At 48.1% G+C, this 144,179-nt stretch overlaps 2 long non-coding RNA genes across 2 annotated transcripts; one reads left to right on the top strand and one right to left on the bottom strand.

Annotated features, from left to right (window-relative positions):
* Positions 1 to 17,339: 17,339 nt before the first annotated feature.
* LOC141173218 (uncharacterized) lies at positions 17,340 to 48,313 on the bottom strand. Its single transcript, XR_012252617.1, has 3 exons — positions 48,109 to 48,313; positions 45,014 to 45,176; positions 17,340 to 19,886 (listed from the first exon to the last, which is right to left on the bottom strand). It is a non-coding gene; the product is annotated as an uncharacterized lncRNA (long non-coding RNA).
* Positions 42,295 to 98,869, top strand: LOC141173213 (uncharacterized). Its single transcript, XR_012252613.1, has 3 exons — positions 42,295 to 42,425; positions 73,836 to 73,939; positions 98,691 to 98,869. It is a non-coding gene; the product is annotated as an uncharacterized lncRNA (long non-coding RNA).
* The last annotated feature ends 45,310 nt before the right edge of the window (positions 98,870 to 144,179 follow it).

Genomic DNA, 144,179 nt, shown 5'->3' on the forward strand with positions numbered 1-144,179 from the left:
GAATGCCCCATCTAACACTCCTCATGGGAGGTTGTTTGTGCCTGGGACCTTTAGGAGAGATTTGTTTGTTGAGTGTCACGAATCTCGGTTGGCAGGTCATCCCGGAATCTCTGAGACCAAGAGACTGGTGGGTCGCAGTTTTTGGTGGCCTGGATGGCAGAAGGAAGTCATTAAGTGGGTGCGCCAATGTACTATATGTGCTAGATCTAAGTCCTCACATACTCCTGCTGCGGGGTTGCTTTGTCCTTTGGAGGTCCCCAGTGCTCCTTGGACACATTTGGCTATGGACTTTATAACTGACCTTCCCCCCTCTGAGGGTTTTACTGTCATCTGGGTGGTCGTGGACCGTTTTAGCAAGATGTGTCACTTGGTTCCCTTCGTCAAACTGCCCTGCGCTAAAACTCTCGCTAAGGCCTTTGTCAAGGAAATTGTCAGACTTCATGGCGTTCCTACTGACATTGTTTCTGATAGGGGTCCTCAGTTCGTGGCTCGTTTTTGGCGTGCCTTTTGTGACAGGTTGGGAATTCATTTGTCGTTTTCGTCCGGATATCATCCTGAATCTAATGGCCAGACAGAAAGGAAAAACCAGGATGTTGAGCAGTTCTTGCGTTGTTTTGTGGCAGACAATCAAGAGGGGTGGTCTGAGTTTCTGCCACTTGCCGAATTTGCTCTGAACAATCATACATCTTCTTCTGCTGGTTGTTCGCCTTTTTTTTGTTGTTCTGGGAGACATCCGTCGTTTGGGTCGTTCTCCAAGTTGGGATCTGCCGTGCCTGAGGAGGAGAATTTTTCCGGTGATTTGGAAAGAGTTTGGACGGATGTGCGTGGTAATCTTCAGGAGGCCAACAGAAAATCTAAAGACTACTTTGATAGGAAACGACAGGAGGTTTTGTTCGCTGTTGGTGACATGGTTTGGTTGTCCTCTAGGAATCTGCGGTTGAGGATTCCTTCTAAGAAATTGGGTCCCAAGTTTGTAGGGCCCTTTAAGGTGCTTCAGGTTGTCAACCAATCTGCTGTTAGGTTGGAGGTTCCTACCTCCTGGAGAATTAATCCGGTCTTTCATGTCTCTCTGTTAAAAAAAGCTGTTGTGTCGGATGGTGACGCCTCTGCCTCTGTTCCTCCGGTGGTGGAGGACGGGGAATATGAAATTTCTCGCATACTTGACTCTAGACGGTATAGAGGTAGTTTGCAGTATCTTGTGGCCTGGAAAGGTTTCGGACCCGAGGATAACTCTTGGGTGAGGTCAGATGATGTTTCCGCGTCCAGACTTATCAGAGCGTTTCACAGGAGATTTCCTGATAAGCCTGGTCCTAGGGGATCCGGAGGATCCTCTTAGAAGGGGGGGTACTGTTAGAACCTTGCTGTTAGTTTTTTTTTCCTTTGCTGGTCACATGACCTTGTTGGCCTATTTAATCCTGCTCCGCCCTTCTGACTTTGCTGGACTTCATTGTATATCTACTTTCTAGCTAGCCTGTGCTCTGTATCTAGCTCTGTTAGTTTGCTTGGTCTACGGACCTCTATGTTCTATCTATTTTGTTTGTTCGTCTGTCTGCTAACTATTTCTGTTAGGAGGTGTCCCATATTCCTCCCAGTCCTTAGTACTTGTAGGGATTCCCTCCCCACATCTATAGGTCTCCGTACAGACTAGATTAGGACTTTAGCAGGTCTGATCGCAGGATCAGGTTCCCTGTTACATCGTAGGGATTCAGCTGAGTCCTATAGTAGGGACAGATCTCCTCTCTTTCCTTAGCTCTGGTAGCAGAACATAACAGCGGGACTCGGCTAACACCCAGGCAGTTCCGGAGCGTGGTCCTGAGCTTCCCTCTCACTCTCTTTCTCCTGGCCGTCCCCACCAGGGATCCACCTTTGTCCGGCTCCCTCGGGCCTCTTAGTGGTTGAACCTTCTCTGGCTTCCCTGGCCCTACTCGTGGTGTGCCTTCCTGGTGGATATGGTGAGGGCCGTGGCAAAACTTGACCACGACCTCCGGTTCCTGGTTAAGGGTTACTTCTGCCTCTGCCAGCTTGGGATCCGGTGCCCTTTTCTGCCAACCCTTCACCCTTTTGTCTTAATTCTGGGATCTTAGAGTTCCCTATGTCTCTGCTTCTCTGGGCCTTTCTTCCTCCTCTCTCTTCACTGCAGGCTTGGCCCTGGAGCTGGGCCCAGCCGGAGCCACAGCTCCCTGTCAGCCCTCCTGGCTGAGCTCCTCTGCTCTGCTCCTCCTCAGGCTGAACTCGACCAAAGACCCTATTCTAAGATGGTGCCCACCATATATACTCCCTCTATGTGTGAGCCCAGGTGACTAGCACCCAATGAGCTCCTAGCTCTACCCAGAGTACTCCCCCTATCTGCCCCTACACTACTGGGATGTTCCACCCCCCTCCCACTCCAGCCAGGGACAGACGCTGTCGTACCTGCACATTTACTTGGTGGGAGTACCGTAGTTCTGTCCCCCGGAAATGGGATGTATGTAGTGCATGCAGCCTACTGAGCTCAGTCCCACACTCCATCCTTACCCGGGAGTGGAATACCACACCTCTGGGTCGAGGTGCAATACCCCTGTAGCAGCCGAGTCCTCAGGGTGCTACATTCCCCCCTGGTAAATCACAGCACGTCCTCGGGCTGTAAAAGAATAAAATATCCAAAAACATACAATTTTTTTTTCAAAACATACAAGAACATATCAAACATTAAACATTATCAGATTTAAACAAGATAAACTTTTTCTTTCATATAAAACTCTTTCATAATAATGTTCTTTGAGTTACTGGCCACTGTGCGCTTGTGACCAGGTAGAAGTGCAACAGTCAGTTCAAGAACAACAGTTTCCTATAAAACCAGTAGGGGGCGCCTTAGAAAGCGCAACTATATACAAGGGGAGGTGGCCGCTCTCAGTCCTCGGCCAGTGGGGAAAAGGAATGGCTGTTCACAGTCCTCAGCCTGTTAAGGGATAGGGGACACACGGGTTTAAGTTCACACTTGTCCCAACGGGGAACATATTTAAATTAGCAGCAGTTCTTATACCCTTACGGGTAACTATGTACAGTTCTTTTTTACCGTACTCTAATAACGGCGTCCTCCTGATGCTTCCTCCCTGTATTCTTTAGACCCGTCCGGGTCCTCTTGCTCCTCCTGACACCTCAGCTCTTCCTCCGTCAACCGGTATACATGAAGGGCATAGGGTCCTTTGGCACATTGGTGCCGGGTAAAGGTGACCTCATCACCCAGGTATAGGTCACGACCTCTGTGTCCCTCCGGCAGGTGGGACTCGACATCCCTGCGGGTCACGAAGACGTCGCCGGGGGTGCGGTGATCCCGGATGAAGCCCCAACCATGCTGCAGTTGGAATTTAATTACAGTCCCGGTGGCACGGGGACCGTGGGCTGCACGGGGGTTCCGTCGGGTCCAGCTCTTCTGTTCTGCACTTTGCACTTGCAGCCGCTCCTCGCGGACCCGCCTCTCTCGTCGTTCCCGGTCGAAAACCTCTAATTGCTGCCGGCAGCACTCTGCTCGCTGGGCTGCGGCCGCCCGGGTCTCTTGAGTGAACCCGATGAGGTCTCCTCCAGTGGGGTCCCACGCAAACTGCGCTTCCTCCAACGAGAGTGGGGTGATCTTGGCGGGCGCCGGAGCCGGGATCAGGGGCTCATCCAGGGGTCTTTCTTTCCGGAGTCGGGGATGGTAGTACTCCGGTGACCACTCAAAGGGCTGCCCATCCGAGCAAATATGCTGGGCTAACAAGTCTTCACCCAGGTGCGGCACTGTGGAGGTTGAGGGCGCGGTGGTGGTAGCGGCGCCCGGGTTCACCAGGCCTTGCGACCAGGCCTGGGGCACCCTGAAGGTGAAGGGCACCGTGAAGACGGCGGCGCCCGGGTGTACTTGACTTTGCGACCAGGCCGGTGGCTCGGCAGAGGGCGCTGTTGGTACTGCGGCGCCCGGGGATACTCGGCCCTGCGACCAGGCCGGTGGCGTCTCCTGCTTGGCCGCGCTCAGGGTTGAGGTGCGTGACGTCACAAGAGGCGTGGCCGCGGCTCCTGCTTGAGGCCTAGTCTGGAGCGGTAGCGGTGCGGCAACGGGCACGATCGGTGGGATTTCGGGCTCTGCGACGGGGAGCGGGGGTAGGCTTACGGTGGCCGTCCTTGGGGTAGTGACGTCCCCTTTACTTGCCTCCGTCTCTTCAGCTCCCTCTGCGGCGTCGTCTCCGGCCTCCGTCCCTTCTGCATCCTCTTCAGGGGCAGGCGTGCTCCTCGTTGCGGGTGGTGTGCTTCGCTGGCGGGTTCCAGCCTGCTGGGCCATCTCCCTGCTCCACTCCGTCAGCGTTTCTCGCTGCACCTGGGCCATCCTCCGTGCGAGGCCCTCCAGCGCGGTCTGTGCACGCTCCCGGTCTCGGGGGAGCTGTGCCAGGATCTCCACCAGGTCTTGTGGAGTGGTAGCTTGCAACAGGCTCCTGACCACAGGGTCGGTGCTGCCTGACTCTCCCTCCATCTCCGGGTACGGCTTCTCCAGACTCCTCCAGGCTGCACCCATCTTCTCTCTTTTTTTCTTGATCCGCCCACACTGAGGGTGGTCCCAGGGCCACTTGGTGATTGTCAGTTCCAGGGGCAGTCCCCCCACGCTGATGGACATCTCTATCATTGCAGTCTCTGCTGGTGGGGGCGGTCTTTGCTTTTGGCGCTCTTTTGGGACCAGGCCCACGATGGGAGGTAGTCTCTTGCCACCCTCTGGCACGCCCATAATGGCGTCCGTTCTGCCAGGGCGGGAAATCTTCTCAGATGGCGGGAATCGTCTCCCAGTGGCGGGAAACTCCGTGGATGGCGGAAAAAAGCTGCAGATGGCGGGCAACCGGCGGGAAACGACCCGCGATGGCGTCCGATGGTGGGGACCCTCCGGAATTGGCGGGAGACTTCTTCTTACGGTACATATAAACTTTTCTTCAGGCACGCAGTACCCGGTAGTTGCGGGCACGTTATCCTGCCGACTACGCCAAAGTTGACGCGCCCCCTGGGCCATGTTCAAGGGATACCCGGAGCCGGATCTGGATAGGGGTAGTAGTCCTTGTGGCGGTGACCCGGTCCGTGCCCAGGGTGTCAAACTAAGTGGCAATCTATGGCAGTAGATGTTAACTTGGATGTCGACTACGCCACCCGTTGAGTGCGGCTTTGAAGCCGCCGCTGCAGAACAGTCCACTGAGGCCAGGTGTATAAGGATGTGCAGCGTGGTGGTATAACCCCCAACGGGAGGGGCATGGCCCCAGGGCAGCAGGTGTAGATGATGGGGGTTGTGATGATGCAGGAAGGAGAGGCAGGGACATGAGATGCAGTTTCAGGGTTTTTACTCACTGATGTTGCTTTAGTCACTCTGGCCTTGAGTGACCACCCGAGCCGTGCTGCGTCCACCAGGTGCGGGACTCGGCTAACCCCCAGGCAGTTCCGGAGCGTGGTCCTGAGCTTCCCTCTCACTCTCTTTCTCCTGGCCGTCCCCACCAGGGATCCACCTTTGTCCGGCTCCCTCGGGCCTCTTAGTGGTTGAACCTTCTCTGGCTTCCCTGGCCCTACTCGTGGTGTGCCTTCCTGGTGGATATGGTGAGGGTCGTGGCAAAACTTGACCACGACCTCCGGTTCCTGGTTAAGGGTTACTTCTGCCTCTGCCAGCTTGGGATCCGGTGCCCTTTTCTGCCAACCCTTCACCCTTTTGGCTTAATTCTGGGATCTTAGGGTTCCCTCTGTCTCTGCTTCTCTGGGCCTTTCTTCCTCCTCTCTCTTCACTGCAGTCTTGGCCCTGGAGCTGGGCCCAGCCGGAGCCACAGCTCCCTGTCAGCCCTCCTGGCTGAGCTCCTCTGCTCTGCTCCTCCTCAGGCTGAACTCGACCAAAGACCCTATTCTAAGATGGTGCCCACCATATATACTCCCTCTATGTGTGAGCCCAGGTGACTAGCACCCAATGAGCTCCTAGCTCTACCCAGAGTACTCCCCCTATCTGCCCCTACACTACTGGGATGTTCCACCCCCCTCCCACTCCAGCCAGGGACAGACGCTGTCGTACCTGCACATTTACTTGGTGGGAGTACCGTAGTTCTGTCCCCCGGAAATGGGATGTATGTAGTGCATGCAGCCTACTGAGCTCAGTCCCACACTCCATCCTTACCCGGGAGTGGAATACCACACCTCTGGGTCGAGGTGCAATACCCCTGTAGCAGCCGAGTCCTCAGGGTGCTACACATGCCCAAAAACACACAAAGGAAAAGAAAAAAAAACAAGTGTCAGTTTTTTAAATTTTCCTTTTCAAAATGTGCTCAGCCGGCGATAATGTCACGCAAGGTGTGGGAAAGATTTAGTGTAACACACTTTTTTTTTCTATACTTGCACAAGCTACCTCAAGAGTTTTACTACAATGACTGCCCTTGGGCGTTTACTGTTTCTACAATCATGGCCAAAAGTGTTGGCACTAGTGATGAGCGAGCATGCTCGTTTAACTCTTTCACCAAGCATGCTCGGGTGCTTACCGATTATCTTCGGCATGCTCGCATATTATGTTCAAGTCCCTGCGTCTGCATGATTTACGGCTGTAAGACAGCCTCAACACATGTGAGGATTCCCTAACAAACAAGCAATCCCTGCATGTGTTGAGGTTGTCTTTCAGCTGTAAATCATGAAGACGCAGGGACGCAAACATAATATACTAGCTCGCCGAAGCTACACGGTAAGCACCCGAGCATGCTCGGTGAAAGAGTTAAACGAGCATGCTCGCTCATCACTAGTTGGCACTCTTGAAATTTTTGCAGAAAATGAAGTGTAATTGCAATAATTTTCTGGGAGAAATAAATGTTTTGTTATACACCTATTTATTTTCTTTGTGTGTATTGAAACACAAAAAAACAGGAGAAAAACAAAACAAAAACAAATTGAACATAATTTCACACACACACACACACACACAAAAAGGGCCAGACAAAAGTTTTGGCACCTTTCCAAAATTGTGGGTAAACAACTTGGTTTCAAGCATGTGATACTTGCCATAGGTGAGTTTGAATGAGCAACAAAGATTGAGTCAACTTCTCCCCTTTTTTGTGTGTCTGTGTGTGCCACACTATGCATGGAGAGCAGAAATAGCAGAAGAGAACTGTCTGAGGACTTGAGAACCAAAATTGTTGAAAAATATCAACAATCTCAAGGTTACAAGTCCATCTCCAGAGATCTTGATTATGTTGCGCACTGTGGACCAAAGGAACATCAAGAAGTTTAGCTAAAGTTCCATGGGTTGTAATCTCTCTGGACGTGGACAGCAGATAAAAATTAATGAAAGGTTGTAAAGCAGGATAGTCCGGACGGTTGATAAGCAGCCCCAATCAAGTTCCAAAAAAATTCAAGCTGTCCTCCAGGCTCAGAATTAGCATAAACTATCCATCGACATTTGAATAAAATAAAATGCTATGGCAGGAGAAATAGGAGGATCCCACTGCTGACAGAAAAAAAAAGCTAGACTGCAGTTGGCCAAAATGTGCGCGAGTAAGCCAAAATCCTTCTTGTGAACAGTTGAGTCCAAGATAGAGCTGTTTGGTAGCGCAAATTATTCTACTGTTTACCGAAAACTGAATGAGGCCTACAAAAGAAAAGAACACCATACCTACAGTCAAATATGGTGGGGGCTCAAAGATGTTTTGAGGTTGTTTTGCTGCCTCTGGCACTGGGTTTCTTGACAGTGTGCAAAGCATTATGAAATCTGAAGATTGGCAAAAGGATTTTGGGTAGCATTGTAATGCCCAGTGTAAGAAAGCTGGGTTTGTGTCCTAGGTCATGGGTCAGCTGGACAATGACCCCAAACATACTTCAAGAAGCCCCCATAAATGGATGGAAACAAAGTGCTTGAGAGTTCTGAAGTGGCTGCAATGAGTCCGGATCTAAATCCCATTGAACACTTGTGGAGAGATCTTAAAATTGCTGTTGTGAGAAGATGTCTTCAAATATGAGAGACCCGAAGCAGGTTGTAAGAAGAGTCCAAAATTCCAGTTGAGAGGTGTAAGAAACTTGTTGATGGTTACAGGAAGTGATTAATTGCAGTTATTTATTCCAAAGGATGGGCAACCAAATATTAACTTGAGGGTGCCAATAATTTTTACCGACCCCTTTTTGGAGTTGTGTGAAATTATGTCCAATTTGCCTTTCTTTCCTCTGTTTTTTAGTATTGTTCCAATACACAAAAAGGAAATAAACATGTGTATAACAAAACGTGTAATTGCAACAATTTTCTGGGAGAAATACTTCATTTTCTAGAACAATTTCAAGGATGCCACTTTTGGCCAGGACTATATTCTAATTCTTTATAGGGTAAAGAAATATAAAAACTTGTACTATCAAAACAGTGCAAGTCCTTGCATAACTTGTTTTGCAGTAAATTTGTTGTTTACAGGGATTACGGTTTTCACTTTAGTGCCGGACGGCTGGGCCAGCTCCAGGTTTTCGTGGGCCCTGGGCGAAAGAGTCTCAGTGGGCCCCTATAACACATTCCACCATTCAGGATACACAGATACGGCGGAGAAATATAGGTATAGTACACAGGGCCCTGCCTGCCCCCTCATCCTTCACATATGCAAACATGGGCGCACACAGTACGCAGACATGCGCACACACACAGTACGCAGATATGCGCACACACACAGTACGCAGACATGCGCGCACACACATAGTACGCCGACATGCGCGCAAACACAGTATGCAGACATGCGCACACACTACACGCAGACATGCGCACACACTACACGCAGACATACGAATTCACACAGTACGCAGACATGCGCGTTCACACAGTAAGAAGACATGCGCGCGCACACAGTACGCAGACATGCACGTTCACACACAGTATGCAGACATGCGCGCACACCGTGCACAGACATGCGCGTTCCACAGTACGCAGACATGCCCATTCACACAGTACGCAGACATGCATGCACACACGCACACAGCATGCAGACAAGCACGCACACATACACAGTACGCAGACGTGCATGCACACACGCACACAGTATGCAGACATGCACACAGTACACACACATAGAGTACGGAGACATGCACACACACAGTATACAGACATGTGCACACATGCACATGGTACACAGATACGCACACATACAATATGTAGACACGCATATACACAAACACGTACACATACAGACATACATGCTTATTTGAACACAAATTCTTAAAAACACATATAAAATGGACATAAATATAAATACACGGTCATATTCACTGATATACACAGATATTCACATCATACACACACACACACACATTAGAAATGTCTTTAATATGAGGATTGGGGAAACTGGCGACAAACCTCGCTCACCTACCCCCGGCCTGTGTCCAGTCTAGCAGCTCCTCAGGTATGTGGCATTGCAGGGCCGCTGGCATGTCAGACATGGCCTTGGACCATCACAGGGGCGCTGCTTGATTGCCGGCACTTCACCAGACATGACCGTGCGCTGTGCTCAATTAAAGGTGCAGTGTCGCCCCGGCCGCGTCATTACTACCAGACACAGCCGCACAGCGCTCTGCGCACTGCCATGTCTGGTGGAGTGCCAGCAATCAAGCAGCACCGGCGGACCTGCACAGATACTGGGGAAGTGGCATGGGCCCTGACAGCGAGTGGGCCCCCCTGATGATCTAGGGCCCCGGGACTTGCCTGGGTGTGCCGAGTGCTGACGCCAGTCCTGCCGGACGGCACAGCTGGGCTAGTACGTGTTGCCACTTCTAGCTTTTACTGCCCATGTCCCATGCCTGGGGACAGGCATGTAAAGGTAGAGGGAGCATGTAATACCCCAGAGTTAGGTATTACTATAAAGTTTTATGATGTTATGTATGATATGGAAGTTTCACACTATTTTCTTTAGGAATCTGTATTATGGTTTTGTGGGTCACTGTGAGGCAGCACTTAATGCTGTGTCGTCACACCTGAGATGATGCAATTTATCTTAATTATCCAGATGTAAATTCAGTAGGACCAGAGACATAGGCGATTATCTTTATGTTGACTATTGAATTTATGTGTTTTTCTTTGGCTGGTCAAGACACATTGACTATTGTCATGAATGAGTTTGAATCTTTACTCTTCTGATAGGTTGAATTGATATTTGTAAATTGATGAATGGCTGCTATTTACATCTCATATCAGCTCCTACAGTTTATTGTACTGCTATTTTTGCAAGACAGGGGCACAGGGTCATTGAACAATCAATATTTGTTAATATGTTGATTGACCATTCTGTGGGTCCGTGTAGCTTGTTGACCTGCAAATCAAAGGAGGATAAACTAGGCAGATTGATCAAATACTCAAACAATGTGAGTTAATTTCATCACACCTTCCCCTTGACCTTTGGATGATGGCTTGAAAGACAGTCGTGAATTATATAAGGGGGATATGCCTCTGTATCAAGAGTGACTTGACAGAACACCATGACTCCATAAAGGAACACTCTACCAGGACAACATGGCTCCATCAAAAGGGACACAGATTTGACATTCTACAGGATGTCAGTTTAGGAGACATATTTATATTTATACATACAGTATATATTGCATACATATATATTATACATTTATATTTATCATGAGTATTTATTTATTTTTTGATACATATATCGTGCTATCGAGTCTGTTAGATCATTGCTCATTGACAATCCCCTGTTTATAATCTTTTTGGGGAATTCAAGTTTCTTGCAACTAGCTTTATACATTTATTCAAGCTAGTATGCTGTGTCCTCAACGGGGTCATTTTTTTTTATCCCTTTTTTAATGTGCTGTGTGTGTTTTTTGATATCAATGGAAATTTTTTTTTACTGTTTATTAATATTGTATGTATTCATTTTGAATTTTTGGTGCCGCATATACACCCATACACCCCATTTTCTCCTTGTGTTACTGATCTCAGCTTTCTGGGTGTATGGCACAATATCCTAGTTTATTATTATTGTGGTGCCAGTTGTTTTCTGTTTCTCTAGCTTAGGACACCACGGCCCCAGCTGGAAGAACACAGATCTCCTCCATTGACTATCACTGAACCCATGGATACGTTTGGAGAAGCTAGGTTAGGACCATCCGGTCATCTGGCTCCATGGAGATGTTTGGAGAATCCAGGTTGTGACCCTCCGGTCACCTGGAACCAATGGATATGTTTGGGGAAGCCAAGATTGTGATCCTCCAGTCACCTGGCCCCATGGAGACATTCGGAGAAGCTAGGTTGAGACCATCCGGTCACGTACCTCAATGGACTGTCAGCTTCCTAAGCTTGTCATTACCTCCTCTCTGGGTGTGCCCACCAAAAGCAGGGTGCACAGGTGGGGGTTGTCAGCCCTGGAAGCCCCGAAGTCGCAGCTGCTCTAATCCCGGCGAGCCAGTGGAAGGGTGAGACTGTGGTTTTGCACAATCTTGGGTATTTTGCTGGGACTGATCTATATGTTGTCTATTGGTGGTTCAATAAATTATTACCACTCTTTTACCCTCACCATGTGTTGTCTGAGTAGTATTATGCTCACGGGAAAAAGAGAGCGGGTGTTCAGTGGGATGAGCCCTGGTTCATCTGGTCTCGGGACAGGGGACAATAGCACCCACTCATGCCCCCGTGTCTCCACATCAGGTAATAGATAGTCAAAACCTCACGGAGCTAAAGTTTTACTTTCAGTCTAGTCTGAGAGTCTAGTCTGCATTCGATTAGAGAACAGCTAAAGAACACACCAGGAAGCATGGAAGGGAATTCACCGTTCCAGTGGGCCATATGGTAAGTGACTGACCGGAAGAAACCTGTAGGATAGCCTGAGGACGAAGAACCTTGGGGCAGATGGAATTCCCTGGTCTGCACAGTACCCTTAGCCTAAGGCCGGCATCACACCAGTGTATGGCATCCGATACGAGAGCATCGAATGCAATATGGTAATGACACTCAATATGGTAATGACACTCAATATGGTAATGACACTCAATATGGTAATGACACTCAATATGGTAATGACACTTGGCTCCTGCTCTGCTGCGAGTGGGAGCCGAGTGTCATACTACTGTGCTGCTCTTCTCTCGAATGAGAGGATTGCACAGCTGCAGAGGAGGCGGAGAAAGTGATTTCTCCATCTCCTCCATGGCGTGACTCTGCGTATATCGGACTGCACTGGGATGCCATCCGAGTGCAGTCCGATGTTTCACTCGTGCCCATAGACTTGTAAGGGTGTGAGTGAATTGAATCTCGCTGCAAATCTCAGCATGCTGCGGATTGTTCTCTCATGCCGAATTGGCATGAGATAATCGCTGATCTGAGCAGTCCCATAGAGTAACACTGGGCCGAGAGCTATGCGACGTTTTATCGCATAGCACTCGGCCGTGTTATACGGAAATGTGACCCCGGCCTAAAAGAAACAAATGCGCTGTGGACACAGAAGGAATAAGGGCCTGGAGGGTGGTCCCCCATAAAGAAGATGGGAATACAGGAATCCTACAACATCATGAAAGGTAGAGGGACCAGGGATGTTGGGGTCTGCTGGGGAACGCCATTCCAGTGGCAGCTTGGACAGCGGGATAGGATCTGACTGCACTCGCTGTTCCAAGTAAAAGTTCATCTGCTTTACTGTTGAACCATCTCTCTCCATACCAACACCACAGGTAACGTCACCAACCACCACAACTAGAGAGGGAACAGTAACAAAATGTCTCATAGAAGGTCCACTGCGGAGTAGGCATACGTGTACCTTCTGAAGCCGAAACTTCTTCAGCCAGTGATGACTCTTCCACGGAATCCCACAGCTTCAATGGTAGTGTAGTCAGAAGTCAGTGCTGAAACATCAGAAGTACGGCCAAGCTCCCCTCCCTCCTCCATTGTAGTATCCGCCAATTCATTTTCCCTGTACATACCCCGGTAAATTTTAGCAACTCCGGGAATAAAGCTTGATGTCACTAATTTTATTCCCTTTGAGTTTTTCCAAAGTTTTGTCGCCCATTAAGTTCTTACAATTAATTGCCCAACAAAGAAATCACTATGTCAGGCAATGTATTTACCCTTCCCCCTCCCCCACCCTCCAAAAAAAAATGACCTGGGGATTCATGAACGGGAATGTAAAGACAAGTGTCCTTGAAATAAGACGTTTTCAGGGGTATGCAAAAGTAGCTGATTCTCTACTCAGAAGTTTCAAGGATTCTATCAGTGCCGGGGAAACCAACAGAAGTGCAAGGCATGTGATAAACCTCATCCCATTTTCTTTGGAGACTTTTGGTAATTATATAGCTTCATGTATACAGGCATTTCTAAAATAGTAATAATAGCAGAATTCATAGCTGCATAATAAGTTCAGACACTCCCTGCACCCAGTGCAGTCACACCTCAGCAGTTTTGTTTCAGTAAGTTATTTTGAGAATTCCACACCCCATGAGGCTTTGGCACGCCTTAGGTCACCTACTCCTTCCTTACTCTAAACTTTCCCCCCTCTTTCTTCATGTGTTAGGAATGGTAGCTCCGTACCTGAGTGGGCCCCTTATACTTCTGGGCGGGCTCCGGCTCTCCAGCGGATCACCCGTCGCCCTTCACTGGCCATGAAGGGGCAGAGTGTCACCTCCGGGGGCGTAGAGCTTGTGGGGGTACTCGCTCAGTCCGGATATCGTATTCTAGGAGATACACTTCTAGCATCGCTGGGAGGCGGGACACCGCTGTTCCCAGCAATTATGCTGTGCGTGGACCCCAAGATGCTGGGTCCCCTGGTGTTAGTTGCTGCCAGGGGGTGTAGAAAGCCGTACCTGCTGGGGCAGTCAGATGGTCGGAGGTTCCCTCCAGTCTTCTCTCTCCTCCAGTGTCTCTGTGGTCTGGGGTGGACATTGGGCGTTGCCCAATTTTTTGCCTCCTTTTTTGTTGCTGATTATTTCAGTTCTGGTGGGTGGTTAAGGTCGGAGTTTCGGTGGTTCATGCTTTGGTACCTGTGCTTGGTTTATTATTGTTCACCTTAGTTAATACAGTTGCGCTGTATTTTTTGGTTCTGGTGTGGTTACCCTGTCTGCTGTTGGAGTGTTTGGTCACCGGTGTGGTTGCCCTGTCTGCTGTTGGAGTGTTTGGTCACCGGTGTGGTTGCCCTGTCTGCTGTTGGAGTGTTTGGTCAACCGTGGCTGTGCTGCTTTCCGCCTTGGAAGGGCACTGCTAAAGTTCCCCCTTGCCAGGACCAAAAGGCCACCCCTATCCCTTCCCATGTGTTAACTTGGGTCTGAGGGGTAACTTTTTTTCCTTTTGGAGAGTGACAAGCCAAACCTGGCATCTCAGTGAGGAGTCTTTATAAGCCATGCAATGCTCCTATGGGAAATTAAATATGCAAATTGTCTAGGTGCTCTGCTTCCAATAGGTGGTGCTAGAGTTCCTGTACTAACTTCAAATGCCATAAAATATACAGTGAGAGATATTTTGAGGATCGGTTCAACCGCATCAACGGCAACGGTTGACCAAACACACCAACAGCAGACAGGGCAACCACACCGGTGACCAAACACTCCAACAGCAGACAGGGCAACCACACCGGTGACCAAATACTCCAACAGCAGACAGGGCAACCACACCGGTGACCAAACACTCCAACAGCAGACAGGGCAACCATACCGGTGACCAAACACTCCAACAGCAGACAGGGTAAAGTGTGGCTCAGATGCTGCCGCAGGGTTGATCAGCTGGTCATGATGGGCGAGAAGGACAGGAGGGTTTTTGTTCTTTTCTAGAATAGAAAAATTCATTAGTACAAATTCTGGAAGCATCCAGTTAATCTGTGTACCCACTTTGTTTTTTTTAAAAAAAGACTGCTATAGGATTAATTATATATGTAGTAGTAATCACTTTTATTACCAAATGTAATATCCCTGAAAACCCACCACCACCTAGACCCTTAAACCAGTAACCAGTGGGATTTATCCAGGATAATCAACTAGGCCATTCAGGAGTCCAATCTTCTTGTGATTTTGTTGTCCTGAACAATTCGCTCACTTTCTTCGCTTGCTCTATGTATAGTGTTTTACCTGCATAACCCCAGACAGCTCAATATAGGGAAAAAAAAACAATAAAGATTGTGAGAAACAGGAGCAAGTTTTTATAAAAGTAAAACACTTTATTAGTAACAGTCAGTAAAAACACATAAGCTAAAAAATAGGGAAAGAGGAGAGTAGAAGCGACACCAAGGTGCCACCTTCACGCAGGTAGTATGCCAATCTAGGCAAAGATAATCAATGGCTGCAAGGTGGGAGAAGTGTGGTCCCAAAAAACAATAGAACTTATGACTGCATGTCAATATAATAGAAATAAAATGGCATCACACACCAATTATTTAGATAAAATACTTGTGCAAAATGAATATAATACACCCAAAGAACTGACAATACGTAAACCACCTCAATGCTAGTGCAAATATAAACGTATATATAAGTGGTGCTGTCAAAAAGGTGCAACAGTTGTATATAGAATATTTAACAACGGTGAGTATGCCCAAAGTCAAGCCGTAAATTACATACACATGATTAGGTGGTAACAAAGGAAGGACTTCAAAATATCCCAACCAAAGACAAAAATGCAAAAAAAAAAAATATATATATATATATATATATATATATATATATATATATATATACATATATAAAACGCCTGATATACAACCTTAGTGGAGTGTGGATGAGCCCCAACGCGCGTTTCGAATTTTGCTTCCTCGGGCTGCTCAATATAGTGACAGCAGGATGGATCTATTTGACACATTCCTCCTTGCAAAGCAGATAGATAATCTAACACAATTGTGAGCCGTTTAGTCACTAGTATCACCTGTCATGTAAGTGTAGAACATACATTTAAAGCAAACACAATCAGTACTATTGTCAAAAAGTTCATCCAATTGCACAATATGCGTTTTTTTTTTTTTGTTTTTTTTTTAAACCTACCATTAGAGAAGAAATTTGGGATATGTTTCGCACATACAGTACAGACCAAAAGTTTGGACACACCTTCTCATTTAAAGATTTTTCTGTATTTTCATGACTATGAAAATTGTACATTCACACTGAAGGCATCAACACTATGAATTACCACATGTGGAATTATATATGACGCTCCCCGTGGGCCGTGGGGTACCCGGTGCCGGGCCGGTGGATGCTGGGGGTTGTAGTCACAGTGGCGGTGACCCGGTCCGTGACCCAGGGCGGTCAATCCAAGGGGAATTTATATGTATAGGTTTTTATGATGTCCGACTACGCCACCTGTGGAGTGCGGCTAAAGGGGGCCGCCGCTGCGGAACAGTCCTCTGAAGCTGGTGGTTTTGCAGCAAGGGTGGTATAACTCCCCACAGGAAGAGTTAGCTTCAGGGCAGTGTGTGTGTGGATGGTGGTGATTGTTGTGCAGGGAGTCAGTTATAAACACAGAGTCAGTGGGATGCAGTCTCAGGTCCTTTACTCACAGTTGTTTCATTCCAAATCATCGCTGCAGATCACGACTTCCCACGTTGTCCCATGTTTACTCAGTGAGGGGCTCAGCCCACCCCCAGGTAGCTCCGGAGTACTTAGCAGGACCCCCTTCTGTGTGTCCTTTCTCTGGCCTTCTCCCTGCACCTCACACCTAGTGACTCCAATCCGGTTCCAACCACCGTGTCTTTGTGCGACGCAGAAAAGGTGAACGGATGGACTCTACATACCTGGTTCCCACCGTGAAGCATGGAGGAGGAGGTGTGATGGTGTGTGGGGGGGGGGCTTTGCTGGTGACACTGTTGGGGATTTATTCAAATTTGAAGGCATACTGAACCAGCATGGCTACCACAGCATCTTGCAGCGGCATGCTATTCCATCCGGTTTGCGCTTAGTTGGACCATCATTTATTTTTCAACAAGACAATGACCCCAAACACACCTCCAGGATGTGTAAGGGCTATTTGACCAAGCAGGAGAGTGATGGGGTGCTACGCCAGGTGACCTGGCCTCCACAGTCACCAGACCTGAACCCAATCGAGATGGTTTGGGGTGAGCTGGACCGCAGAGTGAAGGCAAAAGGGCCAACAAGTGCTAAGCATCTCTGGGAACTCCTTCAAGATTGTTGGAAGACCGTTTCCGGTGACTACCTCTTGAAGCTCATCAAGAGAATGCCAAGAGTGTGCAAAGCAGTCATCAAAGCAAAAGGTGGCTACTCTGAAGAACCTAGAATATAAGACATATTTTCAGTTGTTTCACACTTTTTTGTTAAGTATATAATTCCACATGTGGTAATTCATAGTTTTGATGCCTTCAGTGTGAATGTACAATTTTCATAGTCATGAAAATACAGGAAAAATCTTTAAATGAGAAGGTGTGTCCAAACTTTTGGACTGTACTGTATCTCAAATTTCTTCTCCCATGGTACATGGATTACGGTCCTGGCTTTGGTTCCCATTCTCATTGTCTTTTTTCGCTAACATATGTGCTGGCATGATATTGTACAGTAGGTCTTTTTTTCCCCAAACCCATGTGGCTGGCTGAAGCCGAACCAAAGTGAATGTTCCTCCTGCTCCCTTAGGTAACCACCAATAAGCATTAGGTCCTCAAACAGCATACACTCCAGAGGATAGTTGATATTGGATTCCATTAACATGTCAACCAGATTCATAAGGGTAGAGCAGTAAAAAACAAACAAACCGCACACCATGCGGACCATCGGTATGGCGTCTGATTTTTACGAATACATTACAATTCTGTAATATAGGAAACTGTAAATGATTAGTAGCTGCTGAGTAAAGAAAAAACGGATTGCATATATGCTGCACATGGATGACGAGTAAAAATCATCCAACTCTCCTGGAAGAGAATAGAACAGTTTTTTTTTTTAATACGTTAGTGTGAACGTACCCTATAAGGTTAAATTGCCAACTGGGATTTTTAACCCACCCAGCTACTGGGAGTCCTACTATTTGTGTCCCTGAAATTATCCTCTAAATACAACGCATTTATATTCCAACTATTCAGGATAATCAACTCCTCTTCTGTTAATGGGATGGCTAGGTAGGGCATTGATGTGGCTGGGTGCAAAGCCAATAGTCTGTATTATTAGTGAACTCCACTATAACTTGGAGGTGTTTTTATGAACACATTATCCCACTCATCCTGGAGGTAATGCATACGTTTCTGATAAGTACTTGTGTTATTCCTGATTATAAATTGAAGCTATACAGAATTATGTGGGTTGACTTCTCGTATTGGCTGATAATGACTTTTCCAGTGAGAAGCATGAATCCACTGGTTCTTTCCTTCCAGTTTAACTAAGGTTGGAGTAATTAATTGGGTTTGGTATGGCCCCTCAAATCTGGGTCCCAAACTTCTTCTAATTATTCACGAAAACCCAGTGTTCATGCTTTAGTGAATTACACCCTTTGTAAGATGGCTGTCGGACACCTAGTGGTTGGAAGATAAACTTTGAGTAATGCTTTAGTACATATAGGACTAAAAGGGGTTAAATCGGCCATGACAGATCGATTGTGAGCAGCTGAAGAGTGGGGAGAGACGGCTGCTCAACATATCTCCACCCCTGGGTGGGGTTCACTGTGGAAATTAAGAGCAGTTTGTCTCACACATGGCTGTGCATGTGGAGGTGTGTAGATCTCCTGGATTGAGTTCCTTTGCTACAGGACTAAAAAAATGGACTTTTAACCAGGTGAGCTAACCAGCATTATTGTATGAACATGTTGTTTTATGTTACATTTTATGGCGGACAAAGGCTGTATTTGAGTTTCCTGTAATGTGGTTTATGAGGACTGAAATAAACCATCCGGACTTTCAATACAGATAGTTCCTGTGATACCTCAGGTTGCTCCCAAGTGAGTAGCATTGCTGCACCCTCTATTCCTTCTGTGTCTGGTACGGAAAAGAAAATGTCTGATGTAAAGCACTGACATCCAGTTAGGTCCTTGTGTAGGTGCTGCAACTGTTGAGGAAAATAGCCAATCTTAGCAAAGCTCCCAAAAAGGAATCTCATAGGGAGAGAGCCCTGTTTTTCCTGTTATGTGCACACGGTAAGTTTTTTATGCATTTTTGATGCTGTTAATCCTCTCGGAATTGGCCCCAAAAAACGCATTGTAAATATATAGGGCTACTCAACAAAATATCTGCTACTCCAGATGGGTTTATAGTTGTGTGCCACACCAAATGCATATCTCAAATCTATATAAAACGTTCGCAGTTCGGTCTTCTGCCATTGTACATGCTGCAGCAAGTAGTGCCTGCAGCTCCATCAATATGTATACAAAGCCATGTGGATTGACTTAGATGATATAGCAATAGTCTAATATCTGTAGTACGAGAGAGGATAATTGGTTATGTCTGGAGCCTTTCACACTATGCTCATTAATTCTGAATTGCTCCATGGCTTATACCACGTGGTAGTATAGTATTGGTGGAGGTGATAGCCTGCACCTGATACTAAAAAGAGTTAAAAGTACGCTCCCAAAGTTAGAACCCTCTGGGGCTGCAGTTTGGCCTAGGTAGGTTTAACTGTAGCAGCCAGCCCAGTAGAGGGAGGGGGAACTAAGTGCTTGTGTCAAGTGCAGGAAGTGAGCACAGTCAGTAGTTGTGCAGTACAGCATAAACCAGCAGGCTCTGTAGGGGCTGCTAGGGTAAACGTAGGCCTAGTATCCTGGACAGTGGATCGCCAGAGAATCCCTCTGCCACAGTTCCCTTAGCCAGCCTGGAAACCTTGAGATAGTCGTCGGGGTCCTGGGGGCACATCCTGTTTGAGAGGCTGCAGAAGAAGTCAGGACTCAAGTTCTCAGAAGCGGAGAGAAATGGGATCCAGATATACTGTCATTGGTGAGGAAGAAACTCTAGGGCTAGAGAAGAAAGCAACAGAGATGCTTCACCTAGATCAGAAACCAGGTCTGAAGTTGCATCCGGTACCTGTGGGAGAGATGACAACCTGTTAGCCTTATCCTTTATACCAGCCTGTATATACTGTAAATACTTCCAGTTACCAAGTAAAGTTCTGGTGGTTTTATGAACTCTTTGTCCTCCAAAATGATTTCTGCCCTGGTTTCAGAAGAGGAATTCCTGGAGTCAGAAGAGGCCGGCTGGCCAGAAGTAAGTGGGAAACACCACATATGTAAGGGATAGGCCCTTACCGGACATTGAATATACTGTGACTTTAAAGCATCATGCTCCCCTCTGAGCCTTGGTGTTGGACTAGTCTCTTCCCCCTGCTGTTGTTAGTATGTGCTGGGAGAGAAAGGAGAACCAGGAAGAAGAGACCTCGTGTGGATGTGTGTGTGTCTGAGGTAACAGGGAGACACTGTCAGCTTCCCTGATCAGCAGAGACTATAAAGAAGGCACTGTTAATCTATGGAAAGAGAAGATTAAGGACTATAGCAAGATTTGTTGTTTGGGACTGTGTCAAGAAGTAGATAAATTTATCCTTTTTTTGAAGAACGTTTTCCCTGGAAACTGAGGACCTGAGATAACACACAACACTGCGTGTCAGCCATTCTTTCCCACCAAGAACAAGCGGCGGCCGCCGTCTGCACCTGATCTGCCCACGCGTGAGTGACCCATCGATGTGTAGCTAGGACGCTGTAGCAGTTTGGCCCGAATAGTGGAAAGTCATATAGGGGATTAGCTCAGAGTAGTTTGTGAAACTGGTTGTGCACTGTTGATTCTGAGCTTTCATTGCCATAGCTGGCGCATAGGAAAATATAGCTGGAGCAAGTCACAAACTATGTTCATGTTGGTAATATCATTATTGTAAATATTGTTATTTTCATCTCCCGACATATAAATCCTTTAGCCGGAGTTTTGTTTCAGTCTTCTCGTCCGCTGTGCCATACTTGAATCCTGCCTTGCAGTGTTCTTTGGACACCGATACAAGTGGCGCTGCGAGCAGGGTACTGTTACAGAGATGGAGATGGCCGACAGCAATGTGGCTAATGTGAGTACCGCAGCTAATGGTGTAGCCCCTGCAAGGGCCCTCCCTATGAGCACGTTGTTTAGTGTTCTGCCCAAATTTGATGGCCAGAATATACCCCTGACAGACTGGATCACCAGATTGCAGAGCGCTGCCAAGATTTATAATGTCAGCCCAGAACTACAAGTTGAAATCGCTCTGGCCACCCTGCAAGGTGAGGGGCGCAGAAATGTTTTGTTGCAACCGGAAACCACATGTAGCACCTTAGAAGAGATGGTGAAGCTTCTGGAAGAGATATACGGTGAAACCGCTAGTGCGAGGCATCACCGGGCAAAATTCTTCTATTGATTGCTGCGCGAAGGGGAGAGAGTCTCCCAATACGCCGAAGCGTTGCAGGAAGTACTTGCAGAGGTACAAAAGAGAGAGCCAGACGGAGTAGGCGGCGTGGGATCTGTAGAATGGATACTACTAGAACAATTTATTCTTGGACTCTACAGTACTTCTCTGAGACAGATTCTGCATGAGCAAGTGAGGGTGGATTGGGCCTTAAGTATTTGACAAATATTAGCAGAAGCGGTGGCCCGAAGTAAGGAAGACAGCTGTGCCTCCGGAGTGGTGTGTACTCAGGCCTCCACGACTGTCGGGGGCGGAGGGAATGAAGAGACTCTGTTCAGGATAGTTCAGGATCTGCAGAGTTTCCTGAATGTTATTCAAGAAAAACTGACACAGATGGAAAAGAGGATGGGAGCCATTTCCGCCGCTGAGTTAACATAACCGGCTTTAGCAGATCCTTATTGGATCTTCCCTCAGGCCCTTGAACCTAGACCTCCCTACATTGGTCTGTTGAACCCTTACGGTCCCCTGCCTACAACGTCTGTGGGTTGGCTGTGTTACCAAGGTCCTCAATATCATCCACCAGCGGAACCCCGGCCTGAGACAATCTACCTGGGGCCCCAGTGTTCTTCACTGCGGCCAGCCGGTTGGATGTCAAGGGCCCCTCCCACACGCGGACGAAGAGAGGGACATCAGGTTGCACAGTGCTGATGATATGGAAGTGAAAGACACTTTGCTAGAGAATGTCGGAGTGATTTGCAGGAATGTCCAGGGCCGCCGTTAAACTTCCAGCCCCTGCAGTAGTGGGGCGTACTGTAGGGGAAGTAGAAGGGCAAACCATCCAGCACAATTCTGAACATCTGGTTGCAGGCTGTCCCATCCTGTGAGCTGAATTCGAAGAAATCTTAGTGGACTGTTTGGTGAATACCGGAGCACAGGTAACGACTATGCCCTAGTCATGCTTCAATCGCTACTTCCAGGCGATGGCTAAGCCAGAGTGGGAAACTTTAATTCGAGTGACGGCGGCTAATCAGAAACCGATCCTAGTCACGGGGGTCGTGTGGATGAACGTGCGGATATGTGGACAAGATTTGGGAAGGAAAGTGTAACATCCCTGGCGGCGTGCTTGCATAGTGCACCACCTCCCACTATGCAAGACCTCAATCTTACCTGTCAGTCAGGCCAGTTCATGCTGTGTGCATGTGTCTTTACTGACTGCTTAGGGCGGCGGCCCGGTTACTTCCTGATTCTTATAGCTGCTGTGGGTGCACCCCTAATACGTCTCCAGCCTATTGCTGTACGTTGTCTCTGTACTTCTGTTTGTGAGTTTTGTGTCCACTCGCTACTTCATAGTAAGTACCTTGTGTGTACGTATCTGGTTCTGCTTGTCCCTTTTCCCTTCCTCCGTATCTTCCTCCTGTGTTCTAGCCATCTTCCTGTATTTTCCAGTCTGTTCCATGTGAACAGAGCCCTGTCCTCTCTGCCTGCACCTTCAGCCCTGCTCTGCTCTGCCTTGTCCACCGCACCTGCGGTTTCACTCCGCTCTGCTTGCTCACCGCGTCAGTGGTTTCCCTTTGCTCTGTCTTGCCCACCGCTCCGGCAGTTCCTCTCTGCTCTGCTTTGTCCACCGCACCAGCGGTTTCGCTCCGCTCTGTCTTGCCCACCGCTTCGGCGTTTTTTCTCTGCTCAGACTTGCCCATCACTCCGGCGGCTTCCCTCTGCTCTGCCTTACCCACCGCTCCGGCGGTTTCTCTCTGCTCTGACTTGCCCACCGCTCCGGTGGCTTCTCTCTGCTCTGACTTGCCCACTGCTCCGGCGGCTTCTCTCTGCTCTGCCATACCCACCGCTCCGGCGGCTTCTCTCTGCTCTGCCTTACCCACCGCTCCGGCGGTTTCTCTCTGCTCTGACTTGCCCACCGCTCCGGCGGCTTCTCTCTGCTCTGCCTTGCTCACCGCACCAGCGGTTTCTCTCTGCTCTGACTTGCCCACCGCTCCGGCGGTTTCTCTCTGGTCTGCCTTGCCCACCGCTCCAGCGGCTTCTCTCTGCTCTGCCTTGCCCACCTCTCCGGCGGTTCTGCTCTGCCTTGTCCACCGCACCTGTGGTTTCTCTCTGCTCTGCCTTGTCCACCGCTCCGGCGGTTCCGCTCTGCTCTGCCTTGCCCACCGCACCTGCGGTTTTCGCTCCACTCTGCTTGCTCACCGCACCAGCAGTTCCTCTCTGCTCTGTCTTGTCCTCCGCTCCGGCGGTTTCGCTTTACTCTGCTTGTCTACCGCATCTGCAGCTCTGTACCTGTCTCCCAGTCTGTACTGGACCCTATCCAGCCTGCGCTCCAACCTGCTAGTTCCTCCCTGTCTGCACTCCAGCCGTGCTTGCCAGTACCCACCTGTCTGCATACCAGCCGTACTTGCCAATACCCACCTGCTTGTATGCCAGTCTAACCTGCCTGTTCCTGCATTCCCCGGTGTGGGTCAACAACTGTGACCGGGGTCTGACCTGGAGTCGCACCTGGTCCCTCTGCTCCGTTCCTCCTTGGTCCACGGAGTCGACTAAGCCGCCGTGCAACCTTGGTCAGATTGGGTTGATACTTAGTTACGCCCCTCCAGGCACTCCTCGGTTCATGGTACAATGGGATCACTAATCACGCTCACGCCAGTCAGTCCGGGCGCGAGCGTAACAGTTTGCTCAGGCCATGGTTCCCGTTGAGCCCCACGGCCTTTCGCTCTCAGAGACATTTTGAATCCTTGTCTGGCGAATACGTGCACCAAGAAAATTTTTTTTCTCAAGCTATGGCCCAGGCGATTTACTCACCAGCCCAAATGGATCTATCAGCACTCGTTCCTGCGGATCCACCACGGTACTATGGGGATCCAAAACGAAGCCGTGCATTTGTGGAGCAATGCATGCTGTTAGAACCTTGCTGTTAGGTTTTTTTTCCTTTGCTGGTCACATGACCTTGTTGGCCTATTTAATCCTGCTCCGCCCTTCTGGCTTTGCTGGACTTCATTGTATATCTACTTTCTAGCTAGCCTGTGCTCTGTATCTAACTCTGTTAGTTTGCTTGGTCTACGGACCTCTAGGTTCTATCTATTTTGTTTGTTCGTCTTTCTGCTGCTATTTCTGTTAGGAGGTGTCCCTTATTCCTCCCAGTCCTTAGTACTTGTAGGGATTCCCTCCCCAAATCTATAGGTCTCCGTACAGACTAGATTAGGACTTTAGCAGGTCTGATCGCAGGATCAGGTTCCCTGTTACATCGTAGGGATTCAGCTGAGTCTTATAGTAGGGACAGATCTCCTCTCTTTCCTTAGCTTTGGTAGCAGAACATAACAGTAAGTCCAGCCTGTAAATTCTCTAAGGAAAGATTTTTTTTTGTTCCATCATGGTGTCGGTTCAGGATTTGGCTAAACACCTGCAGGGACTCTCTCTGGAAGTGGCCGAGCTCCGTCAGCACGTGAGTAACTGTCCTGGAGCATATTTCTTGGAGCCTAAGGTATGTTTGCCGGATTTATTTTTTGGTGAACATCGAGAATTTTTTTCATTTAAAAATGCTTGCTTATTGTATTTTCGTTTGAGACCCAAGTCCTCTGGGGATGAATCCCAGCGCGTAGGGTTCATAATGTCACTTTTGCGCAAAGAGCCTCAGGAGTGGGCCTTTTCTTTGCAACCTAGTGATACATGCTTCAGATCAGTGGATAGTTTTTTTTCTGCTTTAGGACTATTATATGATGATCCTGACCGTGTGGCATCAGCTGAGACTGAGTTGAGACGTTTAAAACAAGGATCAGGTAATATGGAAAAATATTGTACACATTTTCGTCGTTGGTCCACTCAAACAGGGTGGAACGATTCTGCTCTGAAAAGTCTATTTCTTGCTGGGCTCAGTGAAAAGGTTAAAGACCTGCTAATTGCTTATCCTACACCTGAGGATTTGCAACAGGCTATGCAATTAGCTATACGGGTGGACAGAAGACTGCGTGCTAGGGTTAATGAGAGCAAATCCTCTGCTATGTCAGTTTCTGGTTATGATAATGTGTGTACTAACAGTGGTGAACCGATGGAGATTGGATCGGTGGCACCTCGCTCTCAAGAAAAACACCGTCGTTTTTCAGAAGGCTTGTGTTTCTATTGTGGAAAATCTGGTCATTTGATTAAAGGCTGTGAGCTTCGTATGAAGAAAGAAAAAAAAATGGTCAGTCACGCCCGTATTGCCTGTTTAAATTCCAAGGGTATATTTTTAGCTGCTTCCACGATTGCTCAGGAAAAATTAATGGAATTTCGGGTGTTTGTTGATTGCGGGTCTACACTGAATGTTATTGATGGGGGATTCGTGGAAAAACTCAATTTAAAACCTGAACCTTTATCATCCCCCATTGCTGTGGTTTCTGTGGATGGTTCCCCTTTGAAGAATATTACTCTCAAGGTCAGTGAATTTCCTCTCACTATTAATGGTGTTCACCATGAGAAATTGGATTTGGTAGTGTTGAATAACTTGCCTTCTCCAGTAATATTGGGTTTGCCCTGGTTAAAATTTCACAATCCTGTACTGGATTGGTCTACCAGTGAAATTAAATCCTGGAGCCATAAATGTTATGACAAGTGTTGTAACGGGCGTATTGCAGCTTTGGATAGGGGAGAATTGCCTGTTCCTATTCAGGATTTTTGGAGAGTTTTTTCTGAGAAAGAATCGCAGGTTTTGCCTCCCCATAGAGACTATGATTGTTCTATTGAATTTGTCCCTGGAGCGACTCTTCCTAAAAGTCGTTTATTTAACCTTACTATTCCTGAGAGGAAGGCTTTGGAGGAATACATACAGACAAGTTTGGCCGCCGGTCACATTAGGCCCTCTAAGTCTCCTGTGGCGGTTGGATTTTTTTTTGTAAAAAAAAAGGACGGCGGTTTACGTCCTTGTCTGGATTTTCGTGAGATTAACAAAATTACGGTACGCAATCCTTACCCACTGCCATTGATTCCTGATCTGTTTAACCAGTTATTGGGGGCCAAGTGGTTCTCTAAAATTGACCTTAAGGGGGCATACAATCTGTTGCGCATGAAGGAGGGTGATGAATGGAAGACTGCTTTTAACACTCCTGTGGGTCATTTTGAGAATCTGGTTATGCCTTTTGGTCTTACTAATGCTCCTGCATTTTTTCAGAATCTGATTAATGACATCCTTAGACCTTTGATCGGTAAAAATGTGGTTGTGTATTTGGATGACATTTTGATTTATTCGCCAGATCTGGAGTCTCATTGGCGGAGCGTGCGTGAGGTATTACAGTTATTAATGGACAATTCGCTTTTTGCTAAGCTGGAGAAATGTGAGTTCGCTGTACAGAGAATTAGTTTTTTGGGCTACATTATCTCCAGCAAAGGTTTTGAGATGGATCCGGTTAAGGTTCAGGCTGTGCAGGAATGGCCTAGGCCTATTGGTTTGAAATCAATACAGAGGTTTTTGGGTTTCGCCAATTACTATAGAAAATTCATAAAAAATTTTTCTAGTATTGTCAAACCTCTGACTGATCTCACCAGGAAAGGTGCTGATGCGGTTCAGTGGTCTTCTGAGGCCATTGAAGCTTTTGTGTATCTCAAGGAGAGGTTCACCTCTGCTCCCATCCTTATGCAGCCTGATGTTACTAGGCCGTTTTTGGTTGAGGTTGATGCTTCCTCTGTGGGGGTTGGCGCAGTATTGTCTCAGGATAACGGGGATGGATTACATCCCTGTGCATTTTTTTTCAAAAAAATTTTCGGAGACTGAATTGAATTACGATATTGGTAATCGGGAATTATTGGCTATTAAACTCGCATTTGAACACTGGCGCCACTTCTTGGAAGGTGCGGAATTTCCCGTTCAGGTTCTTACGGATCATAAAAATCTGATATATCTTGACGCTGCCAAGCGCCTGAATGCCCGTCAGGCTAGGTGGGCACTGTTTTTCTCGCGGTTTAATTTCTCCGTTACTTACATCCCTGGTACTAAGAATGTTAAGGCGGATGCCTTGTCTCGCAGTTTTTCTCCCATAGTCGGTGCTGAGAAAGAGGAAAACATTTTACAAGAAGGTGTTGTGATAGCTGCTTTAGACTCCGTTTTGGAAGATGAGATTCTTAAAGCTCAGGAGAATGCCCCATCTAACACTCCTCATGGGAGGTTGTTTGTGCCTGGGACCTTTAGGAGAGATTTGTTTGTTGAGTGTCACGAATCTCGGTTGGCAGGTCATCCCGGAATCTCTGAGACCAAGAGACTGGTGGGTCGCAGTTTTTGGTGGCCTGGATGGCAGAAGGAAGTCATTAAGTGGGTGCGCCAATGTACTATATGTGCTAGATCTAAGTCCTCACATACTCCTGCTGCGGGGTTGCTTTGTCCTTTGGAGGTCCCCAGTGCTCCTTGGACACATTTGGCTATGGACTTTATAACTGACCTTCCCCCCTCTGAGGGTTTTACTGTCATCTGGGTGGTCGTGGACCGTTTTAGCAAGATGTGTCACTTGGTTCCCTTCGTCAAACTGCCCTGCGCTAAAACTCTCGCTAAGGCCTTTGTCAAGGAAATTGTCAGACTTCATGGCGTTCCTACTGACATTGTTTCTGATAGGGGTCCTCAGTTCGTGGCTCGTTTTTGGCGTGCCTTTTGTGACAGGTTGGGAATTCATTTGTCGTTTTCGTCCGGATATCATCCTGAATCTAATGGCCAGACAGAAAGGAAAAACCAGGATGTTGAGCAGTTCTTGCGTTGTTTTGTGGCAGACAATCAAGAGGGGTGGTCTGAGTTTCTGCCACTTGCCGAATTTGCTCTGAACAATCATACATCTTCTTCTGCTGGTTGTTCGCCTTTTTTTTGTTGTTCTGGGAGACATCCGTCGTTTGGGTCGTTCTCCAAGTTGGGATCTGCCGTGCCTGAGGAGGAGAATTTTTCCGGTGATTTGGAAAGAGTTTGGACGGATGTGCGTGGTAATCTTCAGGAGGCCAACAGAAAATCTAAAGACTACTTTGATAGGAAACGACAGGAGGTTTTGTTCGCTGTTGGTGACATGGTTTGGTTGTCCTCTAGGAATCTGCGGTTGAGGATTCCTTCTAAGAAATTGGGTCCCAAGTTTGTAGGGCCCTTTAAGGTGCTTCAGGTTGTCAACCAATCTGCTGTTAGGTTGGAGGTTCCTACCTCCTGGAGAATTAATCCGGTCTTTCATGTCTCTCTGTTAAAAAAAGCTGTTGTGTCGGATGGTGACGCCTCTGCCTCTGTTCCTCCGGTGGTGGAGGACGGGGAATATGAAATTTCTCGCATCCTTGACTCTAGACGGTATAGAGGTAGTTTGCAGTATCTTGTGGCCTGGAAAGGTTTCGGACCCGAGGATAACTCTTGGGTGAGGTCAGATGATGTTTCCGCGTCCAGACTTATCAGAGCGTTTCACAGGAGATTTCCTGATAAGCCTGGTCCTAGGGGATCCGGAGGATCCTCTTAGAAGGGGGGGTACTGTTAGAACCTTGCTGTTAGGTTTTTTTTCCTTTGCTGGTCACATGACCTTGTTGGCCTATTTAATCCTGCTCCGCCCTTCTGGCTTTGCTGGACTTCATTGTATATCTACTTTCTAGCTAGCCTGTGCTCTGTATCTAACTCTGTTAGTTTGCTTGGTCTACGGACCTCTAGGTTCTATCTATTTTGTTTGTTCGTCTTTCTGCTGCTATTTCTGTTAGGAGGTGTCCCTTATTCCTCCCAGTCCTTAGTACTTGTAGGGATTCCCTCCCCAAATCTATAGGTCTCCGTACAGACTAGATTAGGACTTTAGCAGGTCTGATCGCAGGATCAGGTTCCCTGTTACATCGTAGGGATTCAGCTGAGTCTTATAGTAGGGACAGATCTCCTCTCTTTCCTTAGCTTTGGTAGCAGAACATAACACATGCTGCATTTCAAGTTCTATGCTCACTATTTTCAAATCGATCGGGTTAAAGTGGCATTTATGATGTCCTACCTAGCGGGTGACGCCTTGAAATGGATCACCCCCCTATGGGAAGCATGGAATCCTATCATCTTTGACCTGCAGGCCTTCCTGGTGGCCTTTCTAATGGTCTTCGATGACCCTAATCCTGAAGCCTCTGCTAAAGCTTCCCTTCCCAATATCCCGGAGCAGCCCCGTTGGGTAATGTGTGTAGGTAGCCTACCAATTCTCCAGCCCGAAGAGACTGCTGCACACCCAGAATCCACACAGGATGACTATGCTCCACAGAATGCTTCTCTTCCCAACCTCAAGAAGCAGTCCAGACGTGCAAGGCGTAGAGGTAAACCGTCACGCCAGGTTCTGTCCTCCCAAAGACCTCCTGTTCCCCAGCCTGTAGAGGCAGCTTTCCGCAGAGAATTCATGAAGGATGACTATGTTCGTCAGGCAAAGCAGAAGCCAGAACTCAGTCACAAAATCGGATTGCGGTCCCGCTGCGGTGGTTTGGGACCACCTGACGGTCTTTGTCCAGCGAAGGTTGGAGAAACCCAAGACATGAGGCCTGTAGGAGAGGCTGCCCTTGGCGTTAGTGTTTCCTCTCCACAGATGACCATGACTGTCTCCGTGGCAAGTGAAGGCCTCGGATTAACCGGAGGTTTCGGGCTTAAAGCCTTGAAGAGTCGGTGTCTGATTCCCGTCCGACAACTCCAGAAGCCGGTTTGGGCATTGTCAGCAGAAGGACGAGCCCTACTCAGAAACAGTCAAAATATGTCTGTACAAATTAAGCTCTAGATTGGAGCATTACACATGAAGAAGTTCACATTCCAGGTGCTGACTGGCTTACCCACAGGTCATCCTGAGCCGAGAGATCTAGTGCCCACTCAGGTCTGGAGGTCTGGAGATCCTGCATGGTGTATCCTGGGGGACTGCTAAGGTACAAGGGGTGTCCAGTCCCCATATCTTCAGGACAGTCAGCAGTTTCTTCTTCTTCTTCACCAGATCTGCTAGTCGCTGACTCGCTGTGCGCTGAAGTCTCCGAAGGAAGAGAAGCTGAGGCGTTGTCCCCACACAGTCTCGACAATTGTACCAATGATCTGGTTTCAGGTACCGTTCCGCCTTACAGACATGTCATCTCTGAAACCAGTCTGAAGATGGTCCTAAAGCAAGGACCCTCCGTCTCTAATAAATCTAGTCTTACGTCCATCAAGGCAGTGTTTACCCCCGAGTCTCTGCACCCCTCCAACTAGGCGGAGGAACTCCAGTTGTCTCCTGAATCCTCCGGGGTGCTACCTGATAACAAAGGGAGAGAGACTTTCCTACACCCTGTACCTGGTACTTCGCCCACTTCATCCTGTAAGCCTGGCAAAGTGTACTTCGAAGCAGTGATTACCCAAGAGTCTCTGCACCCCTCCAACCAGGCGGAGGACCTCCTGTTTTCTCCTGAATCCTCCGGGGTGCTACCTGAAAACAAATGGTGAGAGACTTTCCTACACCCTTTACGCCCACTTCATCCAGTAAGCTTGGCAAAGTGTACGTCAAGTCGGTGGTTACCCCCGAGTCTCTGCACCCCTCCAACCAGGCGGAGGACCTCCAGTTGTCTCCTGAATCCACCAGGGTGCTACCTGATAACAAACGGAGAGAGACTTTCCTGTGTGCTGTTCCTGGTACTTCACCCACTTCATCTGTTGCTGAGGATGGCTTGATAGGAGGAAGCATCCTAGTCACCAAGATGATGAGACCAGTTTTGTTTTCTCTAATGTACAGAAGAGGTAATCCTCTTGAAGAGAAGGATTGGCCTCCAAATTCTCTACAGAAGACCCTTGCAGGCTTGAAGAAGAGGGGGCGTAAAGGGAGGGGGTACTGTAACATCCCTGGCGGCGTGCTTGCATAGTGCACCACCTCCCACTATGCAAGACCGCAATCTTACCTGTCAGTCCAGCCTGCAAACCGTGTTCCAGTTCATGCTGTGTGCATGTCTCTTGACTGACTGCTTAGGGCGGCGGCCCGGTTACTTCCTGATTCTTATAGCTGCTGTGGGCGCACCCCTAATGCGTCTCCAGCCTATTGCTGTGAGTCACTGGATATTTAAACCACCTCCACCCAGAAGGAGGTGCCTGAGCAACACCTTCACTCAGTCTTTGCTACTGAATTGCCAGGTCCTGTCCTGTTTCTAGTCTGTTTCCACAACTCTGGGGGCCGCATACCCAGACATGTTATCTCTAACTTCTAGTCTGTTTCCTCCACTCTGGGGGCTGCATACCCAGACCTGTTATCTCTGACTTCTAGTCTGTTTCCGCCACTCTGGGGGCTGTATACCCAGGCCTGTTACCTGTGACTTCTAGTCTGTTTCCGCCACTTTGGGGGCTGTATACCCAGGCTCGTTCTTGTTTCTCATTGCAGTAGCAGTTCCTGTCTGAACTGTACCCTAGCCTGTTACCTGTTTGTCTCTATGTCCGTACCTTCCCTTTTCCTGCAGTATCTGAACCTGCATCTAACTCCAACTCGTTGTCTCTGTACTTTTGTTTGTGAGTTTTGTGTCCACTCGCTACTTCATAGTAGCTGGTGCGGGAAAAATGCCCCAAAGGGAAGCTGAGCGGACGTTGGGAGGTACAACCAGACAAAGTGATCAAGAGTGTGTATCCCAACGGTTCAGTGTACGAAGTGCAAGCTGAAAATGAGGAGTCTAGTCGGAGAACCCTACATAGGAATATGTTACGACCATGCTGCTCTAAGGATCCTATACATGTCCCAAGAGTTACTCCTGCTCCTTCACCAAGACCGGTTTTCCCTGACAGTGACTTTGTTGAAGACCCGTGGAACATTCCTGAGTCCGCGGAAGGTCCCCAGTCAGTGGGAGTTGACATTCCCAACACGGATGCATTGCCAGCTCGCGGAGAGGAGGAAACCACGGCTCCAGCCAAATCCTCAGTTGAAGAAGACAGTCACACGGCCGTTATGTCTATGGAGGACAGTCAAGATCTCCGGAAATCTAGTAGGCCTAATTCAGGCATTCCACCAGAAAGGTACAATGCTGATCAGTTTATTTTGTCCACTCCTATGTATTGTGATGAAAGTGGTCCTGTGATGAATACCACTGCATGAAGCCTTTATTTCTTTCAGCGCTATACAGCAAGGCTGAGGACGGCCGTCTTTAAGTGGGGAGGCATATAGGGGACTGGCCCTTACCGAACATTGAATACACTGTGACTTTAAAGCATCATGCTCCCATCTGAGCCTTGCTGTTGGACTAGTCTCCTGCCCCTGCTGTTGTTGATATGTGCTGGGAGAGAAAGGAGAACCAGGAAGTAGAGACCTCGTGTGGATGTGTGTGTCTGAAGTAACAGGGAGACACTGTCAGCTTCCCTGATCAGCAGAGGCTATAAAGAAGACACTGTTAATCTATGGAAAGAGAAGATTACGGACTATAGCAAGATTTGTTGTTTGGGACTGTGTCAAGAAGTAGATAAATTTATCCTTTTTTTGAAGAACATTTTCCCTGGAAACTGAGGACCTGAGATAACACACAACACAGAGCGTCAGCCATTCTGTGAGAGTGAAGCAAGGTTTGCCTGCCGGCTGGAAGACGAGAAACCCGTATGCAAGGAAAAGACTCAAATGGATTCATCAAGCTCTTTACCACCAAGAACAAGCGGCGGCCGCCATCTGCGCCAGATCTGCGCACGCATGAGTGACTCATCGATGTGAACTGTGTTCGTTTTTAGCGTAGTTTTTTGTAGCTAGGATGCTGTAACAGCGTGGTCCGAATAGCGGAAAGCCAGATAGAGGATTAGCTCAGAGTAGTTTGTGAAACTGATTGTGCACTGTTAGTTCTGAGCTTTCATTGCCATAGCTGGAGCACAGTTTGTGACTTGCTCCAGCTATATCTTCCTATGTTCATGTTAATAATATCGTTATTGTAAATATTGTTTTAGTCTCCCAGCATATAATTCCTTCGTATATAATAAAGCCGGAGTTTTGTTTCAGTCTTCTCGTTTGCTGTGCCGTACTTGAATCCTGCCTTGCGGTGTTCTTTGGACACCACTACACATACACCGCAGCACACCAGAGCGAGGACACACAGTCTGTAGGGTGCTGAAGCGAGCATGGGCTACAGCTCACCCACGACTACCTTGTTTGGGAACCTTACAGTAGTGTCAACTTGTGTATCCCCTCCTGACTGCAGAGGTGCTCTGTCTCATCATTGGGCAAGTGGGCAGGCTATTAACAGATGGAGGAGTCATTCAGTCCTTTCAGTCTCCATTGTAATCTACTCCCTGTTTTTTTATTTTTACATGTCTGAGTGTTCACTGCCTTGGCCATGAGCTTGGCTGTGCTTACCCAAATATTCTGTCTAGTGCCAAGTCTTTGGGTACCCCCTCCATTTTAGTGACATAGATTGGATAAACTGGAGATGGGACTAAGGACAAGGGTGGGGCATTAGGCTCTTGAGTTGAGGCATGTATTATACCCCCCTCTCTTTTCTACTTGTATGTGCAGCGCCGGCGTCCCTGCCCTCTGCTAGGCAGGGACGCTGTTCCCTTCACCTCTCTGCTCTGTGCCCGGCGTCCTCCTCCCGCTCTGCTGGCAGCGCGCGCTCCTTCCCGGCCACTGTGCTTAGGGCGCGCGCGCTCTCCCTCCCTCTTAAAGGGGCCGCGCGCGCCGTCCTAAGGAGTCCCCGGCCAATGGCCGGAGGACTTCACCATATATAAGGCACCTCCTCCAAAATGGAGGTGCCCGAGCAATGTTGTTGCACTGTTCACTACTCTGCTTCAGCCCTCAGGTCCCGTTGCCAGTTACCTGCCAGATACCTGCCAGATTCCTGCCAGCTTGCTGTCTTATTCCTGCCTGATTCTCTGCTACCTGCCTGCTAGTCTGAGGTCCGACGGTCTGCCTTACTACTCCTGTCAGTCTGTCTAAGGACCAGCCTGTCCGCTCACCTGGGAGCGCACTTCAGCCACCTGCCTGCTTGCCTGAGGTCCGACGGTCTGCCTTCCAACTCCTGTCAGTCTGTCTATGGACCAGCTTGCCTGCTCACCTGGGAGCACACATCTGCTACCTGCCTGCTAGCCTACCTGGAGGCTCCGCCGTCACGTGCTGTGACCACCTGCCTGTCCAGTGACTCCTGCCCGCTCACCTGGGAGCGCTCATCTGCTGCCTGTCTGCTAGCCTACCTGGAGGCTCTGCCGTCACGTGCTGTGACCACCCGCCTGTCCAGAGACTTCTGCCCGCTCACCTGGGAGCGCTCATCTGCCGCCTGTCTGTTGGTCTTCCTGGAGGCTCCGCCGTCACATGCTGTGACCACCCGTTCATCCAGAGACTCTCGCCTGCTCACCTGGGAGCTCACGTCTATCATCAGCCGCCACAGGTCGTACCAACCCTTTACCCAGAGACTGCCCTGGTCACTTGCCGTGACCATCTGCCCGTTCATCCAGAGACTGCCCCGGTCACTTGCCGTGACCATCTGCCCGTTCATTCAGAGACTGCCCCGGTCACTTGCCGTGACCATCTGCCCGTTCATCCAGAGACTGCCCCGGTCACTTGCCGTGACCTCCAGCCCGTTCACTCAGAGACTGTCCCGGTCACCTGCTGTGACTTCCTGCCCGTCTTCCCTGGTCGCCACCCGCTCCCTTACAAGGACCGCCCCCTTGTATAGTAGCTCAGAGGTTCCGCCTCCCAGACCCGTTACAGTTTGCTCGGGCCATGGAACCCGGTGGCACCCAAGCTCTTTCGCTCTCGGACCTGTGTCATGAACTGTCTCGTCAAAGGGCCCAACAGGAGTCCATCCTGGGTCACCTGCGGAATGTCAATACTCGCCTGGACACTCTGACTGCTCCACCAGCAACCTCCGCCAGTGCCATGTCTCGCAATCCGGCAGCTCCGCTGCCCACTAATACCATGGTATCCTACCCCGGACCCCGGCTTTCTGCACCTCCTCGCTTCGGAGGCGACTCCGCCCAGGCTCGGGGCTTCATAAATCAGTGCACCCTGCACTTTGAACTATTGTCCCACCAGTTTAACTCCGACCGAGCCAAAATTGCATTCATCATGTCCCATCTCACCGGGGAGGCCCTGGCCTGGCTAAATCCTCTATGGGAGAGAGGAGACCCCCTGGTGTCCAACTTGCCTGCTTTTCTCACGGCTTTCCGGAAAGTCTTCGACGAACCCGGACGGAAGACCTCATCCGCATTATCACTGCTACGCCTCCGTCAGGGAAGTCTCACCGTGGGCCAATATGCCATACGGTTCCGTACCCTTGCCTCGGAGCTGGCCTGGGATAACGACGCTCTGGTATCCGTCTTCTGGGAGGGTCTGTCCGGCCGTATTAAAGATGAACTTGCCGGTCGGGACATCCCTACCACTCTCGATGACCTAATAACTCTTGCCACCCGGATTGACCTACGGTTCCAGGAGCGTGCCAAAGAGGTCACCCGTGAGAGGAGGTTACCACGTCTAGCTCCTACTTTTCAGAAACCCGTCACTCCCTCCGTCTCTACCCAGGTACACTCTCCTGAGCCTATGCAGGTCGACCAGACCAAGATGGTCAAAACCCGTCAGGACTTACGCCGTGCCGAGGGGAGCTGCTTCTACTGTGGCAGTAAGGAGCACCGGATCCGTACCTGCCCGGAGAGGTCGGGAAACGCCTGTGTCTAGGTTCGCTCAGAGAGGTCGACCTAGACAAGAATAAATCCTCTCCATCTCTGCTGTTGTCAGTCTCAATCGTCTGCGGGGAGAACCGTTATTTCGAACTAGCCCAACTTGACTCTGGAGCAGCCGGGAATCTTATTTCACAGTCCCTGGTAGAGAAATACCGCATCCCCACCAAACCTCTGGCTGTACCCTTGTCTGTTGCTGCCGTGGATGGGGGTCTCTTACCACGCCCCATCCAACTCATCACCGAATCCATTACTCTGCAGGTGGGAATGCTGCATTCTGAGAGTATCTCCTTTCATGTTCTGCCTGGACTCTCCCACGCCCTCTTGCTAGGCCTACCTTGGCTCCAGAGACATGCACCCGTGCTTGACTGGCAGACCGGAGAAGTCCTTCGCTGGGGACAGGACTGCCATAAGACCTGTCTGGTTCCCGTCCATCCCGTCCGTCCTTCTCCTACCCCAGCTAATCTACCTGGACTTCCGATTCCTTATTGGTCTTATGCTGATGTCTTTAATAAAAAGGAAGCAGAGACACTACCCCCTCATAGACCATACGACTGCCCTATCGACCTGTTACCTGGTACTACTCCTCCCCGTGGGCGTATTTATCCATTATCCGCTGCTGAGACCCGGTCGATGTCCGAATATATTGAGGAGAATCTGGCCAGGGGATTCATCCGGAAATCTACCTCCCCGGCGGGAGCAGGCTTCTTTTTCGTCAAAAAGAAGGACGGCTCTTTCTGTCCCTGTATAGACTATAGAGGCCTTAACCAGATCACGGTGAAGAATAAGTACCCCCTTCCGCTCATTCCGGAGTTATTTGATCATCTGAGGGGGGCTAGAATCTTCACCAAACTGGACCTCCGTGGGGCGTACAACCTGGTTCGTATCCGTCAGGGGGATGAATGGAAGACGGCATTCAACACCCGGGACGGCCACTATGAATATCTGGTAATGCCCTTTGGTCTCTGTAACGCTCCTGCCGTCTTTCAAGAGTTGGTCAATGACATCTTCCGGGACCTTCTCTACTCCTGCGTAGTGGTGTACCTGGACGACATCTTGGTCTTCTCTCCGGATCTCCAGACTCACCGGAGGGACGTTCGTCAGGTCCTGCTCAGGCTCAGGCAGAATCACCTCTTCGCTAAATACGAGAAGTGCCTCTTTGAGCAGACCTCGCTTCCGTTTTTGGGCTATATTATTTCTCAGACCGGCCTACGAATGGATCCAGAGAAGCAGTCTGCCATCGATAAATGGCCTCGACCGGAGGGGTTGAAGGCCATTCAGCGATTCCTGGGCTTCGCTAACTACTACCGCCTCTTCATACCACACTTCTCTTCCCGGACTGCCCCAATTTCCGCGCTCACCCGTAAGGGTACTAATCCCAAAGAGTGGCCGCCCGAAGCAGAGGAGGCCTTTCTTTCCCTAAAACAGGCCTTCTCTTCCGCCCCGGTGCTGCATCGCCCGGACGGCAACAAGCAGTTCTTCCTGGAAGTTGACGCCTCCTCCTCTGGAGCCGGAGCGGTACTTACTCAAAAATCATCTTCCGGGAGAATGGTAACTTGTGGCTTCTTCTCCAAACTCTTCTCCTCTTCTGAGCGCAACTATTCCATAGGAGACCGAGAGTTATTGGCCATCAAGCTGGCGTTGGAGGAGTGGCGTTACCTACTCGAGGGGGCTCTTCACCCGGTAATAATTTACACTGACCACAAGAACTTGGCTTACCTCCAGCATGCCCAGAGACTTAACCCGCGCCAAGCCCGGTGGTCCTTGTTTTTTGCTCGCTTTGATTTTGTTCTTCATTTTCGCCCGGCTGACAAAAACGTCAAAGCAGACGCCTTGTCCTGATCCTTTCTGGTGTCCAATCTCGAGGAAGAACCTAAACATATCATCGATCCCGCCAGAGTAATGCAGGTGGCTCCCGTGAGTCTAAATCGTCTCCCTCCCGGTAAGACGTTTGTTTCAGTACCTGATCGGAAGAAGATCCTACACTGGGGCCATTCGTCTAAACTAGCTGGCCACGCCGGTCAGAAAAAGACCCTCCAGCTTATTGCCCGGCACTACTGGTGGCCTACCCTGCACAAGGACGTAATAGACTTTGTTTCTGCCTGTGTGTCCTGCGCCCGCAACAAAGTCCCGAGACACCTGCCAGCCGGTCGCCTCCTTCCGCTTCCTGTGCCTGCTGCCCCCTGGCAGCATATTGCTATGGACTTCATAACTGATCTCCCCGTCTCCGCCGGTTGTACGGTCATTTGGGTGGTCGCTGATCGCTTTTCCAAGATGGCTCACTTTATTCCCCTGCTAGCCCTCCTGTCTGAACGCAAGCTGGCTAAAGACTTTATCCGCCACATCTTCCGTCTTCATGGCCTGCCCCTCCACATCGTGTCGGATCGTGGGGTACAGTTCACCTCACGTTTCTGGAGAGCCACTTGTAAACTGCTAGACGTCACCCTGGACTTCTCTTCCGCTTACCACCCACAGTCCAATGGTCAAGTGGAGCGGATCAATCAGAACCTGACCAGTTACCTCCGGCACTTCGTTAATGCCCATCATTCAGACTGGGTGGATCTCCTACCATGGGCCGAGTTCTCTTATAACAATCACGAGAGCGAATCCTCCTCCAAATCCCCGTTTTTTGTAGTCTTCGGTCAGCATCCTCGGATTCCTTTTCCTGTCTCCACCTCTGTGGACAACCCGGCTGCGGAATCTCTCGTTAGCAAATTTTCCTCCATTTGGGAGAGTACCGGATCCGCACTCCTTCAGTCGTCCGAACGGATGAAAAGACACGCTGACAAAAAACGCCTGGATCCTCCACAATTTCGTCCTGGAGATAAAGTCTGGCTCTCATCTAAATATGTCCGACTCAAGATACCTTCTTACAAGTTAGGGCCTCGGTTCATCGGTCCTCTGGAGGTCATCAGTCAGATCAACCCGGTGGCCTATAAATTGAAACTCCCGGCCAACTTACGGATCCCTAACTCCTTCCATGTATCTCTCCTCAAACCTGTGGTACTTAACTCTTTTTACAAGTCTACAGGTACGCCTCCTGCTCCGGTTTCTGCTGAGGACGAGTTTGAGGTAGAGAACATTCTTGCCACCAAAAGGGTAAGAGGAAAGACCTTTTTTCTAGTAGATTGGAAGGGGTTTGGTCCTGAGGAGAGAACGTGGGAGCCCCGGGAGAACATCCATGCCCCTCTTATCCTAGCTAAATTTCTGTCTGGCCTAAAAAAGGGGGGGGCCTAAAGGGGAGGGTACTGTAGTGCCGGCGTCCCTGCCCTCTGCTAGGCAGGGACGCTGTTCCCCTCACCTCTCTGCTCCGTGCCCGGCGTCCTCCTCCCGCTCTGCTGGCAGCGCGCGCTCCTTCCCGGCCACTGTGCTTAGGGCGCGCGCTCTCCCTCCCTCTTAAAGGGGCCGTGCGCGCCGTCCTAAGGAGTCCCCGGCCAATGGCCGGAGGACTTTACCATATATAAGGCACCTCCTCCAAAATGGAGGTGCCCGAGCAATGTTGTTGCACTGTTCACTACTCTGCTTCAGCCCTCAGGTCCCGTTGCCAGTTACCTGCCAGATACCTGCCAGATTCCTGCCAGCTTGCTGTCTTATTCCTGCCTGATTCTCTGCTACCTGCCTGCTAGTCTGAGGTCCGACGGTCTGCCTTACTACTCCTGTCAGTCTGTCTAAGGACCAGCCTGTCCGCTCACCTGGGAGCGCACTTCAGCCACCTGTCTGCTTGCCTGAGGTCCGACGGTCTGCCTTCCAACTCCTGTCAGTCTGTCTATGGACCAGCTTGCCTGCTCACCTGGGAGCACACATCTGCTACCTGCCTGCTAGCCTACCTGGAGGCTCCGCCGTCACGTGCTGTGACCACCTGCCTGTCCAGTGACTCCTGCCCGCTCACCTGGGAGCGCTCATCTGCTGCCTGTCTGCTAGCCTACCTGGAGGCTCTGCCGTCACGTGCTGTGACCACCAGCCTGTCCAGAGACTTCTGCCCGCTCACCTGGGAGCGCTCATCTGCCGCCTGTCTGTTGGTCTTCCTGGAGGCTCCGCCGTCACATGCTGTGACCACCCGTTCATCCAGAGACTCTCGCCTGCTCACCTGGGAGCTCACGTCTATCATCAGCTGCCACAGGTCGTACCAATCCTTTACCTAGAGACTACCCCGGTCACTTGCCGTGACCATCTGCCCGTTCATCCAGAGACTGCCCCGGTCACTTGCCGTGACCATCTGCCCGTTCATTCAGAGACTGCCCCGGTCACTTGCCGTGACCATCTGCCCGTTCATCCAGAGACTGCCCCGGTCACTTGCCGTGACCATCTGCCCGTTCATCCAGAGACTGCCCCGGTCACTTGCCGTGACCATCTGCCCGTTCATTCAGAGACTGCCCCGGTCACTTGCCGTGACCATCTGCCCGTTCATCCAGAGACTGCCCCGGTCACTTGCCGTGACCATCAGCCCGTTCATCCAGAGACTGCCCCGGTCACTTGCCGTGACCATCTGCCCGTTCATTCAGAGACTGTCCCGGTCACCTGCTGTGACCATCTGCCCGTTCATCCAGAGACTGTCCCGGTCACCTGCTGTGACTTCCTGCCCGTCTTCCCTGGTCGCCACCCGCTCCCTTACAAGGACCGCCCCCTTGTATAGTAGCTCAGAGGTTCCGCCTCCCAGACCCGTTACAGTATGGTTTTATTTCTCTATTTCCTGTACCTCTGGCTTCTATGCTTCTGCTACTGACTCAATTTTTTCCCCTTTATCCAACCCCTTTGTTCTTTCTCAGAATCCATCCATCTCTTTAAATCCAAGGAGCCGGTAGGAGGCATCTCGGCCTTTAAGAATTTTTTGTTTTTTTATATTCAAGGCAGTACTGCCCATTCTACCACTCACTACATCTACAGCTATCTGACACATCTTTGCCATTTGAGGTCCCCATGGGTTCCCTGAGGCTAGTTCCAGGTACCTCAGAACAATTTCAAGTCTCACAAAAAGGATCAAAATTCTAAAACTAGTGATTGTTTCAAAATACCTGAAATTTGTCTCTTCTGAAACCAAATTTTAAAAATCTCGAAATAATCTCTAGTCCCATAAACTAACCTCAAATCTCGTGGGGAGTGTACATTGTACAATCTTTCTGTGTTAAGTCTTTGCTTCTAATTAAGAGCCAGAAAAGGAATGCAGACCATAAAATCAGGTTTTCTATATGCAATACTAGGGTTTACAATGTTTTCATACAGCAGCAAATAAATCACCTCTTAATACATTAGTATGATACACAAAGCACTTAACGCTCCCCTGTCCGAGGACACCTCACATAGGTCATCTTTCAGAACTGCAGTGATCCCATCTTGACAGTCCACAGCTATATATGCTGCCATTTCTCACTGCAGATTCAGGCAGCTGTCAGCAATCAGAAGAAGAAAATTTTGTTTTTTTGTCTCTCCTCCGAAAACACTTTTTTTTTAAGTTTTTTAATATGTTGGAATATACTTTGGTATCTCAATAGGGCCTCCCTAATTCTCTGAGCAGCTTTTTCTACTCAGAAGTTTTGACGATTCTATCAGAGTTGGGGAAACCAACAGAGGTGCACAGGAATGCGATTTCCAAAAGTCTCCAAAGAAAAAGGTGATGGTCATTTATTATATAACAGGCACTATCGCCAACGGGTGTCAGCTGATTCTGACATCTGACACCCGGCCCTCAGTACCAGGAGCAATGCCTGCACCACTCCCGGCACTTTAACCCTGTAAATGCTGCAATCGCAGAATTTAGCAAGCGAGCAGAGGGACAAAAGCCCCTCTGTTCTTGGATCGGAGACTCCGCAACGTCATCACGAGGTCCTGATTGTTGCCATGGTGTCCTAATGTCGTCATGATGACATCCGCGTAAGCAGGCACTAGCAGGCTGGTTGGATCACACGCAGTGTATGATCAAACATGCTTGCTTGCAGTGCAGTGCTGACAGCCTGCACCGCATAGGGATACTGCTGCATCTCTATGCGTCAAGAGACGAGATCTCAAGCAAATGCTAAATCTACCTGAGGGACGATGGATCCCAAGGACTGAAGTGGACATCCGGGTAAGCAGGCACTAGCAGGCTGGTTGGATCACACGCAGTGTATGATCAAACATGCTTGCTTGCAGTGCAGTGCTGACAGCCTGCACCGCATAGGGATACTGCTGCATCTCTATGCGTCAAGAGACGAGATCTCAAGCAAATGCTAAATCTACCTGAGGGACGATGGATCCCAAGGACTGAAGTGGACATCCGGGTAAGCAGGCACTAGCAGGCTGGTTGAATCACACGCAGTGTATGATCAAACATGCTTGCTTGCAGTGCAGTGCTGACAGCCTGCACCGCATAGGGATACTGCTGCATCTCTATGCGTCAAGAGACGAGATCTCAAGCAAATGCTAAATCTACCAGAGAGACGATGGATCCCAAGGACTGAAGTGGACATCCGGGTAAGCAGGCACTAGCAGGCTGGTTGGATCACACGCAGTGTATGATCAAACATGCTTGCTTGCAGTGCAGTGCTGACAGCCTGCACCGCATAGGGATACTGCTGCATCTCTATGCGTCAAGAGACGAGATCTCAAGCAAATGCTAAATCTACCTGAGGGACGATGGATCCCAAGGACTGAAGTGGACATCCGGGTAAGCAGGCACTAGCAGGCTGGTTGGATCACACGCAGTGTATGATCAAACATGCTTGCTTGCAGTGCAGTGCTGACAGCCTGCACCGCATAGGGATACTGCTGCATCTCTATGTGTCAAGAGACGAGATCTCAAGCAAATGCTAAATCTACCGGAGAGACGCAAGATCCCAAGGACTGAAGTTTCAGTAAGACAGACACACATGTGTATGTCTCAGCAGAATCTCTGTTTTATTCATAGATACCCCTTACAAAACACTATAAAACGCAGTGCAAGATTACGTAAAACATATGGTACTTGGCAGACATTTGGATCAAAATAATTGCGTGTCAAACCATTGTCAGGTGACTGATTAATAGTGTGGGAGATATCCTTTCACATAATTTAGCCAAGGTCGACAGTGTCACAGTTTAACCACTTATTTTTGGTACATTCCAATCTCGGGACATTTGGGGAGTTTTTCCTGGAATTGGTGGTTTAGTGAATAGGGGTGATGTGTTTTGTCACAGATGTTAATTATAGGCCAATTCTGTTAGTGTGTATGCAGGTCAGTCTTTTGCAATCAATTATATAAATAAGAAGCCTTGAAGGGCTAGAAACGAGAAATTAACCATTTCTTTAACAACTCCCTTCTTTTTATCATCTTGTACAGTATAGACCAAAAGTTTGGACACACCTTCTCATTTAAAGATTTTTCTGTATTTTCATGACTATGAAAATTGTACATTCACACTGAAGACATCAAAACTATGAATTAACACATGTGGAATTATATACTTAACAAAAAAGTGTGAAACAACTGAAAATATGTCTTATATTCTAGGTTCTTCACAGTAGCCACCTTTTGCTTTGATGACTGCTTTGCACACTCTTGGCATTCTCTTGATGAGCTTCAAGAGGTAGTCACCGAAAATGGTCTTCCAACAATCTTGAAGGAGTTCCCAGAGATGCTTAGCACTTGTTGGCCCTTTTGCCTTCACTCTGCGGTCCAGCTCACCCCAAACCATCTCGATTGGGTTCAGGTCTGGTGACTGTGGAGGCCAGGTCATCTGGCGTAGCACCCCATCACTCTCCTTCTTGGTCAAATAGCCCTTACACAGCCTGGAGGTGTGTTTGGGGTCATTGTCCTGTTAAAAAATAAATGATGGTCCAACTAAGCGCAAACCGGATGGAATAGCATGCCGCTGCAAGATGCTGTGGTAGCCATGTTGGTTCAGTATGCCTTCAATTTTGAATAAATCCCCAACAGTGTCACCAGCAAAGCACCCCCAGACCATCACACCTCCTCCTCCATGCTTCACGGTGGGAACCAGGCATGTAGAGTCCATCCGTTCACCTTTTCTGCGTCGCACAAAGACACGGTGGTTGGAACCAAAGATCTCAAATTTGGACTCATCAGACCAAAGCACAGATTTCCACTGGTCTAATGTCCATTCCTTGTGTTCTTTAGCCCAAATAAGTCTCTTCTGCTTGTTGCCTGTCCTTAGCAGTGGTTTCCTAGCAGCTATTTTACCATGAAGGCCTGCTGCACAAAGTCTCCTCTTAACAGTTGTTGTAGAGATGTGTCTGCTGCTAGAACTCTGTGTGGAATTGACCTGGTCTCTAATCTGAGCTGCTGTTAACCTGCGATTTCTGAGGCTGGTGACTCGGATAAACTTATCCTCAGAAGCAGAGGTGACTCTTGGTCTTCCTTTCCTGGGGCGGTCCTCATGTGAGCCAGTTTCTTTGTAGCGGTTGATGGTTTTTGCAACTGCACTTGGGGACACTTTCAAAGTTTGCCCAATTTTTCGGACTGACTGACCTTCATTTCTTAAAGTAATGATGGCCACTTGTTTTTCTTTACTTAGCTGCTTTTTTCTTGCCATAATACAAATTCTAACAGTCTATTCAGTAGGACTATCAGCTGTGTATCCACCAGACTTCTGCACAACACAACTGATGGTCCCAACCCCATTTATAAGGCAAGAAATCCCACTTATTAAACCTGACAGGGCACACCTGTGAAGTGAAAACCATTTCCGGTGACTACCTCTTGAAGCTCATCAAGAGAATGCCAAGAGTGTGCAAAGCAGTCATCAAAGCAAAAGGTGGCTACTTTGAAGAACCTAGAATATAAGACATATTTTCAGTTGTTTCACACTTTTTTGTTAAGTATATAATTCCACATGTGTTAATTGATAGTTTTGATGCCTTCAGTGTGAATGTACAATTTTCATAGTCATGAAAATACAGAAAAATCTTTAAATGAGAAGGTGTGTCCAAACTTTTGGTCTGTACTGTATATCTGTCCCTCATTCCTCTCCCTGCCTGTCACCTAGGTCTGCAAGATAACCCTACTTCACAAAATACAAGGCTAACCCGCTGTATATCATGGGATACCAGTCCCGTTGCATGTCCATTCAGATTAAGCTAGTTGAACAGACCTTCTATCCATCCTGTCCCTATGTCTTCCTATATGTTGCTATTAAAAAGGGGTTATATGTATATATGTGTGAATATGAAAAATACTTATTAATATCTATACATTCCATTTTATTATGTTAAATCGGATAAAAAAAATCTTTAGTATTGTTTAGTAACATACGTACATTTAATACGAATCATCTTGCTTCAGAATTCATTAAACCTCAGTAGATGCAGTCATCTAGGTCGGCTGAAGTGGCTTTATTGCAGAAGAGCCATTCACGCTGGACTGTAGTGATTATTGTAGCCATCACTTGAGTTTTTTTAGTTTTATGGCCTTGTTTTTACCTGGAAGACATTTACAATTAGAAGCAAGAATTTTCTCATCATCATCACAAAAGGTTTTACCATTTCACATCTTATGCTTAGTGATAGTTAATTAATCCAGGGATTTAATCTGACTGCCAGATTGGTGTCGGGAAGTGAATTTTTCCTCAATGATGTAAATTGGCCTATACCGCATGGTTTTTTTTTTGCCTTCCCCTGGATCAACGCTGCGGAATAGCTGCAGTGCACAAGAAATAGGCTGAACTGGATGGACGCTTGCCTTTTTTCGGCCTTATAAACTATCTATCTATCTATCTATCTATCTATCATCTATCTATCTATCTATATATTATCTATCATCTATCTATCATCTATCTATCTATCTATCATCTATCTATCTATCTATCTATCGATCGATCTCTCAAAAAAACTGCTTGAATCAAGAAATGAATTACTCCAGTTATCCAACCACCTATCCCTTTAAACAAATTCAAGGGGTTTAACCATGAAAGCCATTCTGGGAATGGCAAATCTGCATTTGCCTTTCTCCCCATGCATTCATCTGTATCTCCTAATGCAAAGAGATATTCCTCAGATCAATTAGAATTATGGAACTGTCTCTCTAAACAGATCTGTTTACATAATTGTCCTCCCTTACTAGCACTGTAAGGGGTAGGGTATTTAGCTACAACACTACAGTGGGGGAAATAAGTATTTGACTCCTTGTTGTTTTTTTTAAGCTTGTCCACTGACAAAGACATGAACAGTCTATAATTTTAAGGGTAGGTTAATTTTAACATTGAGAGATAGAATATCCCCAAAAAAATCAAGAAAATCACATTGTATAAATTAGATATTTCTCACTGCAAAATGCAAAAAAAAGTATTTGATCCCCTACAAACCATTATGAGTTCTGGCTCCCACAGACCAGTTAGACACTCCTAATCAACTCATTACCTGCATTAAAGACAGCTGTCTTACATAGTCACCTGTGTAAAAGACTCCTGTCCACAGACTCAATTAATCAGTCAGACTCTACAACATGGGCAAGACCAAAGAGCTTTCTAAGGATGTCGGGGACAAGATCATAGACCTGCACAAAGCTGGAATGGGCTACAAAACCATAAGTAAGACGCTGGGTGAGAAGGAGACAACTGTTGGTGCAATAGTAAGGAAATGGAAGAAATACAAAATGACTGTCAATCGACATCGATCTGGGACACCATGCAAAATATCACCTCGTGGGGTTTCCTTGGTCATGAGGAAGGTGAGAGATCAGCCTAAAACTACACAGGGGGGAACTTATTAATGATCTCCAGGCAGCTGGGACCACAGTCACCAAGAAAACCATTGGTAACACATTACGCCTTAAAGGTTTAAAATCCTGCAGTGCCCACAAGGTCCTCCTGCTCAAGAAGGCCCGTCTGAAGGTTGCCAATGAACACCTGGATGTTTCTGAGCTATTGGGAGAAGGTGCTGTGGTCAGATGAGACAAAAATTGAGCTCTTTGGCATTAACTCAACTCGCCATGTTTGGAAGAAGAGAAATGCTGCCTATGACCCAAAGAACACCATCCCCACTGTCAAGCATGGAGGTGGAAACATTATGTTTTGTGGGTGTTTCTCTGCTAAGGGCACAGGACTACTTCACCGCATCAATGGGAGAATGGATGGAGCCATGTACCGTAAAATCCTGAGTAACAACCTACTTCCCTCCGCCAGGACATCAAAAATGGGTCGTGGCTGTGTCTTCCAGCAAGACAATGACCCAAAACATACAGCCAAGGCAACAAAGGAGTGGCTCAAAAAGAAGCACAGTAAGGCCATGGAGTGGCCTAGCCAGTCTCCAGACCTTATTCCCATAGAAAACTTAAGGAGTGAGTTGAAGCTCCGAGTTGCCAAGCGACAGCCTCAAAATCTTAATGATTTAGAGATGATCTGCAAAGAGGAGTGGACCAAAATTCCTCCTGACATGTGCGCAACCCTCATCATCAATTACAAAAAATCAGTCTGACTGCTGTGCTGCCAACAAGGGTTTTGTTTTGCTACCAAGTATTAAGTGTTGTTTGCCAGAAGGATGAAATACTTATTTCTCACTGCAAAATGCAAATAAATGTATCTAATTTATACAATGTGATTTTCTTGATTTTTTTTTTTTATATAATTTTATTGGTAGGTTCATTTTAACATTAAGAGAATAGACTGTTCATGTCTTTGTAAGTGGGAAAACTTACAAAAACAGCAAGGGATCAAATAATTATTTCCTTCACTGTACAGTTACTGAGCACAAACACTTTTCACACGGCATATGAAAAACCTATCAAAAAACTGGTGGATCCTCAACCACTATTTCATCATTCCCCTCAATGTCTATCACTTCAACCACTATTACTCCTTCATTCTCTACTGTGAAGCATTCATTCTATCCCAGTTCTCTATGTATCCCCAGCCTGTGGAATCAGCAATGACCACGAACTACCAAAGTAAATGAGATCTGAATCTTTACGGACCAAAATGCTTTCTAAACACTCTGCCAAAAATGATAAATAACTTAATGACTTGTGCAGTCATCAATAGCTTATATAAACACAGTAGTATTATAGCTGAGTATAGTTTAGAATTAGTTTAATTCAAAATTAGAAACAGATGTTGAGAACTTAGAATAGAATTGGTTGGATATAGCTAGAAAGGAAATTAAATGACAAACGAAGAAGAAAGAAAATTACTATACTAAAAAAAAACAAAAAAAAAAAACACTTTTCAAACGTACAAATTCTATATACGTATCTATATGTATATTTTTATCAAAACAAAAAAAAAAAACAATTTAAAATAGAAAATTAAAAACAATAACTTTTTCTACCTGAGGGTTTCCAGTTTGAGATCCCCATAGACTGACCTAGAAGGCCCCCTCTCCCGGAGAGAAAGTCTGTGTATCAAAGCTACTCACTTACCCGGGATTTAGTTTCTGTTCGGCATGAAGGCAATCAGTTGTTCAGTCTCAGATGAAATAAAAAGGGAAATATATCTCGCTGGGGCCTCCAAGTTGTCAGAGATGGGATCTTACGTCTCTCAGGTAGATTTAGGATTTGCTTGATATCTCAAGGAATGAAGTTTCAGGAAGACAGACACACATGTATGTCTCAGCGGAATCTCTGTTTATTCATAGACACATTGTGCTTTATAGTGCTTAGTAAAGGGTAAGATTACGTAAAACATATGGTACTTGGCTGACATTTGGGTCAAAATAATTACTTGTCAAACTATTGTCAGGTCACTGTGATTAAACTATGCGAAAGGATATCTCCCACACTATTAAACTGTGTGACACTGTCAGCCTTGGCTAACCACTTATGTTTGGTACATTCCAATCTCGGGACATTTGGGGAGTTGTTCCTGTAATTGGTGGTTTAGAGAATAGGGGTGATGTGTTTTGTCACTTGGACAGATTTGGACACAGATGTTTATTATAGGCCAATTCTTTTAGTGTGTATCCAGGTCAGTCTTTTGCAAATCAATTATGTAAACAATAAGTCTGTATATTGGATTTCTTAAAGACAAGGGCTAGAAACTAGAAATGAACCATTTCTTTAATATATGCAATACAAGCAATCAGCCAGCAAAAAATTAAAGTCTCATAATGGAACAAAGTAAAAAAAAGTGACAGTGAAAAAAAATTGTAAAAATAAAATAATAAAAAATAGATATATTGCACCCATAAATAATTATGAAAAAAAGTACACATATTTGGCATCGCCACGTCCGGAACAACCTGACCTATAAAACAGTCCCACTAGTTAACTCCTTTAGTGAACATAGTAAAAAAAAAAAGCAAAAAATGGTGCTTTATCATAATACTGCCAAATAAAAAGTGGAATAAAACGCGATAAAAAATAAATAAAAATGGCACCGCTGAGTCATCTTGTCCCACAAAAAAACATACAGCTCCATCAGCCGAAAATTAAAAAAAAGTTATAACTCTCAGAATAAAGCGATGCAAAAAATTTCTCTCTATATAATAGTTTTTATTGTGTAAAAGCGCCAAAACTTAAAAAAAATATATATAAATGTGGTATCGCTGTAATTGTACTGACCCGAAGAATAAAGCTGCCTTAATCAATTTTACCACACGCAGAATGGCAAAAAAAGTTCCTGAATTGCTGGTTTTTGGTCATTCTGCCTCTGAAAAATCAAAATTGAAAGCGATCAAAATATGTCACGTGCCCGAAAATGGTACCAATAAAAATGTCAACTTGTCTCGCAAAAAATAAGCTCTTACATGACTGTCAGCCGAAATATGAAAAAATGATAGCTCTCAAAATAGGGCGATGCAAAAACTAGTCTTTGCGACAATGGAAAAAAAAAGCGTTGTGTGTGACGCTGTCAAACATAAAAACCTGATATAAATCTGTATCTCTGTAATTGCACTGACCTGAAGAATAAAATCGTCTAATTATACCGCACGAGGAACGGTGTAAAAAATAAATAAAACCAATTGTTCACCTGCTGCTGATTTGTTCATTCTGCCTCCCAAAGATCGCAGTAAGGCTCGGCTCACATTTATCCTGCGCTGAACGCTTACACCGGGGTTTCCATGTAAATCTCTGAAATACATGATTTAGACGGAACCCCCGGTGGAAGATTCCCTGTAATGAGGCAGATGGAGGCACCGTGGACGCCGCCTGGCCTGTGATTTGGCAGTGTCCATCTTTATTAGGAGTGCATAAAGTGTCGTCAGCCACAGTTTTGCAAACCTCTGAAAAATAGAATTAGACTTACCGGTAATTCGGTTTCTAATAACCCACCACGACAGCACACCGGAGGATGTAACCCCACCCTAATAGAGACAGGAAATACAAAGAGGTTAAAAAGCCCCTCCCAAATCCTCCCTCCCGTGTTGTTACAAAGGATCACAAGGGTATAGATCAGGGGTCTCAAACTCAGCTGGGCATATGGGCCGCACACAGAAAAACATTTAATTTGGGGGGCCGCATTATTTGCATGACAAAGTGACATTTTTAGTGATACCATTTTATTTTCTATACACCTTTTGAACTGGTCCTTCATCTTGCAGACAAGGTCTCCCCTCCAGGTCCCCCATATTGCAGACATGGTCCCCCATCCAGGTCCCCCATATTGCAGACATGGTCTCCCATCCAGGTCCCCCATATTGCAGACATGGTCTCCAATCCAGGTCCCCCATATTGCAGACATGTTCTCCCATCCAGGTCCCCCATATTGCAGACATGGTCTCCCATCCAGGTCCCCCATATTGCAGACATGGTCCCCCATCCAGGTCCCCCATATTGCAGACATGGTCCCCCATCCAGCAGACATGGTCTCCCATCCAGGTCCCCCATATTGCAGACATGGTCCCCGAAATTGCAGACATGGTCCCCCATATTGCAGACACGATCCCCCTTCCAGGTCCCCCATATTGCAGACATGGTCTTCATATTGCAGACATGGTCCCCCATCCTGGTCCTTATGTTGCAAACATGTCCCCCATCCAGGTCCCCCCCCATACTGCGCACAGGGCCACCCCCCCATACTGCGCACAGGGCCACCCCCCCATACTGCACTCAGGGTCCCCCCCCCATACTGCGCTCAGGGTCCCCGCCCCCCATACTGCGCTCAGGGTCCCCATCCCCCCATACTGCGCTCAGGGTACCAGTTCCCCCCCATACTGCGCTCAGGGTCCCCCCCCCCATACTGCGCTCAGGGTTCCCATCCCCCCATACAGCGCTCAGGGTCCCCATCCCCCCATACAGCGCTCAGGGTCCTTGTCCCCCCATACAGCACTCAGGGTCCCCGTCCCCCCCTATACAGCGCTCAGGGTCCCTGTCCCCCCCATACAGCGCTCAGGGTCCCCGTCCCCCCATACTGCGCACAGTGCCCTCCCCCATACTGAGCACAGGTCCCCTGTGCTGTATTTAACATGACAGAGAAAAAAAAAAAAAGATTCTCACCTGTCCTACATTCCCTCAGAGTCCTTTATGCACCTGTGGCCGCAGGCACAGACCCCGTAACGATCGCGGCTCTCTCCAGCAGCCACTGACATCAGCGCTGTAATGCAGTGTATTGCCGCGCAGAGACCGGCTCTCTGCACAGCAATACCAGTGTCAGCCGTCGGCCTATCAGAGGCCAGCAGCTGACATCTGCGCATGGCAGTGACGTCATACGCCGCTACGCTGGGACGCAGATGTCAGCTGCTGGCCTCTGATAGGCCGACGGCTGACACTGGTATTGCTGTGCAGAGAGCCGGTCTCTGCGCGGCAATACACTGCATTACAGCGCTGATGTCGGTGACTGCTGGAGAGAGCCGCGATAGTTACAGGGGTCTGTGCCTGCGGGCCGCAAGAAGCAGCCCGCGGGCCGCGTGTTTGAGACCCCTGGTATAGATGCTTCAAGTTAATTTTTATTTCTACTGATTAAATGATGTAGAAACAATAAGCAAAGGGGGAGGGAGTTACCCGTGCTGTCGTGGTGGGTTATTAGAAACCGAATTACCCGTAAGTCTAATTCTATTTTCTCTAATAACCCCCCACGACAGCACACAGGAGGTATACCAAAGAGATACTAGGGGGGGACAACAGCCTGAAGGACCTTCCTTCCAAAGGCTTAATCTCTAACGGACATTAGATCCATTCTGTAGTGTCTGGAGACGGTATAGATTGAGAACCAAGTAGCAGCTCTGCAAATCTGTTCGATGGCTCTCAGCCCAGGAGACAGATATCACCCTTGTAGAATAGGCCTTGAGCTTTTCCGGAGGAGGTAGATTTTGGATTTGGTAAGCTTCCATAATTGCTATTTTAATCCAGTTGGCCATCGTGGATTTTGCTGATTTCTTCCCTTTGTTTGGGCCCTGAGTATGGACAAAATTCTTGTCCTTCCTTCTTTCTTCCGTTCCCTGAAGGTAGAGCAGTATTATTCTTCGAACATCTCATTTTTTTGGGTTGTCACAAAAGGATGGAAGAATTATCTCCTGAGACCTGTGGAAATTCAAGACCACCTTGGGTAGAAATGATGGATCAAGTCGGAAAATTAGACGATCTCCCGGGATCCTTAGGTAGGGTTCGTTAATCGAAAGGGCCTGCAGTTCACCTACTCTCCTGGCTGTAGTTATTGCTACCAGGAAGGCTGTTTTCCAGACCACTCTGTCTGATCTTATGGTTGATAAGGGTTCAAAGGGTGGAAGGGTTAACCCCTTCATAACAATGTTAAGGTCCCAGGGGGAACTAAGTCTGTTAACTTCGGGTGGATGCGGGTGGCTGCTGTCATAAATCTCCTCAGCCACTGATGTTCAGCTAGGTTTTGATCGAAGTATGAGCTTAGAGCCACTATCTGGACTTTAAGGGTACCAAGACTAAGACCCTTGTCCAGACCTTCCTGTAAGAAATCCAATATCTGCGCTATATTGGCTCTATAAGGGTCTCGATGACTAGGTGCACACCACATTAAAAAGGTCTTCCAGATTTTATGGTATATGGTGTTCGTTACTGGTCTCCTGCTTTTCTGGAGATTCTCGATGACCGTCTGAGAGGCCTCTTGTCTTTAATATCAGGAACTCAGTAACCAGGCAGCCAGGTGTAGTCTCTCGGGGTCCGGATGCTGAATTGGTCCCTGGAGAAGCAGATCTCTGATGGGAGGAAGGACTAGAGGGCCCTCTACACTCAAACTGGTTAATGTACTGAACCAACTCCTGTTTGGTTAAAGAGGAGCTACTAGGATTACTCTGGAGGAAGGCATACGCCAGTTTGAATTTCCATTGATGAGCGAACGCGTTTACGCCCAAGCAAGGATCATTTGAATCCAGGGAGAAATATTGAGGTACCTTCGCGTTCTAGTGTCTACCTCCGGAAAGTCCCATCTTTCGGTTAACAGCTGAAAGACATCTGGGCTTAGACTCCACTCTCCTGGATGAATTTTTGTTCGGCCTGGATGTTGACTGAGCCTTTGATATGAAGAGCTCACAGGGGGGAGAAGATGTTCCTCGGCCCAGGAAAATATTCTTGCAGAGATCGATTTTAAGTTCTCGTGTCTTGTGCTTCCCTGATGGGCTACTGTGGTGATATTGTCAGAAAAGATCTGTATGTGGGAATCCTGGACCAGAGACTCTGCTGCTCTGAGGGCTTCCTCTATGGCTTTTAATTCTCTGAAGTTTGATGAACGTTGACTCACTTCTTTGAACCATATACCTTGGAATAGCTTTTGGGAGACTATGGCTCCCCATCCTCTTCCGCTGGCATCCACTTTTATGGTTATCAGTGGGTTCTGGATCCAAAGAACTACTCTGTTTCGATTTTTTGTGCTCAGCCACCAGGATAGAGAGATTTTTACCCGTGGTGGTATAGAAATCCTCTTGTTCAGAGACCATGGAGATTCGTCCCAATTCATAAGGATGTGAGTCTGTAATGTTTGGATATGAGCCTGAGCCCGGGCCACCATCTGAATACAGGATGTTAGAGAACCGACATGGCACTTGTTAACGACACCAATCTCTTGGTTCGTAGAATATTGATCTTTGCTTTCAACATGACTTGCTTTTGTTTGGGTATAAAAGACATCTTGTTGTGGGAGTCCAATAGCACTCCTAAAAAGTCTTTGTCATGGATGGAACCATATCTGATTTTTTGTGGTTCACTAACCAAACAAGTGATGACAGGATCTGAGTGGTCAACTGTATATGATCTTGTAGTAAGGGTACTGAGGGAGCGATTAATAGTAGGTCATCGAGGTATGGTACTATCAAAATATTCTGACCTCTGATATAAGCCATGACTTTTGTAAATATCCGTGGGGCTGATGACATTCCGAATGGGAGAACGTTGAACTGGCAGTGGACTATCTGTTCTCCTTGGGCCACCGCAAATCTTAAAAATTTTCGGTAAAGTGGATGTATGGGGATGTGGTAGTATGCATCCTGGAGATCGATTGTGGCCATGACATGGTCCTGTCCTATTAGAGGGACCATTGATCTGGTCGATTCCATCTTGAATCTCCGGTAGCGGATATATTGATTCAGTGGCTTTAGATTGATTATAGTTCAGTGAGAGCCGTTTGGTTTTCTTATCAGGAAGAGATTGGAATAATGTCCTCTGCCCATTTCCCCTGTTGGTACTAGGGATATCACCCCCGAGGATAGTAGGTCTGTTAGACTGGATCTCAAGGCAGCTTGCAGTCCTTAAGAGGAGATTCGCGTTATCTTTATTCTCTGCGAGGGGTAGGAAGAGAATTCTATCTTTACTCCAAACTCAACTGCCCTTAGGATCCATGGGTCTGAGCATATCTCTCTCCACTGAGGAAGAAAGTTTGAGATGCGGCCCCCAACTGTCTTGGCGTCAAGGTTTATTCTGGCGCTGATTTTGGGAGAGAAAAAGATTCTTGCCGCCTCTTCCTTTTGGGTAGCTCCACCGACCTGTTTTCTCTTTTCCCTTATATTGAGGGGTCTGATCTTGGGAAGGTTGAAAGGGTCTCTTCCTTGCACTTCTAGGTTCCGGGAGGGATCTCTTTTTGTCTGAGGCTTTCTCGAGAATATCATCTAGAGCTGGTCCAAACATGTATCTTCCTTTAAAGGGAATAGAACATAATTTCATCTTTGATGCAACGTCACCGCTCCAGGACTTGAACCACAGGGCCCGTCTCACGGAATTAGACAAACGAGCTGCTCTTGCAGCCACTATTTAATTCTGCGGAAGCATCTGCTAGAAATCCTGTGGCTTTCTGGAGAAGTGGTAACATAGTAACATAGTTTTTAACCCCTTTACAGCCTGTGCCGAATTAGTACGCGCAGGCTGTAAACGCACTGAACCGCCGGAACCCTCACTGAACTGGGCACATGTCAGCTGATTATTACAGCTGACATGTGCCCGCAACAGCGGCGGGTGGAATCACGATCCACTCACAGCTGTTAACATGTTAAATGCCGCTGTCAATATCTGACAGCGGCATTTAACAGCGCCGCGCCGGAAGCGTGTCACTTACCCCGCCCATCGGTGAAGTCGTCACGTGATCGCAGGTCACCGATGGGTGGGCATGACAACCCTTGGTCTGCAGCAGACTCCAGTGGTTGTCATGAGCTGGTCGCTATGAGCGCCACCTGGTGGTCGGCGCTCATAGCACAGGACCATTTCTGCTACATACTGGTGATCTGCTGATCATCTGTATGCAGCAGAGGCAATCAGACAAGTGCTGCTTCTATTCTCCTACGGAGACTATAGAAGCAAGCAAAAAGTGAAAAAAAATGTTTTTAAAAATATTACAAAAATTCAAACAATATAAGTTTAAATCACCCCCCTTTCGCCCCATTCAAAATAAAATAATAATTAAAAAAAACACATACACATATTTGATATCACCGCGTTCAGGATCGCCTGATCTATCAATATAAAAAAAGAATTAATCTGATCGGTTAACGGTATAACGATAAAAAAATTCTAAACGCCAGAATTACGTTTTTTGGTCGCCAAAACATTGCAATAAAATGTAATAATGGACGATCAAAACATCGGATCTACCCCAAAATTGTATCAGTAAAAACTTCAGCTCGGTGCGCAAAAAATAAGCCCTCAACCAGCCCCAGATCCCGAAAAATGGAGACGCTACAGGTCTTGGAAAATGGTGCCATATAAATATATATATTTTTTTTACTAAACTTTGGATTTTTTTTTCACCACTTAAATAAAATAGAACCTATACATGTTTGGTGTCTACGAACTCATAATGACCTGAAGAATAATAATGGTAGGTCAGTTTTAGCATTCAGTGAACGTGGTAAAAAAGACAAACATCTGTGGTCTTGCACTTTTTTTGCAATTTCACCGCACTTAGAATTTTTTTCCCGTTTTCCCGTACAGGATATGGTAAAACTAGTAATGGCGTTGAAAAGTACAACTCGTGCCGCAAAAATAAGCCCTCACACGGCCATATTGACCAAAAAATAAAAACGCTATGGCTCTGGGAACAAGGGGAGCAAAAACCAAAAATGCAAAAACGGAAAATCCCAGGGTTGCGAAGGGGTTAAGGTTGAAGGAAGACTAAGTCCATCTAGTTCAACCCATAGCCTAACATGTTGATCCAGAGGAAGGCAAAAAAAAAAACATGTGGCAAACGCTAAGCTCCACATTGGGGAAAAAAATTCCTTCCTGACTCCATGCGACAATCAGACTAGTTCCCTGGATCAACGCCCTATCAAGGAATCTAGTATTTATAACCTGTAATATTATACTTTTCAAGAAAGGCATCCATGCCCTTCTTAAATTTTAGTAGTGAATCCCTCATTACAACATCATGCGGCAGAGAGCTCCATAGTCTCACTGCTCTTACAGTAAAGAATCCGCGTCTGTGATTATGATTAAACCTTCTTTCCTCCAGACGTAGAAGATTCCTCCTTGTCCCCGTCTCAGGCCTCAGAGTAAAAAGATCAGTAGAAAGGTCTTTGTACTGTTGTGGCACCCCAGGGGTCTGGTTACCACAGTAATAGAAATATTACGTCTGAGAGCAAGTGGGAGGTTTCTCTGGTCAGGAGCCCTAAGCATGCAACACGGCCCACCCAGACCTGGGAGGGGAGGAATCTGCCCTTATAAACTGGGTCTGGGGCGGGATTAGGAAGTCAGAGCCTGGAGAGGGAAAGTTACAGCAGGAGCTCTGTAGGAGCAGGAGTGAGTGCCAGGGGCTGGAAGCTAGAGAGCTCGCCCTGGTTGAAGACACTAAGACCGGACACAGAGTCCGAGGCTGTGGGGACATCCAGGTCCAGCAGCAGAATCCAACCGGCAGGGGATTCGAGTTCCTCTGGCCATAGAAGCCCGGAGGCACGATCACAAGCAAGGGACCAGCACCGCCATCGTGGAGCGCAGGCTAACAGAAGGCCCCAAGTCACCGGCCATACGGGTGAGCACTACACGGTACACTCAGGGACGTGGGCTACTTCTACCCGCATACAGCAAGGTAGCCAGGAAGAGTGCAGATAGACGGGGAGGCCTACAACTCCACCTGGCCAGGGGAGATCCTGCTTGCTCACAGACTGACCAGGCCTCTACTGCTAATCAGTACTCCCGGGAGGGTCTGCTTTATAACACCAGTAAAGACCCTGAACTGCACTGCACAGACTCTGAGTTGTTCCTGCTGCGCTCGTGCACCATCACTCCCATCATCCACACCAACTGCCCTGAGGCTATACTTCTCCCGTGGGGAGTCATCCCATTCTTAGCTGCACACACAACACCAGCCTCAGCGGTCTGCCTTCATAGAATCATAGAATCATAGAATGGTAGAGTTGGAAGGGACCTCCTGGGTCATCTGGTCCAACCCCCTGCTCAAAGCAGGATTCACTAGATCATCTCAGACAAATGTCTGTCCAGCCTCTGTTTGAAGACGTCCATTGAAGGGGAACTCACCACCTCTCGTGGCAGCCTGTTCCACTCATTAATCACCCTAACTGTCAAAAAGTTTTTTCTAATATCTAATCTGTGTCTCCTCCCATTTAGTTTCATCCCATTGCTTCTAGTCTTTCCTTGTGCAAATGAGAATAAAGATGATCCTTCTACAATGTGACAGCCCTTGACATATTTGTAGACAGCTATTAAGTCTCCTCTCAGTCTTCTTTTTTGCAAGCTAAACATTCCCAAATCCTGCAACCGTTCCTCATAGGACATGGTTTGCAGACCAGTCACCATTCTGGTCGCTCTTCTCTGAACTTGCTCCAGTTTGTCTATGTCTTTTTTAAAATGTGGTGCCCAAAACTGTACACAGTATTCCAGATGAGGTCTGACCAAAGAGGAGTAAAGACCGATAATGACTTCATGTGATCTAGACTGTATGCTTCTGTTAATACATCCCAGAATTGTATTTGCCTTTTTTGCTGCTGCATCACACTGTTGACTCATGTTCAGTCTATGATCTATTAGTATACCTAAGTCTTTTTCACATGTACTGTTGCTTAGCTCTATTCCTCCCATTCTGTATATGCTTTTTTCATTTTTATTGCCCAGATGTAGTACTTTGCATTTTTCCCTGTTAAAAACCATTCTGTTGGTTGCTGCCCACTGCTCCAGTTTATTTAGGTCTTTTTGAATCCTCTCTCTCTCTTCTCTAGTATTAGCTATCCCTCCTAGCTTTGTGTCATCAGCAAATTTAATCAGTTTACCCTCAATTCCTTCATCTAAATCATTGATAAAGATGTTGAACAATACAGGTCCCAGGACGGAGCCCTGTGGTACCCCACTTGAGACATTCATCCAGCTGGATGTGAAGCCATTTACAACCACCCTTTGAGTCCGATCACTAAGCCAGTTATGAATCCACCTAACAGTTGCCTGGTCCATTGCATACTTGGTCATTTTTTCAATAAGGATGGTGTGAGATACTTTGTCAAATGCTTTGCTGAAGTCAAGATATACTATATCTACAGCATTTCCCTGATCCACCCAGTCAGTGATTCTGTCATAGAAGGAAATTAAGTTAGTCTGACATGACTTGTTAGTTACAAACCCATGCTGACTCTGGTTAATCACTTCATTCTTATCCATGTACTTACATACATGTTGTTTAATAATTTGTTCAAAGATCTTTCCTGGTATAGAAGTCAGACTCACCGGCCTATAGTTCCCTGGGTCCACCTTCTTCCCCTTTTTGAAGATAGGAACAACATTTGCTCTTCTCCAGTCTTCTGGGACTTCTCCTGTTCTCCAAGAATTTTCAAAGATTATGGAGAGTGGTTCTAAAATTTCTTCTACGATCTCCTTCAGTACTCTGGGGTGTAATTCATCTGGACCTGGAGACTTGAACTCATTTATGTTAGCTAAATATTCCCTCACAATCTTTCTGTTTACAGATAACTTGGATTCCTCTATTCCTTTAAAAGGACAGTGAAGATCAGTTGATGTTACATTTTCTTTCTGAGAGAAAACAGATGCAAAATAGGAATTAAAAAGTTCGGCCTTCTCAACATCCTTTCTTACCATTTCTCCATTTTCATCCTGTAAAAATCCTATAGCATCTTTGACTTTTCTTTTACTTTTGACATACCCCCAAAATCCTTTTCTATTGCTTTTGACATCTCTTGCAAGCCTTAATTCATTGTCAGCTTTAGCTAACCTGATACGTGCCCTGCAGGATCTGCAGACTGCATTATAATCTTTTTTAGATATGCCTCCCTCTTTCCATTTAATAAACATCTCTTTCTTTCTTTTTAGCATGTTTTTAAGTTCTGTGTTCATCCATCCTGGTTTCCTTAAATGCTTCCCATTCTTTCTACTTTTCGGGATTGTTAACGATTGTGCTTTGAGAATCTCATTTTTAAAAATTTCCCATCCTTCCTGGACATTTTTGTCCTTAAGGACATCCAGCCATTGGATCCCTCCTATTCTCTTTCTGAGTCTCTTAAAATCTGCCTTTCTAAAATCTAACCTTGAAGTTTGAGTCTTCACATGTCTTCCTCCTCTAGTTATCCAAAATTCTATAATAGCATGATCGCTGCCTCCTAGGGTCCCAGCCACCTTTACCTCCTCGACCATTTCCTTCCTGTTTATAAGGATTAGATCCAAAGTAGCAGATCCCCTTGTTTTCTCCCCTACCTTTTGGAAGATAAAGTTGTCAGCAAGAGAGGATAAGAATTTGCTTGACCTGTTAGTTTTACTTGAGAGAGATTCCCAACAAATGTCTGGATAGTTGAAATCTCCCATGACCACTACGTCATATTTTTTGGAGAACTTGGTCATTTGATACATAAAGAGTTCATCCATATCTTCAGCTTGCCCAGGTGGCCTGTAGTAAATGCCTACAATGGTGTCCTTTCCGTTGTTCTCTCCTTGTATTCTTACCCAAACAGTTTCCACAGAACTCCCAGTCTCTGAAGCTTCAATCTCTGTGCAGATATACGCTTTTCTAACATACAATGCAACACCTCCTCCTCGTTTATCAAGTCTGTTTCTTGCAAATAAGTTGTATCCTTTTAGCCTTTTATTCCAATCATGTGTATCGTCCCACCAAGTTTCAGTGATTCCAATGACATCATATTCCTTTTCCTGCATTAGTAGTTCCAATTCTCCTTGTTTGTTGCCCATGCTTTGTGCATTTGTATAAAAACATTTTAGTTTGTGATTGGTTTCTCTTCCTCCCATATTTTTATTATTTAAATTGTTTTGTCTTTGTTCTTCTTTTCCACTTCCAGTAGCAGAGATCTCAATAGTATTTGTCAGCTGTATGGCTTTTTCTGGCCTTTTGTTTCCCTTCCCACATTGTTCTAGTTTAAAGCTCTTCTTGTGAGTGTAGCAAGGCGACTTCCAAATACATGTTTTCCAGTCTTCGTAAGGTGCACCCCATCTCTAGCAAGTAGTCCATCGCATAGGTAATTCATTCCGTGATCCAGAAATCCAAATCCTTGTTGACGGCACCATCGACGTAGCCAGTTGTTCACCTGTAGAATCTTATTCCACCTCATTGTTCCATGGCCATCCACTGGGAGGATGGATGAGAAGACCACCTGCGCTCCCAATTCTTTCACTTTCTTGCCTAAGTCTTCAAAGTCACTGCAGATGGTTTCCAGGTCCTTTCTTGCGGTGTCATTTGTCCCCACATGTATTAGCAGGAATGGGTAGTGATCTGTAGGTCTGAAGAGTCTTGATATCCTGTCAGACACATCTTTAATTTTTGCTCCTGGAAGACAGCACATTTCTCTTGAGGTTATGTCTGGTCTGCAGATAGCGGCCTCTGTTCCTCTTAACAGGGAATCCCCCATGACCACCACTCTCCGTTTTTTCTTCACAACATTCTTCTTTCTCCATCCAGGAGGATTCTGAGGGCTTACAAGGTTATTCATTGCTGGCAAAGTCTTATTTTGCTGTATTTCTTCATGGTTCTCCTGCGTGAGAGCCTGGTACTGGTTCCTGAGCAGTATGGGTGCTGACTGCCTCTCGATCCTCCTGCTTCTGTGGGTCACAGGCTTCCATTCCTCTGTTTCCTCAGGTGCAGCTCGAATTTCTTCTCTTTCTGAATCATGAAGAGATAATTCTGCTCTGTCTAAGAACTCTTCACCTTCCTTAATGATTTTCAAGGTAGTTAACCTCTCTTCTAGATTTCGCAACTTTTCCTCCAACAGGGACACAAGCTTGCATTTCTGGCATGTGAAGTTTGGCTTTTCCACTGGCAAGTCTGTGAACATGTAGCAGGATATGCAGCTCACCAAATGGCTCCTGGACTCTTCCATGTTCTTATTGTTAATGTTCTGAAAACAGTGAAAAATGCTTCAAAAAAAGCTTCAAAACGGTTTACCGATGTCCTCTTTTCAGCTCCAACAGCCAAAATCCAGTGTTCTTTGAGCTCGCGGAGACTCTTCACTTACCCCAAAATGCAGTGGGAATATGCAAATTATCTCCTCAGGACTCCTCCCCTGGTTTGCGGCGTCCCCTTGCAGCGGCGGTCCCCACTGACCGCAATCCATGGGTGGCGTAGTCGGACCATTATCATACTAATAAGACTGCCACTGATTTGACCACCCTGGGCACGGACCGGGTCATCGCCACGGAGACTACAACCCCCAGCGATCCGGCTCCGGGTATTCCCCGCAAACACGTGCACGCACAACACAGGCCCATGGGGCGAGTTAACTTTGGCGTAGTCGGCAGGATTCAAACCAGCCCGCTACCACCGGGTACTGCGCGCCTTCAGAGACTGAGATACTTGCTGTGGTGAAGTTTCCCGCCATCGGACGCCATCTTGGGTCGTTTCCCGCCATCTTCTGCCGTCTTCCCGCCATCCGCAGCCGCTTCCCGCCATCGGACGCCATCTTCGGGACGCCGCGCGGGAACAAGAAGGGCGTGGACGTCGAAAGCGCGCGAGATCCGAAGCTCCGCCCCATGCACTGACGCTGCGTAAGGTCCTGGAAGGGAGAGGGAGCAACGCTGACGTCACAGGAGCGCGACGCGAGGTCCTCAACCCCGACGATCGACTGCGGAGCCGCGGCCTACGGAGGAAGATCATCGCAAGGTAGGCCACGGTCCACTAGGGGGGAAGGAGGATGTCGGATACAGAGGGAAGCTCCACCGCTGCAGCCACCGCCAGCGCAACCGCTGCTGCGGTCATGCCGTTCACCATGCCCTATATCCCGGGGGCAACCTGGCTACCCCAGTACTCAGGGGAGTCACATACCCTAAGTGACTTTAGGGAAAGACTGGACAGCCTCTTCCAGGTATACCCCCTCACGGAAGAGCAAAAAGTAAGCATCTTGGTGGCCCAGTTAATTGGGGCAGCCCAAAGGGAGGTAAAGTCCTGGCCATCTGGGAAGAAGAGGACTGTCAGAGAAATACTAGCCCGGCTGAAAGACACATTTGACACCCGCACCTCAGCTGAAATAAAACTCAGGTGCAAACAGCGGGCACACGAAAGTATGAGAGACTATGCTCTAAACGTACAAGAGGCCCTGAGAGCCATTAAGCAGGCAGACCCTGACAGCGTGGGGAATGAAGACAAGCTGTTGACCGAACAATTTATTGAGGGTCTACTGTGCAATGCCCACCGAACCCAGTTGCGGGCAATGGCCTTACAGGACCCTGACCTGGACTTTGCACAGTTCAAGGACAGAGCCATCCGGGTGCTCCGAGAACCGGCACCAGGTGGCGCTGTGACCCACAGGCGCCCTGCTATCACGTATGACCAGGACGCAGCGCCCTTGTCTGCAGGGCCTGTGGGAGCTGATGTGCAGGCTTTGAACAATAACAAGGCTACAGACCTGCACCATCAGGTCCAAGAGCTGACTAAGAGAGTTGCCGCGCTAACCAGAACTGTGCAGTCTTTACAGGTCTCTTCTCTAGGAAAGATCCAGCTGGCATCCGGACCGGAGGACGTCCCGTGGCGCCGACAGAGGAAGACCCCACCGGCCAGAGGAAGACCCAGCGACAGATACAACGAGGACGGACGACCCATCTGCCGCCGCTGCAATCAACTCGGACACATGGCAAGGTACTGTCATTTAAACGGGCACAACCTGGGGTAGAGGGCCAACCCCCAGGCCTAAGATCATCAGGCCCATCGAACTGGCGTGACAAATACGTAGGGGGACGTCCGGTCTTGCTTGTGGTACTGGATGGCATTCCTATGAGTGCCCTACTAGACACTGGGTCACAGGTGACTACCATCCCGTACGTGCTCTTCAAGCGGTACTGGAATGACTCGGACATAACCCGCTACCCAGATGACGACCTGAGCATTATCGCCAGCAATGGTCAGCCCGTGCCACAGATAGGATTTAAAGAGGTGACCATCAAGGTCGGTAAGGTTGAACTGCCGGCACAAGGACTGATCATTGTGGACATTGACAGTCGCGAGAGTCACCCAAAAATAACCCTAGGTACTAACGTAATTGAAAACTGTCTTGCAGAGGTGATTCTTATTTTGCAACAGGTTGCCAAGAACGCCAGTTCCAGCCAGCAGCGTGTGCTCCAAAAAGAGATCCGGGCACTGATGAAGCAACAACAAGTGGAATTATCTGGTGGTGAGATAGGTAGCATGAGAATGTGTGACCCGTTCCCGTTCCCTATGTGCTGACGGAGTGGCTCCCGACCCTGGCAAGATCACCGTGATCAAGGACTGGCCAAGACCATCCAGCATAAAGGAAGTGCGGCAGTTCCTCGGGTTGGTAGGCTACTACCGAAGATTCATTCCCGGTTTTACCAAGAAGGCAGCTCCTATGCAGGACCTCCTGATAGGCCAGTCCAGGAAGGCCAAAAACCAGAAGCCACCCTTCAGATGGGAAAAGCTGGAAGAGGAGTCATTCCGCCAGCTGAAGATGGCCCTCACGGGGGATGAAATCCTGGCGTAACCTGATTACAGCCAGCCCTTTATCCTCCACACGGACGCAAGCAACATCGGGCTAGGAGCCATACTGTCCCAGATCCAGCAGGGGAGAGAACGGGTAATTGCTTACGCCAGCCAAAAACTGCGACCCACGGAAAGAAACCCTGAGAATTACAGCTCGTTCAAGCTAGAGTTCCTGGCAGTGGTGTGGGCGGTAACCGAACGTTTTAAGCATTACCTTGCCTCTTCCAGGTTCACCGTGTACACGGACAACAACCCGTTGACACACCTGGACACTGCAAGATTGGGTGCCCTGAAGCAGAGATGGATGGCCCGCCTGTACAATTATGATTTCACGATCAAATACCGGGCAGGACGCTCCAATACCAACGCGGACGCCCTGTCCAGGATGCCAAACCTACCGGACGGAGGGGAAGATCCAGAAGAACTGGAAGAGGTCGAACTCCCTGCGTTCCACCGTCATGGGATTACCCAGTATTCCCACCGTGTGAGGGGCCAGCGATCCACTACGTTCAACCCCTTACCCCACTACAACTGGGCGGAGACGCAAGACAGTGACCCCGCAGTCCGTCTGGTGAAGGAGATGCTGACCCAGGCTGACGCCCGCCTGGACCCAGACGCTCCAGGAGAGACCAAGCAACTGTGGACGGAAAAAAGCAGACTGTTTCTCTACAAGGAGAAGTTGTGCCGCAGAATGGTCAATTCCCGGACACATGAACTGATCTGGCAGGTTGTGGTACCGAGACGGGACGCAGCTATGGTGCTGGAGGCCTACCACAATGGGGCAGGGCACTTCGGATGGAAGAAGCTGGAGTTCCTGCTGCGTGAACGGTTCTACTGGATAGGCATGAGAGGAGCCATTGAGAGATGGTGTAGAGATTGTGGCCTGTGCAATCTAAGAAGAAGGGACCGTGCCAGTCAGAGGACTCCCCTGCAGCCCATCATCACCAGGCAGCCGCTGGAACTGGTCGCTCTGGACCATGTTAAACTGGCTCCAAGCAGAAGTGGGTATGTCTACGCCCTAACCATCGTGGATCACTACTCCCGGTTCCTAGTGGTGGTCCCCGTCAAAGACTTAACAGCTCAAACAGCAACTAGGGCCTTCCAGCAGCATTTCTGCCGCCCACACGGGTATCCGGAACAGGTGTTGACAGACCAAGGACCAGCCTTCGAAGCGGAGGTCTTCCAGGAGTTCTGCAACCTGTACGGCTGCCGGAAGATAAGAACAACGCCCTATCACCCCCAAACCAATGGACTCTGCGAGAAGATGAACCAGGTGGTGATAGATCTGCTAAAAACATTGCCCCTGGAAGAACGCAGCCTGTGGCCTGAGAAACTGCCTAATCTGGTGGACCTGTATAACCACATCCCGGTAGGTTCCACCAACTGTACCCCGGCTTACCTAATGCGAGCAAGACCTGGTAAGCTGCCTGTTGACCTGGATATGGGAGTCCTGACACCCGAGGACACCTCGCCAGAGGCAGACTGGGATACAGAATGGCAGCAGCGGTACCGGAAAGTACAGGAGAGAGTCGAGCGAAGTCTCTGTCAATCAAGAGAAAGGCAGGAGAGGACTTATAACCAACATGCTCCCGCTGTTCCCCTGGTACCTGGAGAGCAGGTCTTGAAAAGAAAAAGGCGGCTCCATAAGTTGGACGACAAGTGGGAAAAGGACCCGTACACCGTACTGCCCTCAAGCCACAATAATCCAAAGGTGTACGTCATCAGCAGGGATGGAGGAGAGACCACAGCTACTGTCTCCATAGACCACCTGAAAAAGTGCCCCGAGAAGTTGCAATGCACGGATGAAGATCAGGAAAACCCTCAACCCGTAGAGGAAAAGGAGGAAATGATCAGCACCGTACTCGGAGACTTTCCCCGGTCCTGGACACAAGTAAACAACGCTATCGTGGTGCCCGTCCTCACCTTTCTCCAGCCAGCCCCTCAAGTGCCTACAGAAGACCAGGTAGAGCTGGAAGAGCAGCCGGCCCAGGAGGCAGAAGAGTCCACACCAGCAGCGCAGGAGGATCAACCCTCTGCTAGTAGTGAGCCTGCCGTGCCCCTAGTGAGCCAAAGAGTACGCAGACAGCTGCCCAGCTTACCCATAACACCTCCTACACCCTGTAGTGCAGGACCAGTTAGTGAGCTCCGTAGGTCCACTAGAGTCACTAGAGGTCAGATGCCCGCTCGTTGGAGAATATAAAGTAATGCACTGTAAATTTACCTGTTTCTTGAAAATGTTTATGGTTTTTGTTGTTGCCTGTTATTAATTATGTTTCTCAGTTACCCTGCAGATTTCTATGGACTAACAGGACGCTGGATAACCGGAACAATTCTTGTAGATAGTTGCACATTGTGCCTCTTGCGAAGACGGCCGCGGAAGAGAACACCTGTCTGGCGTGGCCTCCTTGTGGCCCAAAGTAGCTAGTCTCAGCCTTGCAGCCACGCCCAGGGCCAACGCTTGGGGTTTGCTTTGGACAGGTCCCCTACTCTGTGCCAAGACTTCACCTTGTTGGGTGATATGGACACCCGGTTACGGACACGCCGTGACCTCTAAAGACTAAAGCTTCTTGTATATATGTTGTATTATTGTTTAACCCCTGTATTTGTGTTTTCTTAAAAATATGTTTAGTCCCGGAGTACTAAATTTTACTAGGGGGGAATGTGGCACCCCAGGGGTCTGGTTACCACAGTAATAGAAATATTACGTCTGAGAGCAAGTGGGAGGTTTCTCTGGTCAGGAGCCCTAAGCATGCAACACCGCCCGCCCAGACCTGGGAGGGGAGGAATCTGCCCTTATAAACTGGGTCTGGGGCGGGATTAGGGAGTCAGAGCCTGGAGAAGGAAAGTTACAGCAGGAGCTCTGTAGGAGCAGGAGCGAGTGCCAGGGGCTGGAAGCCAGATAGCTCGTCCTGACTGAAGACACTAAGACCGGACACGGAGTCCGAGGCTGTGGGGACATCCAGGTCCAGCAGCAGAGTCCAACCGGCAGGGGATTCCAGGTCCTCTGGCCATAGAAGCCCGGAGGCACGGTCACAAGCAAGGGACCAGCACCGCCATCGTGGAGCGGAGGCTAACAGAAGGCCCCAAGTCACCGGCCATATGGGTGAGCACCACACGGTACACTCAGGGACGTGGGCTACTTCTACCCGCATACAGCAAGGTAGCCAGGAAGAGTGCAGATAGACGGGGAGGCCTACAACTCCACCTGGCCTGGGGAGATCCTGCTTGCTCACAGACTGACCAGGCCTCTACTGCTAATCAGTACTCCCGGGAGGGTCTGCTTTATAACACCAGTAAAGACCCTGAACTGCACTGCACAGACTCTGAGTTGTTCCTGCTGCGCTCGTGCACCATCACTCCCATCATCCACGCCAACTGCCCTGAGGCTATACTTCTCCCGTGGGGAGTCATCCCATTCTTAGTTGCACACACAACACCGGCCTCAGCGGTCTGCCTTGCAGCGGCGGTCCCCACTGACCGCAATCCACGGGTGGCGTAGTCGGACCATTATCATACTAATAAGACTGCCACTGATTTGACCACCTTGGGCACGGACCGGGTCATGGCCACGGAGACTACAACTCCCAGCGATCCGGCTCCGGGTATTCCCCGCACACACGTGCACGCACAACACAGGCCCAGGGGGCGAGTCACTGTCCCCTCATATACAGTCACGGCCAAAAGTTTTGAGAATGACACCAAAATGATATTTTCACATGATCTGCTGGCCTCTTGTTTTTATTAGTGTTTGTCTGATGTTTATATCACATACAGAAATATAATTGCAATCATATTATGAGTACCAATAGGTTATATTGACAGTTAAAATGAGTCAATATTTGCAGTGTTGCCCCTTCTTCTTCAAGACCTCTGTAATTCTCCCTGGCTGCTCTCAATCAACTTTTGGACCAAATCCTGACTGATAGCAGTCCATTCTTGCATAATCAATGCTTGCATTTTGCCAGAATTTGTGGGTTTTTGTTTGTCCACCCGTCTCTTGATGATTGACCACAAGTTCTCAATGGGATTAAGATCTGGGGAGTTTCCAGGCCATGGACCCAAAATCTCTATGTTTTGTTCCATGAGCCATTTAGTTATCACCTTTGCTGTATGGCAAGGTGCTCCATCATGCTGGAAAAGGCATTGTTGGGCGCCAAACTGCTCTTGGACGGTTGGGAGAAGTTGCTCTTGGAGGACATTCTGGTACCATTCTTTATTCATGGCTGTGTTTTTAGGCAAGACTGTGAGTGAGCCGATTCCCTTGGCTGAGAAGCAACCCCACACATGAATGGTTTCAGGATGCTTTACAGTTGGCATGAGACAAGACTGGTGGTAGCGCTCACCTCTTCTTCTCCGAATAAGCTGTTTTCCAGATGTCCCAAACAATCGAAAAGGGGATTCATCAGAGAAAATGACTTTGCCCCAGTCCTCAGCAGTCCACTCCCTGTACCTTTTGCAGAATATCAGTCGGTCCCTGATGTTTTTTCTGGAGAGAAGTGGCTTCTTTGCTGCCCTCCTTGAAACCAGCCCTTGCTCAAAGAGTCTCCGCCTCACACCAGCCTGCTGCCATTCCTGAGCAAGCTCGGCACTGCTGGTAGTCCCATCCAGCAGCTGAAACAGTTTTAAGATACGGTCCTGGCGCTTGCTGGTCTTTCTTGGGCGCCCTGGAGCCTTTCTGACAACAATGGAAGCTCTCTCCTTGAAGTTCTTGATGATGCGATAGATTGTTGACTGAGGTGCAATCTTTGTAGCTGCGATACTCTTCCCTGTTAGGCCATTTTTGTGCAGTGCAATGATGGCTGCACGTGTTTCTTTAGAGATAACCATGGTTAACTGAAGAGAAACAATGATACCAAGAACCAGCCTCCTTTTAAAGTGTCCAGTGATGTCATTCTTACTTAATCATGACTGATTGATCGCCAGCCCTGTCCTCATCAACACCCACACCTGTGTTAATGGATCAATCACTAAAACGATGTTAGCTGCTCCTTTTAAGGCAGGACTGCAATGATGTTGAAATGTGTTTTGGGGGTTAAAGTTCATTTTCTGGGCAAATATTGACTTTGCAAGTACAGTAATTGCTGTTAAGCTGATCACTCTTTGACATTCAGGAGTATATGCAAATTGCCATTACAAAAAATGAAGCAGTAAACTTTGGAAAAATTACTATTTGTCTCATTCTCAATACTTTTGGCCATGACTGTACTTGTACATAGTAATAAGATCACCCCTAAGCCTTCGTTTTTCGAAAGTAAATAACCCCAAGTGTAATAACCTGTCTTGGTATTGCAGACCCCCCAGTCCTCTAATAACCTTGGTCGCTCTTCTCTGCACCCGCTCTAGTTCAGCTATGTCTTTCTTATACACCGGAGACCAGAACTGTACACAGTATTCTAAGTGTGGTCGCACTAATGACTTGTATAGTGGTAAAATTATCTTGTCCTCATGAGCATCTATGCCTCTTTTAATGCATCCCATTATTTTATTTGCCTTTGCAGCAGCTGCCTGACACTGGCCACTAAACGTAAGCTTGTCATCCACCAATACACCCAGGTCTTTTTCAGTGACAGTTTTGCCCAGTGTTTTACAATTAAGCATATAATTATACATTTTATTTCCTCTGGCCAAGTGCATTACCTTACATTTATCCCCATTAAAGCTCATTTGCCATTTATCAGCCCAAGCTTCTAGTTTACATAGATCCTCCTGTAATATAAAATTGTCCTCCTCTGTATTGATTACCCTGCAGAGTTTAGTGTCATCTGCAAATATTGAAATAATACTCTGTATGCCCCCTACAAGGTCATTAATAAATATGTTAAAAAGAAGCGGGCCCAATACTGACCCCTGTGGTACCCCACTGTTAACTGAGACCCAGTCTGAGTGTTTTCCATTAATAACCACCCTTTGTTTCCTATCACTGAGCCAATTCTTAACCCACATACATATATTTTCCCCTATCCCCATTGTTCTCATTTTATGTATTAACCTTTTGTGTGGAACCGTATCAAAAGATTTTGAAAAGTCCATATACACAACATCCACTGCATTTCCTTGGTCCAGTCCAGAACTTGCCTCCTCATAAAAGCTGATCAGATTAGTTTTGCAGGAACGGTCCCTCGTAAACCCATGTTGATATTGGGTCATGAGGTTAGTCTTCTTCAGATACTCTATTATAGAATCTCTTAGGAAACCCTCCAGGATTTTACCCACAGTAGAGGTTAAGCTTACCGGCCTATAATTTCCAAGTTCAGTTTTTGCCCCCTTCTTGAATATTGACACCACATTTGCTATACGCCAGTCCTGTGGTACAGACCCTGTTATTATGGAATCTTTAAAGATTAAAAATAATGGTCTATCTATGACGTTACTTAATTCCTGCAGTACTTGCAGGTGTATCCCATCCGGGCCCGTGGATTTGTCAACTTTAGTGGTAAGGATGCCAGGATAACTTCTCTGGGGGTGCCAGAAACCAGGTGTTCCTCTAGTTGATCTAGCCAACGAGCTATTGACTGAGCAACACCCGTAGAGACTGCATTGGTGCTTAACAGTGCTGCCGAGGTCTCCCAGGACTTCCTCAATCTTACGTTCCAAGGGGTCCGTTAGTTGAGAGGAATCTACAAAGGGCAATGTGGTCTTCTTTGCCACCGTGCAATCTGGATATCCAATTTTGGGACCTCAGACCAGCATTCTGCTGTCTCATTGTCTACTGGAAATCTATCCTTCAACTCTGCCGGGGTATTCAACCTCTTTTCCGGAGATTCCCATTCTTCCCATTCTTCGAATATTCTGGTGTATAGGAAATGCCAATTTCTTCCTGGAACGCAAGCCTCCAAACATTTTATCCTGTACTGTCTGGAGACCCTTCTCTTCTTCAACCTCCATAGTCCTGCTTACCACCAAAAGGAGTTCTTCCAAGCCCTCTGATGGGAAGTAATATCCTTCTCGTTGAGAGTTATCAGAGGCTGGACTCAGTTCACCATCCTCTGGTAGCTCTTCCGGGATATATATCTCATCCTGGGAATCCTCATCCCCTTCTTCTGGCGGGCTGATCTTCCTCTTTTTGGCTGCCGGAGAAGTAGACATAGTATCCTGACTAGGAGAGCGCATAGGGTGAGAGAATGGGGCCAGGGATGATTTGATTTCTTGACGTACAATCTCCTTTATTTCCTCCAGTAAAGAAGGCTGTTCCTGCATGAGAATCTTCTCCGTACAGTCCTTGCATAGGGGTTTTCTATGGGAGGACGATAGCTTTTTTGTACAGACAGGGCATCTGCGCGACGGTTTAGATTTGTCTCCAGGTGCAAGTTCCTTGTCCCCCTAAAAGAGAGGGGAGAAGGGAAAGGAACTGTAATATTATTACCTGCATCTGGGAGTTGGACTACCAGTGCCATACTTACTGGGACTGGACCGGTGCTGGGCTCTACAGCTGCAGAGCGAGAAGACGCTTCAGAAACAGATATGGTTTTGTCCTACCTGCAGATGTCTTCCTGTCCAGGGCTCTTTTATGGGCGACTGGAGATAGCGCCTACCTCTCATTTAGAGGGCTCCTCCTCCGGTGTCCAGGTGAAGACAGCTGTGATCACCGGCGGTTTCCGCCGCCATTTCCCCCATTGTGCTGCTGCGTTCCACCGTGGAACGCACAACCACCGGAAGTGATGTCATCATTCACCGCCCGGCGTCCGACGTCACTTCTGGCGCAGCGGTCATGTGGGCTCCATATCCAGGAGATCAGCGTCGAACACGCTTCCAGCGGAGGGAAGATGATGGGAGGAGGAGATGAGCCGGAGAGCTCAGAGAGGCCTCCGGTCCGAAAATCCTGCAGACCTTGCCCAAAGGTGCAGACTGTAGGAGAGGGTCCCAAATCTAGAGGAGTAGAGGTAACCCGTTTGATCCCCCGCTGCCCGGCTTGTAGCTTTTTCCCCCAGTGCCTGCCATCGGCCCAGCACACCGAGGATGACCTCTTCATCCCTGATAGGGACAGGAAAGAACACTGGAGGGAGGATGTGGGGGGGGCTATTTAACCTCTTTGTATTTCCTGTCCGTATTAAGATGGGGTTACATCCTCCGGTGTGCTGTCGTGGGGGGTTATTAGAGAAAAAAGGACACCGCTAAACAGAGGCCAGACGGAATCCAGAGTAAACTCTGCTGCCTCATTATGGTGAATGGATCCCTCGAGGGTTTCATCTGAATTATGTCACTTAAAATGGAAACCCCGATATCCGTGCTCAGTGTAGAGCACAGGATAAATGGGAACATTTTACATAACATTTTGGATCACAATAAAAGCTTTGATTCAATCCACAAAAAAAGCCCCCACTCAGGTCTGTCATCTGTTAACAGAAATATAGGGGGGTTCCACGTTACTAGTAGTACAAAGGCTCTGGAAAGGTGAAATGGCCCTTGCCCCTCAAAAGAAATTCAGAAAATTCTGTACTCCCAAATACAAATGCCCCCATCCCTTTTGAGCCCCACAGTGTGCCTAAACCGCAGTTAGAGTCCACATATTTTGCATTTCTGTAGCGATGAAAGCCTGCCTAATTTACAGGTGAGTGTCTTTAGAAGCACAAGCTGGGCACAACGTACTGGTTACTACAATGGCAGTTTGCAATTTTCCCTCAGCAACATCCAATCCTGCTTGTTTCTGGAAAAAACCCATGTAGTTAAAATTCTCACCACACCTATGGATAAATTCCCAAAGGGGTATAATTTCCAAAATTGGGTTACTTGAGGGGGGATTCTGCTCTTCTAGCACTTAGGGTCTCTGTATATGGAGTCTGCATACTATTCTAGGAAAACCTGCGCTCCAGAAGGCAAATAGCGCTCCGTCCCTCCGTGTGGCTAAGCAGTACTGCACAGCCACATATGGGGTATTTTTACATTCAGCAAAAATTGTGTGAAATTTTGGTGCCATTTTTACCCATTTCCCAGTGTGAATACGTAAAATCTGGGGCTAAAACAAAACTTTGGTGGTAAAAATATTCTTTCACCGCCTAATGGTGTAAAATTCTGTGAAGCACATGGTGTCAACATGCTCACTGCACCCCTAGATGAAGTCATTGAGAGGTGTGGTTTGTAAAATGGGGTCCCTTACAGGAGGGGGGGGGGGTCCTGCTGTTATGCCACGGCACAGTCAAACCAGCCCAGTAAAATGTGAACTCCTATATGGCACTTCTTCTCTTCTGAGCTTTGCACTTTGCCTCAAAAGTAGTTTTCGACCATATATAGGGTATCTGCGTACTTAGGAGAAATTGCACAACAAATTTTGGGGCCATTTTTTTCCTGCTATCCTTGTCGCTGGTCAACTTTTAACTCTTAACTTCCTAACGAACCAAAAAAATTTTGGTTCCAAAATTGTGCTGATGTAACGTAGACATGTGGGATGTGTTATTTATTAACTATTTTGTGTGACATCTCTTTGATTTAAGGGCGTGACAAAGTTTGAAAATTGCAAAATTTTCTCCAAATTTCCGATTTTTTTCTACAAATAAACGCAAGACATAGCAAATAAATTTTACCACTAACATGAAGTACAATAGGTCATGAAAAAAGGTTTCAGAATCAGTAGGATCCGTCCAGAGTAATTACCTCATAAAGGGACACTGGTCAGAATTGTAAAAATTGGCCCGGTCATTAACGTGCAAACAGCCTTTGGCGGAGGGGGGGGTAAAGGGGTAAATTATGGGTCCTACACCCTCAGCTATGGACTGCTCTGTATCAAAGTCCACTTAATTTTTTTTTTAATGGGTGGTTTCTATTGTTAACTTAAGTACAATTAGAAACATTTCAGTTTTTCAAGTTTTGGCAAATACATCAAGTTTATGAAAATTCTCCTTAATATTTTCAATTTTGACCCTTATTGTTCCAGTCTTATGAAAAACTTTTGGCCATGGCTGTATACTACAAAGGAATCATTGGCGGCCAAATAAAAGAAAATATATATACTGTATCTCATCTCTTCATAAACACTTGGTAAGACATCCTTACAAATTTGGTTTTTCATTTGAAAAATAAAGTTTATATTGTAATATTTGCCCAGATCTATAAAAATAAAATTCTGTATATTGCCTGAATGGTAAATATTTGTATTGTCTATATATCTCTCCCTTTACATGGTCTATGTACCAAGCTTTCATAGTGGGCATACCCCTTACCCCTCCTGAGCTACTTTATTTTTTTTATTCTTGTAGGTCTCGTTTTTTTGCATTTTAACATTGTCCTCGTTTTCTGTTTAACTTTTATGACTTAAGTATATTTACAGTAGTGATTGTGTTCTCTTTAATATCAAGTTTTTGGTTGTCTTATCCTGGGTATATTGGCTTCCACATTATGGTTCGTGGCCCAGGTTACTGTACATTTGGAAGCTTTTATGGTAATAGAACTGAGGATGCAAAAATATTGGAAGTTATATTGAGCTTGTCTCATTAAGGAAAATTACTGTATCCTGTCCGATGCTTCCCTTCTCCATCATTTAGATCAGGGGTCTCAAACTAAAATGGGATCCAGGGCAATGTAGAAAAAAACCTGTTAGGACATGAGTCACATTGTTAAATCTTGGCTTGACTGAAGTCATATGGCCAAAGTTCGCCATCGGTGGCTACTACATCACAGGGTCATACAAGTAAATGATGTCACAACGCAATGTTTAATGTATATATATGGAGGGACTATGGGATCACAGTACAATGTCATGGCCCCTAAGCCCCCTACATAGAGCAAGATGTCCCAACAGGTACAGGCTACAGCTGGTACTGGGACAGCACCGACATTTAATCTAAATTAAATCTAAATATCCCGACATTTAGAGACAGAAAAATTACTTTGGGGCGGGGGTAGAAAAATCACATATGGTCCGGTTTCGTAAGTCCAGTTGCCGCTTTCTCAAGCGGTGGCTATCTGTCACGGGTGTGTCGCCACGAAGATCGTCACGAGTACACAGCCTGACTTCTCGCAGCTGACTTGTTTGTGCTTTGTGTTTTTCGGCAGTGAGGGAGTTAATTCTCTCTCTCTCTGTGCTAGACGAGGTCCAGCCTCGCCCAGCTGCAATCAATACTTCTGTAGTGAGACTCCTTCAAATGCCTGCTGGTCTGTTTGGGAAGTGTCGGTGAAAGCTTTTCATTCAGACTTACAGAGCGGATCGTGGTGTTTGGAGTTCCAGGTATCGAGGGTCATCGATTCACGCTTTAATCGCCGGTCCCTTCAGTACCTGGTTCATTGGAAAGGGTATGGTCCTGAGGAGAGGATGTGGGTTCCTGCGTCGGATATTAACGCAGACCGATTAGTTCGAGCCTTCCACACGACTCACCCGGATAAACCTGGCCCTGAGGGTCCGGAGGCCCCTCGTAGAAGGGGGGGTACTGTCACGGGTGTGTCGCCACGAAGATCGTCACGAGTACACAGCCTGACTTCTCGCAGCTGACTTGTTTGTGCTTTGTGTTTTTCGGCAGTGAGGGAGTTAATTCTCTCTCTCTCTGTGCTAGACTAGGTCCAGCCTCGCCCAGCTGCAATCAATACTTCTGTAGTGAGACTCCTTCAAATGCCTGCTGGTCTGTTTGGGAAGTGTCGGTGAAAGCTTTTCATTCAGACTGACAGAGCGGATCGTGGTGTTTGGAGTTTCTGAGATAAGTGTACTTGGAGTGTATTTTCCCTTCCTCGCTTTATCATTTATCTCCTTTCCCGTTGGTGTTCCCTCTGTTGTAGTTGTGTAGTTGTTGTATGCAAGGTGGTTTTGGTTTTTCCCTTGTACTGTCTCGTTCGTCTAAGTACTGTGTGTGGGCATATTATTTCTTGTCCCCTTTTGTTGTGATCGGGGTCCTTCTCAGGACTAGATTACTTAGGTGCAGGGATCCTCAGGAGGTAGGGGTTACGCTGGCGGCCTGGACCTCTGTACCTTTAACAGTACCTCCAGGTTGATGGATTAGTCAGGTCCCCAGCTTAGGGTCAGCTTAGGCCCCCTACCTCCAGTATACTGAGACAGCGTGACATTATCACTCCTTGAGAAAGCAGCAACGGGACCCGCAAAACGCGCATCAGGGCTTCCTCCTAGCCACCTCTGCCAGTTAAGACCTGAGAGGGGGGTTTGTCTTACGAATGGAGGGTAGTGGGTGTTGTTTTTTGGGCTATTTCTGGCCACAGCACAGTACCTTCCATACAGATAATGATCTACTGATGTTGATTGTGGTATTGAACCTATCTGCATTGCTCTATTGACATATACACATTTTTTTGTGAGGGATAGAGGTGTGCTCTGTCTTCTGTCCGTGTTACGGTCATGTAAATTCTTTATGTACGCTTTTGAGACTTTATAGATAGATGCTGCCTTTGTCTGTACATAGTGATTCAAGTATATAGTGCCCAGTACTGCTCATATTAGAGGGAGGCGGCCCACCGGAGGGTTCTCTGGAGCGCATGCCAGTCCATGTGCTGCAGGGTGGAGAGGCAAGCAGTCCGCATGCATTATGGAGCAGAGCACTCAGAAATATTGTAGTGTCTTTACTGTTCGGCACCTGCGCAACACGGACCGCAGAGAGACGCGAGTACAGATGCACGTGCCATGTGGCCGGAAGGGACGCGGGTAATTGACTGCGCCGCTTCTCTGCAGCCTGTAGTGGACGGACGAGTCCGGTGCATGTACAGTACGGTAACAGACTGGAGATGGGCGTTTACTATATCAAACCCTAAACAATCGGAAATCAGCCTCCTCCAGCTACTTCCTTATCAAATATCTGGGCCTCCTGATGGAGCGCTTATGGGGAAACGCGTTGAGGCATTTCCTACGGGATAAGTAACCCCTTGTTATCCTGATTTCTGTAGGCAAAGCACTGACTTTAGTGCTGATTTATCCCCTCTGGATAAAGTGATTTCCACAGGCATTAGTACTCTATTAGCTTCTTGTCTGTATACAAAGCACTGACACTATTGCTAAATGGGGAAAAATTTCACTACCATCTGTCTGTCAGAAAATTGTGCATTGGTGCAAGAGAAATCATATGAGCGCATATGAATATAGCCTTGCTGGATGTTAAGCATTGACATATGCTAGTGCCTGCATATTTTTTTGATGAGTGGAGTAAGAGGAATATACCTTTCGGACACCCCATTTTTTTGTATTGTGGTATACAGTATCTATTTTTAATGATTTTGTCCAGTATCCCTTGATCTATATTCCCTAGAGATCCCTAGTTAGAGTCCTATAGGAATACACAGGGTTAGCTGTCGAGGAGCGGGGTCACCATTTGTTGCATCATTTAGGGTGCCAACCTCCGCGGTTGGGTAAACACAGTCTAACAGGTCAATCTAGGGTGTATTATAGCTGTCTGGTCATCAAAAAAAGATACTTGTATTGTCTTTTTTCTTTTAAAACATATCTAATAAAATTGAGATTAAGGTTAATGGGATGTAACATTTGCCCAAATCTGTAATTTCTGTATGTTGCCTCAATGGTAAATATTTATGAAAAAAAAAATAATGATATGACGCCATCATATCCTGAAGAACTTGTGCGGACTAAATCAGACATTGCAAAGAACACGAGTCAGGGCCCTGCTTACTAGATTTTATAATCTATGGATGAATTGTTGCTTTGTAGCCCCGAATTCCAGGGTTTGAACACGATCAATGACACCAACTTCATGGAGTCTAAGTTCTTCTTGTTTTAACGAATTTCCTTTCACATGCCAAAAACATGCTCCAAGGTAAAAATTGGCTTCCTGGTTTTCCATGACTTGTTTTTTTCTCTTTTTTAAATCCTTAATTTTGATAATAACTGCTGTCCAAATGAGTTGGAAAAATAATTTCATCATGAGTTTGTGGCGCCCCTGAGGGTTCGACCGCCACAGGAATGCTGCACTTCTTTAATGGAGTGTGGTGTTCCTCCTCTGAGGTAAGGACAGTGTGATAGTCGTGACCCAGCCTTTTGCATCCAACACCACACTTCTCCACCAGAGGGAGCTAGTATGCACTAGGTGCTGCTCCCCTGGTCACAGGGAGACTGGGGAACACAAAGTGGTAGGAACCAGTTAGTGGGTGAGGGTGGAGGACTTACAAGTTAGTTGCACTTTAGAATTCATATTTAATAGTATGCCATCTTTGATCTTGGTTCTTCTCTGGTCCTTATGCTAATTCTCCCTAGTTAATTAGTTGGTCTTACTGTGCTGTCAGAATACTGTGTGTAATGTGACCTCCCTCCGGGAGCGCAGATCCTGTGTGGGCCTGCGCCGGTAAGGGACACAGCCCTCGTACCCTGGCCTTGGGACGAGAGGTAGGTTGCAAACAAGGAATGTCTCAACCCGGCCGAGGACCAGGATCAAGAAGGCCCAGGGAGCTTTAGAGTGTGGCTCCCCAGCAAATGGGTCCCGGGGAGGATGCAGACGGAGCGGAGCACGCCACCTGTCCTCGCCTACCCGATCTATTCAGAGGGATTCCGGCTGCAAGAGGAGTACCGGCCCCCGACACCCGAACTGGTACTCTATGTCCTGGACGGGAAAGCCCGGTTAGGCCCTGAGGATCCCACCGGGCATCAGATGGAGAGCAATTGCCACCCGTGCCCTAGTCCTGAGAGGAGCTCAGAGGGAGACCCGGCCTGTCTACACACGCACAGACGGGAAAGGGTGAAGTCTGTAGTGCAGGAACACTCTGGTGTAGGGTTGCTACCGAACACTGGACTTTCTCGGAGGTAGTCGGACCCCCGTCCCTGTGGGCCGCAGGACTCCGCGGGGAGCAGGGAGTCGCCTTCCCGCTGTCATCTCTAAGTGAGTAAAGGCTTGGAAGTTCACCCCTATGGCCTCCAGACTGTTCATTATGCACCATACCATGCGACGCGGTGCCCGTACTCCCCGCACTACTACTCTCCCTCCATCCTGTCTGCCTGCCCCGAGGCCTTGCTCTGCCTGTGGGGAGCAGTGAGAACTTTGGCTGCCACGACACCAGGCCTCGGCGGACTGTAGCGGCGCTGGTGACCCTTCACCAGGCACCACAGGTGGCGTAGTCGTTAAAATAAGCCACTCAACCCGGACGAGCCCACAACATCTGCCTTTTCATGTGACGGCCCTGAGCACGGGTCGGGTCCGGGCCACGGATACATCCCATCTCTTCGTCACAGGGCCCGACACCGAGTCCCCCCAACACCCAGGGTAAACTCAAGACTAAAAAGGGCTCTTTCGAGAATTGAGGCGTCAAAACCTGGCGTAGTCGGCAGGATCGCGTGCCCGCAGCAAAGGAAGAAGTGCCCATTGCTACCGGGTACTCTGTGCCTTACACCTTGAACTGTTGTTTTACACTTAAAATGGCGCCCGCCCAAGAAGAACAGACGCCTTAATGCTGTGAAAAGACTGTCTTTGAACGCCTCCCATCGTGGGCTGGGCTCCAGCTTGGCGCCAAAAATGTGGACTGCCCCTTCCATCAGAGACTGTCCGCGGGGTAATGCCCATCAAACTGGATGGGCTGAACGAAGGCGGGCCTGTCAGCATTCCGCCCAGGAACCGCCCCGAAAGAGGAGGAAGAAGAAAAGCAACAAGGTGCGGCCATTGCAGTCGGAGCTTGGCAGTCAACAGAGGCAGACATGGATGCCTCTGGGGAGCAAGACCACGCGTCTACTGAACCCGGTTCAGGCCCTTCACCCGGCAGAGAGCAAGGCGGCAGCGTGTTAACACCGGGAGATTTTGAATTTCTCCAGCAGGAAGCTCCGGGACTCTTAAGAAGGCAGAGAGAGGCCCAGGAGGCGGCGACGGCTGCGTGGCGGGAGGAGATGCTGCTGCGTATCCGGGACCGCCGCCAAGGAGTAGAGGTCCCAGGACAAGTCGACTCGGTGACAGAGGTCGAGGGCGGCCCAGCGGCGGGTGAGTGTGCAACCCCTGCCCCGGCTGCAGAGCCTACCGTGACTATCCTGGACCTCATGACGGAGTACCTAATTCCCCATGCGGTCACCTGGGAGCAGGCGTTGGCTCCAGAGCTGCAACTGGCAGCTGTGGGTGGGGACATGCGATGCCGCCCAAACCCTGATACGGAGGTGCCTGAAGCTGCGGAGGAAACTACCGGCTCCAACCCGGACTGGTCGCGTCTACAGAGGACTCGCAGCAACCCATTCTAACCCCGCTACCCGCACCAGCAGTAACCTGGCCCGAGGCTGAGGAGTGGGCCTGGGAAAACCAGGGGGGCGACATAATGGGCTTCCCACGGGAGACCCGGGCTGAAGCGCGGAGGAGGAGCCAGTGGTGGAGCGACCAGATATTCCGGCTCGCATGGGAGCAGTGTCGGCGGGAGCAGCGCTGCGAGCGCCTCAAGGTCAGGACCAAAGCTGCAAAAACTCGGGCACGTCAAGAGGAGGCCACCTGTCCCAGTCCCCGGTACGAAGGCCAAGTCGTCCGTTTTCATCATGAGGCGGGGTGGGGGTTCACCCGGTGTCCCCAGTTCCAGGACGATGTGTTCGTCAGCCGGCGAGACGTTGAGCCGCGCCTCAAGAAGGGACACCCCGGTCGGAACCTCTTCCCGGGCGATACAGTGACTTCCTCTCGCCACCAGGGGGAGCGTGGGTGGTACGCCCTGGATGTACACAAAGTGTCCGGGAGCGATGCCACCCCGCGCTCAGGCTCAGGGGACCAGCTAGCCTCCATTGGGAGGAATGAGCCCTTTCCAAGAAGACAGCCCGAGGTTTAAAGCAGCCCCCCGGCTGTAGTTACAGTTTTGTTCACAAGTTTGAAATGTTTACTTTTTTATATTATGCCTAATTTCCTACCCGGTTTCTAGAAACATGTGTCCCTGTGGACTAGCAGACAGACTCTTTCCCTTTGTATATAGTTTGCATCTTTTTAGGTGCTCCATATTGGTTTTATACAAAAACCGCGGACATTTCTATCTCAACTGACTCTGCGTCTTTGCACCTTAACCTGTCTGTTTGCACTAATGTCTCTGGAAAAATGCTAGCACTTTTATAATTTTATACTTTTGTATTTTTTATACCTGTTATGCAACGTTTAAGAAATGTGCCTCCCATAAAGGGAAGATAGTTGTGTTATTATAAAAAGAAAATTTCCTGGGTGTTACTTCTTTTGTAGCCCGCGGACGTGCTGTGTTTTACCAGGGGGGGATGTGGCGCCCCTGAGGGTTCAACCGCCACAGGGATGCTGCACGTCTTTAATGGAGTGTAGTGTTCCTCCTCTGAGGTAAGGCCAGTGTGATAGTCGTGACCTAACCTTTGGCATCCAACACTACACTTCTCCACCAGAGGGAGCTAGTATGCACTAGGTGCTGCTCCACTGGTTACAGGGAGACTGGGGAACACAAAGTGGTAGGAACCAGTTAGTGGGTGAGGGTGGAGGACTTACAAGTTAGTTGCACTTTAGAATTCATATTTAATAAAAATCCATCTTGGTTCTTGGTCCTTCTGCTAATTCTCCCTAGTTAATTAGTTGGTCTTACTGTGCTGTCAGAATATTGTGTGTAATGTGACCTCCCTCGGGGAGCGCAGATCCTGTGTGGGCCTGCGCCGGTAAGGGACACAGCCCTCATACCCTGGCCTTGGGACGAGAGGTAGGTTGCAGACAAGGAATGTCTCAACCCGACCAGGATCAAGAAGGCCCGGGAGCTTTAGAGTGTGGCTCCCCAGCAAATGGGTCCCGGGGAGGATGCAGACGGAGCGGAATACGCCACCTGTCCTCGCCTACCCGATCTATTCAGAGGGATTCCGGCTGCAAGAGGGGTACCGGCCCCCGACACCTGACCTGGTACTCTATGTCCTGGACTGGAAAGCCCGGTTAGGCCCTGAGAATCCCACCGGGCATCGGATGGAGAGGAATTGCCACCCGTGCCCTAGTCCTGAGAGGAGCTCAGAGGGAGACGCGGCCTATCTACACACACACAGACGGGAAAGGGTGAAGTCTGTAGTGCAGGAACACTCTGGTGTAGGGTCGCTACCGAACACTGGATTTTCTCGGAGGTAGTCGGACCCCCGTCCCTGGTGGCCGCAGGACTCCGCGGGGAGCAGGGAGTCGCCTTCCCGCTGTCATCTCTAAGTGAGTAAAGCCTTGGAAGTTCACCCCTATGGCCTCCAGACTGTTCATTATGCGCCATACCATGCGACACGGTGCTCATACTCCCCGCACTACTACTCCCCCTCCATCCTGCCTGCCTGCCCCGAGGCCTTGCTCCGCCTGTGGGGAGCAGTGAGAACTTTGGCCGCCACGACACCAGGCCTCGGCGGACTGTAGCGGTGCTGGTGACCCTTCACCAGGCACCACAGGTGGCGTAGTCGTTAAAATAAGCCACTCAACCCGGACGAGCCCACAACATCTGCCTTTTCATGTGACGGCCCTGAGCACGGGTGGGGTCCGGGCCCGGCTACATCCCATCTCTTCGTCACAGGGCCCGACACCGAGTCCCCCAACACCCAGGGTAAACTCAAGACTAAAAAGGGCTCTTTCGAGAATTGAGGCGTCACAAGTTTTTCGTTTTAATATGGGTAATGGACCATAACCTGGAATGTACATTTGGAAGCTTTTATGACAAGTTTATACAAATACTAATTATAAAAGAAATAACTCCAAATTGAGGGTGCTAAATTACGGAAGTCAAGTTCAGTTGGTTTTATTATTTAGGGAAATTACTGTATATAGTGTCAGATGTTGCCTTTTACAATAAGTTAAAGCAGGGATCTTAAACTAAAATGCAGTCCAGGGCAACGTAGAATATTCAGTTAGGCCACGTTCCACATTTTGGCTAGGGCTACATGGCACGACAGCGGTCACCTGGCCAAAGTTCACCAGCTGGAGCTTCTACATCATGGTGTGATACAAGTAAATGGTATCGTATTGAGATGTCTAGTGTACTGCGATCCCATAGTCCCCCCATATATTCATATCCCCATAGCCTCCAATATACTGTATCATGGCCCCGCATATAGTTGTGAAAGCCCCCTATACACCGTATAATGAACTCACGAATTCCCCAACAAACAAGATGGCCCTAAAGCCACTTAAATACTGTACATGTATAGAGGAGCAGTGGGACCATCATAATGTAACATACAACTTTCCCTACATATAGTATGATGGCCCAACAGCCCACAGCATACAGTATGACGGCCCAACAGCCCACAGCATACAGTATGATGACCCAACAGCCCACAGCATACAGTATGACGGCCCAACAGCCCACAGCATACAGTATGATGGCCCAACAGCCCACAGCATACAGTATGATGGCCCAACAGCCCACAGCATACAGTATGATAGCCCAACAGCACACAGCATACAGTATGATGGCCCAACAACCCACAGAATACAGTATGATGACCCAAAAGCCCACAGCATACAGTATGACTGCCCAATAGCCCACAGCATACAGTATGATGGCCCAACAGCCCACAGCATACAGTATGATGGCCCAACAGCCCACAGCATACAGTATGATGGCCCAACAGCCCACAGCATACAGTATGATAGCCCAACAGCACACAGCATACAGTATGATGGCCCAACAACCCACAGCATACAGTATGATGGCCCAACAGCCCACAGCACACAGTATGATGGCCCAACAGCCCACAGCACACAGTATGATGGCCCAACAGTCCACAGCATACAGTATGATAGCCCAACAGCCCACAGCACACAGTATGATGGCCCAACAGCCCACAGCACACAGTATGATGGCCCAACAGCCCACAGCACACAGTATAATGGCCCAACAGCCCACAGCACACAGTATGATGGCCCAACAGCCCACAGCATACAGTATGATGGCCCAACAGGCCACAGCATACAGTATGATGGCCCAACAGGCCACAGCATACAGTATGAAGGCCCTTCAGATAAAGGCATCGGCAGGCATACTGCATGACATCTATTTTGTGACTTGGCCAAGACAGGACAATTAGAGACACAAAAAACTTGCTTTTGGAGCGTATATTTGAGACCCCCCTACCCCCAATTTAAATTATACCGTGGGTCCTCTCTCCCCGACCTCCCCCACATCCATGATCTCTAGAGAAGTGAGCATAGAAACGTTGACTATTTAACCATTTGATTTACAGTATATCAAATCAAATAACTAAAGAGAAATTACCATAGACTATTGCAACAAGCTTTAACAATATTGGTGATGGCATCGGACTATGGACATTCAGATTATGGTGACAATTCTAAACTCTAGAAGAATTAATGTTAAGGAAAAAATCAGTGGTGATTTTCACCATTCTTCTGACTCCTCCATGTCCGTAGTATAAATGGTTGAACTAAGTAATACAAGCTTGAACTGGGAACAATCCTTTGAGCCACTAATAAATGGTGGGCGGTGATTAGGAAAAATCATTCATAAACATTTTCTGAAGCTAGAAGGAGGTCTTTAAAACTCTTTAATTTTTTTTCCCCCTTTATGTTTTGGTACAGTTTTAGCCAGTTGAAGATTATTTTGTTTCTCCCAACTGAGATCAATCTTGTAGTTATGATACTTTTTAATGGCTAACAAAAATAAAAATTCATAAGCCAGGCAACCCAGGGAGGCCTGTCATCTCTGGGGTGGGAACACTTAAGGAACATTCTCTACCCAGCCTGAGAGGTTTTTTCAATCACTGGTAAGAAAAACAGCTATTTACAGGACATCATGAACCTTTCAAGCAGCCATCTACAATAGGTTTCTTCCCCAAGGGTGCCATCTTAGAATATAGGGATTCCACATCCATGTTGGGTAACATTTCATGAAGATGGACTAACCGCCTGCAAAATCCCTTTTGAGTCTGTTAAAACTTAGATTTATCCTCAAGCATAATTGATTCGGTGAGGAGCTATACCTACAATGCACCGGAACTGCTATGGGCAGCAAAATAACCCAGAATAACAACATTGTCATGGCTTAACTGTAGAATGACCATCAAACCCTTCGCCCATTTCCGTTACATCGATGAAATCTTAATCTGGACTGAGTCTGAACAAGAATTTATAAAGCATTCCATGAAAGATCCTTTCATACCCACCGTAAACTTGACATTGGACTTCTCAAATACAGAAATCAACTTTCTAAAAACAACCATAAAAATTCAAAATGGTTCAATCCGGACATCAGTGTATCGGAAACCAATTAACCAGACATTCGCATGTTCCTCTTCCAATGTAGTGTACTTTATTTTGTGCTTTATTTGTTCTAATGGGGCTCTCCAAGGATGAGATCTCATCGCTTCATGATTACAGACAAAAAAAACCTCATGAATCTATGGCTAAACATTTGTGGCCAGGACATAAATATGAAATCTGTTATATTAAAAGGCAACTTCAAAGCACAAACCCCAAAAGGGTCTGAGAACAAATTTATCACAGTCTTTACTTATACAGGGTCCAATATAAACTCATCGCTCTCACCCACAAAGCTCTCCACAGTCTTGCACCACCTTATATCTCCTCTCTCATCTCTGTCTATCGCCCTACACGTGCCGTCCGTTCTACAAATGACCTAAAACTAACATCCCCCATAATCCAAACCTCACACCTCCGTCTCCAAGACTTCTCTCGTGCTGCGCCAGTTCTCTGGAATGCTCTACCCCAGGCGATCCGACTGATGCCTAGCCACCACGTCTTCAAGCGCGCTTTACCTATCACCTCAACTCAGTAACCTAACCTTCCCCTGTTCCCTCCTTCTAAATATTATTCAGAATCTGCTCCCTACTATTCATCTGTCTCCACACCCTCCATGCACAAGATAACTGCACTCAATACTTGATTATTGCACCTAAGCATAATGGCTGATGACCGGATCATGCAGTCTTATATGAAAAGCCCTATTATAATTGCCAGACCTGAAATAACAAGCACTTTTCACCTATTGTGTCCCCCCATTTCCTTGTAGATTGTAAGTTTGCGAGCAGGGACCTCACTCCTAATGCAACTGTTTAAACTGCCTTACCTTGTATTGAATTCATTGTCTGTACATGTCCCCGCTTAACTGTAAAGTACTGCGGAATATGTTAGAATCATTGAATCATAGAATGGTAGAGTTGGAGGGGACCTACTGGGTCATCTGGTCCAACCCCCTGCTCAAAGCAGGATTCACTAAATCATCTCATACAGATGTCTGTCCAGCCTCTGTTTGAAGACGTCCATTGAAGGGGAACTCACCACCTCTCGTGGCAGCCTGTTCCACTCATTAATCACCCTAACTGTCAAAAAGTTTTTTCTAATATCTAATCTGTGTCTCCTCCCATTTAGTTTCATCCCATTGCTTCTAGTCTTTCCTTGTGCAAATGAGAATAAAGATGATCCTTCTACAATGTGGCAGCCCTTAACATATTTGTAGACAGCTATTAAGTCTCCTCTCAGTCTTCTTTTTTGCAAGCTAAACATTCCCAAATCCTGTAACCATTCCTCATAGGACATGGTTTGCAGACCGGTCACCATTCTGGTCGCTCTTCTCTGAACTTGCTCCAGTTTGTCTATGTCTTTTTTAAAATGTGGTGCCCAAAACTGTACACAGTATTCCAGATGAGGTCTGACCAAAGAGGAGTAAAGACCGATAATGACTTCACGTGATCTAGACTGTATGCTTCTGTTAATACATCCCAGAATTGTATTTGCCTTTTTTGCTGCTGCATCACACTGTTGACTCATGTTCAGTCTATGATCTATTAGTATACCTAAGTCTTTTTCACATGTACTGTTGCTTAGCTCTATTCCTCCCATTCTGTATATGCTTTTTTCATTTTTATTGCCCAGATGTAGTACTTTGCATTTTTCCCTGTTAAAAACCATTCTGTTGGTTGCTGCCCACTGCTCCAGTTTATTTAGGTCTTTTTGAATCCTCTCTCTCTCTTCTCTAGTATTAGCTATCCCTCCTAGCTTTGTGTCATCAGCAAATTTCATCAGTTTACCCTCAATTCCTTCATCTAAATCATTGATAAAGATGTTGAACAATACAGGTCCCAGGACGGAGCCCTGTGGTACCCCACTTGAGACATTCATCCAACTGGATGGGAAGCCATTTACGACCACTCTTTGAGTCCGATCACTAAGCCAGTTATGAATCCACCTAACAGTTGCCTTGTCCATTCCATACTTGGTCATTTTTTCAATAAGGATGATGTGAGATAATTTGTCAAATGCTTTGCTGAAGTCAAGATATACTATATCTACTGCATTTCCCTGATCCACCCAGTCAGTGATTCTGTCATAGAAGGAAATTAAGTTAGTCTGACATGACTTGTTAGTTACAAACCCATGCTGACTCTGGTTAATCACTTCATTCTTATCCATGTACTTACATACATGTTGTTTAATAATTTGTTCAAAGATATTTCCTGGTATAGAAGTCAGACTCACCGGCCTATAGTTCCCTGGGTCCACCTTCTTCCCCTTTTTGAAGATAGGAACAACATTTGCTCTTCTCCAGACTTCTGGGACTTCTCCTGTTCTCCAAGAATTTTCAAAGATTATGGAGAGTGGTTCTAAAATTTCTTCTACGATCTCCTTCACTACTCTGGGGTGTAATTCATCTGGACCTGGAGACTTGAACTCATTTATGTTAGCTAAATATTCCCTCACAGTCTTTGGCTGGGTGCCCACGTAGCGTTTTTCAAGCATTTATGCTGCGGAATTTCCGCAGCGTAAACGCTTGTGAAACGCTAGGTAATCCTCACCCCATGGTCCCCAAGGGGATTCCGCATGTTCTATGCACATGCTGCGGATTTTTCCGCAGCGTTTATGCTGCGTACAAAAATCCGCAGCATGTCATTTAATTTTGCGGAAGCGCAGCGGAACTCCCGCCATTGACTTGCATTGAGACGCATAGAATGCGCGTCTGTACATTTGACAAGCAGATTCTATATGCGTTTCAATGTGCGGATGGTACCCAAGTCTGGAGGAGAGAAGACTCTCATCCAGACCTGGGTACCATTGTACCTGTAAAAAAAAGAATAAAATAATAAATAAAGTTTATACTCACCTTTCCGAAGGCTTCTCTGCATGCCGGCATCGCTGAAGGACCTTCGGTGACGTCACAGTCATGTGACCGCAGGCCCTTCACCGCTCTGTCTCACGATATGCCGGCAGCCAGGAACCAGACAGGAACGAGCGCTGCAGCCACGCCGGGGCATCGGGGGTGAGTATAGCTTTATTTTATTTTATCTTTACGGTTCACACTGTATAAATCCATGCCATTTGCATGGATTTATACAGTGTGACCTAGTTGTCAAGCACTTTCCAAGTGATGCTATCGCCTGGAAAGCGCTTGTCAATCTGCATGCGGAAACGCATGTGAATCCACATGTATTCTGCAGGAAAAACGCATGCACAATCTGCATGCGTTTTTTCTGCCAGGGAGATGCAGAAATGCTGCAGAAATTTTCTGCTTCATTTCTGCATCGTGGGCACATAGCCTCACTGTTTACAGATAACCTGGATTCTTCAATTCCTTTAAAAGGACAGTGAAGATCAGATGATGTTACATTTTCTTTCTGAGAGAAAACTGATGCAAACTAGGAATTAAAAAGTTCGGCCTTCTCAACATCCTTTCTTACCATTTCACCATTTTCATCCTGTAAAAATCCTATAGCATCTTTGACTTTTCTTTTACTTTTGACATACCCCCAAAATCCTTTTTTATTTCTTTTGACATCTCTTGCAAGCCTTAATTCATTGTCAGCTTTAGCTAACCTGATACGTGCCCTACAGGTTCTGTAGACTGCATTATAATCTTCTTTAGATATGCCTCCCTCTTTCCATTTGATAAACATTTCTTTCTTTCATTTTAGCATGTGTTTAAGTTCTGTGTTCATCCATCCTGGTTTCCTTAAATGCTTCCCATTCTTCCTACTTTTCAGGATTGTTAACGATTGTGCTTTGAGAATCTCATTTTTAAAAATTTCCCATCCTTCCTGGACATTTTTGTCCTTAAGGACATCCAGCCATTGGATCCCTCCTATTCTCTTTCTGAGTCGCTTAAAATCTGCCTTTCTGACCTTGAAGTCTGAGTCTTCACATGTCTTCCTCCTCTAGTTATCCAAAATTCTATAATTGCATGATCGCTGCCTCCTAGGGTTCCAGCCACTTTTACCTCCTCAACCATTTCATCCCTGTTTATAAGGATTAGATCCAAAGTAGCAGATCCCCTTGTTTTCTCCCCTACCTTTTGGAAGATAAAGTTGTCAGCAAGAGAGGATAAGAATTTGCTTGACCTGTTAGCTTTACTTGAGAGAGATTCCCAACAAATGTCTGGATAGTTGAAATCTCCCATGACCACTACGTCATATTTTTTGGAGAACTTGGTCATTTGATACATAAAGAGTTCATCCATATCTTCAGCTTGCCCAGGTGGCCTGTAGTAAATGCCTACAATGGTGTCCTTTCCGTTGTTCTCTCCTTGTATTCTTACCCAAACAGTTTCCACAGAACTCCCAGTCTCTGAAGCTTCAATCTCTGTGCAGATATTCGCTTTTCTAACATACAAAGCGACACCTCCTCCTCGTTTATCAAGTCTGTTTCTTGCAAATAAGTTGTATCCTTTTAGCCTTTTATTCCAATCATGTGTATCGTCCCACCAAGTTTCAGTGATTCCAATGACATCATATTCCTTTTCCTGCATTAGTAGTTCCAATTCTCCTTGTTTGTTGCCCATGCTTTGTGCATTTGTATAAAAACATTTTAGTTTGTGATTGGTTTCTCTTCCTCCCATATTTTTATTATTTAAATTGTTTTGTCTTTGTTCTTCCTTTCCACTTCCAGTAGCAGAGATCTCAATAGTATTTGTCAGTTGTATGGCTTTTTCTGGCCTTTTGCTTCCCTTCCCACATTGTTCTAGTTTAAAGCTCTTCTGATGAGTGTAGCAAGGCGACTTCCAAATACACGTTTTCCAGTCTTCGTAAGGTGCACCCCATCTCTAGCAAGTAGTCCATCGTATAGGTAATTCATTCCGTGATCCAGAAATCCAAATCTTTGTTGACGGCACCATCGACGTAGCCAGTTGTTCACCTGTAGAATCTTATTCCACCTCATTGTTCCATGGCCATCCACTGGGAGGATGGATGAGAAGACCACCTGCGCTCCCAATTCTTTCACTTTCTTGCCTAAGTCTTCAAAGTCACTGCAGATGGTTTCCAGGTCCTTTCTTGCGGTGTCATTTGTCCCCACATGTATTAGCAGGAATGGGTAGTGATCTGTAGGTCTGAAGAGTCTTGATATCCTGTCAGACACATCTTTAATTTTTGCTCCTGGAAGACAGCACATTTCTCTTGAGGTTATGTCTGGTCTGCAGATAGCGGCCTCTGTTCCTCTTAACAGGGAATCCCCCATGACCACCACTCTCCGTTTTTTCTTCACAACATTCTTCTTTCTCCATCCAGGAGGATTCTGAGGGCTTACAAGGTTATTCATTGCTGGCAAAGTCTTATCTTGCTGAATTTCTTCCTGGTTCTCCTGCGTGAGAGCCTGGTACTGGTTCCTGAGCAGTATGGGTGCTGACTGCCTCTCGATCCTCCTGCTTCTGTGGGTCACATGCTTCCATTCCTCTGTTTCGTCAGGTGCAGTTCGAATTTCTTCTCTTTCTGAATCATGAAGAGATAATTCTGCTCTGTCTAAGAACTCTTCACCTTCCTTAATGATTTTCAAGGTAGTTAACCTCTCTTCTAGATTTCGCAACTTTTCCTCCAACAGGGACACAAGCTGCATTTCTGGCATGTGAAGTTTGGCTTTTCCACTGGCAAGACTGTGAACATGTAGCAGGATATGCAGCTCACCAAATGGCTCCTGGACGCTTCCATATTATTATTGTTAATATGTTATGAAAACAGTGAAAAACGCTCCAAAATTCGCGGAGACTCTTCACTTATCCCAAAATGCAGTGGGAATATGCAAATTATCTCCTCAGGACTCCTCCCCTGGTTTACCGATGTCCTCCTTTCAGCTCCAATGTTGGCGCTATATAAAATAAAAAAGTTATATTACATTACAATACTATACTATACTATATTATAATATAATAATTATATATTATATTATAATATTATACTAAACTATGGAAGACCAAGTCAGCTTGTTTTTTTATGACTGTCCCCACAGCCCGTTGATAAAAAAAAATAAATAATAATTTTATACTCCTTATCCTGATTCTCAGCACCGCAGCCTCCATCTTCTCTTCTGATCTGCAGAGCGATGCAATGACATCACCACACCGCCTGCACGAGTATGCTGATGTCTCGTAAGCTGCGGTCGAGTTTACGAGACAGTGATAGGGCAGGGAGCTCATGACTCGATGCCCTATCTTGGGACTGATCAGTGTCAGTCGGACGTGTTGGTGCTGACAGTTCAATGCGGTGATCGAAGGAGATCCGGAGCCCTGGATCTTTGACGCTAGCGACGCCCCTGCACTACCTCGAGGTATCATATTGCGATGTCTAGGGCACTGCAATCCCACAGTCCTCCAAATATTCATATCCCCATAGTCTTCAATATACAGCATCATGGCCCCACATCCCCATATTGGCCACAAAGTCCCCTATACACAGTATAATGTCTTCACAAATTCCCCTACATACAGGATAACCTTTAAGCCCACTATACAGTATGATGGCCCTATACATACTGTGTAAAGAGGAGCTATGAGGCCATAATACAGCTTCCACTACATACTGTTTGTAGGGGGACATCATACTCTAAGATGGCCCCACAGCCCCCTCCATACATTATGATGGCCCAGCGGTTAAAGGCATCGGCGTGACATCTATTCTGTGACTTGGCCAAGATGGCACATTTAGAGACACACCAGTGATCTCTAGAGAAGTGAGCAAAGAAACGTTAAGATATTTTACCATTTAATTTTATCAAATTGAAAAACTAAAGCTATTACCATAGACTATTGTAACAATTTTCAACGATACTGGTGATGGTATCAGTATGTACAGCCAGATTATGGCGACACGTCTAAACTCTAGCTGCATTTATGTTAAGGAAACCCTCTGGGGTGGTTTTCACCATTCTTCTGACTCCTCCATATAGTAGTGTAAATGGGTGAACTAAGCTTAAACTGGGTACAACCCTCCGCGCCCCTATCAAATGCTGGGAAGCGATTAGGAAAAAAAACATTCGAATAAACATTCAAGTAAGAGGGCGGCTTTTAACCTAATTTTTGGTCATACTAAAACCAACGGCTCCAGAGGTACAGATATGAAATATTCTAACACTCATCCACTATTCATGTGTCAATTGAAGGATGGGTGATACAAAAACCTCTAAATCCCTGAAAAAAAGACCCCACTCCCTTATTCTTACATGAGTCGACAAAATTAGTAAATAAAGGGGAAAAAAATGGGTATTCTCAATAAGAATGAATATTCTTATATCTTAAATAGAACCCCAAGCATCCCTTTTTTTCTACCATATACCAAAGATTCACAAGAACACCTAATCCTCCAGGGAGACCAATAATCTCAGGCATTAATTGCCTGACCGCGAATCTAAGTTGACCATCACCTACAGTCGTGTGTGCCTAAACTACCAGCATACCAAAAGGACATTCGACATAGTCAGAAGCTTGAACAGGTCACATGGCAACCTCATTTTATTCTTGGCACCCTAAACATTACATCACTCTATACAGTGACAGAACGCAACAATGGCTGTAAATCAGCGGCATTTTTCCTGGAAAATATGGCAGATATGGAAAAAAAATCAAATCAGTTATATCCGGGACTATCTCATTCATCTTGACCCACAATTACTTTCTTTATGATGAAAATTTTTTTTCTCCAAACATGGGGTACAGCAATGAGGACTAAATTTGCCCCCAGTTATGATAACCTTTATGTGGGCAGTTGGGAGGAAACAGTCATATACAACCAAGGAAACTTACATCAAGGTTTTGGTTTTATGGAACAGATTTATTGATGATATCTGTATTTGGGAAGATTCCCAAGATAACCTTAATACATTCATAAATAAACTAAATATTAATGATTTTGGACTCATTTACTCCAACCACTAGCCCCACAAGTATTAATTTTTTGGATCTTGCAATTTCATTGGACTAGAGTAACAATAGTATTATTACTACGACCTTCGGAAAAGATGTGGACTCTAACAGCTTCATACCACTTGAAAGCGGCCATCTTCCAGCATGTGTGACATGCAGAAGTTGTGCTTTTGCAGAGTGTGACATGCAGAAGTACTGCTGGTGCTTTAAAAGCATCCAGCAACTAGAGAGGTTAACACAGTCACAGGAGAAGGGGAGTGTTTTAGCAGAGCCCCAGGGGGATTGTGGGGAAGTTGTTTACTGTCTGGCTGGAGCCAAGGAGAAAGGTGGTGTGTGTGTTCTGTATCTCACAGAAGCGCACCTGCCAGTGAAAAGGATTCAAGTCAGGAGTGAAGCTAAGCACAGGTCAGGTAGAGTTCCTGAACTAACAGTGCAGAGTGTTGTCAGGCATAAAGATAAGGACTGGAAGAAATGGTGTCACAGGCATCATCTCCCTCAGCAAATCCTCCCCCTATCCTCCATCTCACTGTGCTATAAAAAATGCTGTGTTCATTAATGTGCCTTTGCACTAGAACTGTGCTGTCCTGTACTACTGGGAAGACTGTGAACTGATGTGCTGCTAAGGAAACTACTGTTTGTCACTGGAGCCTGTTGCTCAGAAGACTTAACTAGCACTGGCTGTGTGGCTTCTTATTAAATGCTACTGTTCTACTGTTTATGAGGAGTCTTGTCAAGTGTGTCTGGTCAGCAAGTGAAACAACCTACGTGTCTGTGCCTGAGCTGTGTGCCTGAGAGAAGCTGCAGCACATGGTCTATGGTCGCCCTGAGTAACGGTTCCCCCAGGATTCCAAAGAATTCATGTAACCTGTCTCGCCCCTAGCTGATTAGTAAAAAAAAAAAAATATCAATTCTTGAGTAAGGGCTACCAAGTTGAAGCCCTGGAAGCCTCCATAAAGGAAATTCAGGATCTAACAAGATCAAAATTAATGCATGACAATTAGTACTCGCCCGAGCATCTCACTACTCGGGATGATCGTCGAGCACCGAGCATTTTCAGGTTACTCGGGCGGGAGCCCGGGTCTCCGCCCTGCATGTTTGGCGCTCTTTACAGAGTGCCTGGAGGGGCGTGACTAAGTATCAACTCGGTCCGACCAAGCTCGCACGGCGGCTCAGTTGACTCCGTGAACCAGGGAGGAACCGAGCAGAGGGACCAGGTGCTACTCCAGGTCAGACCCCGGTCACAGCTGTTGACCCACACCGGGGAATGCAGGAACAGGCAATTTAGGCTGGCATACAGACAGGTGGGTACTGGCAGGCACGGCTGGTGTGCAGACAGGGGGGTACTGACAGGTAGGAACGCAGGCAGAAAAGGGACCAGTACAGACTGGGATACAGGAACAGAGCCACAGGTGTGGTAGACAAGCAGAGCAGAGCAAAACCTGCGGTGCGGTAGACAAGCAGAGCAGAGCAAAACCAGCAGGTGCGGTAGACAAGCAGAGCAGAGCAAAACCCGCAGGTGCGGTAAACAAGCAGAGCAGAGCAAAACCCGTAGGTGCGGTAGACAAGCAGAGCAGAGCAAAACCCGAGGGTGCGGTAGACAAGCAGAGCAGAGCAAAACCCGCAGGTGCGGTAGACAAGCAGAGCAGAGCAAAACCCGCAGGTGCGGTAGACAAGCAGAGCAGAGCAAAACCCGCAGGTGCGGTAAACAAGCAGAGCAGAGCAAAACCCGCAGGTGCGGTAGACAAGCAGAGCAGAGCAAAACCCGTAGGTGCGGTAGACAAGCAGAGCAAAACCCGCAGGTGCGGTAGACGAGCAGAGCAAAACCCGCAGGTGCGGTAAACAAGCAGAGCAGAGCAAAACCCGCAAGTGCGGTAGACAAGCAGAGCAGAGCAAAACCCGCAGGTGCGGTAGACAAGCAGAGCAGAGCAAAACCCGCAAGTGTGGTAGACAAGCAGAACAAATACACACAAGGTACTTACAATGAAGTAGCAAGTGGACACTAAACTCACAAACAGAAGTACAGAGACAACGAGTTGGAGTTAGGTGCAGGTTCAGACACTGCAGGAAAAGAGAAGATACGGACATAGAGACAAACAAGTAACGGGCTAGGACACTGTTCAGACTGGAACTGAAGCAGGAACAACATACAGGAACGAGCCTGGGAACTCAGCCCCCAGGGTGGCGGAAACAGACTAGAAGTCACAGATACAGGTAACGGGCCTGGGTATACAGCCCCCAGGGTGGCGGAACAGACAAGATACAGGACAGGATTTACATAGAGGATCTCTTTTGCACTGTCTATTTAGCCCCTATTCCCTTCTGTGATCGTCTTTTTCATGTATTTCTCACTTTCATACCTATTTACCTGTATCTTATACTTTTGTAGTGTTTTTTTAATGTATTCTAATAAAATATATACCTTTTAATCTATCTGTTTGCACTCATCGTATTTTCTGGGTGTACCATTCTTCTTATAGGTCTATATATATTGTTATATGGTTAAATCCCCACTGTTTCCATGAATGGGACATTATGTGAGTTTATTACCCGTTGCGTAGGTAGTATGCATATATTCATTATACTGTGTATTTTCACAGCTATCCAACCTGAACGCATGGATCATAAGACACGTGAGAAAACGTGGCTTACTAGACTAGATGAGGTATTTGGTGAGGAATCATGTGTGGTTTTAAAAACTGGAGAGACTGAGGATTTGATTACTAAGTTAAAACAACTTTACAGTAAGAAGACGCGGATTTGGTGGAATAAAGCTTTTCTAGAAAGATATATTACTAAGGGTCTGATTCCTCGAGGCCTTCGGGTTCAGGTCTTTCCCTCATATACAATGGAGGATGATGGATTTAAGAAGGCCTGGGAAAATCTGTCATCCAATTGCTCCAGAGGATATATGGAATTACTAATTAGATCTAATATAACCACTCTGGAAATGGTTGAGAGTGAAATCAGTTCAATCCAGGCGACCTTGACAGAAAAACTTGACATCGAAGCATTGGCAAAACTTAATAGGGATTTAGAGGGTGACTTTGCGAGATGGGAAAAAGAGATTGTGAACTCTAAGTCCAAAAAATATCAGAGGGATCTCCTGGATTATTCTGAGAACCATGTGTATAGATGGAGGAATAAACAAAGGTCAAATTATGCAACCCCTAGATCCCGGACACATTCTTTCTCATCTTTATCCTCTGTTGATGAGGATCCCTCTACAAGCGGTCAGTCTACCAATACATATAAAGAGCGGTTTGGTCAGGGAAGACAAGGACAAAATAAGGGCAAGAGTCAGAACAAACGTAAAATAACACCACCCCAGTCTAAAGAAAAAAAGGCCAAACAAAGCAACAGCTTAGAGGTAATTAATCTTTCAGAACATATACTTACCGACGCACAACGAGAGGTACTTAGTCTGGGTCTTACTTTTGTTCCTGATAATAATTTTAACTCTTTTTCAGCAATAAAAGATTTACAACTTTTTCTAAGGAAAGTAATCTTACGAAAACTTCACACTCATCCGGTGAGTGGACAGGACCTAAATACTCCACAAGAGGAGGAAGCATTGGCAGTACTAGAGGAATTGGCTCAAGAGAATATATCGGCTGCAATAGGTACCTTCCCGTCCTCGGTGCTACCCAGATCAACCACCTTCCCCCCCTTCTCTCTGTGTCCCCAGATAGAAATATTTAACAAACTTGTCACAGAGGAATTCAAAAGGATTCCCAACTGGAGGAAAAACGACAATCTAACGGGGATTCAACGGAAAGCCCTCAAAGAATTGAGGGATATGAAGGACGTAGTCATAAAACCAGCAGACAAGGGGGGGAATGTGGTGGTTTGGCCGGCTCGGAGGTATGAGAGGGAGGCCTTTAGACAGCTGAGGGACCGTGAGGCATACACCCCTCTCAGTCAAATTGTTATTTTGGAACGAGCATTTGTACAGGGGATTATCCCCAAAAAAATATTTGATGGGCTGGTGGTACAATATCCGGTGGTCCCTACATTTTATTTACTACCAAAAATACACAAAAATGCTCTTGAGCCCCCGGGACGTTCGATTGTCTCTGGCATTGGAGGGCTTTGTGACCCTGTGTGCAGGTTTATTGACCATTACCTGCACCCTTTGGTCGATACTCTGCCCTCCTTTGTCAGAGACACTACGGATGTCCTTAGGAAAATGGACGGTTTGTACTTGGATTCAGACATGATTCTTGTTACCGCAGATGTCGAGTCTCTGTATACCAGCATCGATCATTCGGATGGATTGGAGGCAGTGGAGTTCTTTCTTAGTATGAGTAACTTAGATTCGGCACTATGGCACCTTGTGTTGGAACTCCTGGAATTTATTTTAACGCACAACTTTTTCACGTTCAAGGATCGGTTCTTTTTACAGAGACGAGGCACTGCGATGGGGGCGGCGTGCGCGCCGTCCTATGCCAACCTCTTTCTGGGTTTTTGGGAGAGGGAGGTTGTCATGGACGGTGCGGGTGCCTCCCCCCATGCGCAGTGCTGGTATAGATATATAGACGATCTCTTTATCATCTGGCAGGGTCCCGAGTCTGAGCTTCATGACTTCATGTGCGAACTTAATAAGAACAAAAGGAACATTAAACTTACTTATAAATATTCAAAGAAAGAAATTGATTTTTTGGACGTGAAAATTAGAGTGCAAAATAATGGCGCACTCCAGACGGATGTGTATCGGAAGGAGACATCGGTCAACTCTCTTCTTCATGCAGCGTCGGCACATACTGTGCACACAATCCGTGCTGTACCAACAGGCCAATTCCTTAGAATGAAGCGCATCTGCTCTTCTGAAGAGACCTTTGAGGCTCAGGCTCGGGATCTATCTGATCGATTCCTTGAGCGTGGATACAGTAGGAGAGCCATTAAGCGGGGTTACCATCGTGCCAAAAAAACATCGAGAGATTTATTATTGGCAAATAAAAGCAAAAATAATAGGAAAGACCCTCCTCTAAGATTTATCTCCACGTATAATAATCAATGGGTAAAGATGAGACAAACATTACAAAAATATTGGTCAATACTTACCTCAGAACCAACCTTGAGGAGAATTCTCTCTGATTACCCATTGCTCACTGCAAGGAAGAGTCCCAATTTGAAGGATATCCTTGTAAGGAGCCATTATGTGGCAAATCCTCCGAATCTGTTCGGTGCTGGTCTGCAGAGATGGGGTTGCTTTCCATGTGGATCTTGCATGGCATGCAGAAACATCAATAGAGCCACTAATTTTGGATCCTCTGATGGGGGTAGGGACTACCGGATCACTCACTATATTTCTTGTAGCACGAGCTACATCATTTACCGGGCCACTTGTACTTGTAACCTCCATTATGTGGGTCTCACGTCTCGTGAGTTCCGCATACGAGTGAGAGAACACATTAGGGATATTAAAGATGCGAGTACAGCTGAGGATATCTCTATATTGAAAACCATCCCGAAACACTTTAGGTTATATCATAAGTGTAACACTGATGAAATCAAATTCATTGGAATAGATAGAGTTCTTTGTGGCATCAGGGGTGGTGACAGAAAGAAAATCTTGGCCCAACGAGAATGTCGTTGGATCTTTACTTTGAATACCATGTCCCCATCTGGACTTAATGAAAAGCTATCATTTTCACCTTTCTTATAAAAATCAATCCGCGTTATTCAATACACCTCTCTCTCCTATCTGTTTTTAAAGTGTATGTTATGTTTTAAATAATTATTATTATATATATTTTTTACTTATTTGTTTTCTCATACTTTATAGTTGGATACGATTTGATGTCTATTTATATGCCCTACCTATCGATGGACGTGATTTCAACCTTGTATATTTCTATGGGACCGTGTAAGGAATGGAGCGCTTATAAAGGGGAGGAAAAAGAGAAAAATACAGTCACATGTCTGGAAATGCAGAGGAAATATGGGACTATCCCCTTTGGGACCACATATGCTGACATATATTTGAGGGTTGTCCCATGTAATGAGATGTATATGTTTTCTTTTCTTCTTATATGAACTGTGACTGTCTTATTTGCTGTCTTTTTAAGCTCCACTCCCGGTCCCCTATTCTTAAATATTTCATTATACTGGTTTTTGATTGAACAAAGAATAAGTCCTGCTTTTCACCTTTTGCCCACAAGAAAGATGGCCTATTGGATGTGCGCACGCGTAGCGGGCTCCCGCAATACCATTTCCATCTACGGCATCCATATGATGCGACGCGGGAAGTGACGTCACAGGAAATGCTTTCCTGACCCGCGCCGTCATCAGGATAGCCGGAAATGGTGTGTGGATACCGGGACCCCGCTTGCGTGCGCCGCTACCAATGGCTGCGGCAAGGAGGGATATATAAAGAGACATGGTGACTACATACACATCACACTGCCCCCCGAGGAAGCCCACCACGCGAAACGCGCGTCGGGGCGCGATCACAGTGGACAGATATGGGTAAGCGTCACTTACATTTATTATTTTTTGAATAAACGCATAAATATACCCATATACTAGTGGCTTTAATTGACATTGGTAGTTATATGTAGCACAGTGGTACCATTATATGAGCCCATGCATGCTTGCACATTTAATGATGTACACTATTTTTTTCTGTGCTAATTTACATAGAGGATCTCTTTTGCACTGTCTATTTAGCCCCTATGCCCTTCTGTGATCGTCTTTTTCATGTATTTCTCACTTTCATACCTATTTACCTGTATCTTATACTTTTGTAGTGTTTTTTTAATGTATTCTAATAAAATATATACCTTTTAATCTATCTGTTTGCACTCATCGTATTTTCTGGGGTGTACCATTCTTCTTATAGGTCTATATATATTGTTATATGGTTAAATCCCCACTGTTTCCATGAATGGGACATTATGTGAGTTTATTACCCGTTGCGTAGGTAGTATGCAAAGATACAGGACAGGACCTGACAACTCAGTTGCACAGAAGACACTGAAAGAAAGTGTTACTCAGGCACCTCCTACTGGGTGGAGGGGGTTTAAGTATCCAGTGACTCACAGCAATAGGCTGGGGACGCATTAGGACTGCGCACACAGTAACTATAAGAAACAGGCAGTAACCGCGCCGCCGCCCTAAGCAATCAGACAAGAGGCATGCACACAGCAGGTACTGGAGCAAATTATGAAGCCTGGAAGTTGGCGGTCTTGCATGGTGGGAGGTGGTAAGCCATGCCAGCACGCCGCCAGGGATGTTACAATGTGTTCAACATGCTCCCGGAAGGTTTTTCTGTGTACCACATTGTCATCCAAGTACGGCTGGCAGATATCGTCCCTCAATCCTTCCAAACAGGTCTCCATGTTCCTCTGAAATTCTGCTGGAGCTGAACTGAGCCCAAACGGTATGCGGATCCACTCATAACCCCCACGGTGTGATGAATGCTGTCAAGGGTCTACTGGACTCTTCAACAAACCCTTTATGGTATGCTTTAGGCTATGAGCCCACGATGCAGAAATGCTCAGGATTTTTTCCTGAGCGTTTCTGCATCTCCCTGGCAGAAAAAAACGCATGCGGATTGTACATGCGGATTGTACATGCGGATGGTACATGCGGATTGTACATGTGTTTTCCTGCCAGGGACATGCGGAAGTGAAGCGTTCTTCACTTGCATTTCCAAGCGATTTTAGCATCACTTGGAAAGTGCTTGTCAACTTGGTCACACTATATAAATCCATGCAAACATCATGGATTTATATAGTGTGACCCAAGAGAATGTAAAAAAAAATATATATATATATATACTTACCCTCCGATGGCCCCTGCAGTCTTGATTTCCTCCGTCCCGGCTGCCGGTAGCGGTAGACTGAAGGACCTGCCGACGTCAGCGTCACGTGACCCGTCACATGACTATGACGTCAGCGCAGGTCCTTCATTCCATCGCGAACTGCTGCCAAGCAAGGAGGATCTCAGCGCGGGCCGCCAGAAGGTAAGTATATATTTATTTTTTCTTCTTTTTACAGTTTTCTATGGTACCCAGGTCCGGAGGAGTCTCCTCTCCTCCACACCCGGGAACCATCCGCACATTAGAACGCATGGAATGCGCATCTACATATACAGTGATGCATAATCCATGCGGTCTAATGCAAGTCAATGGCGGCGAAAACGCAGCGCTTCCGCAAAATAATTGGTAGTGCTACGCTTTTTTCCGCAATGATAATCCGCAGCGGAAATTTCCGCAGCATGCGCGCAGCACATAAGGATTATCATTGGGGGCCATGGCAGGCCTTCTATCAAGCATTTTTTAAGCGCTTCTGCAGCATTTTTGACGCTGCGAAAACGCTTAAAAAACGCATTGTGGACACACAGCCTTACCCTGATCAAGGACAGAGAACCAGGTACTTCCTGATAGGCTATCCAGTATATCTTGAATCTTTGGTATCAGGTGCAGATCAGGTACTGACTTTCGGTTTAGTTCCCGCTAATCAAGGCAGAGTCTCAACGTACCGTCCTTCTTCCTAACACAGACAATAGGAGAGAAATAAGACGACTTTAACTTTTGGACCCAACCTCTGTTAATTAGATCTTTTAAATACTCTTTCACTTCACGGTGCAATGGTTTCGGCACAGACATGTAACTTCTGGTTACTGGGGTCGTGTCATTCAAATTGATTTACAATTGCAACGACGGGATACAGCCTATATCAGAGTCATCTTTAGAGAACGCATGTAAAAACTTTTACAAAACGAGTTACACTTTTATTTAGTGCGCATGCACCACCTACTGTAAGTACCAAGTACTGCGCCCAGGACTGTGTGTGCATATAGGAAAACTAAATTCCAATTAGGGTGGGAAGATGGAGGCCCCCGGCCTCCTCATCTCACCGGACTCCACCTGACCCCAATCACATACAGTAAAAGTCATGCATAGTGAAGTCTATGGGAGTTATGTGCACATTACATATAGACATGCTATAATCACCGACTGTCCTGAATTTGCCGAGACTGTGTCTGAATATTTGGGAGGATCTGTGATAGAAGATATGTGGATGTTCTGGGGCAGGTCGGGGGGTTAACGAGAGAAACTTAAAGAGTAACTAGTTACTCGTTAGAGTCATAGTTATTATTTAATAAATCAATAGTACAAATGAAAATAAGCCACTTTGTAATACATCTTATCAGAGAAATCTGCTTATTTCTCGCCCCATTTGTTCTCAATTTATTGGTAAGATTTGTATTCAGTGAAGACGGACTTTCCCATTACTGAGATAGGAGATGACGGTGCTTCTAGAAGGAGCTAGAGGGGAGATGAGGGGGGCACAGTGGGGTCATCATACTGTGCGTTTGGAGGGTACTGTGGAGGAATTCACTGTGGGGGTATCATACAGTGTTTGGGGGGCACTTTTGTTGGCATCATGCTTTATGGGTGCAATGAAAGGGGAATCTAGGGCTTCAGTAGGAGGAAAATTATTTTGTAAGGGCAGCAAAGTTGTGAGATATGCTATTCTGTGACCCCGCCGAATATTATTGTTTTTTTGGGGGGTCCAATAAGAACTTCTGCTATGGGGCCCCTTGATTTCCTTGTACGCCCCGCTTGATGATGCAGTATAACTACCTTGTGTCTTGTTGCTGTGCTCAGTCTTGCCATAGTGTATGACCTGTGAGATGAAAGAACAAGAAGTCCCGGAAGTGATGATCCGGCCCTATAGAGCCCTGATCCCAACATCATCCAGTCTGTCTGGGATCACATGAAGAGAAACAAAGATCTGCTCAAGCCTCATACACAGAAGATCTGGGGTCAGTCCTCCAATTTGTTTGAAACAACCTCCTGCCGAGTTTCTTCAGAAACTGTGTGCAAGTGACAAGTATACAGTATCTGTGAGTACATTGTGGTGGCCATAATGCTGTATGGAGGACTATGGGGGTGCATTATACTGTATGGAGGACTATGGGGGTGCATTATACTATATGGACGACTATGTGGTGTGCATCATACTATATGAAGGGCTATGGGGGTGCATCATACTATATAGACGATTATGGGGTGTGCATAATACTATATGGAGGACTATGGGGGTGCATCATACTATATAGAGGACTATGGGGGTGCATTATACTAGATGGAGGACTATGGGTGGTGCATTATACTATATGGAGGACTATGGAGGTGCATTACACTACATGGAGGACTATGGGGGTGCATTATATTATATGGAGTACTATGGGGGGTGCATCATACTATATGGAGGACTATGGGGGGGTACATAAAACTATGTAGGGGCCATTATCATATTTGGAGGGCTATGTGGGAGCCTTTATACTTTATGGAGGGCTTTGTGGGGGACATTATACTGTATGCAAGCAATTATACAGTGTGGAGGTTTGTGTGGGGTCCATCATACTATTTGGAGGGCTAGTGGGGGCCGTTACACTGTGTAGAAAGGTGTGGGGGTCATTATACTGTGTGATGGCTCAATACACTGTATGGAGGGCTGTGTGGGGGTCACAGTTGGGGGATCATACTGTGTTATAAAAGGGGGAGAGGGAACAAGGGAGAGTCAGCTCACAGCAATCTGAAGCACCTTGTCAAAAGAATACAACGCAAATAATCATGTAGAAAAAAAAGAGGTTCTCCATCGATGATGGAAAAACAGGTAAGTATAAAACTTCACATTTATTTGAGCATATTAAAAATCCAACATATCGGCATGACAGAGTGCAACACTACAGAAAAAAACAGTAGTACTGCACTGTGTGATGCCGATATGTTGGACTTTTAATATGCTCAAATAAATGTGAAGTTTTATACTTACCTGTTTTTCCATCATCGATGGAGAACCTCTTTTTTTCTACATCAACTCTCCCGGCAAAGTATGGTGCCGGGAGAGTTGATGTAGAAAAGAAGTGGTTCTCCATCGATGATGGAAAAACAAGTAAGTAAGTTGAGGGGGGGTACAGTAGGGTCATCATACTGTGCATGTTGAAGGTACTGTGGAGGATTTCAATGTGGGGGTACCATTCAATGTTTGGGGGGCACTTTTGTTGACATCATACTTTATGGGGGCAATGAAAGAGGAATCTAGGGCTTCAGTAGGAGGAAAATTACTTTGTAAGGGTTGCAAAGTTGTGAGATATGCTCTTCTGTGACCCCAACAAATTTGTATATATATTTATTTGTTGTTTTTTTTTGGGGGGGGGGTCAGTTAGAACTTCTGCTATGGTTCCCCATGATTTCCATGTACACCCCTGCTTGATAATGCACTTTAACTACCTTGTGTCTTGTTGCTGTGCTCAGATTTGCCGTAGTTTATGACCTGTTAGATGAAAGATGTAACGGGTCTGGGAGGCGGAACCTCTGGGCTACTATACAAGGGGGCGGTCCTTGTAAGGGAGCGGGTGGCGACCAGGCAGGCAGTCACAGCAGGTGACCGGGACAGTCTCTAAAAGAACGGGCAGATGGTCACGGCAAGTGACCGGGGCAGTCTCTGGGTGAACGGGCAGATGGTCACGGCAAGTGACCGGAGCAGTCTCTGGGTGAACGGGCAGATGGTCACGGCAAGTGACCGGGGCAGTCTCTGGGTAAAGGGTTGGTACGACCTGTGGCGGCAGATGGTAGACGTGAGCTCCCAGGTGAGCAGGCGAGAGTCTCTGGATAAACGGGTGGTCACAGCATGTGACGGCGGAGCCTCCAGGAAGACCAACAGACAGGCGGCAGATGAGCGCTCCCAGGTGAGCGGGCAGGAGTCACTGGACAGGCAGGTGGTCACAGCACGTGACGGCGGAGCCTCCAGGTAGACTAGCAGGCAGGTAGCAGATGTGCGCTCCCAGGTGAGCGGGCAAGCTGGTCCATAGACAGACTGACAGGAGTTGGAAGGCAGACCGTCGGACCTCAGGCAAGAAGGCAGGTAGTTGATGTGCGCTCCCAGGTGAGCGGGCAAGCTGGTCCTTAGACAGACTGACAGGAGTTGTAAGGCAGACCGTCGGACCTCAGGCTAGCAGGCAGGTAGCGGAATATCAGGCAGGAATCTGGCAGGTATCTGGCAGGTAACTGGCAACGGGACCTGAGGGCTGAAGCAGAGTAGAACAGTGCAACAACATTGCTCGGGCACCTCCATTTTGGAGGAGGTGCCTTATATATGGTGAAGTCCTCCGGCCATTGGCCGGGGACTCCTTAGGACGGCGCGCGTGGCCCCTTTAAGAGGGAGGGAGAGCGCGCGCGCGCGCCCTAAGCACAGTGGACGGGAAGGAGCGCGCGCTGCCAGCAGAGCGGGAGGAGGACGCCGGGCACGGAGCAGGGAGGTGAGGGGAACAGCGTCCCTGCCTAGCAGAGGGCAGGGACGCCGGCGCTACAGTACCCCCCCCCTTTAGGCCCCCCCTTTTTTAGGCCAGACAGAAATTTAGCTAGGATAAGAGGGGCATGGATGTTCTCCCGGGGCTCCCACGTTCTCTCCTCAGGACCAAACCCCCTCCAATCTACTAGAAAAAAGGTCTTTCCTCTTACCCTTTTGGTGGCAAGAATGTTCTCTACCTCAAACTCGTCCTCAGCAGAAACCGGAGCAGGAGGCGTACCTGTAGACTTGGAAAAAGAGTTAAGTACCACAGGTTTGAGGAGAGATACATGGAAGGAGTTAGGGATCCGTAAGTTGGCCGGGAGTTTTAATTTATAGGCCACCGGGTTGATCTGACTGATGACCTCCAGAGGACCGATGAACCGAGGCCCTAACTTGTAAGAAGGTATCTTGAGTCGGACATATTTAGACGAGAGCCAGACTTTATCTCCAGGACGAAATTGTGGAGGATCCAGGCGTTTTTTGTCAGCGTGTCTTTTCATCCGTTCGGACGACTGGAGGAGTGCGGATCGGGTACTCTCCCAAATGGAGGAAAATTTGCTAACGAGAGATTCCGCAGCCGGGTTGTCCACAGAGGTGGAGACAGGAAAAGGAATCCGAGGATGCTGACCGAAGACTACAAAAAACGGGGATTTGGAGGAGGATTCGCTCTCGTGATTGTTATAGGAGAACTCGGCCCATGGTAGGAGATCCACCCAGTCAGAATGATGGGCATTAACGAAGTGCCGGAGGTAACTGGTCAGGTTCTGATTGATCCGCTCCACTTGACCATTAGACTGTGGGTGGTAAGCGGAAGAGAAGTTCAGGGTGACGTCTAGCAGTTTACAAGTGGCTCTCCAGAAACGTGAGGTGAACTGTACCCCACGATCCGACACGATGTGGAGGGGCAGGCCATGAAGACGGAAGATGTGGCGGATAAAGTCTTTAGCCAGCTCGGGTGCAGACGGGAGACCAGGCAGGGGAATAAAGTGAGCCATCTTGGAAAAGCGGTCAGCGACCACCCAAATGACCGTACAACCGGCAGAGACGGGGAGATCAGTTATGAAGTCCATAGCAATATGCTGCCAGGGGGCAGCAGGCACAGGAAGCGGAAGAAGGCGACCGGCTGGCAGGTGTCTCGGGACTTTGTTGCGGGCGCAGGACACACAGGCAGAAACAAAGTCTATTACGTCCTTGTGCAGGGTAGGCCACCAGTAGTGCCGGGCAATAAGCTGGAGGGTCTTTTTCTGACCGGCGTGGCCAGCTAGTTTAGACGAGTGACCCCAGTGTAGGATCTTCTCCCGATCAGATACTGATACGAACGTCTTACCGGGAGGGAGACGATTTAGGCTCACGGGAGCCACCTGCATTACTCTGGCGGGATCGATGATATGTTTAGGTTCTTCCTCGAGATCAGACACCAGAAAGGATCGGGACAAGGCATCTGCTTTGACGTTTTTGTCAGCCGGGCGAAAATGAAGAAAAAATCAAAGCGAGCAAAAAACAAGGACCACCGGGCTTGGCGCGGGTTAAGTCTCTGGGCATGCTGGAGGTAAGCCAAGTTCTTGTGGTCAGTGTAAATTATTACCGGGTGAAGAGCCCCCTCGAGTAGGTAACGCCACTCCTCCAATGCCAGTTTGATGGCCAATAACTCTTGGTCTCCTATGGAATAGTTGCGCTCAGAAGAGGAGAAGAGTTTGGAGAAGAAGCCACAAGTTACCATTCTCCCGGAAGATGATTTTTGAGTAAGTACCGCTCCGGCTCCAGAGGAGGAGGCGTCAACTTCCAGGAAGAACTGCTTGTTGCCGTCCGGGCGATGCAGCACCGGGGCGGAAGAGAAGGCCTGTTTTAGGGAAAGAAAGGCCTCCTCTGCTTCGGGCGGCCACTCTTTGGGATTAGTACCCTTACGGGTGAGCGCGGAAATTGGGGCAGTCCGGGAAGAGAAGTGTGGTATGAAGAGGCGGTAGTAGTTGGCGAAGCCCAGGAATCGCTGAATGGCCTTCAACCCCTCCGGTCGAGGCCATTTCTCGATGGCAGACAGTTTCTCTGGATCCATTCGTAGGCCGGTCTGAGAAATAATGTAGCCCAAAAATGGAAGCGAGGTCTGCTCAAAGAGGCACTTCTCGTATTTAGCGAAGAGGTGATTCTGCCTGAGCCTGAGCAGGACCTGACGAACGTCCCTCCGGTGAGTCTGGAGATCCGGAGAGAAGACCAAGATGTCGTCCAGGTACACCACTACGCAGGAGTAGAGAAGGTCCCGGAAGATGTCATTGACCAACTCTTGAAAGACGGCAGGAGCGTTACAGAGACCAAAGGGCATTACCAGATATTCATAGTGGCCGTCCCGGGTGTTGAATGCCGTCTTCCATTCATCCCCCTGACGGATACGAACCAGGTTGTACGCCCCACGGAGGTCCAGTTTGGTGAAGATTCTAGCCCCCCTCAGACGATCAAATAACTCCGGAATGAGCGGAAGGGGGTACTTATTCTTCACCGTGATCTGGTTAAGGCCTCTATAGTCTATACAGGGACGGAGAGAGCCGTCCTTCTTTTTGACGAAAAAGAAGCCTGCTCCCGCCGGGGAGGTAGATTTCCGGATGAATCCCCTGGCCAGATTCTCCTCAATATATTCGGACATCGACCGGGTCTCAGCAGCGGATAAAGGATAAATACGCCCACGGGGAGGAGTAGTACCAGGTAACAGGTCGATAGGGCAGTCGTATGGTCTATGAGGAGGTAGTGTCTCTGCTTCCTTTTTATTAAAGACATCAGCATAAGACCAATAAGGAATCGGAAGTCCAGGTAGATTAGCTGGGGTAGGAGAAGGACGGACGGGATGGACGGGAACCAGACAGGTCTTATGGCAGTCCTGTCCCCAGCGAAGGACTTCTCCGGTCTGCCAGTCAAGCACGGGTGCATGTCTCTGGAGCCAAGGTAGGCCTAGCAAGAGGGCGTGAGAGAGTCCAGGCAGAACATGAAAGGAGATACTTTCAGAATGCAGCATTCCCACCTGCAGAGTAATGGATTCGGTGATGAATTGGATGGGGCGTGGTAAGAGGCCCCCATCCACGGCAGCAACAGACAAGGGTACAGCCAGAGGTTTGGTGAGGATGCGGTATTTCTCTACCAGGGACTGTGAAATAAGATTCCCGGCTGCTCCAGAGTCAAGTTGGGCTAGTTCGAAATAACGGTTCTCCCCGCAGACGATTGAGACTGACAGCAGCAGAGATGGAGAGGATTTATTCTTGTCTAGGTTGACCTCTCTGAGCGAACCTAGACACAGGCGTTTCCCGACCTCTCCGGGCAGGCACGGATCCGGTGCTCCTTACTGCCACAGTAGAAGCAGCTCCCTTCGGCACGGCGTAAGTCCTGACGGGTTTTGACCATCTTGGTCTGGTCAACCTGCATAGACTCAGGAGAGTGTACCTGGGTAGAGACGGAGGGAGTGACGGGTTTCTGAAAAGTAGGAGCTAGACATGGTAACCTCCTCTCACGGGTGACCTCTTTGGCACGCTCCTGGAACCGTAGGTCAATCCGGGTGGCAAGAGTTATTAGGTCATCGAGAGTGGTAGGAATGTCCCGACCGGCAAGTTCATCTTTAATACGGCCGGACAGACCCTCCCAGAAGACGGATACCAGAGCGTCGTTATCCCAGGCCAGCTCCGAGGCAAGGGTACGGAACCGTATGGCATATTGGCCCACGGTGAGACTTCCCTGACGGAGGCGTAGCAGTGATGATGCGGATGAGGTCTTCCGTCCGGGTTCGTCGAAGACTTTCCGGAAAGCCGTGAGAAAAGCAGGCAAGTTGGACACCAGGGGGTCTCCTCTCTCCCATAGAGGATTTAGCCAGGCCAGGGCCTCCCCGGTGAGATGGGACATGATGAATGCAATTTTGGCCCGGTCGGAGTTAAACTGGTGGGACAATAGTTCAAAGTGCAGGGTGCACTGATTTATGAAGCCCCGAGCCTGGGCGGAGTCGCCTCCGAAGCGAGTAGGTGCAGAAAGCCGGGGTCCGGGGTAGGATACCATGGTATTAGTGGGCAGCGGAGCTGCCGGATTGCGAGACATGGCACTGGCGGAGGTTGCTGGTGGAGCAGTCAGAGTGTCCAGGCGAGTATTGACATTCCGCAGGTGACCCAGGATGGACTCCTGTTGGGACCTTTGACGGGACAGTTCATGACACAGGTCCGAGAGCGAGGGAGCTTGGGTGCCACCGGGTTCCATGGCCCGAGCAAACTGTAACGGGTCTGGGAGGCGGAACCTCTGGGCTACTATACAAGGGGGCGGTCCTTGTAAGGGAGCGGGTGGCGACCAGGCAGGCAGTCACAGCAGGTGACCGGGACAGTCTCTAGAAGAACGGGCAGATGGTCACGGCAAGTGACCGGGGCAGTCTCTGGATGAACGGGCAGATGGTCACGGCAAGTGACCGGGGCAGTCTCTGGGTGAACGGGCAGATGGTCACGGCAAGTGACCGGGGCAGTCTCTGGGTGAACAGGCAGATGGTCACGGCAAGTGACCGGAGCAGTCTCTGGGGGAACGGGCAGATGGTCACGGCAAGTGACCGGGGCAGTCTCTGGGTAAAGGGTTGGTACGACCTGTGGCGGCAGATGGTAGACGTGAGCTCCCAGGTGAGCAGGCGAGAGTCTCTGGATAAACGGGTGGTCACAGCATGTGACGGCGGAGCCTCCAGGAAGACCAACAGACAGGCGGCAGATGAGCGCTCCCAGGTGAGCGGGCAGGAGTCACTGGACAGGCAGGTGGTCACAGCACGTGACGGCAGAGCCTCCAGGTAGGCTAGCAGGCAGGTAGCAGATGTGCGCTCCCAGGTGAGCGGGCAAGCTGGTCCATAGACAGACTGACAGGAGTTGGAAGGCAGACCGTCAGACCTCAGGCAAGAAGGCAGGTAGTTGATGTGCGCTCCCAGGTGAGCGGGCAAGCTGGTCCTTAGACAGACTGACAGGATTAGTAAGGCAGACCGTCGGACCTCAGGCAAGCAGGCAGGTAGCTGATGTGCGCTCCCAGGTGAGCAGGCAAGCTGGTCCTTAGACAGACTGACAGGAGTAGTAAGGCAGACCGTCGGACCTCAGGCAAGCAGGCAGGTAGCTGATGTGCGCTCCCAGGTGAGCGGGCAAGCTGGTCCTTAGACAGACTGACAGGAGTTGTAAGGCAGACCGTCGGACCACAGGCTAGCAGGCAGGTAGCGGAATATCAGGCAGGAATCTGGCAGGTATCTGGCAGGTAACTGGCAACGGGACCTGAGGGCTGAAGCAGAGTAGAACAGTGCAACAACATTGCTCGGGCGCTGCCAGCAGAGCGGGAGGAGGACGCCGGGCACGGAGCAGGGAGGTGAGGGGAACAGCGTCCCTGCCTAGCAGAGGGCAGGGACGCCGGCGCTACAAAAGAACAAGGAATCCTGGAAGTGATGATCCGGCCCCACAGAGCCCTAATCCCAACATCATCCAGTCTGTCTGGGATCACACAAAGAGACATAAGCATCCACACAAGCCTCGTACACAGAAGATCTGGGGTCAGTTCTACAAGATGTTTGGAACAATCTCCTGCTGAGATCCTACATAACTTGTGTGCGAGTACAAGTGACCTAGAAGAATTGATGAAGGCAAAGGGCGGTCACCAAATATTGATGTGACTTTGATTTCTCTTTTGTTCGTTCATTTTGCATTTTGCTAACTGATAAAAATAAAATATTAACACTCCTATTTTGCAGAGCATTTTCACTTTTTCACTTCGTAACATTTTTTTCCACACCTGCCTAAAACTTGTGCAATATACTGTGATATACAGTATATCACAAAAGTGAGTACATCCCTCACATTTTTGTAAATAATTTATTATATATTTTCACGGGACAACACCGAGTATATGACACTTTATATACAATGTAAAGTAGTCAGTGTACAGCTTGTATGACAGAGTACATTTGGTGCGCTCTAAATAACTCAACACTCAGCCATTAATATCTAAACTACTGGCAACAAAAGTGAGTACACCCCTAAGTGAAAATGGCCAAATTGTGCCCAATTAGCCATTTTCCCACCCCGGTGTCATGTGACTTATTAGTGTTACAAGGTGTCAGGTGTGAACGGGGAGCAGGTGTGTTGCATTTGGTGTTATCGCTCTCACACTCTCACATACCGGTCACTGGAAGTTCAGCATGGCTCCTCATGGCAAAGAACTCTCTGAGGATCTGAAAAAAAGAATTGTTGCTCTACATAAAGATGGTCGAGGCCAGTGATGGCGAACCTTTTAGAGACCAGGTACCCAAAATGCAACCCAAAACCCGCTTATTTATCGCCAAGTGCCAACACGGCAAATTAACCTGAATACTGAGATTTTAGTTTTAAAAAAACAACTGATACAGAGATCAGCCACAGACAGGAGCAAGGGTATGAGACTGCATTTATAAACAATATGCTCACCCCCTTCCTTGTATATATGCTGCCCCCCATCCTTGTATATATGCTGCCCCCCATCCTTGTATATATGCTGCACCCCATCCTTGTATATATGCTGCTCCCCCATCCTTGTATATATTCTGCCCCCCATCCTTGTATATATGCTGCACCCCATCCTTGTATATATGCTGCACCCCATCCTTGTATATATGCTGCACCCCATCCTTGTATATATGCTGCCCCCCATCCTTGTATATATTCTGCCCCCCATCCTTGTATATATGCTGCCCCCCATCCTTGTATATATGCTGCCCCCCATCCTTGTATATGCTGCCCCCCATCCTTGTATATATGCTGCACCCCATACTTGTATATATGCTGCCCCCCATCCTTGTATATATTCTGCCCCCCATCCTTGTATATATGCTGCCCCCCATCCTTGTATATGCTGCCCCCCATCCTTGTATATATTCTGCCCCCCATCCTTGTATATATGCTGCCCCCCATCCTTGTATATATGCTGCCCCCCATCCTTGTATATGCTGCCCCCCATCCTTGTATATATGCTGCACCCCATCCTTGTATATATGCTGCCCCCCATCCTTGTATATATTCTGCCCCCCATCCTTGTATATATGCTGCCCCCCATCCTTGTATATATTCTGCCCCCCATCCTTGTATATATGCTGCACCCCATCCTTGTATATATGCTGCACCCCATCCTTGTATATATGCTGCCCCCCATCCTTGTATATGCTGCCCCCCATCCTTGTATATATGCTGCACCCCATCCTTGTATATATGCTGCCCCCCATCCTTGTATATATTCTGCCCCCCATCCTTGTATATATGCTGCCCCCCATCCTTGTATATGCTGCCCCCCATCCTTGTATACATCCATACATTCCATCTCTCCTTTTGGCTTCCTCCGGCTGGGTGGGGCACAAAGGCAATATCCCCTCCATAATGTTGGACAACACAAGGTATTAAGATGTGTTCTCTATCCATTTACATTGTGCCAGTTGTATCAGGTAGTTTAGCTCCTACCCACAGACAGAAGCGCAAACACAGAATGCAATGATAAAAAGTGAAGAGAGGATAAAACATAAACAAGTGCAGTAAGCATTACTCTAGTTAGAAAGCTAATAATACACAACTTAAAAGTCTATTTCAACCCTCTTACAGCCGTCCTAAGGACAGTGTGCCCCAAGAGGACCAAGGGCAGGGTGCCTCCAAGTTGCACGTGAGCCCCTTTAGAAGTTGCAGGTTTCCAACCTTCAGCACTCACACTTTGTGGGAGAATTAAAGAAGTTGGCCACAACTTTTTATTATGCCCCCAATGTATTCCCCCGGGGCCCATAAGTGTCTTTGTAATTACCATCTGTTGCAGGTTCTGCCTGTGAGTGGCGCTATCAGTAGCCGCTCACAGGCATCACGTGACCCCATGCTGACGTCACGACAAGTGAGGCGTGACCGAGCGCTGGGGTCCCCGCGGTGGCTACTGGGTTGTGGGCAGGGTTACTACCCGGCATCCACCACGCGCTTTCCCAATGAATGGGGAGAGGGAGAGCGCGCGGTGGATGCTGGGTTGTGGGCGGAGTTATCTCGCACGTCACACCCAGCATCCACTGGTGGAACGCAGAAGAGAGAGACCCCCCGGCTGCAGCCTGGACTTGTCGTGACGTCAGCGGATGTCAGAGCCGGCTGCAGCCGGGGGTCACGTGATGCCTGTGAGCGGCAAAGACACTTAGGGGCCCCGGGGGGATACATTGGGGAGGAGATAATACTGTAAGTAGTGGACAACCCCTTTAACTATTCTTTGGGCCATATAGCAACTATTACCTTCATCATCACAACATAAAGGATTACAGGAAGAACAAGACAAAGCAAACCAGTGAGGTCATAAATTATAGCCTAGAAATAAAGATAGTCCCTCCACAATATAAGCCTGCAGTTGTTGCATACTCCATCACTCCTAAACAGTTAAGACTTAGTCCATTAGGCCCAGCCTCTTTATCAGCCCAGAATGTTTCTGTCTCTGAAGTCTACAATTTTGCTAAAATATCCTTCATGGCTTCTCTAAGTTTTCCGATTTTTACCTTTAGAGCATTACCGATGATATTTCCTTCACATTTTCTTCTGCAGCCTGAAAAAATCATAACACTTTCTGTTGCTAACATGTTTCATAGTGAGTCTTGCTTTTTATCCTCTGAATTTTGTCTTGGCTGTTTTATCCAATCCCTCAGAAGTTTCATCTTGCTTCCCATGCCTTTGAAATTCTTCCTCCTTCTTCGGCAGATCTTTTGAAAGTTCAACTCCTTTTTTCATGTTAGCCTTTTCTTCTCCATTAGCTGAAATATGTCTTCCCAAGATTTGTGTCTATATAGACTGACTGTGCATGACTTGTACGAAAGACATGCAGGTGGTTTACCTTTGTTTTCTCCTGTTGAACACATTGGTGCTGTATCTAGGTTTGGTTGTAGTTTGATTTTAGCGTTTGGGCTGTGGTGACAGCAGTAGTCTGTTGATTAGTCGTACCACTGTCAGTTTTCTCTTCGGATCTTATGTCCAGTGATGTTATCACATTATCTTTCAGATACGTTATCATATTCCTGTAAGGTCTGTCAGAAGCCATCAGTCCAAAAAGGCTACTTCGGACAGACTAGCACCAGCCACTCCTTCTAGCAGGTGTTACTCATCAGAACCGGGTCCAGCACTGGGACCTACTCTCAGCACTCAGTGTCGCCTCTATTTGCCTTAGCCCTCACAGGGTTTTTGAAACATCCCAGCATGCTCCTTTGACTTCATCACCCAAGGCCTTTCAAGGCCTAATCAGATAGCTAGTGGTGTCTATATATTCAGAAGCTTTTCATTGATTCACCAAAAGTACTTCAGGAGTTTTGCTTCACCATCCATTTTTCTGACTCAGATCTGTGTTTAACCATTCATCTGCTGAAAACAAACTCTTCTCTGGTATTACTGGTGGGTTCACACTATTAAGCTATTAAGCTGCTACAACAGTGTGAAATCTTTTCTGCAAACAAGTATTCGGTTTGCCTATGCATCACTACTACCAGTGGTTAACCATTCTTTTGCTGATTGCATGCCTCTTCCATTAACCATCAATCTGCTGATAGCATATAACTGCTATTAACCATTAACTTACAGCAAGCCCTGAACTGACCATTCATCTACAGTTCCTATGTATAGCCAAACTCCTGGCTATGTGTTCTGGTATTCCTGTTCTGCTTGTCTGCCTGCTGTCCTGCATTCCTTGCTATCCCGGTCCGTCGCTGATCCAGTAAGTCCTGTCCACTGCACCATCACCTTTGGTCTATGTCACTCATCACCGACCTACAACTTAGAAAATCTGCCTCATCAAGTGAGGACATAACAGCAAATCCCTGAGGAACCCAGGCCTTCATCAATTAACTCCTATACAGGAATCTGGACTTACAACTAGGCCATCTGGGTTGCGTTAACGCAGTAGCTGTTAACCGGAACAGCGAGCCAGAGGCAAGGATGGTCAAATTAAGCCATGTCAGTATCTAGAGGGAGTAAACAAGGAACATAATCAATAGATAAAACATAGTAAAGGAAACATCTGGAGTTAGTTACCAGGGGGTCAGTTAAATCGAAGTCAGACTACCAGTAAGAGTCAGGAAGGATAACAGAAAGTCACAAAGTTGTATCAGGATCATAGGAACAGGAGTGACACCAGAGTACAAGAAAAAAAAAACAACAATATTGGGCAACTCCCATAAGAGTGTTGAGAGTTTAAGTAGGGTGTGGGGCAGCCCCACAGGCCACAGCAGGGAGCAGATTACTGATGCTGAGAAGCTGGACATCACACACACTAACCCATTATTCCTGACTAGATGGCACCACAAGTCCCAGTCATACCAAAATTATTGGCTGGACAGCACCTGCGATGCCCAGACAATGATGGCTCCTCCATCACCAGCGACAATCGTAGAGTGAACATTGCAATGCCTGGCGATAGAGGTATGGATGTGGCTATTCCACTATTGCAGTTGCTAAATGCTTTCTGGATGTTGTTGACCCATGTGTGGATACCGTTATTGTGTCCATGTCTGCAGGGTCTCACCTGTTACTTTACCGTATTGATATATATACACTACCGTTCAAAAGTTTGGGGTCACCCGGACAATTTTGTGTGTTTCCATGAAAACTCATACTTTTATTTATCAAATGAGTTGCAAAATGAATAGAAAATATAGTCCGGACATTGACAAGGTTAGAAATAATGATTTTTATTAGAAAGAATAATTTTCTCCTTCAAACTTTGCTTTTGTTTTGCGTGTACTATTTAATGAAGCTGCCAGTTGAGGAGCTGTGAGGCGTTGATTGCTCAAACTAGAGACTCTAATGTCCTTGTCTTGTTGCTCAGTTGTGCAGCGGGGCCTCCCTCTTCTCTTTCTACTCTGGTTAGAGCCTGTTTGTGCTCTCCTCTGAAGGGAGTAGTACACACCGTTGGAGGAAATCTTCAGTTTCTTTGCAACTTCTTGCATGGAATAGCCTTAATTTCTAAGAACAAGTATAGACTGTCGAGCTTCACATGAAAGTTCTCTTTTTCTGGCCATTTTGAGAGTTTCATAGAACAAACAAATGTAATGCTCCAGATTCTCAACTAGCTCAAAGGAAGGTCAATTTTATAGCTTCTCAAATCAGCCAAACCATTTTCAGCTGGGCTAACATACTTGTGCAAGGGTTTTCTAGGGTTTTCTAAACATCCATTAGCTTCTTACACAGTTAGCAAACACATTAAAACACTGGAGTGGTGGTTGTTGGAAATGGGCCTCTATACACCTGTGTAGATATTGCAATAAAAAACAAGACGTTTGCAGCTAGAATAGTCATTTACCACATTAACAATGTATAGAGTGTATTTCTGATTCACTTAATATTAGCTTCATTGAAAAAAATGTGCTTTTCTTTTAAAAATAATGACATTTCTAAATGACCCCAAACTTTTGAACGGTAGTGTATATTAAGCTGAAAAAGAGAATGGACAGCACCTCCAAAAACATACGTTGATCTAATGCCTCTCGGCAAAAATATATAAAACTGAACATGAGGTTCTTAGTTTAACATTCTGATCAGACTGTATGAAGCCCACTGCCACGTTATGGCAAACCTCTTAGGCATGGCACCCCTCATCCCCAATCCTGGTATACATGGCACCCCTCATCCCCAATCCTGGTATGCCTGGCAGCCCTCATCCCCAATCCTGGTATGCATGGCACCCCTCATCCCCAAACCTGGTATGCATGGTACCTCTCATCCCCAATCCTGGTATGCATGGCTCCCTCATCCCCAATCTTGATATGCATGGCTCCCTCATCCCCAATCCTGGTATGCATGGCTCCCTCACCCCCAATCCTGGTATGCATGGCTCCGTCATCCCCAATCCTGGTATGTATGGCTCCCTCAACCCCATCCTGGTATGCATGGCACTCCTCATCCCTATCCTGGTATGCATGGGCCCCTCATCCCCCATCCTGGTATACATGGTACCCCTCATCCCTATCCTGGTATGTATGGTACCCCTCATCCTGGTATGCATGGCACCCCTCATCCCAATTCTGGTATGTATGACCTCCTCATCCCAGAAACCTGGTATGCATGGCACCCAATCCCTTATCCTAGTATGCATGGCACCCCTCATCCTTATCCTGGTATGCATGGTACCCCTCATCCTGGTATGCATGGCACCCCATCCCTCATCCTGGTATGCATGGTGCCCCGCATTCCTATCCTGGTATGTATGGTACCCCTCATCCCTATTCTGGTATGCATGGCACCCCTCACCCCCCAATCCTGGTATGAATGGTACCCCTCATCCTGGTATGCATGGTTCCCTCACCCCCCTACACCGGTATGTGTGGTACCCCTCCCCCCCCAATCCAAGTATGCATGGTCCCCTCACCCCCCCAATCCTGGTATGCATGGTACCCCTCAACCCCCAATCCTGGTATGCATGGTCCCCTAACCCCCCAATCCTGGTATGTGTGGTACCCCTCACTCCCCAATCCTGGTATGTGTGGTACCCCTCACCCCACAATCCTGGTATCCATGGTCCCCTAACCCCCCAATCCTGGTATGTGTGGTACCCCTCATCTCACAATCCTGGTATGTGTTGCCCCCTCATCCGTTTCATGCTGTACACACATACAAAAAAATAAACACTTATACTCACCTTTCTTCCCTGTGCTCCAGGGCTGCGGTTTCCTGTTCTACCAGAGGCCGGGGGAGGAGTGCGGCGCCGGAGTACCGCGCTGTCCGGCGCCATTTTGCAGAAGACACACTGCAAATGTGTCTTCAGTAAAATGGCACCGGATAGCGTTATGCGCATGCGCCGATCCGACGCCTCACTCCTGGATGCGTGATTCTGTCTGGAGCCAGATTGCGCGTCGTGCATGCGCAGTCTATAAAGGCTTCAGACAGAGACACGCATCCCCGGATATATTATAGGTAAAGGTCAAAGTATTGTGACACACATCTTAAGCATTGAATTCAGGCTTTTCATTCCGTTCTATTGGCACAGTGTAGCATCGGCGTCTCTACCCCCTGCCAGGCAGAAACGCCGTCCCCCTTACCACCGCGGTCCTGCTCCAGCGTCTTCCGGCCTCCCTGCAGCTGCTGGTGCACGCAGCTCCCCTGGCTCTGTGCCTAGGGCGCGCGTGCGCTCTCTCCCTCTTAAAGGGGCCGCGTGCGTCGTCCTAAAAAGTCCCCGGCCAATGGCCGGAGGGCTTTCCCTATAAAAGGCACCTCCTCCAATATGGAGGTGCCCGTGCAAGGTTGTTGCTTTGTGATTCTTATTTTGCTTCAGCCCTCAGGTCCTCTGCAAGTCAGTCCTGTCTGCCAGTCTGATCTTCAGTCCAGTCCGCCAGCCTGTCTACTCTTCAGCCCGACAGTCTGTCTAAAGTCCAGTCCGCCAGTCTGTCTATGGGCTCTGCTCGCCTGCTTATCTGGAAGCACCTGCCTGTTACCTGCCGTGCCCGCCAGCCTGCTTTACCTGGAAGCACCTGCTTGTTACCTTCCGTGCCCACCAGCCTGCATTACCTGGAAGCACCTGCCTGTTACCTTCCGTGCCCACCAGCCTGCATTACCTGGAAGCACCTGCCTGTTACCTGCCGTGCCCGCCTGCCTGCTTACCTGGAAGCACCTGCCAGCTATCTCTTGTGCCCGCCTGCCTGCTTACCTGGAAGCATCTGCCAGCTACCTGTTGTGCCCGCCAGCTTGCCTACACGGAACACTCGCCTGACTATCTGCCTAATCAGCATGCTTGTTTACCCTGACCACCCGTCAGCCTGCCTGTCGAAGCTCATCCGCTGTACTGGTCAGTTCCTGCCTTCTGACCCGTGGGAGTCACCTGCTCTCATACAAGATCGGTCCCAGAGTGGCACCTGGTCCCTCAGGTCGGTTCCTCCCTGGTTCACGGAGTCGACTGAGCCGCCGTGCGACCTTGGTCGGGCCGAGTAGATACTTAGTCACGCCCCTCTGGCCCCTCCTTGCACCGCAATACAGAGGTTCCACCACCCGGATCCGTAACACACAGGTGTATAAGATTCAGCCCGCTGCCACGCCATCTGCCTTTACAGACGTTTGAGACGGAATGGCTTGTTCTAAAGCAGGGGTGGGGAACCTTTTTTCTGCCAGGGGCCATTTGGATATTTATATTATCCTTCGGGGGCCTTATAGAATTATCAACTTGAAAATTACCCTGCTATATTTGGTCAAACATTTCATTAAACCCCCCTTCCTAATGTGACTGGAGCTGCTTCTCTTTGATAGATGTATATTACACTGCAGGTCTCCTCACAGTGGGAAACTCGTCACTGCTCACATTACATTTATAGAACTCAAGCAGAGGGAGATCTGCAGTATGCATAGCATAGGAGACACCAAGACTGCTGTATATGCATCAAATAGGAGACACCAAGACTGCTGTAAACATCATATAGGAGACACTGAGACAGCTGTATATACATCACATAGGTGACACTGAGACTGATGATTACACATCATATAGGAGACACTGAGACTGCTGTATACATCATATGGGACTGATGATTACACATCACATAGGCACAGGGACTGCTGTATTTACATCATGTACAGTACAGTACAGACCAAAAGTTTGGACACACCTTTTCATTTAAAGATTTTTCTGTATTTTCAGGACTATGAAAATTGTACATTCACACTGAAGGCATCAAAACTATGAATTAACACATGTGGAATTATATACTTAATAAAAAAGTGTGAAACAACTGAAAATATGTCTTATATTCTAGGTTCTTCAAAGTAGCCACCTTTTGCTTTGATGACTGCTTTGCACACTCTTGGCATTCTCTTGATGAGCTTCAAGAGGTAGTCACCGGAAATGGTCTTCACTTCGTAGGTGTGCCCTGTCAGGTTTAATAAGTGGGATTTCTTGCCTTATAAATGAGGCTGGGACCATCAGTTGTGTTGTGCAGAAGTCTGGTGGATACACAGCTGATAGTCCTACTGAATAGACTGTAAAAATTTGTATTATGGCAAGAAAAAAGCAGCTAAGTAAAGAAAAACGAGTGGCCATCATTACTTTAAGAAATGAAGGTCAGTCAGTCTGAAAAATTGGGAAAACTTTGAAAATGTCCCCAAGTGCAGTTGCAAAAACCATCAAGCGCTACAAAGAAACTGGCTCACATGAGGACCGCCCCAGGAAAGGAAGACCAAGAGTCACCTCTGCTTCTGAGGATAAGTTTATCCGAGTCACCAGCCTCAGAAATCGCAGGTTAACTGCAGCTCAGATTAGAGACCAGGTCAACGCCACACAGAGTTCTAGCAGCAGACACATCTCTAAAACAACTGTTAAGAGGAGACTTTGTGCAGCAGGTCTTCATGGTAAAATAGCTGCTAGGAAACCACTGCTAAGGACAGGCAACAAGCAGAAGAGACTTGTTTGGGCTAAAGAACACAAGGAATGGACATTAGACCAGTGGAAATCTGTGCTTAGGTCTGATGAGTCCAAATTTGAGATCTTTGGTTTCAACCACCGTGTCTTTGTGCGACACAGAAAAGGTGAACGGATGGACTCTACATGCCTGGTTCCCACCGTGAAGCATGGAGGAGGAGGTGTGATGGTGTGGGGGGGCTTTGCTGGTGACACTGTTGGGGATTTATTCAAAATTGAAGGCATACTGAACCAGCATGGCTACCACAGCATCTTGCAGCGGCATGCTGTTCCATCCGGTTTGCGTTTAGTTGGACCATCATTTATTTTTCAACAGGACAATGACCCCAAACACACCTCCAGGCTGTGTAAGGGCTATTTGACCAACAAGGAGAGTGATGGGGTGCTACGCCAGATGACTTGGCCTCCACAGTCACCAGACCTGAACCCAATCGAGATGGTTTGGGGTGAGCTGGACCGCAGAGTGAAGGCAAAAGGGCCAACAAGTGCTAAGCATCTCTGGGAACTCCTTCAAGATTGTTGGAAGACCATTTCCGGTGACAACCTCTTGAAGCTCATCAAGAGAATGCCAAGAGTGTGCAAAGCAGTCATCAAAGCAAAAGGTGGCTACTTTGAAGAACCGAGAATATAAGACATATTTTCAGTTGTTTCACACTTTTTTGGTAAGTATATAATTCCACATGTGTTAATTCATAGTTTTGATGCCTTCAGTGTGAATGTACAATTTTCATAGTCATGAAAATACAGAAAAATCTTTAAATGAGAAGGTGTGTCCAAACTTTTGGTCTGTACTGTAGGTGACATCGAGACTGCTGTAAACATCACTTAGAAGATGGTGCGGGCTGGCCAGGACCATAGGTTCCACAGTTCAGTAAAGGAGACCGTTGCTCACACATAGAGCCTGTACTGAACTATAACCAGGCAAAGGAGATATACAAGGGATAGTGGGCACAAAGTCTTATGGTCATTTACTGCACGGCATAAAGCATTTTTTCCTCATACTGAACCTTAAGTTCTACTCCAGGAGAAACTGTTTCGTTCTACGTCGCCACAGTCCTGATCAGCAAGTCTCTCTACTCGCTCAGCGGTTCCGCATCCTACTTCTTCCACTACTGGCAACCTGGATCTACCGCTTAGGACCCCCACTAGTCCCACAAACTCAGTCCTGTTTAGGCCCATTACTGTCGGCGTTGCAAGATCAGTGGTTCCTGACTCGGCGTCCTATCCACGAATGCCTCTTCCAGAAGGCCACTGTGACTAATCAGTCACACCTTCTTTAGGATCTTGCTAACCCTGTCCTTAAGTCTCCTCTTACTGTGGATCACCCCAAGGGCAGCACCGCTCACATTACATGCTAAACTCCAACTAACTACAGGAAGCAGTCACTTGCCCTAACAATAATCCCCTCCCATTATGGGCTAGTCCCAAACGTTAACTTCATCTTAGCCTAATGTCAGTATCTAAACTACAGTCAACTATCTATCCCTATACTACCTATTTTACACACTATGTCCTACACCCTATACATTACTACACATTATACATTACACAATATATACAAAGACACATGACATATTTCACAGTACATAATACACATCACGAGATTGATGTCTTCAGAGGTAGGAATGCGACAGCAATTGTCCACCACCATTACATATACATCACAGGAGACATGGGGCTGTGGTACATACATCACAGGAGACATGGGCCTGCGGCATATACATCACAGGAGACATGGGGCTGCGGAATAGACATTACAGGAGACATGGGGCTGCGGTACATACATCACATGGTTACGGGTCCGGGTGGTGGAACCTCTGTGCTTCAGTGCAAGGAGGGACCAGAGGCGTGTGACTAAGTGCCTACTCCGCCTGACCAAGGTAGCACGGTGGCTCAATTGACTCCGTGAACCAGGGAGGGACTGGGCAGGTGGACCAGGTGCCACTCTAGGACCGACCTTGTGTGAGAGCAGGTGACTCCCACGGGTCAGATGGCAGGAACTGACTGGTATAGCAGATGAGCATGGCAGGAAGGCTGACGGGTGGTCCGGGTAGATAAGCAGGCTGGTTCGGCAGATAGCCAGACAGGTGCTCTGGGTAAGCAGGCTGGCGGGCAGAACTATAGACAGACTGGCGGCCAGGACTGACAGGCACCAGGACCAGAGGGCTGAAGCAAGTGTTAGCACATGGAACAACAACCTTGCACAGGCACCTCCATATTGGAGGAGGTGACTAATATAGGGGAAGTCCTCCGGCCATTGGCTGGGGACTCTATAGGACGGCGGCGCGGCCCCTGTAAGAGGGAGGGAGCACGTGAGCGCCCTAAGCACAGAGCCCGGGAAGCTGCGCGCAGTGCGTGCCACAGCAGCAGGGAAGCGTGAAGATGCGGGAACTGGACCGCGGCGGTGAGGGGAACGGCGTCTCTGCCCGGCAAGAGGCAGAGACGCCGATGCTACAGTACGCCCCCCTTTACGCCCCCTCTTCTTTAGGCCCGCAAGAAATTTTTTAAGAAGATGAGGGGCATGAATGTTCTCCCTGGGTTCCCAAGACCTCTCCTCAGGACCAAACACCTTCCAATCCACAAGAAAGAAAGTCTTTCCCCTTACCCTCTTGGTGACCAAAATGTTTTCTACCTCAAAGACGTCCTCAGTAGAGACTGGAGCTGGAGCGGTACCTGGATCGTCAGAGAAAGAATTAAGGACAACAGGTTGAGGAGGGATACATGAAAGGAGTTGGGAATTCGTAAGGTGACCGGGAGTTTTAGCTTGTAAGCCACGGGATTGATTTGGTTCAGAACCTCGAACAGACCGATGAACCGCGGACCCAACTTATAGGAAGGTATCTTGAGACGAACATACTTGGAGGAAAGCCAGACCTTGTCTCCCGGACGGAATAGAGGCGGATCCAGACGTCTCTTATCAGCATGTTTCTTCATCCGCTCGGAGGACTGAAGAAGTGCAGATCTAGTGTCTTCCCAAATAGCTGAAAATTCGCTGACCAGAGACTCCGCGGCTGGATTGTCCACTGAAGAGGAGACGGGAAACGGAATCCGGGGGTGTTGACCGTAGACCACAAAGAACGGGGATTTAGAAGAAGACTCACTCTCATGGGTATTATAGGAGAACTCGGCCCAGGGCAGGAGCTCAACCCAATCGTAATGGTGAGCGTTGACAAAGTGCCGAAGAAAGCTGTTAAAGACCTGGTTGATACGCTCCATTTGACCGTTGGACTGAGGATGATAAGCAGAAGAGAAATCCAAGGAGACATCCAGCAGCTTACACGTAGCTCTCAAGAAGTGAGAAGTGAACTGAACCCCGCGATCAGACACAATGTGGAGGGGTAGGCCGTGGAGACGAAAAATGTGATGGATGAAGTCCTTAGCCAGCACCGATGCAGACGGAAGACCAGGCAGAGGGATGAAGTGGGCTATTTTAGAAAAGCGGTCAGCGACCACCCAAATGACAGTCCAACCGGCAGAAACAGGGAGATCTGTAATGAAGTCCATAGCAATGTGTCGCCACGGAGCGGAAGGCACGGGAAGAGGAAGAAGACGGCCGGATGGAAGGTGCCTGGGAACCTTGTTACGGGCACAGGAGGAACAAGCGACGAAGTCTGCAACATCCTTGGGCAGGGAAGGCCACCAGTAATGTCAGGCGATGAGCAGAAAAGTCTTCCTCTGACCAGCATGACCGGCTAGTTTGGATGAATGGCCCCAGAGTAGAACCTTCTTACGATCCGGAACCGCTACAAAGGTCTTACCGCGTGGAAGATGAGACAGGTCAAACGGAGCCACAGTCATTACTTTGGAGGGGTCGATGATATGTAGAGGCTCCTCCTCTTGGTCGGAAGACAGGAATGAGCGGGATAGAGCGTCAGCTTTAATGTTCTTGTCCGCTGGGCGGTAATGCAGAGTGAAGCAGAATCGGGCAAAGAATAGAGACCACCTGGCCTGCCGCGGATTTAATCTTTGGGCATTCTGCAAATAAGCGAGGTTTTTGTGGTCAGTGTAGATGACCACCGGGTGCAGAGCCCCCTCCAGCAAGTAGCGCCACTCCTCCAGCGCTAATTTGATGGCCAGCAGCTCACGATCTCCTATGGAGTAGTTGCGCTCGGATGAGGAGAAGAGCTTGGAGAAGAAGACACAGGTTACCATTCTCCCGGATGAGGATTTCTGAGTGAGCACCGCTCCGGCTCCGGAGGAGGATGCATCAACCTCCAGGAAGAACTGCTTGCTGCAATCCGGACAGTGTAGCACAGGGGCGGAGAAGGCTTGTTTTAGGGAGACGAAGGCCTCCTCCGCTTCGGAAGTCCATTACCTGGAATTTTCTCCTTTACGGGTGAGCGGGTAGATGGGAGCAGTCCGGGAGGAGAAATGAGGAATTAAGAGGCAGTAATAATTTGCGAAGCCCAGGAATCGCTGAATCGCCTTCAACCCCTCCGGTCGGGGCCATTTTAAGACGGCAGAGACCTTCTCAGGATCCATCCGCAGAGCAGTCTCAGAGCTAATATAGCCCAGGAACGTTAGAGACGTCTCCTCAAAGAGCCATTTCTCGAATTTAGCGTATAGGCGATTCTGCCGGAGCCTTAGCAGAACCTGACGAACATCCCTCCGGTGTGAGGGTAGATCCGGAGAGAAGACCAAGATATCGTCCAGGTACACCACCACGCAAGAATACAGGAGGTCACGGAAGATGTCGTTAACCAGCTCCTGGAAGACGGCTGGAGCATTACAGAAACCAAAGGGCATTACGCGGTATTCGTAGTGACCGTCCCGGGTGTTGAATGCCGTCTTCCACTCGTCTCCCTGGCAGATCCGGAACAAATTGTACGCCCCACGAAGATCGAGCTTGGTGAAGATCTTCGCACCTTTAAGGCGCTCAAACAGCTCCGAGATGAGAAGTAGGGGGTACTTATTTTTTATGGTAATCTGGTTAAGACCCCTGTAATCGATACAGGGACGTAGAGAGCCGTCTTTCTTCTTGACGAAGAAGAATCCAGCCAGAGAGGTGGATTTCTGGATAAATCCCCTAGCAAGATTCTCCTCAATGTACTCAGACATGGCCCGGGTCTCAGCCAGTGACAAGGGGTAGATGGGCCCGCGGGGAGGAGAAGCACCAGGTACCAGGTCGATGGGGCAATCATACGGCCTATGAGGGGGTAGTGTCTCTGCTTTCTTTTTGTCAAAGACGTCCGCATAGTACCAGTAGGGTGCCGGCAGACCAGGTAGATTAGCCGGAGTAGATGGGGGTCGAGCTGGACGAACTGGAACCAGGCAGGACTCATGGCATTCCTGACAACAAACAGAGCACTTCACCAGATCTCCAATTCAGGACGGGCTCATGTCTTTGTAACCAGGGTAGACCAAGCAAGAGGGGGTGAGAGAGACCGGACAGCACATGAAAGGAGATCTTCTCCGAGTGCAGCATTCCCACCTGAAGGGTTACAGGCTCTGTGTTGAGCAAGATAGTCTCCGGAAGAAGCCTCCCATCCACGGAGGCAACCGCCAACGGTTCAGCCAGACGTACAGTAGGAATCTGATACCGCTCCACAACAGCCTGTTGAATGAGATTCCCAGAGGCTCCGGAATCCAGAGTGGCAATCTCGAAGAAGAGGGTCTCACCAATGGAAATAGAAACAGACAGAGTCAAGGACGGAGAGGATTTACTCTTGCCTAGGGCGACCTCTCCGAGCGGTCCTAGACACTGGAATTTCCCGATCTCACCGGGCAGGAACGGATCAGATGCTCTTTACTGCCACAGTAGAAGCAACTCCCCTCGGCTCAGCGCGTCTCCTGGAGAGACTTGACCATCTTGGTTTGGTCAATTTGCTTGGGCTCAGGCGAACATGCCCGGGGAATTGCTGGTTGAGAGGCAGGCTTTTGGAATATAGGAGCGAGACACGGAAATCTTCTCTCCCGGGTAGTCTCCTTGGTACGTTCCAGAAAACGGATGTCAATCCGGGTAGCTAATGACACCAGGTTGTCCATGGTGGAAGGGATGTCACGACCGGCTAGCTCATCCTTAATCCGACCGGAAAGACCCTCCCAGAAGGTGGACACCAGAGCCTCGTTGTTCCAGGCAAGCTCGGATGCGAGAGTTCGGAAACGTATGGCATACTGGCCCACGGAGAGACTCCCTTGGCGGAGACGCAGAAGTGAGGAGGCATTAGAAGATTTCCGTCCAGGCTCATCGAAGACCTTCCGGAAGGCAGCGAGGAAAGCCAGGAGATCGGACACCAGGGGATCCCCTCTTTCCCACAGAGGGTTTAGCCATGCCAATGCCTCCCCGGTGAGGTGAGACATGATGAATGCCACCTTGGCCTGGTCGGAGGGGAACTGATGTGCCAGGAGTTCAAAGTGCAGCATGCACTGATTTAAGAAGCCCCGACATAAGACTGGGTCACCACCAAAACGTGGAGGCGCAGAGAGCCGGGGTCCAGGGCCGTGTGCCATAGCGTCAGTAGGTTGAAGTGCCGCTGGAGCGGGTGCCGCTCGGCTAGAGGCGGACACAGACGGGGTGAACAGCGTGTCCAGGCGGGAGTTGACAGACCGCAGATAGGACAGGATAGTCTCCTGTTGGGATCTCTGACGTGAGACCTCCTGGTACAGGTCAGAGAGTGAAGGAGCCTGGGGGCCCACCGGGTTCCATGGCCTGTGCAAACTGTTACGGGTCCAGGTGGTGGAACCTCTGTGCTTCGGTGCAAGGAGGGACCAGAGGGGCGTGACTAAGTGCCTACTCCGCCTGACCAAGGTCGCACGGCGGCTCAATTGACTACGTGAACCAGGGAGGGACCGGGCAGGTGGACCAGGTGCCACTCTGGGACCGACCTTGTGTGAGACCAGGTGACTCCCACGGGTCAGATGGCAGGAACTGACCGGTACAGCGGATGAGCATGGCAGGAAGGCTGATGTGTGGTCCGGGTAGATAAGCAGGCTGGTTCGGCAGATAGCAAGACGGGTGCTCCGGGTAAGCAGGCTGGCGGGCAGAACTATAGACAGACTGGTGGGCAGGACTGACAGGCAGCGGGACCTGAGGGCTGAAGCAAGTGTTAGCACACGGAACAACAACCTTGCACAGGCACCGCCAGGAGGTGCCTAATATAGGGGAAGTCCTCTGGCCATTGCCCGGAGACTCTATAGGATGGCGGTGAGGCCCCTTTAAGAGGAAGGGAGCGCGCGCGTGCGCCCTAAGCACAAAGCCCGGGAAGCTGCGCGCATTGCGCGCCACAGCAGCAGGAAAGTGGGAGGACGCCGGAACTGGACCGCGGCGGTGAGGGGAACGGTGTCTCTGCCTTGCAGGAGGCAGAGACGCCGATGCTACACACAGGATACATGGGGCTGCGGCATATACATCACAGGAGACATGGGGCTGCGGCATATACATCACAGGAAACATGGGGCTGCAGTATATACATCACAAAAGACGTGGAGCTGCGGTATAGACATCACAAGAGACATGGGGCTGATGCATATACAGTACAGTCCAAAAGTTTGGACACACCTTCTCATTTAAAGATTTTTCCTGTATTTTCATGACTATGAAAATTGTACATTCACACTGAAGGCATCAAAACTATGAATTAACACATGTGGAATTATATACTTAACAAAAAAGTGTGAAACAGCTGAAAATATGTCTTATATTCTAGGTTCTTCATAGTAGCCACCTTTTGCTTTGATGACTGCTTTGCACACTCTTGGCATTCTCTTGATGAGCTTCAAGAGGTAGTCACCGGAAATGGTCTTCCAACAATCTTGAAGGAGTTCCCAGAGATACCTAGCACTTGTTGGCCCTTTTGCCTTCACTCTGCGGTCCAGCTCACCCCAAACCATCTCGATTGGGTTCAGGTCTGGTGACTGTGGAGGCCAGGTCATCTGGCGTAGCACCACATCACTCTCCTTCTTGGTCAAATAGCCCTTACACAGCCTGGAGGTGTGTTTGGGGTCATTGTCCTGTTGAAAAATAAATGATGGTCCAACTAAACGCAAACCGGATGGAATAGCATGCCGCTGCAAGATGCTGTGGTAGCCATGCTGGTTCAGTATGCCTTCAATTTTGAATAAATCCCAAACAGTGTCACCAGCAAAGCACCCCCACACGATCACACCTCCTCCTCCATGCTTCACGATGGGAACCAGGCGTGTAGTCCATCCGTTCACCTTTTCTGCGTCGCACAAAGACACGGTGGTTGGAACCAAAGATCTCAAATTTGGACTCATCAGACCAAAGCACAGATTTCCACTGGTCTAATGTCCATTCCTTGTGTTCTTTAGCCCAAACAAGTCTCTTCTGCTTGTTGCCTGTCCTTAGCAGTGGTTTCCTAGCAGCTATTTTACCATGAAGGCCTGCTGCACAAAGTCTCCTCTTAACAGTTGTTGAAGAGATGTGTCTGCTGCTAGAACTCTGTGTGGCATTGACCTGGTCTCTAATCTGAGCTGCTGTTAACCTGCGATTTCTGAGGCCGGTGACTCGGATAAACTTATCCTCAGAAGCAGAGGTGACTCTTGGTCTTCCTTTCCTGGGGCGGTCTTCATGTGAGCCAGTTTCTTTGAAGCGCTTGATGGTTTTAGCAACTGCACTTAGGGACAGTTTCAAAGTTTTCCCCATTTCTCACACTGACTGACCTTCATTTCTTAAATTAATGATGGCCACTCGTTTTTCTTTACTTAGAATTTGTATTATGGCAAGAAAAAAGCAGCTAACAGTCTATTCAGTAGTACTATCAGCTGTGTATCCACCTGACTTCTGCACAACACAACTGATGGTCCCAACCCCATTTATAAGGCAAGAAATCCCACTTATTAATCCTGACAGGACTCACCTGTGAAGTGAAAACCATTTCCGGTGACTACCTCTTGAATCTCATCAAGAGAATGCCAAGAGTGTGCAAAGCAGTCATCAAAGCAAAAGGTGGCTACTTTGAAGAACCTAGAATATAAGACATATTTTCAGTTGTTTCACATTTTTTTATTAAGTATATAATTCCACATGTGTTAATTCATAGTTTTGATGCCTTCAGTGTGAATGTACAATTTTCATAGTCATGAAAGTACAGAAAAATCTATAAATGAGAAGGTGTGTCCAAACTTTTGGTCTGTACTGTACATCAAAGGAGACATGGGACTGCGGTACATACATCACAGGAGACATGGGGCTGCGGCATATGGACGTGTGTGGGATACCCGGAGCTGGGTCTCTGGGGGTTGTAGTCTCCGTGGCGGCGACCGGTCCCGTGGCTCAGGGTGGTCAAACCAGTGGCAGTCTTTTATAGGTTTTAGGTTAATTGTCCGACTACACCACCCGTGGAATGCGGTCAGGGTGTACCGCCGCTGCGAGGCAGTCCGCTGAGGCTGGTGTTGTGTGCGCAGCAAAGGATGGGATAACTCCCCACGGGAAGAGTATAGCATCAGGGCAGGGAATGTGGATGATGGGGGTGATGGTGCACGGGCGTCCCAGTACTAGTAGTGCTGTATGCGGTGAGAAAGCAGGAACGACTCAGAGTCTTTGCATTGCAGTTCAGGGTCTTTACTGATGTTATTAAGGCAGACCCTCCCGGGAGTACTGGCTAGCATATGGGGCCTGGTCAGTCTGCGAGCAAGCAGGAGTTCCCCTGGCCAGGTGGAGTTGTAGGCCTCCCCGTCTATCTGCACTCTTCCTGGCTACCTTGCTGTAAGCGAGTTGAAGTAGCCCACGTCCCTGAGTATACCGTGTGGTGCTCACCCGTATGGCTGGTGACTTGGGACCTTCTGATAGCCTCCACTCCTCGATGGCGGTGCTGGTCCCTTGCTCGTGACTGAGCCTCCGGGCTTCTATGGCCAGAGGACCTGGAATCCCCTGCCGGCTGGGTTCTGCTGCTGGGTGAATATACGTCCCCACAGCCTCGGACTCCGGTGTCCGGTACCTGGATTCTTCTGCCAGGGCAAGCTCTGCTCAGCTCCAGCCCCTGGTCTTCAGCTCCTGGTCCTACAGAGCTCCTAGCTGTAACTCTCCCTGTGTCTGGAACTGTCTCCAGGCTCTGACTGACTAATCCCGCCCCAGACCCAGTTTATAAGGGCAGATTCCTCCCCTCCCAGGTCTGGGCAGGAAGTGTTGCATGCTTAAGGGCTCCTGACCAGAGAAACCTCCCACTTGCTCTCAGACGTAATATTTCTATTACTGTGGTAACCAGACCCCTGGGGTGCCACATTCCCCCCTAGTAAATTTTAGTACTCCGGGACTAAACACATTTCTAAGAAAACACTAATACAGGGTATAAACAATAATACAATAACATATATACAAGAAGCTTTAGTCTTTAGAGGTCACGGCGTGTCCGTAACTGGGTGTCCATATCACCCAACAAGGTGAAGTCTTGGAACAGAGTAGGGGACCTGTCCAAAGCAAACCCCAAGCGTTGGCCCTGGGCGTGGCTGCAAGGCTGAGGCTAGCTACTTTGGGCCACAAGGAGGCCACGCCAGACAGGTTTTCTCCTCCGCGGCCATCTTCGCAAGAGGCACCAAGGTGCAACTATCTACAATGTAGTTCCGGTTACTCAGCGTTCATAACCTGTCAGTCCAAATAAACCTGAAGGGCAACTAGAGAAACATAATTAGTAACAAGGTAACAAAAACATAAACCTTTTTCAACATTGGCAATTTACAAGCAAATTCACATTATATTTTAGATTCTCCAGCAAGCGGGCATCTGTCCTCTAGTGCTCCTGGTGGACCTACGTAACCCACTATCTGGCTCTGCACTACAGGGTGTAGGAGGTGTTACGGGTAGGTCTGGCAGCTTTCTGCGTACTCTTTGGCTTACTAGGGGCACGGCAGGCTCACTACTAGCAGAGGGTTGATTCTCCTGGGCTGTTTGTATGGATTCTTCTGCCTTCTGGGCCGGCTGCTCTTCTGACACTACCTGTTCTTCTGTAGGCCCTTGAGGGGCTGGCTGGAGAAAGGTGAGGACGGGTACCACGACTGCGTTGTTGATTTGAGTCCAGGACCGGGGAAAGTCTCCGAGTACGGTACTGATCATTTCTTCCCTTTCCTCTGCGGGTTGAGGGTTCTCTTGATCTTCGTCAGAGCTTTGCAGCTGCTCGGGACACTTTTTCAGGTGGTCTCTGGAAACAATGGCTGTGGTTTCTCCTCCATCCTTACTGATTACACAGACTTTTGGGTTATCATGACTTGAAGGCAGTACGGTGTACGGGTCCTTCTCCCACTGGTCGTCCAACTTGTGGAGCCGCTTCTTTCTCTTCAAGACCTGCTCTCCAGGTACCAGGGGAACAGCGGGAGCATGCTGGTTATAAGTTTTCTCATGCCGTTCTCTTGCTTGAGACAGACTTCGCTCGATGCTCTCCTGTACTTTCCGATACTGCTGCTGCCGTTCTGTATCCCAGTCTGCCTCTGGCGAGGTGTCCTCAGGTGTCAGGACTCCCATATCCAGGTCAATAGGCAGCTTACCAGGTCTTGCTCTCATTAGGTAAGCCGGGGTACAGTTGGTGGAACCTACGGGGATGTGATTATACAAGTCCACCAGATCAGGCAGTTTTTCAAGCCACAGACTGCGTTCTTCCAGGGGCAACGTTTTTAGCAAGTCTATCACCACCTGGTTCATTTTCTCACATAGTCCGTTGGTCTGAGGGTGATAGGGCGTTGTTCTTATCTTCCTGCAGCCATACAGATTGCAGAACTCTTGGAAGACCTCCACTTCGAAGGCTGGTCCTTGGTCCGTCAGCACTTGCTCCGGATACCCGTGTGGACAGCAGAAGTGCTAATGGAAGGCTCTAGCTGCTGTTTGAGCCGTTAAGTCCTTGACAGGGACCACCACCAGGAACCGGGAGTAGTGATCTACGATGGTGAGGGCGTAGACGTACCCAGATTTGCTTGGAGCCAGTTTCACATGGTCCAGGGCTACCAGTTCCAGTGGCTGCCTGGTGATGATGGGCTGCAGGGGAGTCTTTTGGCTGGCACGGTCCTTCCTTCTTAGGTTGCACGGGCCACAGTCTCTGCACCACCTCTCGATGGCTCCTCTCATGCCTACCCAGTAGAACTGTCCACGCAACAGGAACTCCAGCTTCTTCCATCCGAAGTGTCCTGCTCCGTCATGGTATGTCTCCAGAACCATAGCCGCGTCTCGTCTTGGAACCACTACCTGCCAGGTCAGCTCATGTGTTCTAGAGTTGACCATTCTCCGGCACAGCTTCTCCTTGTAAAGAAACAGTCTACTTTTCTCCTTCCACAGTTGCTTGGTCTCCTCCGGAGCGTCTGGGTCAAGACGGGCATCAGCCTGTGTCAGCATTTCCTTCACCAGACAGACTGCGGGATCACTGTCTTGTGTCTCCACCAAGCTGTAGTGGGGTAAGGGATTGAACGTGGCAAAGCGCCTGTCCCTTACACGGTGGGAATACAGGGTAATCCCATGACGGTGGAACACAGGGAGTTCGACCTCTTCCAGTTCTTCTGGATCTTCCCCTACGTCCGGTAAGTTTGGCATTCTGGACAGGGCATCCGCGTTGGCATTTGAGCGTCCCGCCCGGTATTTGATGGTGAATTCATAGTTGGACAGGCGGGCCATCCATCTCTGCTCCAGGGCACCAAGTCTTGCAGTGTCCAGGTGTGTCAACGGGTTGTTATCCGTGTACACGGTGAACTTAGAAGAGGCAAGGTAATGCTTGAAATGTTCGGTCACTGCCCACACCACTGCCAGGAACTCTAGCTTGAATGAGCTATAATTCTCAGGGTTTCTCTCCGTGGGCCGTAGTTTTTTGGCTGGCGTAAGCGATTACCCGTTCTTTCCCCTGCTGGATCTGGGACAGTACGGCTCCTAGCCCGATGTTGCTCGCGTCCGTGTGGAGGATAAAGGGCTGGCTGTAGTCAGGGTACGCCAGGATTTCATCCCCCGTGAGGGCCATCTTCATCTGGCGGAAGGACTCCTCTTCCAGCTTTTCCCACCTGAAGGCCGGCTTCTGGTTTTTGGCCTTCCTGGATTGACCTATCAGGAGGTCCTGCATAGGAGCTGCCATTTTGGTGAAACCGGGAATGAATCTTCGGTAGTAGTCTACCAACCCGAGGAACTGCCGCACTTCCTTTATGCTGGAGGGTCTTGGCCAGTCTTTAATCACGGTGATCTTATCGGGGTCAGGAGCCACTCCGTCAGCACTCACCACGAGTCCCAGGTACTGCACCTTTGGTTTCAGCAGGTGACACTTGGAGGGTTTCACCTCTAGGCCGTAGCTTGCCAGGGCGTCAAACACTTCTGCCAGGTGTTTCAGATGGTCCTCGTAGGTTTTGGAATAAACGATGAGATCGTCCAGGTATAACAGGACCGTCTCGAAATTCCGGTGTCCCAGACAGCATTCCATCAACAGCTGGAAGGTTCCTGGTGCGTTGCAGAGCCCGAACGGCATACAGTTGAATTCGCTGAGACCCATCGGGGTAGTGAATGCAGTCTTCTTCTTGTCTGCCTCTGCTACAGGAACCTGCCAGTACCCGCTAGTAAGATCCAAAGTGGAGAAGAAGTTAGCAGATTTTAATGCAGCTAAAGATTCTTCTATTCTAGGTAACGGGTACGCATCTTTGTGTGTGATACGGTTGACCTTTCTGTAGTCTACACACATTCTCATTGTGTTGTCCTTCTTTTTCACTAGAACTAGTGGAGCTGCCCAGGGGCTACAGCTGTCCCTGATTACCCCAGCCTCCTTCATGTCCCGCAACATCCCCTTTGCATGCTGATAGTGTGCAGGGGGTACAGGTCAGTATCTTTCCTTTATGGGTGGATGGTCTCCTGTGGAGATGTGATGTTCTACCCCCTTTACTCGCCCGAAGTCTAGCGGGTGTTTACTAAAGACTCTTTCATACTCCTGAACCACCCGGCAGACTCCCTGTTTTTGGTGTGAGTAAGTGGAGTCAGTACCCAAATGCAGTTGCTGACACCAGTCCTCCATTTGTTTCTTAGAGCCGTTACCTTCCTCTGGTTGAGATGGAGGCAAGGGTTCTACGGCCTTTACAGAATTTTGGTTTATGGTGAACAATTTGGCTAGCGTGGCATACCGGGGCAGGTATACTTCTCTCTCCCCGATATTTACGATGCGGACAGGTACCCTCCCATGGCGTACATCGACCACTCCCCGTGCTGTCAAAATGGTGGGCCTACTGTCTGAGTAGACGGGCTCTACCATTGCTTGGTAGTCTCTAACTCTTAGACCAATAGCTGCCCGGCACCAAATCATCATCTCACTTTTCGGGGGCATGGCAATAGGGAACGGGTCACACATTCTCACGCTACCAATCTCACCACCAGATAATTCTACCTGTTGCCGTTTCATCAGTGCCCGGATCTCTTTTTGGAGAACACGCTGCTGGCTGGAACTGGCGTTCATGGCAACCTGCTGTAAAATGAGAATCACCTCTGCAAGACAATTTTCAATCACGTTAGTTCCCAAGGTTATTCTAGGGTGACTGTCATGACGGTCAATGTCCACAATAATCAGTCCTCGTGCCGCCAGTTCGACTTTACCGACCTTAATGGTCACCTCTTTGAACCTCACCTGCGGCCCAGGCTGACCATTGCTGGCGATGATACTCAGGTCGTCATCTGGGAGGCGGGTTATGTCCGAGTCATTCCAGTACCGCTTAAAGAGCACGTACGGGATGGTAGTCACCTGTGACCCAGTGTCTAGTAGGGCACTCATAGGAATGCCATCCAGTACAACAGGCAAGACCGGGCGTCCCCCTACGTATTTATCACGCCAGTTCGATGGGCCTGATGATCTTATGCCTGGGGGTTGGCCCTCCGCCCCAGGTTGTGCCCGTTTAAATGACAGTACCTTGCCCTATGTCCGGGTTGATTGCAGCGGCGGCAGATGGGTTGTCCGTCCTCGTTGTATCTGTCGCTGGGTCTTCCTCTGGACGATGGGATCCTCCTCTGTCGGTGCCACGGGATGTCCTCCGGACTGGTGGCCAGCTTGATCCTTCCTGGAGGAGAGACCTGTAAAGACTGCACAGTTCGGGTTAGCGCGGCTACGCTTTTAGTCAGCTCTTGGACCTGATGGTGCAGGTCTGTAGCTGGGTTGTTGTCCAAAGCCTGCACACCAGCTCCTACAGGCTCTGCAGACAAGGGCGCCGCCTCCTGGTGATAGGTAATAGCAGGGCGCCGGTGGGTTACAGCGCTACCCGGTGCCGGTTCTCTGAGCACCCGGATGGCCCTGTCTTTGAACTTTGCAAAGTCTAAACCAGGGTTCTGCAAGGCCATTGCACGTAACTGGGTTCGGTGGGCGTTGGACAGCAGACCCTCAATGAATTGCTCAGTTAACAGTTCATCTGCATTCTGTACACTGTCAGGGTCTGCCTGTTTAATGGCTCCCAGGGCCTCTTGCAAATTCAAAGCATAGTCTCTTATACTGTCTTGGGCCCGCTGCTTGCACCCATAGAATTTCATTTTGATCTCTGCTGAGGTACGGGTATCAAAGGTGTCCCTCAGACGGGCTAAGATCTCCTTCACGGTCTCCTTGTCCCTGACTGACCAGGACTTTACTTCACGTTGGGCTGCGCCGGTTAACTGGCCTACCAATATGCTCACTTTTTGTCCCTCCGTCAGGGGGTATACTTTAAACAGGCTGTACAGTCTCTCTTTAAAGTCGCTTAGGGTATGCGACTCCCCTGAGTATTGGGGCAGCCAGGCCGCTCCGGGGATGTAAGGCATGGTGAACGGCATTACTGCGGCAGCGGCCGCGCTGGTGGTAGAGGGTCCCTCCGTGTCCGTCATCTTCCTCCCCCCTAGTTAAGTGTGGCCTACCTTCTGTTGCTTCTTCTCCGTAGGCCGCGGCTCCGCAGACGATCGTCAGGGTGGAGGACCTTGCGTCGCGCTCTGGTGACGTCAGCGTCGCTCTCTCTCCCTTCCAGGACCTTGCGCAGCGTCGGTGCGTGGGGCGGAGCTTCGGGTCTCGCGCGCTTTCGGCATCCACGCCCCTCTTCTTCCTGCGCGGCGTCCCGAAGATGGCGTCCGATGGCGGGAAAACGACTGCGGATGGCGGGAAAACGAAGGCGGATGGCGGGAATACAGCTGCGGATGGCGGGAACCGACTGAAGATGGCGGGAGACGGCTCCGGATGGCGGGAACCGACTGAAGATGGCGGGAGACGGCTCCGGATGGCGGGAACCTTCACCACGGCAGGTATGATAGTCTTTTGAAGGCGCGCAGTACCCGGTGGTTGCGGGCACGAAATCCTGCCGACTACGCCAAAGCTGACGCAGCCCCTGGGCCTAGTGTGGACGTGTGTGGGATACCCGGAGCCGGGTCTCTGGGGGTTGTAGTCTCTGTGGCGGCGACCCGGTCCCGTGGCTCAGGGTGGTCAAAACAGTGGCAGTCTTTTATGGGTTTTAGGTTAATAGTCCGACTACGCCACCCGTGGATTGCGGTCAGGGTGTACCGCCGCTGCGAGGCAGTCCGCTGAGGCTGGTATGGTGTGCGCAGCAAAGGATGGGATAACTCCCCACGGGAAGAGTATAGCCTCAGGGCAGGGAATGTGGATGATGGGGGCGATGGTGCGCGGGCGTCCCAGTACTAGTAGTGCTGTATGCGGTGAGAAAGCAGGAATGACTCAGAGTCTTTGCAGTGCAGTTCAGGGTCTTTACTGATGTTATTAAGGCAGACCCTCCCTGGAGTACTGGCTAGCAAGCAGGAGTTCCCCTGGCCAGGTGGAGTTGTAGGCCTCCCCGTCTATCTGCACTCTTCCTGGCTACCTTGCTGTAAGCGAGTGGAAGTAGCCCACGTCCCTGAGTATACCGTGTGGTGCTCACCCGTATGGCTGGTGACTTGGGGCCTTCTGATAGCCTCCGCTCCTCGATGGCGGTGCTGGCCCCTTCCTTATGACTGAGCCTCCGGGCTTCTATGGCCAGAGGACCTGGAATCCCCTGCCGGCTGGGTTCTGCTGCTGGGTGAATATACGTCCCCACAGCCTCGGACTCCGGTGTCCGGTACCTGGATTCTTCTGCCAGGGCGAGCTCTGCTCAGCTCCAGCCCCTGGTCTTCAGCTCCTGGTCCTACAGAGCTCCTAGCTGTAACTCTCCCTGTGTCTGGAACTGTCTCCAGGCTCTGACTGACTAATCCCGCCCCAGACCCAGTTTATAAGGGCAGATTCCTCCCCTCCCAGGTCTGGGCAGGAAAGGGCTCCTGACCAGAGAAACCTCCCACTTGCTCTCAGACGTAATATTTCTATTACTGTGGCAACCAGACCCCTGGGGTGCCACATATACATCACAGGAGACATGGGGCTGTGGCATATACATCACAGGAAACATGGGGCTGCGGCATATACATGACAGGAGACATGGGGCTGTGGTATATACATCACAGGAGACATTGAGCTGATGCACATACATCACAGGAAACATGGGGCTGCTGCATATACATCACAGGAAACATGGGACTGCTGCATATACATCACAGGAGACATGGGGCTGCGGTACATACATCACAGGAGACATGGGGCTGCAGCATAAACATCACAGGAGTCATGGGGCTGCTGCATATACATCACAGGAGACATGGGGCTGCAGCATAAACATCACAGGAGACATGGGGCTGCTGCATATACATCACAGGAGACATGGGGCTGCAGCATATGTAGCGCCCCGAGGGTTCGGCCGCTACAGGGGTATTGCACCTCTGCCAGAGGTGTGATATTCCACTCCCGGGTAAGGATGAAGTATGGACCAGGGCTCAGTAAGCTGCATGCAGCACACACAACCCATTTCCGGAGGAAAGCTCAACGGTGCTCCCATTTATACAGTAATGCAGGCACGACAGACCATGTCCCTGGCTGGAGTGGGGAGGGGGGAGGAAAACCCAGTGATGTAGGAGCAGAAGGGGACGGTTTCTGAGCATAGGTAGGAGCTCATTGGTTGCTGGGCTCAGACACAGAGGAGGAGGTATATAAGGTGGGCACCATCTTAGTTCAAGGTCTGTCTGGTCTAGTCTAGTCAGTGAGAGAAGAAGACAGGGAGCTGCGGCTCAGCCTGAGCTCAGCTCCACTTGGCAGGCCTAGGGTGAAGGCCGGAGCCAGAGAGGAGAGGAGAACAGGAACAGAAAGGAACAGAAACAGAAAGGATAGCGGGAAATGGGACCCACGTTTGCCCGCATAGATCCGCGGCAGCTGGACAAAAGCTTGGTCACTGGTGGGGCACGAGCCAGAGAAAGGATAGAAGGGAGTCCTGTGCCATACTCCTGAATTGCCTGGGGGTTGACCGAGCCCCTCACCTGGTGGACGCAGCACGGCTTGGGCAGTCACTACCTGTACAGAAGTGGCTTGGAGTATACGAACTGTGAGTAAAAGACCCTGGACTGCAACACGTTGTCTTTGTGCTTTTTACTTCGCCAGCACTAACGGTACTGGTGCTTCCTGCACCATCACCCCCACCATCTACTACATTGCCCTGGGGCTACACTCTTCCCGTGGGGAGTCATACTAACTCAGCTGCACCCACCATCAGCCTCAGGGGACTGCCTTGCAGCGGCGGTTCATGATAGCCGCAATCCACGGGTGGCGTAGTCGGACATTACCTACAGCACATCATTGACTGCCACTGGTCTGACCACCCTGAGCCACGGGACCGGGTCGCCACTACTACTCCCAGCATCGCCGTGAAGCCCGGACCCGAGTGCCCCACGGCCCAGGGGGCGAGTCACATATACATCACAGGAATCATGGGGCTGCCACCAGTGTAACAAGTCCATTCATGACCTTTTTTTCCTCATGGATTTTCCCCATCACCTGTGAGTGGAAGGAACCGCAGCAACTCAGCCACAAAGTGGAGACCCCGTGACGTTACAGAGTGGGGGGCCGAGTGCTGAGGAGCAGAAAGGTCACCACCGCTTTATTAACCTCATAATTGCAGAGTCCAGATGTCCTCTGGTATCAGCACAACAACTGCACCTTGCTGGGAGCTTCATGGCCGAGCAGCCAGCTACATGCAGCCTTACATCACCAAGCACAATCCCAAGTGTCGGATGGAGTGGTGTAAATCCGCCACCAATGGACTCTGGAGGAGACGTGTTCTGTGCAGTGACGGATCGCATGGCACTTCTCTGACGAAGGAGTCTGGGTTTGGTGACTCCAGGAGGACGTCACCCCCTGACTGCATTGTGCCGCTGTACAGATGGTGGAGGAGGATAGTGCTATGGACACGGTTATAGGGTCTGAGGTGCTACTCATTAAGAGCAGGGGCTGTGCGGTGTCCTTCAATTAATTAATTATTGCAGTGAGTTACTGGCTATATGATTGGGTTAGAGGGTCTTTGATTTGGGGCACCCCTATAAGGTGCTCCTCTTGCTGTATGATACAATGAATGTTATTATTTAGAGCTACGGGCAGGACAGATCTGGCTCCATCGCATTGGTGTAGTGGGAATACAGAATTATCGGACTCCTGGGTATGTTGTGTTACCTCCGCTGTTTTGTAAATATAAAGTTACCTTTCTGGTGTGTGATCGCTGTGATGACACAACAAGAGAAGATCACAAGTCACTAGAATAGACGGGGGGGACATGTCCGTTACAGTAGAGGTGAGTATCGTCAGGTGCACCCTCCTTCAGCCTAGAAAATGTGGGTGCTCAGCTAAGAACACCCACAATATAACCCTCCACGCCTAGATGAGTTTGGCATCTGGTTTACACAATGTGAGGCCTGGAGAGGTGTCCATGTCAGAACCAGAAGACCACCCACCTCAACAAATGGAGAGGACACCACATACAAAGCTGCGCATTCTGCCCCTTTAAGAAGACACTTTGCTTAGAGCCTTATATACAGTTTAGTCCTGGTCACTAGTTCAATATATTGTTGACAAAACAGTAAAAAGTTAAATTACTGGAGAAACTCCCTCCAAAACCAAGGGCACCATATTTAGAGGGCAGCCATGAACAGCTGAGAACCAGAGACCCTTAGAGAAGTATAAGCTCTGCTCAAAAACCTGAAGTCGAACGCGTCGGATGTCGGAGAATGAAAGATTCAGGCTGGAAATCTTAGGTGGATCCAATGTGAGCGAATTTCATCCCAAAAACTCATAACGGGATTCCTTAGTGTGTTTGGCCCCGTGTGCAGGGGACACGGCAAGTATTTTGCGCCTCCATAACCAATGAATCATTAGCTCTTCATGAGTCCCCTCGCATCACTCCAAGAACAAGTGGCGGTGAAGATGAGAGCAAAATTTTGAGCCCCCATAGAATTTGTCACTCTGGACAATGGCTGGGCATGTTCCTTAGGAATTGGTTTTCTATAAGATGTCCTCAGACCAGGATCAGGGCATCGGTGAGCTTCAAGACAGTCTGTGAGACTGTTAGTGCCATTTGTAGAATCCTCTTCTCAGCTTCAGCTTTTTTACAGATGGTGTTATGTTTGCATCAACAATTTGTTGAAATTTCATTGAATCCATTTTTCCCTCTATCCGTGAAATGTTCCTCGTGCCATTGGCTGCAACAAAGCATGATTGATCCACCACCATGCTTAATGGTTGGCGAGATGTTCTTTTCCCCGAAATTCTGTGCCCTTTTTTCTCCACATATACCTTGGATCATTGTGGCCAAAGAGTTCTATTTTACCTCATCGGTCCCCAGGACTTGTTTCTAAAACGCATCAGGCTTGTTTAGATGTTCTTTTCAATACTTCTGACGCTGAATTGTATGGTGAGGATGCAAGAGAGGTTTTCTTCTGACGACTCTTCCATGAAGGCCGTATTTGTGCAGGGGTATCGCAGTATCATCTTGTGGACAGGAGACAACGCAAGGAGGGGAGGAGGAATTTGGAAGTGGGTGTACGAGATACACAGGGCTATGATGGAGCACGATATTTAAACACAGCCATAGCATATACCAGCACAGCCTGCTACATCCTTCATTGATCTGTATCTATGCTCATGACTTTCTGGAGTCCTGTACATTTGGCCTCCTGATGAACCTACAGGAAGGGGAAACGCGTTGGGGCGATTTCCAGAATATAAGTTGGCCATCATGTTGCATTCTCTTTATTTATCTATTAGCACAGTATGAAAAATGTATTAGACCAGGCAGTCACTCATTACCTGTTTATAACCCACATTATCAGGGCCTAACAGGGAAAGTGAGGGACAGTCACCGTTGAATGGGGGCGCCAGACTCGTATACTAGGATGCCAACCTCCATGACAGGCAGTATCAGTTGAGGCGTTTTATGAAAGGGCAGATTTAAGTCTATATTGTATATGAATGTTTACCATGTTTAAGACTTTACTGGCCCATGTCTGGTTATCTACTTCCATCGGTCTCATATTTGAAAAATAGTCCCTAAGGGATACTGGATGGATTTCGATATAATGATGAACTTTTTAACTCGCACATCACAAGGGTTTTTTGGTGTTTTTTTTTTAAAAGAATCAAAATAAAATTGATAGTTTTGGAGTTTTTTTCATGTTTACATACGTATTTGTGCAGGTGTCTCTGAACAGTAGAACAATGTACTACAACTCCAGAGTCTGCTAAATCTTTCTGAAGGTCTTTTGCAGTCACGCGGGGGGTACTGATTTGCCTCTCTAGCAATCCTACGAGCAGCTCTCACTGAAATTTTGCTTGGTCTTCCAGACCTTATCTTGACCTCCACTGTTCCTGGTAACTGCCATTTCTTAATTACATTTCGAACTGAGGAAAGGACAACTTGAAAACGCTTTGCTATCTTCTTACAGCCTTCTTCTGCTTTGTGGGCCTCCACCATTTTCAGAGTGCCAGGCAGCTGCTTAGAAGAACCCATGGCTGCTGTTTTTTGGCACAAAGTTAGAGGAGGCTGGGTTTTTATAAATCTGGGAAATTTGCATCACTTGGCCTTTCCTAACGATCATAGTGAACAAGCCATAACCCCAACAGGCTAATTAAGGTCTGAGACCTTGATCAAAGTTATCTGAGCACACAAATCTGCAAGGGTGCCCAAACTTTTGCATCGGCCAATTTTCCTTTTTGTAATGTTTAAAATGTTAAAAATGACAATATTTTTTTTTGCCTAAAATACAAAGGAAATGTGTCATCTTTAGCTTTAGTCCTTTTAGAGATCATTTCATCTTCAACTTCCCTAACTGTTCACAATAACAGTAATTTTGACCAGAGATGCCCAAACTTTTACATGCCAATGTACATGATAAACTCTCTGGCTCAGTGACTTCCCGTCCAGCGGCTCAGCAGCAGAGGTAACAGAAGTCATACTACATGAATAGCCCACCCTTGTAGTAATAGGCAGGAAATGACGCTTCCTCTTTACGGTTACCCGACCTTTGCGGTATGGCCGGAGATGACTCGTTACATGGCGGCTGCAGCTTTAGGCTATGTTCACACATTGTGTTTTTGCTGCATTTTGTTTCTGCAGCAAAACCTGATCTCTTGCCAGATTTGTTCGGGATTTTTCTTGCTTTTTTGCTTGCTTTTTTGGTGCGTTTTTTTCACTGTCCTGTTATCTCTTTCTGCATGTACATACTGTTCAGTGAAAAAAAAAAATCTCATTCTGGTTTTGGCACAAAAACCGCTGAAAAACCTGATACCTGCGCTTTTGGTGCAGTTTTTTCACCACCCATTGCTTCCAATGGGTGGTGAAAAAACACTGAAAGAAGTGACATGCTCTATTTTGCAAAAAAACATGCAAAGCACAAAATCCTAATTAAAAAAAACCAAGATGTGTGCATGAGATTTCTGGAATCTCATAGACTTTGCTGGTACTGCAAAACGCAGCTGCAAATTTGCATAAAAAACGCATAAAAAAACATATTCTAACAACGCTACATCTCCTGTGATACAACACATCCTGGTTAGGAAACAGAGGTTCAGCTTAAAGCCCTAGGCCACAGTGTAAAAGATATATCCAGGCCACACTTGCAATAAGTGACTACCCCAGAATACGGGGAGACCCCGCGGAAGGGTTAGAAAATCTCCCAGGCCTCGCCGAATCTGCCTGTGTGTCACCCTGACCTGGATGCCACAAGTGTAATTAAAGCTGTGTCTGAGAGCAAGGGGGAGGTTCTCTAGTCAGGGGAACATTAGCAAGCAATGCCTACTGTCTCAGGCCAGTAGGGGGAGCTGGCTGCCCCTATAAAAGCTGGTACTGGGGGCAGGGTTAGGGAGAACTGGAAAGCCTGTCTCAGCACTGAGACGTGTCCCAGAGTGGAGCAGGGACAGAAAGTTGATTGCACCTAAGAGGAAGTGTGGCAGTAGGAGAGAGCCACCAGTCAGAGACAAGAGGCAAGGAGAGCCTGTCTTGGCAGAGAAAAGACTTAATTTTTACCAGACTTTGGTGTCTGAGGCTGGAAGGATTCCACATCCCCCAGCAGAGAACCAGTCCGCAAGGGACTGTATATTCCTTGGCCTAAGAAGCCTGGAGGCCCTGCCACAACCGAAGGGACCAGTAAAGCCGTACAAGGCTGGGAGCAGAAAGGAACCCACGTCGCAGGCCATACAGGCGAGAATACACGGAAAGCTCGGAAACGTGGGCTGTTACTCTATAAGGAGGGGATAGCCAGAAGGAGCGCAGAAAGCACGGTAGGCCTACACCCTCACCCTGACCAGGGCCAATTTCCCCGTTGCTCTCAGACA

The sequence above is a fragment of the Phyllobates terribilis genome, unplaced genomic scaffold (genome assembly GCF_046119375.1).
Source record: "Phyllobates terribilis strain yellow unplaced genomic scaffold, ASM4611937v1 Scaffold_1__5_contigs__length_1240528914, whole genome shotgun sequence".
NCBI classification, from domain to species: Eukaryota; Metazoa; Chordata; class Amphibia; order Anura; family Dendrobatidae; genus Phyllobates; species Phyllobates terribilis.